The sequence below is a fragment of the Salvelinus alpinus genome, chromosome 3 (genome assembly GCF_045679555.1).
Source record: "Salvelinus alpinus chromosome 3, SLU_Salpinus.1, whole genome shotgun sequence".
Lineage (NCBI taxonomy): Eukaryota > Metazoa > Chordata > Actinopteri > Salmoniformes > Salmonidae > Salvelinus > Salvelinus alpinus.
This window is the reverse complement of record NC_092088.1, coordinates 66,335,473-66,469,146: the sequence shown is the minus strand read 5'-3', so window position 1 is coordinate 66,469,146 and position 133,674 is coordinate 66,335,473. Positions and strand designations below refer to the sequence as shown.

Below are 133,674 nucleotides of genomic sequence, written 5' to 3'. Positions count from 1 at the left end.
TAAAAAAACAAAAGTTAAAGGTTTGCAACAGGAATACAGTAAGAGTACACAAAATGGCTTCAAATCAGCTACTCTGCTCACAGGTGTTGACCAAAAACAGTAACAAACTGTCCTGATGAAAAACAAAACAATTAGCCACTGAACTTACATATTAAGTTAAACAGAATTTAAAAAATACACAATAGATAAATAATCACCTTAAGGGAGGGCACCATCACACTGCTTGAACCCCAAAGCAAATCAACTGGGAACCAAAAGGAGATTATTGCAGTGGCATTACAGAACAATACACATACTGAATATTGGTCGACTCAAATACTGATGGAAATTCACGAGTTTAAGGACCAGACATTGAAATGGAATATTTGAGGGAATGTAAATGAGAATTATGATTCAGGAGGGGAATGAGAATGGACTGGATGAAGCAGAGGGCAGCAGATGAAAGATCCAGGTAGTGGACTGGGCAGGGGCGCAGCCATGGATGGGCCTGGGAGGGCATAGGCCCACCCACTTGGGAGCCAGGCCCAGCTAATCAAAATTAGTTTTTCCCCTTAATTACAGACAGAAATATTCCTCAGTTTCATCAGCTGTCCGGGTGGCTGGTCTCGGATGATCCCACAGGTGAAGACGCCGTATGTGGAGGTCCTGGGCTGGGACAGTAACACGTTGTATGCGGTTGTGAGGCCAGTTGGACGTACTGCCAAGTTCTCTCAAACGATATTGGACATTAAACATTAAATTCTCTGGCAACAGCTATGGTGGACATTCCTTCAGTCAGCATGCCAATTGCATGCATCCTCAACCTAGAGAAATCATTTCTGCGATCTTTTATTTCAATTAATGAAACATCGGCCCAACACTTTACATGTTGCGTTTATATTTTTGTTCAGTATAGTTGAGGTAGTACAGGCATATGGACAAGATACCCACAGAGGGACCCAACCTTAGAACCCAGGAGAGCCAGCAGAAATGACAGTGACAATTTAGTTTTTTTCAAAAATTGAAGAACCAGGTTTAGCTGGGGAGCCAATCCTCTTTTGACTGGTTCAAATCAAATCAAACTTTATTTGCCACATGCGCCGAATACAACAAGTGTAGACTTTACCGTGAAATGCTTACTTACAAGCCCTTAACCAACAGTGCAGTTCATGAAGAAGAAAATATTTACCAAGTAGGCTAAAATAAAAAGTTATATATATAACGAGGCTATAGACAGGGGCACCGGTACCGAGTCAGTGTGCAGGGGTACAGGCTAGTTGAGAAGCTGTTGAGGAGCCTTTTGGTCCTTGACCTGGCCCAAGCTCGTCTGGTAGGCTAGAGTCACTGGGCAGCTCGCATCTGGGTTTCCCTTTGTAGTCCGTAATAGTTTTCAAGCCCTGCCACATCCGACGAGCCTCAGAGGCGGTGTAGTACGATTCAATCTTAATCCTGTATTGACGCTTTGCTTGTTTGATTTTTCGTCTGAGGGCATAGCGGGATTTCTTATATGCGTCCGGATTAGTCTCCCGTTCCTTGAAAGCGGCAGATCTAGCCTTTAGCTCAATGCAGATGTTGCCTGTAATCCATGGCTTCTGGTTAGGATATGTACAGTTGAAGTCAAAAGTTTACATACACTTAGGTTTGAGTCATTAAAACTCGTATTTCAACCACTCCACAAATGTCTTGTTAACAAACTATAATTTTGGCATGTCGGTTAGGACATCTACTTCGTGCATGACACAAGTAATTTTTCCAACAATTGTTTACAGACAGATTATTTCACTTATCATTCACTGTATCACAATTTCAGTGGGTCAGAAGTTTACATACACTAAGTTGACTGTGCCTTTGAACAGCTTTGAAAATTCCAGAAAATGATGTCATGGCTGTAGAAGCTTCTGATAGGCTAATGGACATAATTTGAGTCAATTGGAGGTGTACCTGTGGATGTATTTCAAGGCCTACCTTCAAACTCAGTGCGTCTTTGCTTGACATTATGGGAAAATCAAAAGAAATCAGCCAAGACCTAAGAAAAACAATTGTAGACCTTCACAAGTCTGGTTCATCCTTGGGAGCAATTTCCAAATGCCTGAAGGTACCACGTGCATCTGTACAAACAATAGTACGCAAGTATAAACACCATGGAACCACGCAGCCGTCATACCGCTCAGGAAGGAGACGCGTTCAATCTCCTAGAGATGAATGTACTTTGGTGCGAAAAGTGCAAATCAATCCCAGAACAACAGCAAAGGACCTTGTGAAGATGCTGGAGGAAACAGGTACAAAAGTATCTATAGGGCAAGGTGACCGGAAACATGACCGAATACAAACAGTGTAGCTATTCCCTCCGCAAGGCAATCAAACAAGCTAAGCATCAGTATAGAGACAAAGTAGAGTTGCAATTCAACGGCTCAGACACAAGAGGTATGTGGCAGGGTCTACAGTCAATCACGGATTACAAAAAGAACACCAGCCCCGTCGCGAACCAGGATGTCTTGCTCCCAGACAGACTAAATATCTTCTTTGCTCGCTTTGAGGACAATACAGTGCCACTGACACGGCCCGCTACCAAAACCTGCGGACTCTCCTTCACTGCAGCCGACGTGAGTAAAACATTTAAACGTGTTAACCCTCGCAAGGCTGCAGGCCCAGACGGCATTCCCAGCCGGGTCCTCAGACCATGCGCAGACCAGCTGGCTTGTGTGTTTACGGACATATTCAATCAATCCTTATCCCAGTCTGCTGTTCCCACATGCTTCAAGAGGGCCACCATTGTTCCTGTTCCCAAGAAAGCTAAGGTAACTGAGCTAAAGGACTACTGCCCCGTAAGCACTCACTTCCGTTATCATGAAGTGCTTTGAGAGACTAGTCAAGGACCATATCACCTCCACCCTACCTGACACCCTAGACCCACTCCAATTTGCTTACCGACCCAATAGGTCCACAAACGACGCAATCGCAACCACACTGCACACTGCCCTAACCCATCTGGACAAGAGAAATACCTATGTGAGAATGCTGTTCATCGACTACAGCTCAGCATTTAACACCATAGTACCCTCCAAAATCGTCATCAAGCTCAAGACCCTGGGTCTCGACCCTGCCCTGTGCAACTGGGTACTGGACTTCCTGACGGGTCGCCCCCAGGCGGTGAGGGTAGGTAACAACATCTCCACCCCGCTGATCCTCAACACTGTGGCCCCACAAGGGTGCGTTCTGAGCCCTCTCCTGTACTCCCACGACTGCGTGGCCATGCACGCCTCCAACTCAATCATCAAGTTTGCGGACGACACTACAGTGGTAGGCTTGATTACCAACAACGACGAGACGGCCTACAGGGAGGAGGTGAGGGCCCTCGGAGTGTGGTGTCAAGAAAATAACCTCACACTCAACGTCAACAAAACAAAGGAGATGATTGTGGACTTCAGGAAACAGCAGAGGGAGCACCCTCCTATCCACATCGACGGGACAGTAGTGGAGAGGGTAGTCAGTTTTAAGTTCCTCGGCGTACACATCACGGACAAACTCAATTGGTCCACCCACACAGACAGCGTTGTGAAGAAGGCGCAGCAGCTTGTCACCAAAAGCACTCACAAACTTCTACAGATGCACAATCGAGAACATCCTGTCGGGCTGTATCACCGCCTGGTACGGCAACTGCTCCGCCCACAACCGGAAGGCTCTCCAGAGGGTAGTGAGGTCTGCACAACGCATCACTCGGGGCAAACTACCTGCCCTCCAGGACACCTACACCACCCGATGTCACAGGAAGGCCATAAAGATCATCAAGGACAACTACCACCCGAGCCACTGCCTGTTCACTCCGCTATCATCCAGAAGGCGAGGTCAGTACAGGTGCATCAAAGCAGGGACCGAGAGACTGAAAAACAGCTTCTATCTCAAGGCCATCAGACTGTTAAACAGCCACCACTAACATCGAGTGGCTGCTGCCAACATACTGACTCAACTCCAGCTCACTTTAATAATGGAAATTGATTGAAATTGATCAAAAATGTATCACTAGCCACTTTAAACAATGCCACTTAATATAATGTATATGTATATACTGTACTCTATATCATCTACTGCATCTTGCCATCTTTATGTAATACATGTATCACTAGCCACTTTAAACTATGCACTTTATGTTTACATACCCTACATTACTCATCTCATATGTATATACTGTACTCGATACCATCTACTGCATCTTGCCTATGCCGTTCTGTACCATCACTCATTCATATATCTTTATGTACATATTCTTTATCCCTTTACACTTGTGTGTATAAGGTAGTAGTTGTGGAATTGTTAGGTTAGATTACTCGTTGGTTATTACTGCATTGTCGGAACTAGAAGCACAAGCATTTCGCTACACTCGCATTAACATCTGCTAACCATGTGTATGTGACAAATAAAATATGATTTGATTTGATTTATATCCACAGTAAAACGAGTCCTATATTGACATAACCTGAAAGGCCGCTCAGCAAGGAAGAAGCCACTGCTCTAAAACCGCCATAAAAAAGCCAGACTACGGTTTGCAACTGCACATGGGGACAAAGATCGTACTTTTTGGAGAAATGTCCTCTGGTCTGATGAAACAAAAATAGAACTGTTTGGCCATAATTACCATCGCTATGTTTGAAGGAAAAAGTGGGAGGCATGCAAGCCGAAGAACACCATCCAACCGTGAAGCACAGGGGTGGCAGCATCATGTTGTGGGATGCTTTGCTGCAGGAGGGACTGGTGCACTTCACAAAATAGATGGCATCATGAGGGAGAAAATATGATGTGGATATATTGAAGCAGCATCTCAAGATATCAGTCAGGAAGTTAAAGCTTGGTCGCAAATGGGTCTTCCAAATGGACAATGACCCCAAGCATACTTCCAAAGTTGTGGCAAAATAGCTTAAGGACAACAAAGTCAAGGTATTGGAGTGGCCATCACAAAGCCCTGACCTCATTCCTACAGAATATTTGTGGGCAGAACTGAAAAAGCGTGTGTGAAGAAGAAGGCCTACAAACCTGACTCAGTTACACCAGCTCTGTCAGGAGGAATGGGCCACAATTCACCCAACTTATTGTGGGAAGCTTGCAGAAGGCTACCTGAAACGTTTGACCCAAGTTAAACAATTTAAAGGCTATGCTACAAAATACTAATTGAGTGTATGTAAATTTCTGACCCACTGGGAATGTGATGAAAGAAATAAAAGCTGAAATAAATAATTCTCTCTACTATTATTCTGACATTTCACATTCTTAAAATAAAGTGGTGATCCTAACTGACCAAAGACATGGAATTTTTACCAGGATTAAATGTCAGGAATTGTGAAAAACTGAGTTGAAATATATTTGGCTAAGGTGTATGTAAACTTCCGACTTCAACTGTACGTACAGTCACTGTGGGGACGACGTCGTCGATGCACTTATTGATGAAGCCGATGACTGAGGTGGTATATTCCTCAATGCCATTGGATGAATCCCGGTAGCATCCGCGTCATCTGATCACATACGTATTGAGCGAAGCACTGGCACTTCCTGCTTTAGCTTTTGCTTGTAAGCAGGAATCAGGAGGATAGAATTGTGGTCAGATTTGCCAAATGTAGGGCGGGGGAGAGCTTTGTATGCATCTCTGTGTGTGGAGTAAAGGTGGTCTAGGATTTTTCCCCCCTGGTTGCACATGTGACATGCTGGTCAAATTTTTGTAAAACTGATTTAAGTTTGCCTGCATTAAAGTCCCCGGCCACTAGGAGCATCACTTCTGGGTGAGCATTTTCTTCTTTGCTTATGGCTTTATAGAGTTGGTTGAGAGCGGTCTTAGTGCCAGCTTTGCGGTGGTAAATAGAGACGGCTACAAATAATACAGATGAGAACTCTCTTGGTAGATTGTGTGGTCGACAGCTTATCAAAAGGTACTCTAAATCAGGCAAGGTTGGGTAGGATTCAGTGCGTGTGGGAGATGGTGTCTGTGAAATGAGGCAGGGACTGGAAGACTGCTTTTGTTAATGCAGGTTCTGGGAGATGAGAATGTTGATGTCAAAGTGGATGTAGGAATGATAGGTTTCAGAGGACCAGCATCTGAAGAGTGGTATGGTGTGGTCTGGGATGCAGTGTCAAGATGCCATGGATGCAGTGCCGATGGGGAAGGAGTGTCCGGATAATTTCTCAGCAGGATAGCCGTACAGGGATATTTTAGTCTCAGATGGGAATGGACCATTGGCGAGGCAACCATAGTCGGCGATGAATAGTGGATCAGATGGAGAGGCATGTTAAGTAGGTCAGTGATTTGTTAAAGGCTGAGGGTAGCCAGAACAGGTAGACTGGTGTGATTCTGCTAAACTGATCAGTTTATGTTTCTTTGTCGAGGATGATAATGTCTGACATGCTGAGACAAGGGATGTCAAGTGCATTCGGAAAGTATTCAGACTCCTTCTTTTTCCATATTTTGGTACATTACAGCCTTATTCTAAAATGGATCAAATAAAAATCCTCAACCTACACGCAATACCTCATAATGACAAAGCGAAAACAGGTTTAGAAATTTTAGCAAATTTATTACAAATAAACTGAAAAACCTTATTCACATTAGTTAGACCTTTTGCTATGAGACTTGAAATTGGGCCCAGGTGCATCCTGTTTCCATTGATCATCCTTGAGATGTTTCTACAACTTGATTGGAGGACACCTGTGATAAATTCAATTGATTGGACATGATTTGGAAAGGCACATCTGTCTATACAAAAAGGTCCCAACTTTATATAGACAAGGTCGAAGGACTTGTCCGTAGAGCTCCGAGACAGGATTGTGTCGAGGCACAGATCTGGGGAAGGGAACCAAAAAATGTCTGCAGCATTGAAGGTCTCCAAGAATACAGTGGCCTCCATCATTCTTCAATGGAAGAACTTTGGAACCACCAAGACTCCTCCTAGAGCTAGCCACTTGGACAAACTGACCCATCGGGGGAGAAGGGCCCTGGTCAGGGAGGTAACCAAGAACCCGATGGTCACTCTGACAGTGTGCCAGAGTTCCTCTGTGGAAATGGGAGAATCTTCCAGAAGGACAACCATTTCTGCAGCACTCCACCAATCAGGCCTTTATGGTAGAATGGCCAGACAGAAGACACTCCTTAGTAAAAGGAACATGACACCCCACTTGGAGTTTGCCAAAAGGCACCTGAAGGACTCTGACCATGAGAAACCAGATTCTCTGGTCTGATGAAACCAAGTTTGAATTCTTTGGCCTGAATGCCAAGCATCACGTCTGGAGGAAACTCGGCACCATCCCTATGGTGAAGCGTGGTGGCAGCATCATGCTGTGGGGATGTTTGTCAGCGGCAGGGACTTGGAGACTCAGGATCGAGGGAAAGGTGAACGGAGCAAAGTATAGAGAGATTCGTCATGAAAACTTGCTCCAGAGCGCTCAGGACCTCAGACTAGAGTGAAGGTTCACCTTCCAACAGGACAACAACCCTAAGCACACAGCCAACACAATGCAGGAGGGGTTTTGCGACAAGTCTCTGAATGTCCTTGAGTGGCGCAGCCAGAGCCTGGACTTGAACATCTCTGGAGAGACCTGAAAATAGCTGTGCAGCGACGCTCTCCATCCAACCTGACAGAGCTTGAAATGATTTGCAGAGAAAAATGGGAGGAACACCCCAAATACAAGTGTGACAAGCTTGTAGCGTCATACCCAAAAAGACTCAAGGCTGTAATCGCTGCCAAAGGTCCTTCAAAGTACTGAGTAAAAGGTTTGAATGCTTATGTAAATGTGATATTTCCAGTGGAGTTTTGTGATACATTTGCAAAAATGACAATGTCAAAAACTGTTTTTGCATGGGGTATTGTGTGTAGATTGAGGGGGGGGGGGGGAAACAATTTAATCCATGGCTGTAACGTAACAAAATGTGGAAAAAGTCAAGGGGTCTGAACATGGTCCAAATGATAGAAGATAAAGATTTAAATTCCAAACATAGCCGGAAGCAAAATTACGTCAATCCCAGTGTGGAGCGACTGCACTGGAGACATAACCTGGTCTGAGCATCTGGATGCAGGCAGACAGGATGTCAATGGTGATGGGCCAGGGGGGGTGCAATTCAGCAAGGCTGAAGTATGTCCAGAGGTGAAGACTAACAGAGGCAGTTGGTTCACTAATCTAGGAGAGGGTCTCAGCTGGTATGACCAGGGGCTGAACCCCTGCAAGAGCAGTTGGCTGAGCTAACTGGGATGTGAGAGTTCATTGCTGGTAGGGATGGAAGACGAGATGCTGCAGGGGTGGCAGTCACGGGACCAGCGGGACCGGAGGTGAAGAGAGAAGTAGTCACTGGCAGAGAGAGGGCGTGAGCCGCCGCCGCTTGAGTGTCGAAGGCAAACGTAGTAACCAGGTTGTTGGAGCACGGGGACGCCGGCAGAGTGGACCAGCAAGCATAGGCAGTGCAGGGGATGCAACAGGGACCGCTGGTGTCGAGGAAAACTAGATTCAGGCAGGGTGGACTGGACAACTTCAGTCTGAGGCTAGGTGAAAAGCCAGGTCCAGAGCTGGTTTGGGGGCCTGGGTCAAAGTCTTTGAGGCCTTATCTGAGACTTGGAGGCTGAGTTGGTGGTGTTGGAATGAATATGTGGCAGTGAAGGTACCAGGGGATGTTGTCACAGTAGCCCTCGGGTGCATGGTGTCACCATGCAGTAGGTAACATGGGTGGAGGGGGGATGAGGTCCAGGTGGGACGGGCAGCCATAGTCAACCGACCGGAGAGATTAAGTGATGTCAAATGCATTCATATTCTTAAAAGCTTTAGTCAAGATCTGTGAAATTGTTGAGCAGGGGTATTCAACTCTTACACTACGATGTCCAGAGCCTGCTGGTTTTCTGTTCTACCTGATAATGAATTGCTCACATCTGGTGTCCCAGGTTTAAATCAGTCCCTGATTAGAGTGGAACAACAAATCAGTGAAACCTGCTCCGGGGTTCAGAGTTGAATTTGACGAAGGTGTCCAATTGAACTAGCTTCAGGTCTTAACTGTACATGAAATATGATTAATTTATATGATCTGAGTAGTTTAGTTTAGTGGAAGAAAAGGGTCACAAAGGAGAGGGTAAAATAACGAGAGAACAATCATGGCTGGATGGATGCCATGCAATGACATGAAGATGGCATTTCTAGAGTGAGAACGCCGGTCTGCAGGATGATAGGATGTGGCCAATATATGGCGAATTTGCAACAACCTGATACTATGTGGCCTGCCGTCACAGACTGTGGAACACATCACCTAGACAAGCTTTAATTAATGGCATAATGAAGAGTGTCAAGCAGCTTTTATCCACCTCTCAACGTGAATGGAAAGGAATACGGAATGTAATAAATGAAATACTGTACAGGCGATGGTTGAATAACCGGGATTCGGAAGTGATGGTTGGCGGCACAGCCTTACGGGTCCACCGAGGAGCAGGGCACGCAGCTTGCATGTGGCCAGGAGATGCGCTGGTGCGTTCTGTGACAGCAGGGCCGTGGATAGTCGGGAAATGTGCTCCAGACTGAAAGCTGAGAATGGGCTGCGGTGCTGGCCGGCTTGGCGGAGAGGGAATGTTGTGAAAGCAGGTAGTTTGCTGGTCCGAAATATGAGAGGAACAAGGGATGCAAAGACTCTGAAGACAGCAATTGAAAACAAAATAAAACGCCAATTGATTTCAACAGCAAGGTTAAGAGACAAACAGAGTAGAGGTTACTGAATGAGATCTGACGGGTGCGAGATACAACAACATATTAAAATTAACTTGCTCAGGTGGAATGTTAGTTTGATCAGGTTTAAGTAGGGTGGCAGTGGTGATAAAGGAGAGTGAGGACAGGTGTGGAGGCTGATTAGCAATGAGTTGTAGCTGATGCTTGTTGAGGAGCTGCATTCAAGGCTACTAGTTATTAAAGTGTTGCGAACAGGCGTGGAGGTTGATTGTCACCCATTGAGCTTGTTTGGGATGCTCTGGATCGACGTGTACGACAGTGTGATCCAGTTCCCACCAATATCCAGCAACTTCGCACAGCCATTGAAGAGGAGTGGGACAACATTCATGCTCCAGCAACATGCCAATGGCCAGTCACCACTCAACACACAAACTATTCTGAAGTCAAATCTTGTATGCCCAAATATTTCTCTGCAGCTGCCACCACAACATCTATTTTCTGTGATTACGTTCCATTTCTGTGGTACAGTTGATAACCATTGCAATGAACGCTAAGAAGCCAACCTTACTGAAGCAAATATCACTCTTTGGCCTATCCCTTTCTGCTGGCACAGATCTAATACTCACAGGGATCACCCTTGACCCATCCTCTTCTACTTTCTTCACTGCTTTAGCATACAGTGGTTGCTCCACTAAAAGTTTTGTGATTATGCTGCGGTACTTAAAGGTAATTAGTGGTTTAGTACGGTACCCTGCGTCACCACTTCATTGCTCCAGACCAGCGCAAGAGGGAGTTAGAGCACTGATTATGCTTTTGGGTCCTACTGTGTCTCTAACTGACAATGAATGGGTGACATAAACCTAAATAGAAACTGATAATTGTGCACGACTTCAGTATTACTTACTAAAACTGTTGTTACACTCAGGTTTTTATAATTTTATTTTGTTAGGATTATTTTGCTCTACTGTAGTAGTGTAGCCCACTACCGACCGGTCACGTTGTACAGTGCCTGAGTGGCACAACGGTTAATATCCATGCCGACCTCAACTGGGAGACCCATGAGATGACTGTAGGTTTTTGGTTTCCCTCCCTCTAAAAACATAAATAAATAATTCTACATAACAAACGGGCATCATTTACAAATTAGTAACAATGTCTCAACCCATGTTCAAGAATGGCCTTTTTCTCGCTCAATTTACGTTATTTGAAAACAAAATAATCTTCAAAATATTGTTATTTTTTAAACAAAGTGATTATTATTATTATTATCCATTTACAATTATATAAAAGCCTGGACTTGAACATCTCTGGAGAGACCTGAAAATAGCTGTGCAGCGACGCTCTCCATCCAACCTGACAGAGCTTGAAATGATTTGCAGAGAAAAATGGGAGGAACACCCCAAATACAAGTGTGACAAGCTTGTAGCGTCATACCCAAAAAGACTCAAGGCTGTAATCGCTGCCAAAGGTCCTTCAAAGTACTGAGTAAAAGGTTTGAATGCTTATGTAAATGTGATATTTCCAGTGGAGTTTTGTGATACATTTGCAAAAATGACAATGTCAAAAACTGTTTTTGCATGGGGTATTGTGTGTAGATTGAGGGGGGGGGGGGGAAACAATTTAATCCATGGCTGTAACGTAACAAAATGTGGAAAAAGTCAAGGGGTCTGAACATGGTCCAAATGATAGAAGATAAAGATTTAAATTCCAAACATAGCCGGAAGCAAAATTACGTCAATCCCAGTGTGGAGCGACTGCACTGGAGACATAACCTGGTCTGAGCATCTGGATGCAGGCAGACAGGATGTCAATGGTGATGGGCCAGGGGGGGTGCAATTCAGCAAGGCTGAAGTATGTCCAGAGGTGAAGACTAACAGAGGCAGTTGGTTCACTAATCTAGGAGAGGGTCTCAGCTGGTATGACCAGGGGCTGAACCCCTGCAAGAGCAGTTGGCTGAGCTAACTGGGATGTGAGAGTTCATTGCTGGTAGGGATGGAAGACGAGATGCTGCAGGGGTGGCAGTCACGGGACCAGCGGGACCGGAGGTGAAGAGAGAAGTAGTCACTGGCAGAGAGAGGGCGTGAGCCGCCGCCGCTTGAGTGTCGAAGGCAAACGTAGTAACCAGGTTGTTGGAGCACGGGGACGCCGGCAGAGTGGACCAGCAAGCATAGGCAGTGCAGGGGATGCAACAGGGACCGCTGGTGTCGAGGAAAACTAGATTCAGGCAGGGTGGACTGGACAACTTCAGTCTGAGGCTAGGTGAAAAGCCAGGTCCAGAGCTGGTTTGGGGGCCTGGGTCAAAGTCTTTGAGGCCTTATCTGAGACTTGGAGGCTGAGTTGGTGGTGTTGGAATGAATATGTGGCAGTGAAGGTACCAGGGGATGTTGTCACAGTAGCCCTCGGGTGCATGGTGTCACCATGCAGTAGGTAACATGGGTGGAGGGGGGATGAGGTCCAGGTGGGACGGGCAGCCATAGTCAACCGACCGGAGAGATTAAGTGATGTCAAATGCATTCATATTCTTAAAAGCTTTAGTCAAGATCTGTGAAATTGTTGAGCAGGGGTATTCAACTCTTACACTACGATGTCCAGAGCCTGCTGGTTTTCTGTTCTACCTGATAATGAATTGCTCACATCTGGTGTCCCAGGTTTAAATCAGTCCCTGATTAGAGTGGAACAACAAATCAGTGAAACCTGCTCCGGGGTTCAGAGTTGAATTTGACGAAGGTGTCCAATTGAACTAGCTTCAGGTCTTAACTGTACATGAAATATGATTAATTTATATGATCTGAGTAGTTTAGTTTAGTGGAAGAAAAGGGTCACAAAGGAGAGGGTAAAATAACGAGAGAACAATCATGGCTGGATGGATGCCATGCAATGACATGAAGATGGCATTTCTAGAGTGAGAACGCCGGTCTGCAGGATGATAGGATGTGGCCAATATATGGCGAATTTGCAACAACCTGATACTATGTGGCCTGCCGTCACAGACTGTGGAACACATCACCTAGACAAGCTTTAATTAATGGCATAATGAAGAGTGTCAAGCAGCTTTTATCCACCTCTCAACGTGAATGGAAAGGAATACGGAATGTAATAAATGAAATACTGTACAGGCGATGGTTGAATAACCGGGATTCGGAAGTGATGGTTGGCGGCACAGCCTTACGGGTCCACCGAGGAGCAGGGCACGCAGCTTGCATGTGGCCAGGAGATGCGCTGGTGCGTTCTGTGACAGCAGGGCCGTGGATAGTCGGGAAATGTGCTCCAGACTGAAAGCTGAGAATGGGCTGCGGTGCTGGCCGGCTTGGCGGAGAGGGAATGTTGTGAAAGCAGGTAGTTTGCTGGTCCGAAATATGAGAGGAACAAGGGATGCAAAGACTCTGAAGACAGCAATTGAAAACAAAATAAAACGCCAATTGATTTCAACAGCAAGGTTAAGAGACAAACAGAGTAGAGGTTACTGAATGAGATCTGACGGGTGCGAGATACAACAACATATTAAAATTAACTTGCTCAGGTGGAATGTTAGTTTGATCAGGTTTAAGTAGGGTGGCAGTGGTGATAAAGGAGAGTGAGGACAGGTGTGGAGGCTGATTAGCAATGAGTTGTAGCTGATGCTTGTTGAGGAGCTGCATTCAAGGCTACTAGTTATTAAAGTGTTGCGAACAGGCGTGGAGGTTGATTGTCACCCATTGAGCTTGTTTGGGATGCTCTGGATCGACGTGTACGACAGTGTGATCCAGTTCCCACCAATATCCAGCAACTTCGCACAGCCATTGAAGAGGAGTGGGACAACATTCATGCTCCAGCAACATGCCAATGGCCAGTCACCACTCAACACACAAACTATTCTGAAGTCAAATCTTGTATGCCCAAATATTTCTCTGCAGCTGCCACCACAACATCTATTTTCTGTGATTACGTTCCATTTCTGTGGTACAGTTGATAACCATTGCAATGAACGCTAAGAAGCCAACCTTACTGAAGCAAATATCACTCTTTGGCCTATCCCTTTCTGCTGGCACAGATCTAATACTCACAGGGATCACCCTTGACCCATCCTCTTCTACTTTCTTCACTGCTTTAGCATACAGTGGTTGCTCCACTAAAAGTTTTGTGATTATGCTGCGGTACTTAAAGGTAATTAGTGGTTTAGTACGGTACCCTGCGTCACCACTTCATTGCTCCAGACCAGCGCAAGAGGGAGTTAGAGCACTGATTATGCTTTTGGGTCCTACTGTGTCTCTAACTGACAATGAATGGGTGACATAAACCTAAATAGAAACTGATAATTGTGCACGACTTCAGTATTACTTACTAAAACTGTTGTTACACTCAGGTTTTTATAATTTTATTTTGTTAGGATTATTTTGCTCTACTGTAGTAGTGTAGCCCACTACCGACCGGTCACGTTGTACAGTGCCTGAGTGGCACAACGGTTAATATCCATGCCGACCTCAACTGGGAGACCCATGAGATGACTGTAGGTTTTTGGTTTCCCTCCCTCTAAAAACATAAATAAATAATTCTACATAACAAACGGGCATCATTTACAAATTAGTAACAATGTCTCAACCCATGTTCAAGAATGGCCTTTTTCTCGCTCAATTTACGTTATTTGAAAACAAAATAATCTTCAAAATATTGTTATTTTTTAAACAAAGTGATTATTATTATTATTATCCATTTACAATTATATAAAAGCCCCTCGGATATTCTCACAGATATATTAATAACCCTGTTATTAGCAGGACAATATATATTGGTCATATTGATCATGGCTCCCGAGTGGCGCACAATGGGATTGCCTTGCAGTTCTCCCGCTGTATCCACTGAAAGAGTGCGAGGTTCAAGGCGAGGGCAGGGGGCACGGGATGGGCCGTAGAGCCCACAGAAGACGCACAGAAGACCGACCTAGCCCATGGGGAAGGGAGGAGGAGGAGGAAGAAAGAGAAGGGAGAGGGGGAGTGGACCCCCGGTAGCACAGAGCAACACTTTAAGGGGCATTGCACTAATAATGGCACTGACTAGGGAAACGTTCCCGCTGTTCTTAGTGCCAGTCTGCACATTCAAACTAAAACAATGTAACTAATAATGGCATCTTTATACTTTCGTTAATAAAATAATTATAAAAATACTCTTTCAAAATGCCGATGTTAATTTAGTTATGGATCCATAAAGAATTACTATGGGAATAAATATCACTGAAATACAGAAATATCCTCCAATCCTCTATACGGTACCGGTAGTGGGCTCCCGAGTGGCGCAGCAGTCTAAGAAATAGAACTCGACCCAAGTTGCGTGACACTGCATCTTAGTGCAAGAGATGTCACTACAGTTCCTGGTTCGAATCCAGGCTATATCACATCTGGCCGTGATTGGGAGTCCCATAGGGCAGCTCACAATTGGCCCAGCATCTTCTGAGTTTGGCCGGGGTAGGCCGTCATTGTAAATAAGAATTTGTTCTTAACTGACTTGCCTAGTAAAATAAATATGTAATTATTGGTGGAGAGTCACGTCATATTTTTCGATATACTGTAGACATGAGTCTCACTAGTGTTGAGTAATGTGCTGATAAAAGTGGTGTTGGTCTTATTTATTTAAAGAGCATCTTGAAGTTAGAAGCAATAGGATTTGAAGCAATAGCCTACAACTATTTTAGCACCGTTTCACGCTGCTCTGAGACAAACATGGGGACTGGTCTTGATAAATCAATGAGATTGTTATTTCTACTGAATCTCCGTTTGGGTAGGCAAGTCAGTTAAAGAACAAATTCTTATTTACAAGGGCAGCCTACTCCTTCCTCCCCGTCGGGGAATTGAACCCCGGTCTCCCGCGTGCCCGCACGACATGGGATTCTTTAGCTAAATAGCCAAGTACTGTAGCCTACACCCGACAGTCATGTTGTACAGCGCCATATTTTCTATTCCATCCTAACGGAAACCCAGAGGGTTTTTCGTTTTTCTTGGAATAGAAACACCATAATATTAATCAAATGAATTAAGTAAAATTTCTTAAAATCAGTCCCATATATACTATGTTCTTACAAATAAAGGTTTTAAATTCTCTAGTACAGCAACTATTGAAGGCTATCAAATGCTTCTCAAAGATGCCCTCTGGTGGTCCAACTATCACTAACTAGCATTAATGGTACCAGTCGTTGGCACTTATTAAATAACATGCCATAGAATTCTGCGGCACCACGCAAGCTGTGCTGCAGTACGCTGCAACTTTTAAAGGACGAACCACGACACCTTCTGCACTACTCTTACTCTAGCCACCTCAACCTGCCCTTCTTGCACCGGACACTTCTGATCCCCAGCAACATGGGCACCCCTACAGTTGACACACACAACTTTATCCACTGAAACTACACAATCCTTTATCCCATGCCCTCCTGCACACTTTCCACATCTTGGAATCTCCCTCCTAAAAACTGCTGTGACATGACCATAAACGTTGCACCTAAAACAGCGCAGTGGATTTGGCACAAAATCTCTAACAGAATAACTGATATATCCTAACATGACTTTGTCGGGTAAAGACTCTGACTCAAAACTCAAAAGGACTGACATTGACTGCTCTGTTTCACCACGCTCACCACCGTTCTGCGTCGCAACAAACACCGGGAATCTTCAACTTCAATTGCTCCACCTCCACACTTAACGCTACCACAGAAATCCATCCTTTCAATGGTGCCCTGTTCCTAAGAGCAAAGCAAGAAATAGAACTCGACCCAAGTTGCGTGACGCTCCCTCTGGTCATAAGAAACACAAACAAATATCACAAGTCCACTACAGGTTACCTTCACTGATGCAACTGCACCCATCTCCTTTCCCACCCACCCTGAAACCACAAATGGATCTGTCAAAAGGCAAGGATCCACTTTTCCAAAAATGTCACTCCTACTGGACCAGATTCTTCTTTATTATGTCCATTGATGCCAGGCTCGGGTTCGGAGCTCTTCACCACATCTTCCACTTCACTTAACTCGCCCTCATTCACCTCCATTTCACCTCCAGAACTCGGTCTGGCACACGGCTCGCTCTGTTTGCACTTGACACCAATCCCCTTCTACAACCCATCTCCATTTTATCGCCATTTTCAAATCCAACCTCTGCTCATTCTCTTCAACCTCTTCTTCCTTTTCCCCCCTCAGAAATCCACCTTTCTGTTTCCCTGCCCCCAAATTCCTCCTCTCAACTCTGCTTGCGGCCCAGTGGCATCCCAACGTAACTCCATCTCATAATCGTCCTGCTCACCTCGGAAACGTGTATTTTCCGGGTGCCAACATTTTGTGAGCATGAGCAGGCCGGCCACACACAGAAAAATGACCACAAAACTCAACTCTGTTCTACTCCCGTCACGGCGGAAAACCTTCAGCCCTCCACTTCTTTCGTCTCTCTGACGCTGGACCTCATTCAACGCACACCCACTTCTGGTCTATTTGTCATTGTCTTCTGCTTCCCTGGACATGTTTATAGTTTCCTGCATGTCCTCCTCTAAATAGGGTCCCCAGGGAAATGTTTACCAAAATAGTGGTTTCTACCCTGTCACATCAATTCAAGCAATCCTTTTCTTCTGTTAATTGGATCATCAGAATAACACTAGTAGCTATTTGGCCAGGGTGGTGGCTGGTGGGTAATTGATCTAAAGGCTTTCCATACTTGTGCGATCAATAGGCCCTGTGTGTTGTGACAGTTACCTGTCAACAAGTCAATAAAGACTATGGAGTCGGTCAGCAGCAGGTAATTTATCAGGTAGGCAGGGAGACTCCATCTGAGGACAGAGGTAATACAGTCACCTTGATTAAAATTAGGTACACACAGGCCTTTATTGGTTGAAAAGTATCTGAATTGCACTCAGCTTTCCTATTATGCTTTGTCATCCTTTGACAAAATATAATACGAAATGTGAGAGCAATTCAGAGACTGTTCAACCGTTGCCATGAAAGGGCCCAGACTACTAGTAATAACACACTGCTAATAGTAATATTATTAGTCATCGACATCGACTAATAATCATTCATGATTCATCATTCATCATCGTTTTTGATGCAACAGGTAGTCATTTTAACACATTTTATAAGTCACCACCATGCCCACAGAAACAAAATGCTCAAGTCTTTCTCCAGCAATACCATTGACAGTCATATATGGTATTGTTTTTATAGGCTTCAGGGTGACTCAAACAAAAGTATGCCATTGGTGAGACCCAGTGGGACCAATACATATAAGGAGTGAGATAATCTCTGTTAACTATCTGTTTGAGTATGTCAATGTAACCCACTGTCTCTTATTTTCCACCTACATCTCTGGTTGCAGCTTTACCCAGGGGTATGGGAGACTATATCTTTACCTTTGCTATAAATGAGTTGTCACAGAAAATGTATGGACAGGGCCAATCCAGTAATTTATTAGCACCTAAAAGGCCTCTGGGTGGTATTCTATTGCTGAAACCCATTGGTACACATTTGTCACAACTTCCACCGAAGGTGGTTCCTCTCCTTGTTCGGGCGGTGCACGGCAGTCAGAGTCGCTGGCCTACTAGCCATCACCGATCCATTTTTCTTTTTCCGTTTGTTTTGTCTTTGGTTCATTCACACCTGGTTTTCATTTGCTTTAATTTCTGTGTGTATATTTACCCCTGTTTCCCCGCTTAGGTTTGTGCGGGATTATTTTCATGTTGCTCGTTGAGGCTTTCCTCAGTTTATTCACGTGTGTTTAGTATAGTAAGGAGCGTTGTTTTTGCTCCTTCCGTGAGTAACTGTGAGTTCCCATTGTCTTGTTCGTTTTTGGTTATTGTACCTGTACCGTTTTGGGTCTTGCCTATTAAAGACGCTACATTGACATCGCTGCTCTCCTACGCTTGACTCCTTACCTACCTTCAGTACGAAATCGCAACAACATTGCTAGCAAACATCTATTCTGTTGGCCAGTCAGTGTACTGTACAGTACAGTACAGTTTATTAGGATCCCCATTAGCTACCCCATTAGATACGTCCTGGGTTCCACATAAAACGTACAAATGCAAGACAAAGTATAGAACAGCAATAGACAAGAACAACCTAAGATATTAAATTAAATAAAAAGTTAAATAAGAGTTATATATAGGAAAGACATCAAGAGACAAAAACACTATTTACACACTTCATATATACATATTAATATTCTTATATACAGTACAGTTAAATTAGATCTTTAGAAAGAGGAGTGGCACTGTGATACAATATGTTTTTTTATCTGTTTTATAGCTAAATTAGCTTTTTGTCTGAGTAACCTCTGGTGGCAGAGCATTCCATGATGACATGGCTCTATACATAACTAAGTGATGAATTACATATGTTTTTGGTTTGAGTACCGTGAAACCGATAGTGACGTGTCTGATGGTGTAACGGCGTTCCTCCTCCTCTTCGTATGAAGAGGAGGAGCAGGGATCGAACCAAAATGCAGACTTGTGATTTGACATGATATTTATTAAAGTAAAGACGACAACACGAACTTCACTTAAAACTAAACAAAACAACAAACGGAGTAGACAAACCTGAACGTAAGGACTTACATGTAACGCAGAACGAACGGACAGGAAAATGACTACATAAAACGACGAACGAACGAAACAGTCCCGTATGGTGCAACATAGACACAGACACAGGAGACAATCACCCACCAACAAACAGTGTGAACAGCCAACCTATATATGGTTCTCAATCAGAGGAAAACGTCAAACACCTGTCTCTGATTGAGAACCATATAAGGCTAATTACAAGTGACCTAAACAATGAAACACAAAACATATAATGCCCACCCCAACTCACGCCCTGACCCTCTAAACATATACAAAAATAACATAAAATAGGTCAGGAACGTGACATAACCCCCCCCTCAAGGTGCGTACTCCGGACGCACTACCAAAAGTCTAGGGGAGGGTCTGGGTGGGCATCTGACCACGGTGGTGGCTCAGGCTCTGGGCGTGGTTCCCATCCCCTCTTAGTCACTACCCGCTTACGTAGCCTCCTCAAAATGACCACCCTCCATATAACCCCACCTAAATTAAGGGGCATCACCAGGATGAGGGGCAACACCAGAATGGGGGGCACCACCAGACTGGCTGGTGGATCCTGGCTGGCGGAAGGTTCTGGCGGATCCTGGCTGGCTGGCAGGTCCTGGCTGGCTGGCTCTGGCGGATCCTGGCTGGCTGGCTCTGGCGGATCCTGGCTGGCGGAAGGCTCTGGCGGATCCTGGCTGGCTGACGGCTCTGGACGCTCATGGCTGGCTGACGGCTCTAGACGCTCATGGCTGGCTGACGGCTCTGGACGCTCATGGCTGGCTGACGGCTCTGGACGCTCATGGCTGGCTGACGGCTCTGGATGCTCATGGCTGGCTGACGGCTCTGGACGCTCATGGCTCACTGGCGGTTCTGGACGCTCATGGCTCACTGGCGGTTCTGGACGCTCATGGCTCACTGGCGGACGGCTCTGGCAGATCCTGTCTGGTTGGCGGCTCTGGCAGATCCTGTCTGGTTGGCGGCTCTGGCAGATCCTGTCTGGTTGGCGGCTCTGGCAGATCCTGTCTGACGAATGGCTCTAGCGGCTCCTGACTGACTATCGGCTCTGACGGCTCGGGACAGACGGGCGGCTCTAATGGCTCGGGGCAGACGGATGGCTCAGACGGCGCTGGGGAGACGGATGGCTCAGACGGCGCTGGGGAGACGGATGGCTCAGATGGCGCTGGGGAGACGGATGGCTCAGATGGCGCTGGGGAGACGGATGGCTCTGGCCGGATAAGGCGCACTGTAGACCTGGTGCGTGGTGCCGGAACTGGAGGCACCGGGCTAAGGACACGCACCTTCATGCTAGTGCGGGGAGCAGGGACAGGGCACACTGGACTCTCAAAACGTACTCTTTGCCTGGTGCGTGGTACCGGAACTGGAGGTACCGGGCTGAGGACACGCACATCAGGACTAGTACGGGGAGAAGGAACAGTGTGTACATGGCTCTGGAGACGCACAGGTGGCTTAGTGCGTGGTGCCGGAACTGGAGGCACCGAACTGGATACACGCACTACAGGGAGAGTGCGTGGAGGAGGAACAGGGCTCTGGAAACGCACTGGTGGCTTAGTGCGTGGTGCCGGAACTGGAGGCACCGAACTGGATACACGCACTACAGGGAGAGTGCGTGGAGGAGGAACAGGGCTCTGGAAACGCACTGGAAGCCTGGTGCGTGGTGTAGGCACTGTTGGTACTAGGCTGGGGCGGGGAGGTGGCGCCGGAAATACCGGACCGTGCAGGCGTACTGGCTCTCTTGAGCATTGAGCCTGCCCAACCTTACCTGGTTGAATGCTCCCCGTCGCCCGACCAGTGCGGGGAGGTGGAATAACCCGCACCGGGCTATGTAGGCGAACCGGGGACACCATGCGTAAGGCTGGTGCCATGAATGCCGGCCGAGAAGACGCACTGGAGACCAGACGCGTTGAGCCGGCCTCATGACACCTGGCTCAATGCCCAATCTAGCCCTACCAGTGCGGGGAGGTGGAATAACCCGCACCGGGCTATGCACACGTACAGGAGACACCATGCGCTCTACTGCGTAACACGGTGTCCGCCCGTACTCCCGCTCTCCACGGTTAGCCTGAGAAGTGGGCGCAGGTCTCCTACCTGCCCTTGGCCCACTACCTCTTAGCCCCCCCCAAGAAATTTTTGGGTAGTACTCACGGGCTTTTCAGGCTTCCAGCCACGTCTCCTTGCTGCCTCCTCATACCACCGCTGTTGGGCTCTCGCTGCCTCCATCTCCTCACAAGCGCGGCGATATTCCCCAATGTGCGCCCAGTGTCCTTTTCCCTCCAATACTTCGTCCCAAGTCCACGAGTCCTGGGTGCTCTGTTGAGCTCTCCCCCGCCGCTTGGTGCTAGGTTGGTGGGTGATTCCGTAACGGCGTTCCTCCTCCTCTTCATACGAAGAGGAGGAGCAGGGATCGAACCAAAATGCAGACTTGTGATTTGACATGATATTTATTAAAGTAAAGACGACAACACGAACTTCACTTAAAACTAAACAAAACAACAAACGGAGTAGACAAACCTGAACGTAAGGACTTACATGTAACGCAGAACGAACGGACAGGAAAATGACTACATAAAACGACGAACGAACGAACGAATGAACGAAACAGTCCCGTATGGTGCAACATAGACACAGACACAGGAGACAATCACCCACCAACAAACAGTGTGAACAGCCAACCTATATATGGTTCTCAATCAGAGGAAAACGTCAAACACCTGTCTCTGATTGAGAACCATATAAGGCTAATTACAAGTGACCTAAACAATGAAACACAAAACATATAATGCCCACCCCAACTCACGCCCTGACCCTCTAAACATATACAAAAATAACATAAAATAGGTCAGGAACGTGACAGATGGGGTATGTACTGTATGTCTGTTGAAGTGTATGCGAATAGATTGTACAAGTGGTTAGGCATTTTCAACACACAAATGTTTCTTAAAAATACTAAAAGACAAGCAGTCAATTTCTCCTCAACCCTCAAACATGAAAGTCTATCATGTAGGATGTTCTTAGTTCTGTGTGTGCAGTTAAGGGCAAGGCGTGCTGCTTTGTTTTGAGCCAGCTGCAGCTTTGCTAGGTATTTCTTTGCTGCACCTGACCATATTACCAGACAGTAATCAAGATGGGACAAGATCAAAGCCTGAACAACTAGGACAGTTGATCTGTGTCAACATACATATATATACCTCTTCCCATCTTTGCAAAAACTGTCATTATGACTTGACCATGATAACTGATCAAACAATGCTAGGAGTTCAGCTTCTTCAACTTGTTCAGTGGTCACACCCTTTATGCACAACTGCAGTTTTTTAAAAATGTTTTATTTATTTAACTAGGCAAGTCAGTTAAGAACAAATTCTTATTTGGAACAGTGGGAACAGTAGGAACAGTGGGTTACAGTAGGAACAGTGGGTTAACTGCCTTGTTCAGAGGCAGAACGACAGATTTTTACCTTGTCACCTCGAGGATTCGATCTTGCAACTTTTCAGTTACTAGTCCAATGCTCTAACCACTAGGCTACCTGCCGTTGAGGTTTAGGTGTAAGAGAATGCATTTAATCAAAACAATGCTTTTGGTTTTAGATGAATTAAGACCAGTTTATTGCTATTTACCCATTCTGACACTGACTGTAACTCCTTGCTAAGAGTCTCATGGATCTCACTGGCTGTAGGTCTGCAATCATCAGCATACATACAGTAGTCATTTTAGCTTCTTGTAAGACAAGTGACAAATAATTCATAAAAATGGAGAAGAGTAACGGCCAAAGGCAACTGCCCTGAGGTATACTGCACTATACATGTCTGGTGTTATAGAAGCTTCCATTGAAGGATACTCTCTGAGTTCTATTGGATAAGTAACTCTCCAACCATGTGATGGCAGGTGATGCAAAGCCATAACAAGTTGGATTTAAAAAAATACATTTTTCCATCTTGTTGATAAGTGAAGTGGCATCACAGGCATGAGTAAGTCTTGGAGATGCTAACTTCTGTATGTCAATAACTATGTCTATGTATGGCACTGCTCATACAAGAAAACAGAAGAAGACTGGTGGTTGGTATTTAGCATGAGGTCTCAATTGGTTTAGTCATTTTATTTCTGGGCACGCTCCGTTCTCTCTAAATATGCAAAGGTCACAGAGCGCAGTAATTGGTCTTTAGACACATTTGGTGTGTATATTCAACATTGGCAATACAGTGTTAAACGTAATCTGACATTTATCTTCTTTCAGGCATGATTATCTGTGTCAGACATCAAAACATTCCATATTTGTGGTGCTGATGCATTATATGAAAATGTTTAGACATTTGTAATCTAAATCAGTAGTATAACACTACCCATAGATTCCTTAATAAGATCATTATTCAAACAAATACTCAATAAAAATTCTGCTAATGTTTAACATTATATCAGCTAAGATGGCATCAGACAGATGTCAACTTGCCCTATGTATTTCAACCTGCAAGGATAGGTTTAATCATGGAAAGGTTGGCAGTACCCCTGCAGGCTAGTAGTCCATTATTAAGAATGCCTTAACATTTAATTAAGGCAATGTCCAACTATTTAAAGATCACCATTATGTAAAAATGACCAATTTATCTTCATCCCATCTCCTTTACAGATTACTTTTTTAAATGTCGACCACTTTGGTGGTAAACAGTAAACACAGGCTCTCATTAATTAATTACTGTTTTTATTTTTTAAATTGTTGTACATAAAAGACATATCAATTCCAAGTGATTTTAATTTTGGAAATCTGTTCAAAAGTATTCCCACCCATAATAGATCAGCTCACTGGTCACCATAGCAGCACCCACCCATAGCACGCGCTCCAGCAGGTATATCTCACTGGTCACGCCCAAAGCCAATTCTTCCTTTGGCCACCTCTCCTTCCAGTTCTCTGCTGCCAATGACTGGAACGAACTAAAGCTGGAGACTCTTATCTCCTTCACTAGCTTTAAGCACCAGCTGTCAGAGTAGCTCACAGATCACTGCACCTGTACATAGCCCATCTGTAAATAGCCCATCCAATCTACCTCATCCCCACACTGTATTTATTTATTTATCTTGCTCCTTTGCACCCCAGTATCTCTACTTGCACATTCATCTTCTGCACATTCTACCATTCCAGTGTTTAATTGCTATATTGTAATTGCTTCGCCACCATGGCCTATTTATTGCCTTACCTCCCTTATTTGCACATGCTGTATATAGACTTTTCTACTGTATTATTGATTGTATGTTTGTTTATTCCATGTGTAACTCTGTGTTGTTGTATGTGTCGAACTGCTCTGCTTTATCTTGGCCAGGTTGCAGTTGCAAATTATAATTTGTTCTCAACTAGCCTACCTGGTTAAATAAAGGTGAAATAAAAATGTAAAATAAATAGAGAGATATAGGCTATGTGATCGTATACAAATGTAAGCAAATTTTGAAATTATTATGTTTTAGTCCAATATTATATCTGTTTGGGATTCTTGTGGTCAATTTGAAGTCCAAAGATTGTATGTATTATGTTCTGGCCCCCTGACCATCCGCTCAATAAAAAAATGGGTTGATGATCGCTGGTCTAGACCCCCTGGCAGTCCCTAGGGTTAGGGTTGGGAGAGAACATTAGTTTGTCTTCAGGCTAGGCTAGTGCTATAGACTAATCACACTAACAGAAAAAATATTATGAAACGCTAACTGGTCCTACCACTCAAGGTTGTAAGTAAACAGTGCAAACACTGAAGTGTGTCCTTTTCCTGTTATCAGAGGAAAACATGAAAGCATGCCCATTCAGCTGATTGCATTCGCTCCTCCACATTCTCTTACATAAATCTTTCTGTTCTCCAGACCGGCAGAGAATTAGTATAGCAAAGAGGGTACTGGTGGGATTTTGTAAACTGCTGCTTGTTAATGAAAATGTAAGTAATTATATATACCTGAGTGGTTTATACCTAACATGGTCCAAAATCAATGAGGCACCAGATCACTGTATTAAACATTAATCAAATAAACAATTTCTCAGTATATTAACAAATACTCAATTGTCAGATAACATTTTTCATGCCTTTCATTCACATACATTGATAAAATTTAAAAAGGAAAGCTCATCATGTCCTATAAGTTAGTTCTAATGCCATTTCATGATGGATGAAAGTTTATGGGGTTAATACTGAAGTCCTGTTTTCAAGGTCATTCTAGTCTCGATTGTTGTCTGTTGCTGTTTTATTAAACAGCAAAATGTACACCCATGATTCTAATCTTACCACACTTGTCATGCCTCTTAATATCCCAGTTCAAACAGTATGGTGCAACGACAACTAATTGTGAAGCAAACAGAAGTGCGTCACTCGGTTCTTGGCGTCCCAGGGTGACATTGGAACAGAGAGTGAAGTGACTCAAAACAGCAAGCTAGAGTGAGGGCAGTGAGCGAATCCACATTACTTTACATTTTACGTTAGTCATTTATATTTACATTCATCTTAAGGTAGCTGGGTAAGACAACCACATTTCACAGTCGTAGTCAGTCAAACTTTTCCTCAATAGAGCAGCTACCTTCAAAGTCAGTGCTAGGCAAGTACAGATGTTATTAACCATATGATTCATCCCACATGCTGTTAATTAATGCGATTAATCACATCCTCTAGGCCAGCCGCATCGGACAGAGCAATCTTGGAGAGAACCAGAGTTATTAAACCTGCAGGTAGGAGAGAGACATATCTCCTCAGTCCCCTCATGTCAGAAGATATGAGAGGCCCTTTGAGTGAGCTGCATCAGGAGGACCATTAGGTTGAAATGGGTGTTGACTCATATATTCTGCTGCCTGTTGAGGGATGTTCGTTATGGAAACAGACACACTGGGAGAAGGGGATCCAGTTGACAGGGAGATGTAATCTCCCAGGTAATTATACTGAACAAAAACATAAACGCAACGTTTTCAAAGATTTTACTGGTTTACAGTTCATATAAGGAAATCAGTCAATTGAAATAAATGCATTAGGCCCTAATCTATGGATTTCGCATGACTGGGAATACAGATATGCATCTATTGGTCACAGATACCAAAAGAATGTAGGGGCTTGGATCAGAAAACCAATCAGTATATGGTGTGACCACCATTTGCCTCATGCAGCGTGACACATCTCCTTTGCATAGAGTTGATCAGGCTGTTGACTGTGGCCTGTGGAATGTTGTCCCACTCCTCTTCAATGGCTGTGCGAAGTTGCTGGATATTGGTGGGAACTGGAACACGCTGTCGTACACGCCGATCCAGAGCATCCCAAACATACTCAATGGATGACATGTCTAATGAGTATGCAGACCATGGAAGAACTGGGACATTTTCATCTTCCAGGAATTGTGTACAGATTCTTGTTTCAGGCTGAAACATGAGGTGATGGCGGCGGATTAATAGCACGACAATGGGCCTCTGGATCTCGTCATGGTATCTCTGTACATTGAAATTGCTATCGATAAAATGCAATTATGTTCGTTGTCCATAGCTTATGCCCATACCATAACCCCACCACCACCATGGAGCACTCTGTTCACAACGTTGACATCAGCAAACCGCTCGCCCAGACGACACCATACACGTGGTCTGAAGTTGTGAGGCCGGTTAGACGTACTGATAAATTCTCTAAATGATGTTGGAGGTGGCTTATGGTAGAGAACTTAACATTCAACTGTCTGGCAACAGCTCTGGTGGACATTCCTGCAGTCAGCGTGTGAGTTGTACGTTCCTTCAAAACTTGAGACATCTGTGACATTGTGTTGTGTGACAAAACTGCACATTTTAGTGGCCTTTTATTTTCCCCAACACAAGGTGCACCTATGCAATGATCATGCTGTTTACTCAGCTTCATGATATGGAACCGCCTGTCAGGTGGATAGATTCTTTTGGCAAAGGAGAAATGCTCACTAACAGGGATGTAAACATTTGTGTGCACAACATTTTAGAGAAATATAAGCTTTTTGTGCGTATAGAAAATTTGGGACATCTTTTATTTCAGCTCATGAAACATGGGACCAACACTGTACATGTTGCGTATATATTTTGGTTCAGTGTAGAATGCCACAGAATATAGGACACAGGTTGGTAACTTTTTCAGAAGCATGGACCCACCCCGCCAGACTGGGTGACAAGCAACCAGGTAGAACACTGTAAATGGAGGGCAGACAGATAAAAAAAAATCTATTTGAAAATTTAAATGGCAGATTCAATGTGCACTTTCTCTTAATAACATACGTATCTTCTACAACAATCACATTTGGTAGCATTGTACTATTTTGGGCCTTGGACAAACACAGACAAACTGAAGCAACCGAAGAAATCTGAAAAGGATCTCTTCGCAACCAGTGCTTGATGTCCTTGGATGTAAATTAACTGCTCTATGGAAATCAATTGTTAAGTTGCTTGAGTGTATGAGTGAGTAAACCGATCAGTTTTTCATCTATACATAGGCCAACTAATGCATCCTTTGTTGCTTTACAGTAGCCATATCAACACCGCCACAGATTAGATGAAGATACCTCTTTTAGAATACATACACCATCAGACAAACATGACAAATGTGATGACTCCACCCAAACCCAACTGAGGGAAAAACACTGGCAGCTGCTACACCAGAAGCACCATAGTGTTATCATGAAAAATGGTCCACTTCTGAGATAGGAAATATCACTTATTCATTTATATATTAATTTATATATATAATTTACATCATTTTTCAAGACTTGACAGTAGTATGACACACACTGAATACTAATGTTAATGTGTTAGACATCATTCTAAATGCTTTATGTCCTCTGAACACCCATCAGTGATGGTGGGGATGAGGATCCTTCTGACAGTTATGATGAAGCAGAGTGGAGTAGTGTTGGCTGAAATATATAACCCACTCCACTACTTACTAAGGGGGGGGAGATTGTGTTGGTTGTGTTAGCTTGTGGGGGGAAAAAACAAGAGGAGCCCATTCCCCACTTTAAGAACCACTAAACTCTCCACTGGGCACAGACGTCAGTTCAACGTTTAGTTGACATTTGAGTTGTAAACTAACCTGGATTAAACATGAAATCAACAAAAATTCACCATTTCATTGAATTTAGGTGAAAAAAATTGGGTGAAAAACATACAATTCCCTTACGTTGATGACTTTTTAAAAATCCAATCAGTTTTTCACGTTGAATCAACATCATCAAATATATTTGTTTGTTAAAATGGCATGGAAACAACATTGATTCAACCAGTTTTTGCCCAGTGGGTCTCTATTAGTAATCTGGATGACAGAGACTGTATATGTATGAGTAAGTGTGTCATCCTTGCAGGATACCTACTTGATTGGGGTGTAAACAACAACAAAAAAGAGTGTTTGTTGTGTCACAGCAAAGGTTGGTTCTGTCCTGGGGGCACAGAGCACTATTTCTGAAATGAGCATCCAATTCCCAAGGAGTATCTCTTAAATGTGACAGCACAAAGATAGCTGAAGGGCCCAATTATTCCTCTGGATAGGTTTTAGCTGTAGGCCATTTTCTGTGGCCAAAACTTACCTGATTAGAATAGAACCTCGTCAGATGCCCGTTGTACAGAATCCAAAAGCTGAGGAAGAATTTTTTGTATGTGAGAAATGTTGAATGTTTTGCTCTTAAAATTGCAGTGTTCATGGCAGGGCCAAATAATGAAAGGGTATAACACATTTGTACAAAGATTGCATTTCAGTTAAGGTTAGCATAAGTGTATGAAATCCCTTTTCGTAAATTACGTAACATAAGGTGCCTTCGAAAAGTATTGTGACCTCTTGACTTTTTCCACATTTTCTTACGTTACAGCCTTATTCTAAAATTGATTAAATTGTTTTTTTCCCCTCATCAAGCTACACACAATACCTCATAATGACAAAGCAAGAGGTTTTTAGAAATGTTTGCTAATTTATTACAAATAAAAACATAGGTATTCAGACCACTTACTCAGTACTTTGTTGAAGCACCTTTGGCAGGGATTACAGCATCAACTCCTCTTAGGTATGACGCTACAAGCTTGGCACACCTGTATTTGGGGAGTTTATCCCATTCTTATCTGTAGATCCTCTCAAGCTATGTCAGGTCGGATGGGGAGCGTTGCTGCACAGCTATTTTCAGGTCTCTCCAGAGATGTTTGATCGGGTTCAAGTCTGGGATCTGGCTGGGCCACTCAAGGACATTCAGAGACTTGGAAGGTAAATCTTCGCCCTAGTCTGAGGTCCTGAACGCTCTGGAGCAGGTTTTCATCAGGGATCTCTCTGTACTTTGCTCCAATCCTGACTAGTCTCCCAGTCCCTGCCGCTGAAAAACATCCCCACAGCATGATGCTGTCACCACCATGCTTCAACGTAGGGATGGTGCCAGGTTTCCTCCAGACATTACTCTTGGCATCCAGGCCAAAGAGTTCAATCTTGGTTTCATCAGACCAGAGAATCTGGTTTCTCATTGTCTGAGAGTCTTTAGGTACCTTTTGGCAAACTCCAAAGCGGGCTGTCATGTGCAATTTACTGAGGAGCGGCTTCCGTCTGGCCACTCCACCATAAAGGCCTGATTGGTGGAGTGCTGCAGAGATGGTTGTCCTTCTGGAAGGTTCTCTGTGGATGGAATTTATATGTTTAAATGAATGATTAGAATATTCCACCCTGAAACCATATAATTGTATGAAATTGATTAGAATCATAAAGTTATAATTAATGATGTGTGTAGTTTTAGTCAGAATTAGGGTAAAACAATATAAACTGTACAATATGTCTCTAAAGTGTCTTAAACACAGACTGTATGAGCAATATTCGGTGCCGACCTTGGCTAGGGGCCACTGAGAGATTTGGGAAAGGACAGGGAGTGATTCTCACGAACTCCCCTAATCTTTGTCGGCTGGGTAGCAGGACAGTGTGTGCGTAGGATACCTAATGTTTGTGTGTGTAAGTATGTGCGTAAGGAGTCTGTTTGTGTGTGAAAGTATGTGCGTAAGAAGCCAGTATAAAATGAATGGTTTTGTACAACTAACCAGCACTCTCGTAAATAAACTTTCTGACTATCGTAGCTGGGCCTCTGTCTGTTTTCATTTCAACCAGTATCTTACAGATTCTGGGGTGCAGACTGAGTATTATAAATTCTGGGGTGCAGACTGAGTATTATAATTGAATTGGGTTATGAACCTTGAGAACATAATTCTTGTAACATTCTCCCATCTCCACAGAGGAACTTTGGAGCTCCGTCAGAGTGACCATCGGGTTCTTGGTCACCTCCCTGACCAAGGCCCTCCTCCGCTGATTGCCCAGTGTGGCCGAGTGGCCAGCTCTAGGAAGAGCCTTGGTGGTTCCAAACTTCTTCCATTGAAGAATGATGGAGGCCACAGTGTTCTTGGGGACCTTCAATACTGCAGAAATGTTTTGGTACCCTTCCCCAGATCTGTGCCTCGACACAATCCTGTCTCGGAGCTCTACAGATAATTCCTTCGACCTCATGCCTTGGTTTTTGCTCTGACATGAACTGTCAACTGTGGGACATGATTCCATGTGTTATTTCATAGTTTTGATGTCTTCACTATTATTCTAGAATGTAGAAAAGAGTAAAAATAAAGAAAACCCTTGAATGAGTAGGTGTGTCCAAACATTTGACTGGTACTGTATATAAATAAGGTATTTCTGGTTCATTTTCAATACATTTGCTAAAAACAAATAAAAAATGTTTCATTTCGTCATGATGGGGTATTGTGTGTAGATTGCTGAGGAAAATGTTTTACTTAAAAAGTTTTAGAATAAGTAACATAACAAAATATGGAAAAAGTCAAGGGGTCTGAATACTTTCTGAATGCATTGTAAATATCAAGTGAAATGATCCTGTTGTTAAGGAGTCAAGTGCTGAATAGTGTCTATAAAAGTACTTTGCAGGTATCCTTCATGCATCATGTAGATGTTTTTATTTATACTTAAGGCTATTTTCCCACTGGAGCACTAACGGTACATAGCATTTTACCCCCAATGTTAAATGTAAGTGAAGGGTTAAAGCAAAGTGAAAGGCAAGTGAGAGAGAGTGAGGGCACTGGAAATTCAAAACAAGCAGACGTGCTTTGATTTAGTGAGAGAGAGACACTGCAAGAATGTCAACACCTATAAAAAGGACAATGCTAACATGACGTCAGCTCAGTCCACAGGGTATATATACTATAAGACTCCAGCTTCAGAGATTTTTTCAATTTGTTCCAGTCATTGGCAGCAGAGAACTGAAAGGAAAGGCGGCCAAAGGGAGTGTTTTACTTTGGGGAAGACCAGTGCAATATACCTGCTGGAGCGCGTGCTACGGGTGGGTGCTGCTATGGTGACCAGTGAGCTGAGATAAGGCGGGGCTTTACCTAGCAGACTTATAGGTGTCCTGGAGCCAGTGGGTTTGGCGACGGATATGTAGTGAGGGCTAGCAAACGAGAGCATAGAGGTTACAGTGGTGGGTAGTATATGGGGCGTTGGTGATAAAATGGATAGCACTGTGATAGACTACATCCAGTTTTCTGAGTAGAGTGTTTGTAAATGACATCGCCGAAGTCAAGGATCGGTAAGATAGTCAGTTTTACGAAGGTATGTTTAGCGGCATGAGCGAAGGAGGCTTTGTTGCGAAATAGAAAGCCGATTCTTGATTTAATTTTTGATTGGAGATGCTTAATGTGAGTCTGGAAGGAGAGTTTACAGTCTAACCAGACACCTAGGTATTTGTAGTTGTCCACATATTCTAGGTCAGAACCGTCCAGAGTAGTGATGCTAGTCGGGCGGGAGGGTGCGGAAAGCATTTGGTTGAAGAACATGCACTTAGTTTTACTAGCATTTAAAAGCAGTTGGAGGCCACAGAAGGAGTGTTGTATGGCGTTGAAGCTCGTTTGGAGGTTTGTTAGCAGTGTCCAAAGAAGGGCCAGATGTGTACAGAATGGTGTCGTCTGCGTAGAGGTGGATCAGAGAATCACCAGCAGCAAGAGCGACAGTTCTATTTTTGTTTCATCAGACCAGAGGACGTTTCTCCAAAAAGTATGATCTTTGTCCCCATGTGCAGTTGCAAACCGTAGTCTGGCTTCTTTATGGCGGTTTTAGAGCAGTGGCTTCTTCTTGCTGAGCGGTCTTTCAGGATATGTCGATATAGGACTCGTTTTACTGTGGATATAGATACCCTTTGTACCTGTTTCCTCCAGCATCTTCACAAGGTCCTTTGCTGTTGTTCTGGGATTGATTTGCACTTTTCGCACCAAAGTACGTTCATCTCTAGGAGAAAGAACGAGTCTCCGTACTGAGCGGTATGACGGCTGCGTGGTCCCATGGTGTTTATACTTGCGTAGTATTGTTTGTACAGATGAACGTGGCACCTTCAGGCGTTTGGAAATTGCTCCCAAGGATGAACCAGACTTGTGGAGGTCTACATTTTTTTTTTACTGAGGTCTGATTTATTGAAATTTTCCCATGATGTCAAGAAAAGATTTTGAAGGTAGGCCTTGAAATACATCCACAGGTACACCTCCAATTGACTTAAATTATGTCAATTAGCCTATCAAAAGCTTCTAAAGCCATTACATAATTTTCTGGAATTTTCCAAGCGGTTTAATTTCACAGTCAACTTAGTGTATGTAAACTTCTGACCCACTGGAATTGTGATACAGTGAATTATAAGTGAAATAATCTGTCTGTAAACAATTGTTGTAAAAATTACTTGTATCATGCACAAAGTAGATGTCCTAACCGACTTGCTAAAACTATAATTTGTAACAAGAAATTTGTGGAGTGGTTGAAAAACGAGTTTTAAAGACTCCAACCTAAGTGTATGTAAACTTGCGACATCAACTGTATAGATCTCTGGTGAAAAATGTCAGTATTTTCTCTTCAGGAAAACCGAAGGCATCATGGAAAAAACATGTTGGCTAGTAGACTAATATGGGTTTTGTATTAGAAAAGGTTGAAGAACGTAAAGTATATTCATGATGACTAATGGAACAGAGAGAAAGCTGAAGAACAACAATTACACAAATGGGGTATTTTGGGTGAACTAGGCTCCATGAAAGAGTAAAATATTTACATCGTCACAGCCGGACACCCTCTGCATGCACAGAAAAACCAGCAGGACAGGAAGAGCAACTCCACTACAAAGGCTGCATAACATGACTGCAAACATGATTTATTCATTCACCAGATCACTCACTATATAAAATGTTCAAAAGTATTAGTGAGCTCACACACATTTAAAAAAAAATGAACAGCATAAAAGTACAAATAGTTTCATTTTGAAAAAGAAGAAAGACCAAAAGATTTACAAAGACAGCACCTTAAAAGTTGGTCAATAAATAACCAGTAGATTTTACTTTAATTAATTTGATGTATTTTGAGTTGAAAGGAGTTTAAGATAAGATTTTTTTAAAGTTTGACTTTCTATTCTGTGTGGGTGGATTTAAATATCGTTCTGTCTCAGGAGAACAACCTCCTTTAGTCCATTGCCATGGACACAGGCTGCTGATGGAACTTCTGGTCGGAATAAGTATGTTAGCCGTTAAAGCTAGGCATGCAATCCCATACGATAACATGCTTTTAACAGTGATAACAGTCATTGGCAGGAAGACCATTCACATAATGCTGTTCTGGGAAGAGTATGAGTAATCATGAGAGCGTAAGCACTCGTCCATCTTGACCACAGCTTGAGAGAGGGCCACTAGCATTACTAGCAGATCCCTCACTACTCACATATTGGAGGTAAATATCACTGACTGAGCAAAGTCATACATGTAGATTTCAAACCATTACACAGTACAACATCCTAATAAAATGTGTGCAACTGACCATGTGCATGTTATACATGATTAACAACTTTGGTATTCCTAGCTCCTCAAATTAAGCCACATTGAGTGACTGACTAAAAACTTACTGAATAACATTTGTACTAACAAAACCATTAATGTGTTGAACCCATGACATCGCCAATGATTCTGAAAATCAACAATTGGATTAAGGTAAGATAACCTCCATAAACTTCCCCATAGAAAATATATCCCTTTGAAAACCTAAAAATATACTTTACAGGACTGTCTAGAGCTACAATCTCCATAAATCAAAATTCAAAAGCATTCAATGTTTTTGCTGTGAATTAATAAAAACTAAATTTCACCAATAAGAAAAAAGGCTATTCACAAAAGGCCATACACGTTTCATACCTTTCCATCCTACTAAAACCTTCATAACTTAACCCCTGAAAAAACAACAATCCCTGAATTAAACCAATTAAAAAGCATCTAAACAGCGTTGTAAAATCAGAGCTGATAGCTCCAGTATGTTGGAAGGCTGAGGCAGGCAGTGTATGGATCTATTCTCTCTCTGAGCTCACACAGGCACAGCAGTGTTTTAGCCTTATTAGATAAAAAGGAGGCACGCTCAGTCAATCTCTGGCATGCAAATGCAACATCTGGCCATTCTGCCCTGCTTCTTGGTTGCCCTGAAGCCACCCCTGTCCACGGTGTCCAGCAGTCCATCCTGGTAGTGACCAAACTCAGCAATGGCATCCTCCACCCGCGTGATGTAGAGCCAGCTAATGATCACGCCGAAGAACTGCAAACACAAGGAGATTCAGAGTTACGGATGGGACGTATGGTCTTAAACCATGGGCTTGGTGGCCACTAGTTCAATGTATTGTAAGCAGATCGCATATATTGGGGCACTTTGTATCTGCAGTCCATTACTGACCACTGCCTTTTTTCTTTGGGGGGGGGGGGCTTTCAATAAATAATGTCACGTCATTACATTTTGTCCTTGATATAAAACACTTTTCCAAAACATAAAAAAAAAGTCTGAAGCATGCCTTTTCAACCAACAGTGCAAACCTGAAACAGACAAGAACTGCAATGATTTATGAACAGGCAGCCATAGCTTTTGCTGATTCTAAAGCTCAAGCTATGTGCTCTTACCGTCAACAGCCCTAAAAAAAAAATGATGTAGCAAATCACACTGCAGAGAATTTGATTTGACTTTTGTCAAGCAGCAATGTCCAAAAAGCATGAAATAATCCATACAGTACATCTGCATCATCTTGAGGTAAAAATCTCTGGTTAAGAATACATGAAACAATTACTTTCTAAAAAAGTATTATTGTGGGTATATGGCATGTTAAAAGTATCCTTGTGGGTATATGGCATGTTAAAAGTATCCTTGTGGGTATATGGAATGTTAAAAGTATCTTTGTGGGTATATGGCATGTTAAAAGTATCTTTGTGGGTATATGGCATGTTAAAAGTATCCTTGTGGGTATATGGCATGTTAAAAGTATTCAAGTGCTGTAGACGGCAAGTCAAGTCAGCTATGAAGTGACATCATGAAGTGACATCATAACTCGTTGACTGAGGGGTCTGAAACTCAGACATAACAGTCTACTCCAAAGTCACTGAATTGATGGCTAAATAAATCTAAGACTCAAATCAAATCAAAGAACTACTGACCACTTCTTCTACCTTGTCTCGATGGCCTGTTTCAAATGAAAGTCGGCCTCATTTTGTTAGACAGAGTCAGGAGTTATACAAGATACGTGGGAGGTTTCTTCAAATAACTAGATTACACATTGAATGATTAATCCAAACAACAAATAAGCATTAATACCCTCAAATCAATAACGCATGGGAGAACCTTTATGACCCATGTCCTTTCTACAACTCACTTTTGCCTTCACATAGCTTCAGGTGAGAGATCAATACAGAGGGATCAAGAAATCAATAGAGAGGGAGTAGACAATGGTCTAAATTATATATAAAAAATGCCAGTCAGAAGACAATCCTTTTGTCCTACTTTACAGCCACATACTGTGAAACACAAAAGCACAAAATCTGTCGAAGTCAATACCCTCCAAGTTGTGTTCCCTCCAATGCTCCATATTATTGGAAAAATTGGGCACCACAAACAGTATATCGAGTGTATAAAAAATTAGGAACACCTGCTCTTTCCATGACAGACTGACCAAGTGAATCCAAGTAAAAGCCATGATCCCTTATTGAGGTCACCTGTTAAATCCACTTCAAATCAGAGGAGACAGGTTGAAGAAGGATTTTTAAGCTTTGAGACAAATGGGACTTGGATTGTGTATATGTGCCATTCAGAGGTTGAATGGGCAAGAAAAATATATATTTAAGTACCTTTGAACGGGGTATAGTAGTAGGTGCCAGGCACACCGGTTTGACTGTGTCAAGAACTGCAAAGCTGCTGGGTTTTTCATGCTCAACAGTTTCCCGTGTGTATCAAGAATGGTCCACCAACCAAAGGACATCCAGCCATCTTTTTTATTTTTATTTTAATTTTTAATTTTTTTAACCCTCTTTTTCTCCCCAATTTCGTGGTATCCAATTGTTAGTAATTACTATCTTGTCTCATCGCTACAACTCCCGTACGGGCTCGGGAGAGACGAAGGTCGAAAGCCATGCGTCCTCCGAAACACAACCCAACCAAGCCGCACTGCTTCTTAACACAGCGCGCATCCAACCCGAAAGCCAGCCGCACCAATGTGTCGGAGGAAACACCGTGCACCTGGCGACCTTGGTTAGCGCGCACTGCGCCCAGCCCGCCACTGGAGTCTCTGGTGCACGATGAGACAAGGATATCCCTACCGGCCAAACCCTCCCTAACCCGGACGACGCTAGGCCAATTGTGCGTCGCCCCACAGACCTCCCGGTCGCGGCCGGCTGCGACAGAGCCTGGGCGCGTGCCCAGAGTCTCTGGTGGCACAGCTAGCGCTGCGATGCAGTGCCCTAGACCACTGCGCCACCCGGGAGGCCACATCCAGCCATCTTGACACAACTGTCGGAAGCATTGGAGTCAACATGGGCGAGCATCCCTATGGAACGCTTTCGACACCTTGTAGAGTCCATGCCCGGATGAATTGAGGCTGTTCTGAGGGCAAAGGGGGGTGCAACTCAATATTAGGAAGGTGTTCCTCATGTTTTGTACACAGTGTATATAGAATAAATAAAGAATAAAAGCAAAGAGAAGATAATTAAAAGGAAAGTCCTACTTTCTGAATATATAATTGTCAAACATCTAATTTGGCAAGGTATGTAATCTGTAGTCAAGAGGTGGACAAATTATTGAAAGGTAGGTGATTCGTCTGTGTGTCTGTCAAACTATTATGGGAGAAAAATCTATTGACTTGGTAATTTTGTGTGGTGTGACGTGACTGTCAAAATAGCCTGGAATACAATCTTTTGATTGAAAGGGGTCTTGAAAAGTCTTCAAAATCTTGCTAGATAAACTTATGTTATTTGTATTCGTTGTTTTCAGAGGAACAGATTGCATTTGGACACATAGTTAACATGTGACATCATTGGCCCTTTGCAGTAGACTACAGTCTGTCTACAAAATTTCAAAGACAATTTTCAGTCTTATAAGCATAACTTATTTTCTATAAGATACAAGTGGTAATAATGTTTATAATTGAACATAGCTAATTAACAGGAAATTATATGGAGCATGTAATGAACCAAGGCTCCTGGGACCTTTATGGAACACCTTCACCAACTGCAGGGAAAAAAATATACTTTCCGGATTTATAGTACCTAATTAATCCCAGCTATGGTAGAGGAGCATGGACGTTACAAACAACAAAGTCCTTTAAATTCCTTTACTCATCAAGGTCATACTTCAACAGAGAGGCTTCAACAGTGAACCTACATGGACAACACAATACATTTCCTCAATGTGTTCAGCCCAAGTCCGTTATTGAGAGGGTTCTTGCTTATGTCCTCCAACCTCCCTTACCCCAAAATGGCCTCATGATTAGTTCTCAGCTGTAAAGTAATGCACTAATCTAGACTCACTGCTGTGCAAATACTGCTCTGTCTTGGCCCATCTATAGCAGAACCAGGTAAACAACATAAATCAAAGTGCTGTCTCCATAAGGAATGTGCGAATGGGGTGTTGTGTCACATAAACCAAAATGCCTAATCTTTGCAGTGGAGAAGAATTTATAACTGGGAGGCCCATAAAGCATGCCAAACACACTCATATTCTGAATGGATCTACAGTACCAGTCCAAAGTTTGGACACACCTACTAATTCAAGGGTTTTTATTTATTTATCATAATTCCATATGTGTTATTTCATAGCTTTGATGTCTTCACTATTATTCTACAATGTAGAAAATAGTAAAAATAAAGAAAAACCCTGGAATGAGTAGGTATGTCCAAACGTTTGACTGGCACTGTAAGTACTCATTAAAATCAGTTACTGCGCTTGACATGGGAAGGAAATGCAGTAGTAGGGTTTACTATTGACATTTAAATTCTTAGGCCGGGATTCAATTCAATCAGCGGTAGATACGCACGCTCGACATACAGTATCAGTCAAAAGTTTGGACATACCTACTCATTCAAGGGTTTTTTCTTTATTTTTACTATTTTTCTACATTGTAGAATAATAGTAAAAACATCAAAACTATGAAATAACACACATGGAATCATGTAGTAACCAAAAAAAAGTGTTAAACAAATCAAAATATATTTTAGATTTTAGATTATTCAAAGTAGCCACCCTTTGCCTTGATGACAGCTTTGCACACTCTTGGCATTCTCTCAACCAGCTTCACCTGGAATGCTTTTCCAACAGTCTTGGAGGAGTTCCCACATATGCTGAGCACTCGTTGTCTGCTTTTCCATCACTCAAATTACACATGACCATTTAGTCACAGTAATTAGGCTTCTCCAAGGTCTGATGCTGCTGCTGGTCATTAGTAGCCTACCAAACTTACTAACTGCCTTGTACTCAGCACTCTATTGTCCCTCTAATCACTCTGATATCAATGCAAATGTATTCGAAAATCTAATCAAACACTTCATGAAAGCCCTTGAGCTCATGTTGTGCAACATTTCTATTGGCTATGCAATTGCGGGAGAGAACATATTGATGGCCGAGAGGATCCCATCAGCTTTCTATAGGCTAGGCCTACTATATATATTTCTCAACTTTCCTAATATTAAGCACATTGCTTATATTTACAACAGGAGTATATTCTATCTGGCTGGCATGAAAATAAACCACGAGGAAAAGCGTCCTCCATTTGCTATTTAAATGCATAGATGACATGTATTTTTTCCCGCTGCCCCTGTTGTTTCGATACAGGTGCATGATAATGGTCCATTCTAAATCAAAAACCAATGTCACATATATTATTTAGTATATGTAAAGAAAAGATTAAATCAAGAATAGTCTGACAATATTAGCCTATCACTTGTGAATGATGCCCAGCATTTTTGTGACTTGTTCGAATCATAGTTGCACACCTCATGTAGCCTAGCCCATAGGCCTATATGTTTAAATAAGGTTTGTATCACAACTAAAGTGTGCCAAATAATTTATTAAAATTAAGCACATTGATCTGCTTTACAAGGGGTGTAGAGCCTAACTGGCATATATAATCAGCGCCTGAGTTTCAAGTTTGGGGAAGATAATTTACCATAAGAATGCACCTTTTATAAGAAAAGCATTACATGCATAATTGCATTTGCGGTCACTTTCGATAATGGTGTTTTCCCGCTAATGGAACATTCACACTTATAGCCTAATACCATGTACGCATTGCTGCACTTATAATGTGAAGAAATAGCCTAATAGTTTATCAACATTTTAAGCTAAACGTTCTGATAAGTTGCGTCAGCCACATTGCATAATTTTTTTGTTTGTTTTTGATGCAATGTGGTTGTATTAATTCAGGATCCATCGCATCCCACAACTGTTTGGAATATATATTTCTCACACAGAATAAGTTTACTTTGTACGATGGGGGATAGTAGATTGACATAGGCAAGTGCTTTTGCTGTTCGTTAGGCCGACTCATCTTGTTGGCTGACGAAAAGTAGATGTGGACAGTTCATCCAATATCTTCAACATGCACCTCGGAATTGGATAAGGACACGCGCAGTTGCGTGCCCGATGTGTCGGTCTTAACTTTTAGCCTGTGAGAAAGACCCACTTCGGATTGCGCAGCACACTCAGGTAGAAGGGCACAACGCATTACTCTTAGGTTGCATTATGGCCACAAAGGGGATGCCGCCATGAAATTCGAGGCATTACCAAGCGCTTGTCAAATTGTGAATGAGAGACTATTTGAGTGTGTACAGCCTGCGCAAAAAAAAACTAAACAGAGCTCATGCCTTTCAAGTTACTTTTTTCAAATCAGTCTCATCATGCAGCCTTACAATGCATAAAAAATCAAAACATATAGCCCGTCGTTTGTAAAAGAATTAAAGTTACATTAATAACTTTCAATTAAGCATATAGAAGTACCTATTGCTTTGTTAACCACTCAACACAGAATAGGCGCATGTGCACGCACACACCCTCAAATCATTGAGAAAATATTTATATTTTATTCAGCTTGGTTCAATTGTATTCTTTATACTATAAAATAATTTTAAATAATGCCACGGAAAAATCTAATCTTGTCTGCTAAATGAACTAATGTAGCCCACAGCCATTTGGCATAGCCACACCAGGACCTAACATAAGGACAACTCAGAGTATGCAATTCTTTTCTTCTGAAATAGACTACATTTTCTTCATATCATGCTTCTTTAGACCTGTCTAAAATAAATAAATGGATTTATTGTGAAGGTGTAGGCTATATTACATGGCTTTATTATACTTTTTAAAATGGCTTGTAGACTATGTGTGGAAGCCAGGAGATGCTAAATGTGTTTGTTAACTAATGGTCAATTACCGTGAGACTTATTTGCTTGACAATCACCAACTGACAAAATTTTGTGACCACCACAGTAGTGTTGGGTCATTGTCCTGTTGAAGAACGTATTTAGTCCCACTAAGCGCAAACCAGATGGGATGGCAGAATGCTGTGGTAGCCATGTTGGTTAAGTGTGCCTTGAATTCTAAATAAATCACTGACACCATCAAAGCACCCCCACACCATTTATTTATACACCACCTCCTCCATACTTCACGGTGGGAACCACACATGCGGACATCCATACACCTACTCTGCGTCTCACAAAGACACGGCGGTTGGAACCAAAAATCTCAAATTTGGACTCATAAGACCAAAGGACAGATTTCCACCGGTCTAATGTCCATTGCTCGTGTTTCTTGGCACAAGCATGTCTCTTTTTCTTATTGGTGTCCTTCAGTAGTGGTTTCTTTGCAGCAATTTGACCAACCATGAAGGCCTGATTCGCGCAGTCTCCTCTGAACAGTTGATGTTGAGATATGTCTGTTACTTGAACTCTGAAGCTTTTATTTGGGCTGCAATTTCTGAGGCTGGTGACTAATGAACTTATCTTGTGCAACAGAGGTAACTCTGGGTCTTCCTTTTCTGTGGCGGTCGTCATGAGAGCCAGTTTCATCACAGCGCTTGATAGTTTTTGCGACTGCACTTGAAGAAACTTTCAAAGTTCTTGAAATGTTCCGGATTGACTGACCTTCATGTCTTAAAGTAATGATGGACTGTCCTTTCTCTTTGCTTATTTAATCTGTTCTTGCCATATATGGACTTTGTGTTTTACCAAATAGGGATATTATCTGTATACCACTCCTACCTTGCCACAACACAACTGATTGGCTCAAACACATTAAGAAGGAAAGAAATTCCACAAATTAACAAGGCACATCTGTTAATTGAAATGCATTCCAGGTGACTACCGCATGAAGCTGGTTGAGAGAATGCCAAGAGTGTGCAAAGCTGTCATCAAGGCAAAGGGTGGCGACTTAACAGAATCTCAAATATATATTTTGATTTGTTTAACAATTTCTTTGGTTACTACATGATTCCATATGTGTAATTTCATAGTTTTGTAGAAAATACTAAAAATAAAGAAAAACCCTGGAATGAGTAGGTGTGTCCAAACTTTTGACTGGTACTGTAGGTCCAGGATTCAATCTGATCGCTCTTTGGTCGGCTATGCACCTTTTAAGGGCAATGTTTTCCGCGTTTGTGGAGACCCCATTCATGGGAACATGGGCCTAGACTTTTCATTGTGCTCGTGTACCTGTAGGTTTGTGTTGCATATAAACAACATAAACCCTTCTAAAAGATAAGAGTAGTTAGGCAGCAGATGGGGACTTGGCTCACAGTAATGCAATTTACAATAACATTACTCATACCCGAAAAATTTATTTAGATTTTTCTACTGCAGATTGATAGTGGATTACAGTTCCAGTTGACATATTGTGGTGACGATTAAACATTAATTTGTGCCAAATATCTCCAAAAAGCTCATAAGATCTGAGAAACTACTCACAGAATTTGAAGGTGTAAATTCAAGGTTGCATATTTGTCCTGTTTTCCCACTGTGCTTGATAAGATGGACATGGAATTTGAAACCAATGGAAAGTGTCCAATGTGCCAATCAATAAATAGTTCTGAGAGGCAGAAATTTGTCGTGGAAAATTGCAAGATTATGTTATAATGCTTGTATTGCATTATAATGGTTGTTTTATTCGACAGAATAGAATATTCTGTTAACTATTGTGTGTGTGTGTTCTACTGAGGATGGGCCTCTATGAGATAACACTGACAGAAGAGATTTACGATGTCTTTGGGTGATAAAACCTAAAGAGCATTCCAGAGAACATGAGCTAATGGTTCTGTTCTATGCCGTACCAGGGAGAGACCGTTCCCTTTTGGAGTAAGAGCGCCAGACACTGGTCTTTAAAATGAAAACTGTTGACACAGCAGTAACTGTCTGCTATGTTTTATAGATATCTTTCATTCAAATCTTAACCTTTGTGAACTGTTCCTAAGATCTGTGGTTCGTCATGTAGGTTGAGAGGGGTGTATCTTGACTATAAAAGATTTTTGTACTTTTCTGTTGGTACTCTCAACGGTTCATTAGAAATAGTGAATTGTTGAAAGTCAAATGCTATTGCAAAGCTCTTATTAAAGATGTAGTTTAAGTATAACTCTGACTGGTGTGTGAAGTTTGTAACTCTCCTCATTTGGTAATGCAGAAATATGCCACCACAAACTATAAAGTGATAAGCAAACATTTGTAGGGGCTTCACTGCAAGCTGTGACTGGGAAGCTGCATCACCCTCTCTAGCTAAGATATGAGACCATTATAGAAGCTACATTAAAAAAAAGGGATTTCATGAAGAAAAAAAGGAAAGAGCTCACAATATAACAGCATATTTTCTATCTTTCACTGCATAATTTCTACTCCCCCCCCCCCCCCCCCGAAAAGCTTTTTTTAAACCATTATGTGGAAACCAGTACCTGCCTCCTGCAACAGCCATTAACCAAAGAGCTGTGCCCATAACATTTCTGTGTGAATCATTACTTGTGTATTGTTGGTGGACATCAGATGTCAGTCTGAAATGGCATGGTGGTTAACTCTTACCTGGGGGAATAAGATGCCAAGCAGCAAGCCAGCCATTATCTTATAGTTATCCATGAACCAGATGAAGACAGCATCAGTACAACCTCTGATGTAGATGACGTTCTGCAAGTCCAGCCTCTAAGCAGGAGGGATATACATTTAAAATGGCAGGCCTTTGTGCAAATCTGTATGACTGACGTGTTTGATACGATCTTTCATACATACAGTGGGGAGAACAAGTATTTGATACACTGCCGATTTTGCAGGTTTTCCTACTTACAAAGCATGTAGAGGTCTGTAATTTTTATCATAGGTACACTTCAACTGTGAGAGACGGAATCTAAAATAAAACTCCAGAAAATGACATTGTATGATTTTTAAGTAATTAATTTGCATTTTATTGCATGACATAAGTATTTGATCACCTACCAACCAGTAAGAATTCCGGCTCTCACAGACCTGTTAGTTTTTCTTTAAGAAGCCCTCCTGTTCTCCACTCATTACCTGTATTAACTGCACCTGTTTGAACTCGTTACCTGTATAAAAGACACCTGTCCACACACTCAATCAAACAGACTCCAACCTCTCCACAATGGCCAAGACCAGAGAGCTGTGTAAGGACATCAGGGATAAAATTGTAGACCTGCACAAGGCTGGGATGGGCTACAGGACAATAGGCACGCAGCTTGGTTAGAAGGCAACAACTGTTGGCGCAATTATTAGAAAATGGAAGAAGTTCAAGATGACGGTCAATCACCCTCGGTCTGGGGCTCCATGCAAGATCTCACCTCGTGAGGCATCAATGATCATGAGGAAGGTGAGGGATCAGCCCAGAACTACACGGCTGGACCTGGTCAATGACCTGAAGAGAGCTGGGACAACAGTCTCAGAGAAAACCATTAGTAACACACAACACCGTCATGGATTAAAATCCTGCAGCGCACGCAAGGTCCCCCTGCTCAAGCCAGTGCATGTCCAGGCCCGTCTGAAGTTTGCCAATGACCATCTGGATGATCCAGAGGAGGAATGGGAGAAGGTCATGTGGTCTGATGAGACAAAAATAGAGCTTTTTGGTCTAAACTCCACTCGCCGTGTTTGGAGGAAGAAGAAGGATGAGTACAACCCCAAGAACACCATCCCAACCGTGAAGCATGGAGGTGGAAACATCATTCTTTGGGGATGCTTTTCTGCAAAGGGGACAGGACGACTGCACCGTATTGAGGGGAGGATGGATGGGGTCATGTATCGCGAGATCTTGGCCAACAACCTCCTTCCCTCAGTAAGAGCATTGAAGATGGGTCGTGGCTGGGTCTTCCAGCATGACAACGACCCGAAACACACAGCCAGGGCAACTAAGGAGTGGCTCCGTAAGAAGCATCTCAAGGTCCTGGAGTGGCCTAGCCAGTCTCCAGACATGAACCCAATAGAAAATCTTTGGAGGGAGCTGAAAGTCCGTATTGCCCAGCGACAGCCCCGAAACCTGAAGGATCTGGAGAAGGTCTGTATGGAGGAGTGGGCCAAAATCCCTGCTGCATTGTGTGCAAACCTGGTCAAGAACTACAGGAAACGTATGATCTCTGTAATTGCAAACAAAGGTTTCTGTACCAAATATTAAGTTCTGCTTTTCTGATGTATCGAATACTTATGTCATGCAATAAAATGCAAATTAATTACTTAAAAATCATACAATGTGATTTTCTGGATTTTTGTTTTAGATTCCGTCTCTCACAGTTGAAGTGTACCTATGATAAAAAATTACAGACCTCTACATGCTTTGTAAGTAGGAAAACCTGCAAAATCGGCAGTGTATCAAATACTTGTTCTCCCCACTGTATGTGATAACAAATAAAATATGAATGAGAAAATGAATGCACTGTCCTTCTGTATGACATCAGTAAACATCAATTTCCCATTTAGACTTTCACATTTAGAAATTGAGACCGTGAGAGACACTGAGACAAGATTTTGTTCAGATAGTCTTACCTCTTTGTCAAGGACCTTATATCCACATAGTGTGTTGGTAACTTCACTAGGCTGAAAAGGAAGAACATAATACAAAGTAAAAGTGATAACAGATTTGAGCACATTACTAACAAGTTACACAAGCATATTTGAAGTTAGGATACATCCCTTGAGGATTATTCAAATAATTAATCGTAATGAGGAATCTTCTCTACAATGTCCACCTGCTTTTCTACAATAGAAAATCAAATAGCTTGTTTTGAAAGTACATGTATTTCTGTAGGCATGAAAAGTTGTGAAAAAGTTAATCAAATGTATATACGTGGGAACCCTGTGATTGGTATCTTCTAAACTGGTAGTGGAAATATTAGATCTCATGTCAAAAAGGTTGGACACCCCTGGTCTAGTTGAACTATTTTAGAAGTGGCCCTTGGCTAGTGATTGTGATGAGTGAGAGTGAGAGAGATCAATCAGTCCTAACATTAGGGAATGGATATGTAGGCTAATATCCAGCCTAAGATCATGTTCAAAAGAGCAACCAATAAATATGTTAAAATGTTAAATATTAGCTAAGACTTCAATGAAAATATTACTAAGTAATGTGACCAAATGCTCCAAGTCTTATTGGAACAAGTTGACAAACATTGCTAAAATCCTAGCTTTGCCCCCCAGGATGCGCATTACTTATTAAGGAGCAAACAGTAGACAGTGATAACTGAGGGAAAACACACAACATGAATGACCCACACCAGGGAAATCTACTCGCTTCAGCTTGGGTGGTTCACAGCAGAGATGGAGTACCTTGTGGAAAACTGGTAAAAAGCTCTACAACTTTTAAACCAAACAGACACCTAACTCTCTTTTCATAGACAAAATGATGCTGTAAGAAGTTGTCCATTCTATTTTACCTGAATTAATTCCACTTGAATGATAGAAGGTATACATTATTCAGTGTACTTTGACATAAATATCCCTGAGCACTGAGCAACTGTGCATGTTCAGAAAACAAAATGAGAAGTCTTTCAATCTTTTTGTTCAATAATGACAGTTACCATAGGGGAGAACATGTGATATGGCCGCAAGACCATGGGCATTTTGACATGCATTAAAAAAAACTGGAACCTCAGGAAAGTTGCAGAGTAGAGGCACTTTAAATGTCAATAGACCTAAATGGTTATAAACAAAAAGATCTAAGACAGACATGTTCCAGACTGTTCCAGCTTTTTATTCACTTCAGAGACTGGAATATTACTTGGGAACAAACAATGCATTTTTTTTTGTTTCACCCTTTGATATGAAGCCTTGTGAGGTGTCAATATCTGGAGTTTAGAGATAAGCTAATACATTCAGCCATGGGGATTCCTGAAGGTTATCTGCTTCTATATCTCAAATCCCAGCAACTATATGTTGAAAATCATGAGCTTGAAAATCTCTCATTTTGACTTGCTATTTTTACCAATCAGGTTAAAACGTAATCTTTGAGACGACAGACTAAAGGTTTGCATGCCCATAATAAGATTAATAAATAGACCAAGAGTCTTTTTTACCTTGCCATTTAAAATCAGGATAGCATATTAGGATTCAGAGCCAGATCCTCCTACAGTGGCATGGCAGCACGAGACCCCATCCCCAGCTGCCTGGGAGGATGTTATCTTTGTACTTTTTAAGAACACAAAGTGGTTGCCAGTTCTGCTGAGTGACATCCTGTCTGACCAGCTGTGCTCTCAGAGAGAGGGGATGGTAAAGGCTCACATTCACAGAAAGAACTCACAAAGCATGGGGTCTCTTTCTCCCCTCCCGGAGGGCTGGAGCCCTAGGACCTTGCCTGAATAAAACCTGAGCTGATGATTCCTTGCCGTTCCTGTCCCAAGTCCACCTGTTTGAGCTGATGATCCTGTGCTGCTATTCCGACTGCAGCTGTGGACACCTGATCTGACTTCCCCGGGCACGCTACAGCATCCCGGAAGAGCATCCCGGAGTCGCCTCTTCACTGTTGACGTTGAGACTGGTGTTTTGCGGGTACTATTTAATGAAGCGGCCAGTTGAGGACTTGTGAGGCGTCTGTTTCTCAAACTAGACACTAATGTACTTGTCCTCTTGCTCAGTTGTGCACCGGGGCCTCCCACTCCTCTTTCTATTCTGATTAGAGCCAGTTTGCGCTGTTCTGTGAAGGGAGTAGTACACAGCGTTGTACAAGATCTTCAGTTTCTTGGCAATTTGTCGCATGGAATAGCCTTCATTTCTCAGAACAAGAATAGACTGACAAGTTTCAGAAGAATGTTCTTTGTTTCTGGACATTTTGAGCCTGTAATCGAACCCACAAATGCTGATGCTCCAGATACTCAAGTAGTCTAAAGAAGGCCAGTATTATTGCTTCTTTAAATCAGCACAACAGTTTTCAGCTGTGCTAGCATAATTGCAAAAGGATTTTCTAATGATCAATTATCCTTTTAAAATTATAAACTTGGATTAGCTAACACAACGTGCCATTGAAACACAGGAGTGATGGTTGCTGATAATAGGCCTCTGTACACCTATGTAGATATTCCATTAAAAATCAGACGTTTCCAGTTACCATAGTCATTTACAACATTAACAATGTCTACACTGTATTTCGGATCAATTTGATGTTATTTTAAATGGAGAAAAAAAATAAGCTTTTCTTTCAAAAACAATCATAGTCATAGTGTTAGTGTGGAGCACAGATATGAAGCAGTCATTTTTTTTTAAATCATGTTAAACACCATGCAACTTATTATTTGACTTAAGAACATTTTTACTTCTGAACTTATTTAGGCTTGCCATAAGAGGTTGAATAATTATTGACTCAAGACATTTCAGCTAATAATTTTACATTGATTTGTAAACATTTCTAAAAACATAATTCAATTTTGACATTATGGGGAATTGTGTGTAGGCCAGTGACAAATCTATATGTAATCCATTTCAAATTCAGGCTGTAACATCAAAATTTGGAAAAAGTCAAGGGGTGTTAATACTTTCTGAAGGCACTGTACAAGGACCTTGAGCATTCCCTCCAGTGGCAAACTTTGCAGGGGAGGGGTCTATATTAAAGACAACTATGAGTTAATCACAATCTTTCAGTATGTCATACATTTGAGGATTCCATTGAAAATTTGGTGTGTCTATATAAAAAGTGTAATTGGTGTTACTCAATTTAAATGAAATGACATTACATTGTGAGCAAAATGACTAATCAATGGATTTTTAAAGGGTTAACGACCTTAGATATGAGCATCTGTGGCCTCCATTTTGGAAAATCCTCAATTACCTATGTTATTGGTGTTTCTACTCCTACTGGTGTAACAATGTTATATAATTTGTTATCAAAAACTATTTTTTTTAAAGTAATTCAGTTACCATATTAATTGATTTAGAATGGGAAGAAAAACAATGTTTTGTTCATTTCCCCCATAATGCGATGCCCAAATGCGACCGTAATTCAAGAACAACCCTACTGTTGTATTTAGAGATCAGAACAACACGGAGGGGAACAAATATGGCATAGGAGGCATCTAGAGATCAACAAATCTGAGCTGTACTGATTAATAGTTTTCAACAAGTATGAAAATGTGTTAGGGGACATGAAGTGTTGTCATGGATGTGGTCTCTAATCAAACATTCTCTGCTGAAACACCACAATGCTAAACAGTTCAATTACGAGTTCAAATAACCAGAATTGGTTGTACATTTCCATGTTTCTTGCCAGACAAAAATTTGAATGTGTGATCTTCCCAACCCGAGATTTGTTTAATACAAAGACACTAAGAAAAAGACAAAGTGACATTTGGAGACAATGGTAGCCTCAAGGTTAGAGTCTCGGACCAATAAGAGGAAGGTTGTCGGTTTGAATCACAGGGCTGCCACGTAAAAGCAGACTGGAGTGAACTGCAGCCATAGGGTTGCTGGCATCATTATCCCATATGCTACCTACTGCCATTTTGAAAGAAACTGCTTCAGGGTCCCTGCTCTGCTGAGCTGACCCTGTGCTGCTCCCAGACTGTCATGTGTGTGGGGTGTTGGGTTGGGTACTGTGACACCAAACAATTTGTGTTCAAATTGATTTAAATAAAGATCTATTATATTCTAATTTGCATCATGAGCTCTCAATGGAAGAGCAGCACATACCTTGTTTTCGAGGCAGCAGGTGTAAGGGACTCCACATGCCAGTGGTCCAGGAGCTGTACAGTTATGGTACATGTTCACTTCCCAGTCTTTGTACTCCTGCCCTCCACAACACTTGAACTGTAAAGAACAGACAGCGACAAAGCAGACAGACAAACATAGCTGTATTAATAAATCAAAAACAGTTCTAGAATGGTATTCAGCATTATGAAAAACCTTGGTTCCTCTTTAAAAAACACAACTTTAAAGGCTTACTTAAGCTATCATAAACCCTTTATGCCTACAGAGATACACATTGTTTTAAGCAATTCATCCTATACAAGCATTTTAACAGGTCCTTAAATCAGGCACACAATGTGGCATAACCCCTTTGTCAACCTCTAGCAAGCCATTTGCTTACATGCTTTGTGAAGCATAGACTATGAAGGCCTTATAAAGGGTTTATGAACAAGTTTTTAAAATTGTGGATCGTTTGAGCTTCAAATACATTTTCTAACTCTTCTGGTCTGGTACAGCAATGTTGTTTACATGTTGAGCTTTTGTATTAGCATAAAACACAATTTAGGTATAAAGGAAGTATTTTGCAAGACTATAATTCAAAGGAGCTGAGCTATACACTGTGAATCTGCTTTGTCTTCAAAGCAAAGATCTGAAAAGGCTCTTAAAATGCCTAGAGCCATTGCTAGTAATTACCCCAATTACCTGGATAGGATTCTCTGAAAGTTTTAAGTACACTATTTCAGGAGCTATAGCATTATGGTTGTACAATATAATTTCGTAATTTAGAATCCTGTAAAGTTTCAGTAAAGGGATCAAAATTAACACAATTATTTAAAATACAGGTACAGGTAACTGCCAAAGTAAAGGAAACAGTATTTTGGCAGTTACATGCAATTTCCACCTTCGGTGACTAGGTAAAAAAAATCTAGATTGTAAGTCAATATTTTAGGAAAATCAGGTATCTTTACCCATTAACAAATGTATTCCTGAAGAAAACTCACAAAACATGGATGTGATGATATATACACTGAACAAAAATATAAAAAACGCAACAATTTCAAAGATTTTACTGAGTTACAGTTCATTTATGGAAATCAGTCAATTTAAATAAATTCATTAGGCCCTAATCTATGGATTTCACGACTGGGCAGGGGCACAGCCATGGGTGGGCATAGGCCCACCCACTGGGGAGCCAGGCCCAGCCAATCAGAATATGTTTTTCCCCACAAAAGGGTTTCATTAAATACAGAAATACTCCTCTGTTTCTTCAGCAGTCTGGGTGTCTGGTCTCAGACGATCCCGCAGGTGAAGAAGCCAGATGTTGAGGTCCTGGGCTGGCGTGGTTACACGTGGTCTGCGGTTGTGAGGCCGGTTGGACATACTGACAAATTCTCTAAAACAACGTTGGAGGTGGCTTATGGTAGAGAAATTAACATAAAATTATCTGACAACAGCTCTGCTGGTCATTCCTGTAGTCAGCATGTGAATTGCACACTCCCTCAAAATTTGACACATCGGTGGCATTGTGTTGTGTGACAAAACTGCACATTTTAGAGTGGCCTTTTATTGTACCCAGCACAAGGTGCACCTGTGTAATGATCATGAGGTTTAATCAGCTTCTTGATATACCACACCTTTTCAGGTGGGTGGCTTATCTTGGCAAAGTACAAATGCTCACTAACCGGGATGTAAACACATTTCTGCCCAAAATTTGAGAGAAATAAGCTTTTTGTGCGGATGGAACATTTCTGGGATCTTTTATTTCAGCTCATGAAACATGGGACCAACACTTTACATGTTGGGTTTATATTTTTGTTCAGTATATAACTAATGAGTTGTAGTGGCACTGACATTATTGAGTTACAAGAACATGTGGGAGAGAGATCTTGTGTGTGCTTAGGGAGATTAGCAAGTAACCTTTCCTCCAGCAGCTCATACAAGCACTTTGTACCAATCCATGGTTCACCACAGAGACCAAGTAGTCCAGTTCAGATTTTCATCAGAGTAAGAACTAACCCAAGCCAAAGCAATACTAGGCCTACTCTAGAGATCATTAAACAAATACTGGCCTGTGTTAAATGTCAGTTTTAAAACACACAAAACCTAGAAGCCAAATATACAAGCCAGAAATCAGAGGCTTGAGATGTGTGCATCCATTTGAGTGCTATTAAAATATCCTGCTATAATTATAGTCCTTAATAAATACATATGTAATGACTTGCAATAGCAGAGACCTTTGCTTAAAAAGCGTAAAGACAGGCAATGAACATTCACAAATATATTGCATGTAGCTGGTAAAACGTGCACCTTTCATATTCGCATGAAGTGAACGTTTTTATACGAATACATTTAACGATGGATGTCTCAATCGAGTGGCAGAATGTCACGTATTCCTAAAAAGCTGTGCCTCTGACGCCACTAAAACCATCATGAAAGACATCCTATGGTACACAAATAAAGCACAATACATAACGTACATTTCCCCCTATAGAACCTACTTCCATCTGAGTGACCACTTCGAGAGCCAGTCTTCAACTTGGCTGGCGAAACGCCTCAGAGTTAAAAGCAAACAGAACTACACCTACTTCCTTTTAAAAATACAGTCTAATCTGATGCAGTTCAACATCTGACCATAAGGTAGCACTTAAGAAAAATAGTATCTATGAAAACCCTGTCAAAGTACCTTAGGCTAGGTCTAATACTAGTTAAGAGCTACAGCACACAGTTGTGGTTACACACAAAATCATATTTACATTTACATTTAAGTCATTTAGCAGACGCTCTTATCCAGAGCGACTTACAAGTTGGATTCAATAGTGAGTTTAGAAAAAGTTTTTAAAAAAGGGGACAGCAGCACTCACTTGATGCAGTTGTATTGATCTACTTCCTTCTATCAACAAGCCCAAACTACCACAACTATCTCCCTCAGTGGGGATTTTCAAAGCTCCTGTTCGACCTGCTTTAGGATAATGTCAAAACACATCACACAGTTGGAGAGAATGGAGACGGTATGACACATTGACGTTCTATTATGGGAGACAGACAAAGCTGTCCTCCAACATTTAGAGTCCCAATTTACAAGTAGTTATTTCTTGAAACATTTTCCATTCTACAAACAGCTTTGTGTTGCTTGTGGTGAGTATAAATGCTTGAAATAAAGCACAATACTTGTTTGGCATATACAGTGTTGTGAAAAAGTATGTGCCACCTTGCTGATTTTCTCTATTTTTGCATATTTCTGATACTGAATGTTGTAAGATCTTCAACCAAAACCTAATATTAAATACAGAGAACCTGATTTTACAAATATATATATTTTTTAATTAACAAAAAGTTATGCAACACCCAATTTGTGTGAAAAAGTAATTGCCCCCTTACAGTCAATAACTGGTTGTGCCACCTTTAGCTGCAATGACAGCAACCAAACACTTCCTGTAGTTCTTGATCAGTCGATCTCATTCAAGTTAGACCAAAAAGCACCTGGAAGCAACTTGATGATCATCAAGACTCTTGGAAGAATGTTCTATGGAAAGATGAGTCAAAAGTATTACTTTTTGGATGACATGGGTCCCATTTATGCATGGAGAAAGCCAAACTGCATTCCACAGTAAGAACCTCATACCAACAATCAAGCATAGTTGTGGTAGTGTGATGGTTTGGGAATGATTTGCTGCCTCAGGACCTGGACGCATTGCCTTAATAGAAGGAACCATGAATTCTGCTCTGTATCAGAGAATTCTACAGGAGAATGTCAGGCCATCTGTCTGTGAGTTGAGTCAGCTGGGTCATGCAGCAAGACAATGAGCAAAACGTCTACATAAATGTCTACACAAATAGCTAAAAAGCAACACATTTGAAGTCCAGACCTAATCCCAGTTGATGTTGTGGCAGGACTTGAAACGAGCAGTACACGCTTGAATACTCACAAATGTGGCTGAGTTAATGCAGTTCTGCATGCAAGAGTGGGCCAAAATTCCTCCACAGCGAGCGACGTGAGAGACGGATCAACAACTACAGGAACCATTTGGTTGCAGTCATTGCAGCTAAAGATGGCACAACCAGTTATTGAGTGTAAGGGGGCAATTACTTTCACACACAGGGGCATTGGGTGTTGCCTAACTTTGTTTATGAAGTAAGTATGTAATTGTTGTGTTATTTGTTCACTCAGGTTCCCTTTATCTAATATTAGGTTTTGGTTAAGATCTGATAACATTTAGTTTAAAAAAGAAAATTAGATGGGGGGGCAAATACTTTTTCACAGCACTGTACCCGGGTTACTTTCTATCATCAGTAGTCCTCCTGTGTAACAACTTATGGAAAAGCAGAATTGCTGGAGAAAATGGGTTCTCTGTAACAGATTTTGTCAAGGTTAGGGGTGAGAATGAGAACTCCAATGCTGCATTGACAGCATCCATCTCTCCCCCACCCGGTAGGAACCTTCTAATTACAACGAACCACTTTTCCCTTTGTGACATAACCCCTCCAATTATGTCAAAGTGAATAATCACAAATTACATTTGTTCAATGGCAATGAAAAACACAAAGAATCGCAGACACAAAACCTGGCAAACAGTTTAAAAATAATATCCATTTATTTTTTTCAAACTGAAATCTTACCTTTCTTTGAACAAAGTCCATGATGTTTTTGAAATCCAGATCATCGTAGTAATTCACTATTCCTTTACGAATGTTTTTGTTTAAGAGGTCCAAAGTCTATGGTGGTGGAAAAGAAAAATAGAGGGTGAAATATATTAAGACTGTAGGATTGATAGTGTAGGCAGCTTTAAAACAATCGAGTATAAACATTTTTTTTATACATTTAATAAGGAATTCAATGCACCAACACTTGAACTCTCACTATATTGCTCCTGTCAATAAAAACTACTTTATTTTCCTAAATCCTGGCATAAGCAATTCCTCAAGACACAAATTGCCATGTAACCTCTTTTTGACAGGATCATGTTCAGACTTGAAACATATCTGTTTTTGGACCTTAGGAGGATTAGTTACTGTTACAATTTCAAAATGGTGTTTTTCTTGCTAACATATGATGGAAGATCCCCGAGTCGCTGGTTTGCCTGGGAGGGGTCCCTGGGCAAGAAAAGTTTGAAAATCCCTGCACTAACCAAACAAATTGATTAAAAATGGAAAGCTGAAATGTCTTTAGTCAATAACTATGCAACCCCTTTGGCAAGGGCAGGCCTAAATAAGTTCAGGAGTAAACATTTGCGTAACAAGTCACATGGACTCTGTGTGTGCAATAATAATGTTTAACATTTATTTTTAACAGATTTTGGCCAGAGTGAGCCCTCTCATCGTCACACCACTTTCAACCAGCGGTTTTCAGTTGCGGCTGAACATTTTGGTTGTGTGTTTAACTCTGCCTGTAAACACGCTGGATGATTCAGAATTCATTGAAGAGCTTGAACGATTCATTGACGAGAGATACTTACGAACTCAAAGAAACATGTCGCTGGTTTCGGAGGATTCAAGCATTGTTAAGGACAACCAACCCAATCAACAAAACAAACCAAAACCAGGTTGGCCAATAGGTATCAACGATGGAACCAAACCATCCCCTAGTAAGAGGGCGCGTGTGGCGAGTGGGGAGGTTTACTGATATGGATGTTGACTTGTTAAAATTCATCAATGAAAGGCTTGCCAAACTTGATATCTTGGATATATTACGAGAGGACATCAATGCATTATGTGCTAGTCTAGAATTCAGCCAACGTCAGATTGATGATCTAAGGAAAGAGAACACGGCGCTGAAAGGTACTGTAGACTCTATTCATAGAAAGGTGGAGGTGGTGCAAAGGGAGAACAAACAACTTAAAGAAACCTTGCTTGATGTACAGTGTCGATCAATGCGGAACAATCTAATATTTTCAGGGATACCGGAGAATGACAACTGTGAGGACACAGTCCGAGACTTTATGTCAACTCAACTAAAACTGCCCACTGATGTTGTGCGTAATGCCACTTTCTCCAGAGGCCTTACCTATTCTATGGACTCTGGAGAAAGTGGCATTACGCATAGGCCACGGGCTATTATTGCATGTTTTGACAAATTTAAGCAAAAGGAAATTACGAAGAACATGGGCAGAGAACTCAGAAACACTGATTTTGGAATGAATGATCACTTCCCCACCGAGATCAACGAAAGGAGAAAAAAAACAATATCCCATCAATGAAAGGAGAAAAAAACAATATCCCATCATGAAGGAAAAGCGTTGCCTGAATCAACGAGTCTCCATGTAAACTTTATATCAACGGGCAATTGTATCAGGACTCTAGAGTAACTCCCTGGCTATTTTAATTTAATGTTCAGATTTGAGTTTGTGTGCTGTAGTGTATCATGACAACTTCAATTATAACGAATACATGCTATATTGATCTCCACTTGATGAGGAAAGGGTTGCATATAGCTCAGGTTAATGTATGTAGCCTTCTTAACAAAATAAATGAGGTTTTTAACTTGGTCAACATAAATAATATTCATATCTTGGCCTTGACCGAAACGCATTTAGATGCATCTGTAAATGATGGGCAAATTAACATTCAAGGATATAGTCTACTGAGAAGGGACAGGAATAGTGGGGGTGTAGCACTGTACATTCAGAATCATATACCTTTTAAAAGGATGGATGACCTTAATGTATGTCAAATAGAGGCACTATGGGCTCAAGTACATCTGCCTCACCAGGCACCCATATTGGTGGGATGTGTGTATAGGTGTGTATAGAGCTAGGACTCTAAGGTGTCCTATTTGGATGACTTATGTACTGGGTTTGACCAGGCCACAGATAGCAACAGAGATGTATTTATCTTGGGTGATGTTAATATAAATTGGAAGGATCAAAATAATTAGAATAGAACAATATTGATTAAATATGCCAAGAACTGTGGTTTGAAACAAATGGTTAATGATACTACTAGATCTTCAATTAAATTGGGTCATCGTTCAGACACATGCATTGATCTGATTTTCTGTAATATACAATTGCAATGCTTAAAAGCCAGATCAATGCCAGTGGGCTGGACAGACCATAATATTGTGCCTAGAGGTCGACCGATTATGATTTTTCAACGCCGATACCGATTATTGGAGGACCAAAAAAAGCCGATACCGATTAAAATCGGTCGATTAAATTTTTTATTTGTAATAATGACAATTACAACAATACTGAATGTACACTTCTTTTAACTTAATATAATACATCAATAAAATCAATTTAGCCTCAAATAAATAATGAAACATGTTCAATTTGGTTTAAATAATGCAAAAACAAAGTGTTGGAGAAGAAAGTAAAAGTGCAATATGTACCATGTAAAAAAGCTAACGTTTAAGTTCCTTGCTCAGAACATGAGAACATATGAAAGCTGGTGGTTCCTTTTAACATGAGTCTTCAATATTCCCAGGTAAGAAGTTTTAGGTTGTAGTTGTTATAGGAATTATAGGACTATTTCTCTCTATACGATTTGTATTTCATATACCTTTGACTATTGGATGTTCTTATAGGCACTTTAGTATTGCCAGTGTAACAGTATAGCTTCCGTCCCTCTCCTCGCCCCTACCTGGGCTCGAACCAGGAACACATCGACAACAGCCACCCTTGAAGGAGCGTTACCCATGCAGAGCAAGGGGAACAACTACTCCAAGTCTCAGAGCGAGTGACGTTTGAAACGCTATTAGCGCGCACCCCGCTAACTAGCTAGCCATTTCACATCGGTTACACCAGCCTAATCTCGGGAGTTGATAGGCTTGAAGTCATAAACAGCTCAATGCTTGAAGCACAGCGAAGAGCTGCTGGCAAAACGCACGAAAGTGCTGTTTGAATGAATGCTTACGAGCCTGCTGGTTGCTACCACCGCTCAGTCAGACTGCTCTATCAAATCATAGACTTAATTATAACATAATAACACACAGAAATACGAGCCTTAGGTCATTAATATGGTCGAATCCGGAAACTATCATCTCAAAAACAAGACGTTTATTCTTTCAGTGAAATACGGAACCGTTCCGTATTTTATCTATCGGGTGGCATCCATAAGTCTAAATATTCCTGTTACATTGCACAACCTTCAATGTTATGTCATAATTACGTAAAATTCTGGCAAATTAGGCAGCCCAAACTGTTGCATATACACTGACTCTGCGTGCAATGAACGACACAATTTCACCTGGTTAATATTGCCTGCTAACCTGGATTTCTTTTAGCTAAATATGCAGGTTTAAAAATATATACTTCTGTGTATTGATTTTAAGAAATGCATTGATGTTCATGGTTAGGTACAGTCTTGCAACGATTGTGTTTTTTTTTTGCAAATGCGCTTTTGTTAAATCATCCCCCGTTTGGTGAAGTTGGCTGTCTTTGTTAGGGAGAAATAGTCTTCACAGTTTGCAATGAGTCATGTTAGCAGGCAATATTAACTAAATATGCAGGTTTAAAAATATTTACTTGTGTATTGATTTTAAGAAAGGCATTGATGTTTATGTTTATGGTTTTACTCGCCCTAGCAGAGCTGGTTGTCACACCCTGGCCTTAGTTATCTTTGTTTTCATTATTATTTTAGTTAGGTCAGGGTGTGACATGGTGTAGTATGTGTTTTTGTATTGTCTAGGGTGTGGTATGGTTTAGGGGGTTAAGTAGAGTAGATGGTTTAGTGTTCAGTGTAGGTGTCTAGGAAAGTCTATGGTTGCCTGAATTGGTGCTCAATTAGAGACAGCTGGTTATTGTTGTCTCTGATTGGGAGCCATATTTAAGGCAGCCATAGGCTTTAGCTGGTTGTGGGTAATTGTCTATGTGTAGTGTGTGTCAGCACTATTTATATGTATAGCTTCATGGTCGTCCGTTTGTTATTTTGTTAGTTTGTGTATAGTTGTTCGTTTCTTGGTTTTTCTCTCTTCTTTAATAAAAGAGGATGTATTTTGCACACGCTGCGCCTTGGTCCAATCTCTCTCAAGAAGACGATCGTGACACTGGTTAGGCAGTTTTCATGTTATCCAGAGCGTTGGTGACTAACTGTGCTGCTGGATACAATTTAAATTGCGCTTTTTTGCCGATGTTTACTGACACCGGCCATATTCAATGGGTGTTGAGGGCTTGTAAACTCATTATTCTGCGCTCTGGTACACTCAGACGAGAGTGCTCTGAAATCGGAGTAGATAGCCAGAACGAATTTACGAAAGCACCCGAATATCCATTGAGAACGCACAACAACTATACCATTTAGGTAAGCTAAGAATGACGGGAATAATCAAGTCAATAAACGTTGGGTAGTTAACCTATAGTTAATATACTGGCAAGTTTGATGTATAACTACTAACGTTAGGTAGATAGCATATCATTACAGCAGTATGTAATGATGTTAGCTATGTGGTTCGTAAGGACACCGTAGATAACAAATTGTCAGCCAACATAACGTGTAAGGTAACTTATTTGAAAAGTCATTACTTTATTACATTAAGTAGCAAGCTACCGCGAGGACGCACTCTATCGACTCTGCGGCATGAGCATGCTTTTGGTGCACAGTCGATAGCGCGCTGGACTACGGGCAAGAAGGTTGAGGGTTCGAAACCTGCTCCCTGCTTGTTTCATTTGAAGTCGTGCACAATTATCAGTTTATTATTTGGTTTATATTGCCCATTCATTGTCAGTTAGAGACACAGTAGTGCACTGGGACCCAAAAGCATAATCAGTGCTGTAACTCCCCCTTGGTCGTTAGGGCAAATCTGGTCTGTGATATATATTTAATTTTTTTTCACACCTAGCTCGGCTATTAGACTATTCTTTAGTAAAGGTTGAATAGTCTATTGTTCAGCTATTAGCCCCCCTCCCCAACTTGAAACAAATTGTTGTTATTCCCATCTCGTTCCTCGCCCTCTTCCACGCATCATTCTCCGCCTGAGTGGCTCGCTTGTGGACGTGCAGGCAGGATATTGCAGCACTTTCAGCTGTGCGTCAAGAATTCTGCATAGCAAGTTTGTATGAAGGTCTGGTTATTCACAGGCAAATTGTTATATGCTATGGAGGTACATTTTTGTCGAGAGCAAAACTTTATTTTCAATCCAAAATAAAATTGTTCTGAAAGCAAAAACATTTTTTGCAATCAAATATTTTGTAATGGCGTGCCAAACTTTATGCATTTTATTCCCCACAAATATTTTGAGAACAAAACTCATTTTTTGAGTGTCAGTTTGGCTACAACCAATACCGTTCAGCCTTTCTTTCCGACACAAAGGAAGTCATAGCGGACACCTACGAAGGACTGTGTGATGATGGCATCTCAGGTAAGCAGCACTGGCCGTTCTTCCGTCCAACTTCTACATGGGTAGTAGTTAGCTCCTACGATTCAGTGTAGGTTCATAACATTCTACCATCCATCAGAATGATAAATCATGCAATTATTATTCTCAAGCTAACCAAAAGCATTTAGCTTCAAACGCCTGTTCTTGCAATTTCCAGTTGAATTCATCTAACTTTCTTTCATGGCAACTCTTGAGCAGGCCATGTCCTATTTGTTTTATAGTCAATATATAATCATATTTCATGACAGTTAGCTTTTTTTTACAGAAGGATGAAAGAACACAATATGGTCTGTCGGGGAATGCTATTCTGATATGTCAGATGAAGGGTTAGACCAGAAAGTCAGGGCCATTAAGGCAAGGATGCCTCATGCGGGCTTTAGAATGGTCAGAGGAAGTCTCCAAGCTATGGGCCATTGTGTACAATGGCAAAGAGTTAGGGAGTCTTTGCAGCGTGTATGTAACAGTTTTAACTTTAGTCCGTCCCCTCGCCCCGACCCGGGCGCGAACCAGGGACCCTCTGCACACATCAACAACAGTCACCCACGAAGCATCGTTACCCATCGCTCCACAAAAGCCGTGGCCCTTGCAGAGCAAGGGGAACCACTACTTCAAGTTCTCAAAGCGAGTGACGTAACCGATTGAAATGCTATTAGCGCGCACCACCGCTAACTAGCTAGCCATTTCACATCCGTTACATGTAGATGGTACACGTATCATTGCCAGAATGATCCAGCTTCGTTGCATTGCTCGGCAAAAATACTCTGTTCCGTCTCTCGTCCACATTGATACAAATCATAAATTGATAAGGTACTAAGATGTAGAATGTCTCCATCAAATCTAATAAGTTATTTCAACTTTTTTTATTCTTACTTATTCGTAGACAAAAATTTTGATGATGAATGAAATTGGAGTTGTTCTTCATCAACTGGTAATACATAAATAATGAAGCAGGTTAATAGGTTAAACATTTCACTTTTAATTCCAATGCTTTTTTTCAAGATACAACATTGTCATCTTTGAAAGTATAGATGGATTTTCAAGGAAGGTAAGTATATTATTTTGTATGCATATTGCATATTTCCCATCACCTAATGAACAACCACAATACCAGTCTGGTGTTAAGCTTTCTGTGCTGTATTGACGTATCCTGAAAATGACATCTGCTGCTTTAGATTGAACGGTCATATCGCAGTCATTGTTTTCATATCTACAAAAAATAAGCTATTTTCTTTACTTTCAGAGTGGGAGCTGATCAAGGGATCGAAAATGTAGATATTGCCAGATGTATGTTCACTGTCCGAGGAACAGGCCGTGGAAGCTTTATTGCTGGAAAAAGTGTCCATAACCAGAGGTAATGAAACTGTTCTGTGTTCTGTTTCTCTCTTCCTGCCTTGTTATACATGGAAGCTGTCTCACATGCATTCATTTAAAAACCCTTAAGATGTCAGCTGCTAATTTTCAGGTTTACACCCCAAACACTCAGCCATTTTCACTGGACTATCAAGCCCCTGTTGCTGCCAAGTCATGATTTCCCTGGGGGTTAGCCTTGCAATAACCAAGTGGTGAGACACATAGCCCTCTATATTTAAACGTTTCAGGTACACTCAGATAGGTGTCTGCGTCACATAGAGTCACAACTTGCATTTCTATAACCTCGGACCCACCTCAGTGTTCACTATTCATTGAGTGAGACCACAGAGATCAGGTTCCACCCCCCCACAAAACCTTTTCTTTCTCTCTGTTAGAGTGGACTGCTTATGGAGAGATGTTTGGAGTGCTGTGACATGTCAGTACTATAACTTGCTGCACAGTTTGGAGGAAGAAGGCTACCTTGACCTGTCAAATTCTATCCACCTATTCTATGTGGGATATGTGTTCCTACCTTGTCTGCAGGCAGATCTGCAGCATTTCACAGAGAGTTGGAATAATCACCCTTTAAGTACAGAGGCGAAACTGACACCTCACCAGCTATTGCCTTAGCACTGCACAACTGATTCAAATGATCAAGTCATCATCAAGCTTCAAGTGGCATTTATATATTAATTTCTGATCTGGTAATGTAAAAGTCTAATAATGATATTATCTTCTATTATTTGTCCTCATGTCTCTGTTTTTCAGCATAAAGTACTCTGTAGCCACTTGGTGTGGACACCAGGTGAGACCCCCAGTCTCTTTTTAACTACCTTATTTTCTCAATAACAGTCTCTCTCCTTCACTTCATCCCTCTCCTCCTTCTCCCTAAATCCTCTAGGTTATATCAGCTGTGTTCTTGAACCACTCCCGTATCTGAACTGGCTGACACAGAGGGCACAGCATGATCATAGAGGAGGGGTTACTTGGTCAGGTCAACAGGAAGTATTATTAAAGAGATGCTTTACATTGAAATACAGATAGAGATGTAGTAGTCCCAGAGTTAATGATCCAAGGTCAAAGTTTTGCATTTTACCTCCTGATGATGATGACTGACCGTGTTCGAATAAAAAAAACAAAGCTTAAATCATACTCTCTTTATCCATCGGTCTCTCGTCTGCAGGTATGTTTTGATGTGAGAGAGGAAGCCAGTCCCGTCATTGCCACCTCACCCACTCTTAAGATAACCTTCGGGCCGACTGGGAGCCCAAGGCTGGTTAGGAGAGACCGCTAGATACACTATGTAATTGTGATGAACAGAGAATATTAGGGTAGCACTGTAATTTATTAATCATATGCGATCTTCCCTGCTCCTCGCTTTTACCTCTTTCTTCTACACCTCTCCCCACCTCCTCTTTCTTCCTCTATTTTTTTAAATAAATAATGCACACCATATGTGCATTGAAGTACAGATTGAACTTGTATTTATAATATTACAATTATAGTATTTATAATGCATGTATTATGCATTTATAACACCTGGATAATGAACTTTCAATAAAGCATTTCACATTCTCCACTGGTTAAAATGAAGTATCTCGGGCCTCCCGGGTGGCGCAGTGGTCTAGGGCACTGCATCGCAGTGCTAACTGCGCCACCAGAGTCTCTGGGTTCGCGCCCAGGCTCTGTCGCAGCCGGCCGCGACCGGGAGGTCCGTGGGGCGACGCACAATTGGCATAGCGTCGTCCGGGTTAGGGAGGGTTTGGCCGGTAGGGATATCCTTGTCTCATCGCGCTCCAGCGACTCCTGTGGCGGGCCGGGCGCAGTGCGCGCTAACCAAGGGGGCCAGGTACACGGTGTTTCCTCCGACACATTGGTGCGGCTGGCTTCCGGGTTGGAGGCGCGCTGTGTTAAGAAGCAGTGCGGCTTGGTTGGGTTGTGCTTCGGAGGACGCATGGCTTTCGACCTTCGTCTCTCCCGAGCCCGTACGGGAGTTGTAGCGATGAGACAAGATAGTAATTACTAGCGATTGGATACCACGAAAATTGGGGAGAAAATGGGATAAAATAAAAAAAAAAAAAAAAAAATTTTTAAAAAAAAAATGAAAATTAAGTATCTCATTGAAATACTACACCTATCCTGTGTCCTCAGATTAATGCAGATGAAGGGACTTCGATATACATAGGAAGTGTACTGTTTTTTTTCTGTATATATGAATTACAAATCAGCCTGTACTTAAATCATGTTTCTAGTCTATTGCATAGTTACAATGTGAGGTAAACACTGTTGAAGAGTATAATTGTCATACATACATTTGAATGGAGTTTGATACACCTGGTATTGGATATGACTGAAAAAGAATGTCTCAGAGATTCATACCTGAACCGCACCTTTATTTGCCAAGGAAGAGTACATGATCAGTGAATACATTCAATGTGGGGATCTCATGCGCGGTAATAACTACAGTACATGTATATAGGACTTGCACAATAAATGTATTATATTCTACTCAATCCATAGGCTTCATTAATGCCATTCAGACTTGAAGTCAATACAACAACTATGATAACTGAGGTTCATAGGTTCTGAACTAATATTCATACCAAATGTTTTAGGGTCCATACACAGATTGGCTACATACTGTAGCTATCTACACATCCATAGGCATACATTTATATTTATCCTCCACTACACAATAAGCAAATACATAGTTAGCTAGCTATGTTACTTCAGCTGCATTGCATGGCAAATATAAGCAAGGCAAGCTTACACAATTGTACATTCAATTTGCAGTAAATGCTTTAGCTAACTAGATTCTTTACATCCACTGTTTCACAAGACGACAGCCTGGTTTTCTCAGGAGTCCCTAAAACATTAAACAACACAAATTACAATTTTATACTCATGTCATAACACTAGCTAGCTAGCTAGCTGGCTAATGTTAGCTAGTCAGCCAACTTGCTAAATAGCAATTTTCGTAAATTAACTTTATAACAAAAAAATATGCAATCGTTTGTCTCTACATTAACCAACATATTCCTCTCAAGTGTACATTTTTTGCTTAACTCGTTATGACGTTATAATTACTTACATTTGCTTCCACCGTAATGTTTTGTCAGCCATCTTCACTGAAGAAAGTCACCAGCAACAGATGGCTCCCGTCAAACTCGTCATTGGAACAACTCAATATGATTGAGCACTCATTATGCATTTGGGTCTCAACTCCCCCTTGCGGTGGTCTGGAACAATGAAGCTGTAATGCTGGGTACCTCTAAGTCCCGCAGTGTAAGCTCGCAACTTTTAAAGGAGGACCCACTGTAAGCTTTCAACAAGCTTTTTGACGTGAACATAAGTTTTATGGGTAGCCAAGCCCTACAGAAACAATGTGTTCTAGAAGAGGTTTGAGTCCTTAAAAAAAGGGGTTATATTTTGCAGTCAAATAAATATATAAACAGGGAGATATATATTAAAACAACTTTTGAAGTTAATATAATGCTATAGTTAAGTGAGAAAACCACTCTGAAAAAGGGCAGCACAGCTCCTCCTGATGTGAGCATGAAAGAGATTTTAAATTCACTGTCTGGAGATATGAAGAACCATTTCAAAGTAGAGGTGTAGGCAAAAGAAAAATATTCTGTCATTGATGAAAAAGATGGAATATGTCAGATATACAAAAAGCTTGGGGGAAAATACAGAGAATGCCTAATTCCTTGACAAAGACACAATGGTCTTTAACTGTATTAGCCGAAGTAAGGAAACGGGATTAGAAATTATTTCTGGAGAATCATGACAGGACATTGGAGATAAAGAAAGTTTGAAAGCTCTTGGTGAACAGATCAAAACCTTGGAAGAAGAAATTCAACAATTACAGGCAAGGGTCGTAAAAACAGACCCTTTGTTCCCTCAATCTACCCCCACTCTGAATTGCACAAGGCAGATCAGGTTTCAAGCATCTAGTCAGCACTGCCTAGCTATGAGTCAACAGATACTGACAGCAATGACGAACAATGTCTTAGTACAACCAGAACACAGGCTGTAAAAGGTAGTAAAAACACATCTCTAGTGACAGTAATCACACACAAATCAGCATCTCCAAAACAGTTGGACGAATGGTCAAAAATGTTGAAACATCCACGAGAAGTGGGTATGAAAACATGGGACCATTTGAAGCGTTATAAGAAACTCCACAATCTACATCCTTATGATGGGTTACAGTTATTAGCTTTTGTTTTGAACAACCGTGAACATGGTGTCCTTGAAGAAAAAGGTTTATAGAGCTGTGGGTGGTGAAGAGCAAAATGTGGCTGATGGATGGAGGAGCCATACATGTTCTGGTCACCGGCAATGAGAATGTCGGAAAAGAAAATGTGTTCTTATGAGGAATGGCCAGGAGAAGCAGGGTCCACAAAGACAATGCTGGTGCTAGCAAAGAAGCTATGGCCGCTACTAAAGTAGTGGAGGCTCCTAACAGCATCATACAACGTGGCACAATATGTAATCCAGCTACTCTGATGCTTCCTCCAGATACCACATTACTTGAACGACTGTTGTGAGTTAGTTTTGGATCAGCTCTTTGATGGGTTTATTAAGAGTAATCTGTTGGAAAACCCAGAATTGATCTTATACACAGACAGTTCAAGCATTGTGGAGGGGGGTGTGAGGAACGCAGGCTGGGCAGTTACTACAATGGACAATGTGATAGTGACAGACACGTTACCTGCAGGAACATCAGCACAGGTGGCGGAATTGGTGGCTTTGACAGAAGCGTTTAAACAGGCTGAAGGAAAAACAGCTAACACACACACACACACACACACACACGAGGTATGCTTTTGGCGTTACCCATGATTTTGAAAAATTATGGAAAAACAGAGGATTCATGACATCACTGGGCGCTCCTGTGAAGAATGGGCCAGAGGTGATGGCTCTACTGAATGCTCTCCAGTTACCTGGACAAGTTGCAATTTTGAAAATTAAAGCACATGGGAAAATGTTTACAGATGAGAGTAAAGGTAATGATATGGCTGACAGAGCTGCCAAAGCGGCTGCCAAGAGAACACCTCTGTCTCCTAAACTGATTAGGAGATACACCTTGGATACATTGCAACACATTAGAGATATGCAAGGCAGTGCACCAAAAGATGAAGTGTGGGAAAGGATGGCTGCAGGATGCAAACTCAATCAAGAAGGTGTTTGGAAATACAACCTGAGATGTGTAGCGCCAAATGCACTCTTACCCTACTTGGTGACACAGATCCACTCTTTGAAGGCACATTGGTGTGGACAAGATAGTTTATCATTTTGTGGGCAAATGGTGGAATCATGGCTGAGGCTGTTATGGCGAATTGCAATGTTTGTATGGAAAACAACACCAAGGGACGAGTGAAAGCACAGACACGACAAGCACCTGCACCACCAGGACCCTTCAGACATCTACAGCTTGATTACATCACAATGCCCAAATGTAAAGGACATGAAGATGTGCTGGTCGTTGTTGATCGTTTCTCACGATGGGTTGAAGCCTACCCTACGAAGAAAAGAACTGCACAACACACAGTTAAAATTCTGATTCGAGAAATCATTCCCAGATGGGGATTTCCGGAACAATTCGATTCTGACCAAGGCACTCATTTCACAGGAAAATGTGTCAGGAGGTAGCTCGTCTTCTGAACATAGACTGGCAACTACACTGCCCTTATCATTCTCAATCGAATAGGCAGGTAGAACGCACAAATCGAGTTTGGAAAGAGAATTTCAAAGCATCAAGAAGGGATAGCATGACCAGATGCATTGCCTACGGTATTATGTAGTATACGAGCAACACATAATAAAACCACAGGGTTGAGTCTGTTTGAGGTCGTCACAAGTCGACCCATGTCACTACCAGGCACTTTAGATTTGAGAAAACCAGATGTTCACTTCATGAGTGACACAATGCTTAACTATTGCATACAACTCTCTAATGCAGTAGGGGAAGCAGAAAGACAAGTAAAAGAGGTGTGGGGAATAAGTCCCGAGGGGGGACATGACGTAGTACCAGGTCAGTGGGTGATGGTAAAAAAAGATGTAACAGACATTAGGGCCAAAATGGAAAGGTCCTTAATCAAGTTTTGCTCATAACGGCAGTAAAAGTCCAAGGAGAAAATCACGATGGATACATGTCACTCATTTGCAAGGTTGTCCATTTTGATGACATAGAGGAGCCTGGAGAATGAAGAACTGATTGATTAGCAATTGGGGGCCAATCTCGGGTAAAGAAGCATAGTAAGATGATCAGAACCCGATAAGCTTCTGTGTTGTACACCACAGTCGTCATATTAGGGATATCTAGGTTTCTGTACCAAATATTAGATGGGTTATAAACTACATCCGGTCCCTTTGTTCAGTGGAGAGAATCACTGGAGGAGAGAATCCCTGAGGACAGGGAAGGAACGACCATCTACCCCTCAGCACAACATCTATGATTTATCCTCTTCGAATAAACCTATTTTCCTCCCCCTGATTTGCTTTGAGGTCTGTGTTATTAAAGAATAACAACTGCTAACACTGGAAATACAATTTAAAGTTTGGTACGGATAGTCCTCCTACATCTTTCCCTCTTTGCAAGTTTGTCAATTTTATCTGGCCAAAAATCTTTTCACAAATTTCAAAACATAACGGGAATGGAATGTCAGACACAAGACATTGGAAAATTCCTATATGGAAACCACAAGGGCCAATCTGAAATACCCTGAGAATGGTGAAAAGAGCGGTTAATATCCTTGCCTGATAACACAATTGATTTAGTCTCACTATGTTGACTTATTGTAACGTACACTGTTTCATAAACTTGCTAGCTTTCTACTTGCACAAGCCAAGGTAAATGTATCCATTTAGAGGTGGCATGAGTCCCTTTTGTGTATATAAAGATTGGCTTTCTCTCAATGATTATGAGTTTAATAATGGCTAAGTAATGGGTTTACGGTACCTGATGCCTGAAGACCAGAGCCAGGATTCCACCGAGGAGCTCCAGAATGAGACAGACTGTCAGGGTGTAGAGAAACTGAAAAACAAAATCACATGTACAAGGTTAATACACAGAATCTTTTTATTTATAAAAACAATTTAATGGATCTGTCTGGTTAGCTTTCCTTTGATCATATCTTGTGAACCACAAAACCACCTGTTTGCTGTAGCATCTTAAATGCTGCTGCTCTTTGCCATTTTGATAGCAGCTCAGCTAAGGCAAAAAAAAAATTGATAATGAAAAGGGGACACTTGTGGTGCCCTCATACACGAAAAACAAACGTATTGATCATTGCATGATGAAATTGAAGGGGCATTGTTCTAAGATGTTGCCAATTGTATGCCTAATTGTCTTTGAATATCAGGCGCCATTTAAAACTGCCTGTATTGTAGTTTCTGCACACAGTAGCATTAAAAAACGTATTCTCCAGTGAAATAAAATAGCAGAATTTGTTTAGGCAAAAAAATACCTTGCTTTTAGAAGACAAAAATCTCAAATTCGTTCAGAAGGAATTAAACTCAAGCCAATACATCTACTTAAAAGTAGATGCAAACATCTCAAAATGTGATTAATATTATTCCAGTCATTAATTCATCAGAGCAATGTGTCATATCTAAAATGGATGAGGGCCTGCTAAAGTCTGATTACATATTTCAAATGTTGTCAACGTGGGTGGCTAAACTGTGCCAAATTAATAAAATCAATGATAATTATGTAGCTAGTGGACTTTCATTAGTAATTGTGTCTTAATTACCCTGTTGGACCTTGCAGACAAATCAACCTGAAACCCAACCAACTGATGCTATGCTAAATATTTCAGGTAACATTTATGGTTTAGCACTCATACTTTGCATACTAACATGAGCACTATATTGTCTCATGCCACTAGCACTGAAGGCCTTAGATTATAATCGAGAAATATGTTTCAAGGACTGTACACAGTCCATGTCCTAGAATTTAGGTAAAGCCGGTAAAAACGGTAAAGCCCAAGGTAAATCAAGTGCACATGAAATACATTAAAATATTTGAGATATGTATTTTACCCAGGTCTGGTGAGTGGTGAACCTCAAGCCTATATCACAGTGCTGTATTCAATTGTGTGGGCCTAGTACTCACCACTTTGAGGAGCATCAGGTTGTCCCTGAGGGAGGCCAACACGCCGATGAAGGAGACAATGAACATCACCACCCCCAGGACGATCAGGATGATCGCGGGGGCCAGAAACACCCCCTCCAGGGTTTTGTAGCGCTGCCGCTCCACCTCCGCATAGATACCGATGGCTAGGATGAACCCCCCAATCAGCTACCAGAAATAGAGACAGACATGGAGATGAGAATTAAGTATAGGGGCTAAGAGTGGTTACCTATACTGAGTGGTTACCTACAGTATACTCAGTGGTTACCTATAAAATGCCATGTCAAATCAGAAAACTTAGAACTTGTTCTATGTAAATGGTTTCATGTTAATTTAATGCTCATAGATGAATTCATATTTTCTTTAAATAGTTAATGAAGAACCACACAGAAATCTAATTAATTATGATCACAAACTTTAATCCCACTGGGCAAAGACATCAGTTCAATGTCTAGTTTTGATTTACATAGATTGAGTTGTCAACTAACATGATTTCAAATGTGAAATCAACAACCATTTGAAACATTGGATTTAGGTTTAAAGTTGGGGGGGGGGGGGGGGGGGACAAATTCCCCTAAGCCCTTTATGTTGATGACTTTTTGCAAATCTAAAATCAGTTTTTCACATTCATTCAGCATCACATTTAATTTTGTTGTTGTTGAAATGACATGTAAACAACATTGATTCAACAGGCTTGTACCTTGTGGGATGGCTCCCTGCTGAGGGTAATTCATCATTGAAATGTATATAACATATGTGCTAGATACACTGCTAGATTAAAATCAAATGTTATTGGTCGCGTACACATTTGCAATGTTAATCGCAGCTGCAGCGAAACGCTTATTTTTCTAGCTCCAACAGTGCAGTATACCTAACAATACAAAACACCACAACACTTACAAATCAAAAAAAGAATGACAGTGCATTGGAAAGTATTCAGACCCCTTGACATTTTCCATAGTTTGTTACGTTACAGCCTTATTCTAGAATGGATTAAATAAAAAAATCCTCAATCTACAAACAATACCCATTCCCATAATGACAAAGCAAAAACATTATTATTATTATTGTTTTACATATTTGCAAATGTATTAAAAATAAAACAGAAATACCTTATTTATATAAGTATTCAGACCCTTTGCTATGAGAGACTCAAAATTGAGCTCAGGCGCATCCTGTTTCCATTGATCATCCTTGAGATGTTTCACCTTTGGTAAATGCAATTGATTGGACATGATTTGGAAAGGCACACACATGTCTATATAAGGTCCACAGTTGACAGTGCATGTCAGAGCAAAAACCAAGCCATGAGGTCAAAGGAATTGTCCGTAGAGCTCTGAGACAGGATTGTGTTGAGGCACAGATCTGGGGAAGGGTACCAAAACATTTATTCAGTATTGAAGGTTCCCAAGAACAGGGAGGTGACCAAGAACCCGATGGTCACTGACAGAGCTCCAGAGTTCCGTGGAGATGGGAGAACCTTCCAGAAGGACAACCATCTCTGCAGTACTCCAACAATTAGGCCTTTATGATAGAGTGGCCAGACGGAAGCACTCCTTAGTGAAAAGGCACATGACAGCCTGCTTGGAGTTTGCCAAAAGGCACCTAAAGGACTCTCAGACCATGAGAAAAACAAGATTCTCTGATGAAACCAAGATTTAACTCTTTGGCCTGAATGCCAAGTGTCACGTCTGGAGGAAACCGGACACCATCCCGACGGTGAAGCATGGTGGTGACAGCATCATGCTATGGTGATGTTTTTCAACGGCAGGGACTGGGATTTTTTTTTTTTTTACGGAGCAAGGTAGAGATCCTTGATGAAAACCTGCTCAGGACCTCAGACAGTGGCGAAGGTTAACCTTCTAACAGGACAACAACCCTAAGCACACAGCTAAGACAACGCAGGAGTGGCTTGGGGACAAATCTCTGAATGTCCTTGAGTGGACCAGCCAGAGCCCGGACTTGAACCCGACATCTCTGGAGAGACCTAAAAATAGCTGTGCAGCAACTCTCCCCATCCCACCTGACAGCGATTGAGAGGTTCTGCAGAGAAGAATGGGAGAAACTCTCCAAATACAGGTGTGCCAAGCTTGTAGCGTCATACCCAAGAAGACTCGATGCTGTGATTGTTGAAGCACCTTTGGCAGCAAAGTACTGAGTAAAGGGTCTGAATACTTAAGCAAATTGGTTCTTTTTTTTGTTGCAAAAATTTCTAAACTTGTTTACGCTTTGTCATTACCAAATCAAATGTTATTCGTCAATGCAGTTAAAAAAAATACAGATAAGAAATAAAAGTAACAAGTAGTTAAAGAGCAGCAGTAAAATAACAATAGCGTGACTATATACAGGGGGAGTACTGGTACAGAGTCAATGTGCTGGGGCATCGGTTAGTTGAGGGGTATTATGTGTAAATTGATGAGGAAAACAAATGTAATCAATTTTAGAATACGGCTGTAAAGTAACAAAATGTGGAAAAAGTCAAGGGGTCTGAATACTTTCCGAATCCACTGTAAGAAATATTAGAATGAGCAATGTCAGAGTCCAGAATATTAATATATAGGATACTCTCAAATGGTGCATCTGTAGACATTTATAAGGGTGTTAGAGGTCAAGCAGGGGTCTTCAGAATGAGGTTGAAGAGGTTTTGCTGTGCCTTCTTCACCACACTGTCTATATGGATGGACCATTTCAGGTTGTCAGTGATGTGCACCCTGAGGAACTTGAAGCTTTTCACAAACTCTACTGCGGCCCCATAGATGTGAATGGGTGCATGTTCTCTCTGCTGTCTCCTGAAATCCATGAACAGCTCCATTGTTTTGTTGATGTTGAAGGAGAGGTTATCTTCCTGGCACCACTCAGCCAGGGCCCTCATCTCCACCTTGTAGGCATTGTTGGTCATTGTTGGTAATCATGCCTACAACGGTTGTGTCGTCAGGCAAACTTGATGATTGCCCATTTATTCAGAGTTCTTAGAATACACAGTACAATGCAAAGATTAATTCTAATTTGCTGGATTAAGTAGGGCCGGGATGATACCAGTACCGCAGTACTCGTTAGTATCGTGGCAAGGAAACAAAACACGAAGCAGATTTAACTTCCTTAGGAAAACAGCCCTAATGTTTCAAACAAACATTATGTTGTCATCCAGAGTCACATGTATTTATTTCCCAAGCTATAGCACACAATATTCTACATACAGCAGGTTTTTAAAAGGAGCAAAAGATTTATGGCCTACTTTGTGTTTTAATTTCGCATTCGAAAAAATATTGCGATTCTGGTATTTCCACAGCCCTACTATTAAGTTAATTGGCAGTACATTGCCATTTCAATTAGCTGATTAGTTTGCAAGCATTAGCAATCCATCTTTTACTCTAAGTATCAAAGTAATTACAACATTGAGAAGGGCTCCCTCTTTAAAAGTAAAGACAAGAATTAAAATCACTTATAAACACATGAATGCAAACGCAGAAACTCAAACTGCCCTCTTCAGCTTACTTCACTGTTCACAGTCCTTGGTTGAAAAGTGAATGTGAGGTAACGATAATGGGAGTAGTAACCCCTCCAGCACTAATGAACCAGTATGTAATGCTGATTTATTACAAAAGTACACATTCTCTGGTGTTCATTACATCCTATACCTGTGACAACTAATCAGTGTCTCTAGGTCTATGAATGCCTGTCTCCCCAGGTGTGCCACAGGCAGCTGATTGGACAGCTTTCCCCGCTTCAGGGCCAATTTGATTTTCTCTTCAAACACCAATGCAGAGATTTCTGGCTTTGGGAGTAGTTCAAGGAAACCTATTGTGCACAGCTCTGACAGAGGTTTTTATTGCAAAAAGAATTGGCTCTGAGATCGTGACAGACTGTTCTGATGTCACAGGTGGATTTGTAATTAAAAGAGACACCAAGCAGCTATGAGGCGTCACTGTGTTCTGAACTGTGACTGATACGGTAGGCCTACACAGGAAATTACAAGGCTTTTTGATTGCTTGATACCAGTCCAAATGGAGGGAGCTGTGGTTGCTAGGCAAACTCATCTACAAACAGTCAAGTCCAAAATTATTGGCATCCTTGATAAAGATGAGCCAAAAAAAGACTGTATAAAATAAAAAATAACAATACGGAGCTATATTGCGTGCTACATTTTTTTTATTATGTTCTGTTATACTAATACAATTTCTCAGAGAAAGATATGTTTAACAAGTTATTTAAAAATGTTTCTAAAAGACGGGTTAAAATCATTGTCTCCTCTGTTTTTAATACCTCACCTTCCAAGGATAAAGGCACTGAGCCTTTTTCTAAAATGTTTTATGAGATTGGAGAAGACATTGGGAGGGATCTTGGACCATTTTTCCATACAGAATCTTTTCCACAGAGTTTCAATGGGGTTTAATTCAAGATGACCATTGCAAAATTTAGATTTTATGATTACTTCATATTTTGATGTGTGTTTGGGATTGTTGTCTTGCTGGAAGATCCACTTGTGACCAAGTTTCAGCTTCCTGGCAGAGGCAACCAGGTTTTTGGCTAAAACATCCTGGTACTCGGTCAAGTTTGTGATGCGTTGATCTTGACAAGGTCCCCCAGGACCAGCGGAAGCAAAATAGCCCCATATCAAAAGATACCTTTACAGTGTGTATGGGGTTATTTTCTGCTTAGGCATCCTTATTTTGATACCAAACCCACCACTGGTGTGCGTTGCCAAAGAGCTCTTTTCAGGTCATCTGACCATAGCACCGGTTCTCATCCAAGTGCCAATACCATTTAGCAAACTGCAGGTGTTTAAATTTGTTGGATGAAATTAAAATAGAGCTCTTTGGAAAGATGCTGGGAGTTTAAATTCCATGTGAGGTTGAGTCCCAAGTAATCAAAATACAGCAGCATACTGTCATTTTACGGCAATAACACCATAAACTTAAAATACAGTAACTTGTTGTACATTTACTGTATTTTCACTGCAATCAGGTTTTGGTAGTGCATCTTAAAATTACAGGAAATTCAGCAGTAAAAATAAAGTAACTTATTGTTGTATATTTATCATATTTCCACTGCAACCAGTGGCCGGTACTGTACCGTTAAATTACATGTGGACTCGCATGTGGATCAGATAAGCATGTCAAATCCTTAAATGAAAAACCTGCATCAAAGGCATTCACCTTTTCGCTTATTTAATACAGTATTCTGGGTCACATGTAAAATACCGGTGACTATATTCAAATTAATTTAAAAAATGAACTACTGTACTTGAATATAGTCAGCAGATACTGTCTGTTTTATAAAAACAATACCACGTATTCCATAAACTAACACCTATCTGGTATTGCTGAGGGGATCCAGACATTGCAAGGATCTGGCCAGCACATTGACATGACTCTGTGGATTCTCAACAACCTGAAGTAGTGCACATTCATCAGACTGATTTCATGGTCTAACTCTATTTCACAATTCTTCCCTGTGGCAAAGTACTCGATATCTGCATCAACTTATTGGAAGCAGCAAACAATGAGTGAATATTACTTTTTTTAATATATAAAGCTGGATTGCAGCATGTTTCTATAAAAAAAAAGTCTATACAAATGCAGTACAACCCTACCTGCCACTATTCATGCACACACTCCGGTGCCTTGTGAATAAACCTATACCTTAGAGCCAGCGGACGGTCATACATCTCCCTGACAGAAATCCAACAGATTATTTTCTCACCAATGTGGGAGGTACATGCAGCCTTTTGTTTATGTTCACAATGATGGCTTCTAACATGTGACTGCCTGTTCCCTGGTGGATGTGCTTTTGTCAAGGAGCAGCGAGAATCATAACACCGCTGTTCCTGGCCTTAACAAGCCCACAATACCCTGCTGTACAAGAACATTATGAGCTTCTAGGGAGACACCTCACTTACAGTTGAAGTCAGAAGTTTACATACACCATAGCCAAACACATTTAAACTCAGTTTTTCACAATTCCTGACATTTAATCTTAGTAAAAAATCCCTGTTTTAGGTCAGTTAGGATTACCACTTTATTTTAAGAATGTGAAATGTCAGAATAAGCGTAGAGAGAATTACTGAAGCTTTTATTTCTTTCATCACATTCCCAGTGGGTCAGAAATTTCCCTACACTCAATTAGTATTTGGTAGCAATGCCTTAAAATTGTTTAACTTGGGTCAAACATTTCAGGTAGCCTTCCACAAGCTCCCCACAATAAGTTGGGTGAATTTTGGCCCATTCCTTCTGACAGAGCTGGTGTAACTGAGTCAGGTTTGTAGGCCTCTTTGTTCGCACACGCCTTTTCAGCTCTGCCCACAAATATTCTGTAGGAATGAGGTCAGGGCTTTGTGATGGCCACTCCAATACCTTGACTTTGTGGTCCTTAAGCCATTTTCTACAACTTTGGAAGTATGCTTGGGGGTCATTGTCCATTTGGAAGACCAAGCTTTACTTCCTGACTGATGTCTTGAGATGTTGCTTCAATATATCCACATAATATTTTCTTCCTCACAATGCCATCTATTTTGTGAAGTGCACCACTCCCTCCTGCAGCAAAGCACCCCCACAACATAATGCTGCCACACCCGTGCTTCATGGTTGGGATGGTGTTCTTTGGCTTGGAAGCCTCCCCCAATTTTCTCCAAACATAACGTTGGTCATTATGGCCAAACAGTTCTATTTTTGTATCATCAGACCAGAGGACATTTCTTCAAAAAGTACAATCTTTGTCCCCATGTGCAGTTGCAAACCATAGTCTGGCTTTATTATGGCGGCTTTGGAGCAGTGGCTTCTTCCTTGCTGAGCGGCCTTTCAGGATATGTCGATATAGGACTCGTTTTACTATGGATATAGATACTTTTGTACCCGTTTCCTCCAGCATCTTCACAAGGTCCTTTGTTGTTGTTCTGGGATTGATTTGCAGTTTTCGCACCAAAGTATGTTAATCTCTAGGAGACAGAAGACGTCTCCTTCCTGAGCGGTATGACAAAGAGGCACTGAGTTTGAAGGTAGGCCTTGAAATACATCCACAGGTACACCTCCAATTGACTAAAAATGTCAATTAGCCTATCAGAAGCTTCTAAAGCCATGACATCATTTTCTGGAATTTTCCAAGCTGTTTAAAGGCACAGTCAACTTAGTGTGTGTAAACTTCTGGCCCATTGGAATTGTGATACAGTGAATTAAGTGAAATAATCTGTCTGTAAACAATTGTTGGAAAAATTACCTGTGTCATGCACAAAGTAGAAACTTGCCAAAACTATAGTTTCTCAACAAGACATTTGTGGAGTGGTTGAAAAATGAGTTTTAATGACTCCAACCTAAGTGTATGTAAACTTCCAACTTCAACTGTAAGTCTGAGACCAGTACAGTTATAAGTTTGCATTCCTGTAGTTTTCCAAACACTCAAAAGCACAACAATGGGTGAATCCATCACTGAATACAGTCCCTCTGAGTAATTCCGTTAAACAAAGTACAACCGTTTGATTTGTTGAAAATATAATCTACTGTGTACAATAAATCATAAGATATTTCCAACCAACTTGTTTAACTTTGGCAACATAAACTTGGCAGGTTGTTCCAAGCCAAAATCTCTTTAAAATGTATCAGTGATAGCAAAGCCTGTGATAGTGTTTGCTCGGTCTTCAATCAACTCTTGGAACCGAGATTGGTAACAAAAGATGTTGGCTTGGAACAACCTGCCAAGTTTGAGCAGCAAAGTCTGTGATAGTTGCTTGAAGACAGAGTAAAGACTTCCTGAACCAAGATTGATAAGGGGACCAATATTTCATGACAGTCTAATCAGTAGAACATCAAAAGCGTATTTCTTGATTGAAAGAAAGCAGAGGTTGAAAATAGCAAAACATACACTTGAGACAAAGTGACAATGGTTCTCAGGGAACCAAATGCACTCAGATAATAGGCTAACATGTCAAAAGCTGTTGCAGTCGACAAATACAGGAATACCCGCCTGGCTTGCAGCCTCAGCAAGTTTTATTTCCGTTGAGACACTGAATAAAAACAACAGTAAAAAAAAAAGAGGTTGAAACAGTGGGCCTACCATACCTTTGTTTACACCCTGATAGTGCTACATTTAATTGACAGTAAATAGCGGAGGGAGAAAAATAGGACATTTAAAATAAGTATATTATTCTAATAAAATTTGGGCACTTATAACCCTAAGTCCTGTTCCTCAATATGTTGTTTCAGTCAGCACCTGTGGTAAATCATTGGCTCCCACAATTTCCTGTTGTCTGAAACATTAAGCCCGGTTAAATCTCCATCCTCCACAACAAAGATTTGATGGTCGCCCTAATTATGATGATTGACAGGTAAGCTAACCATCATGTAGGACTACTGTACCCAGGTACAGTTCAAAAAGGTTTTTAACAGTGGCAGAACATGTACTAAACAGAAATTAGCTAGTTCAGAGTCTATCAAAATACTGGTGACGCTACACTTGAAGGGTAGGCTACCTACTACATAACAAGTTTGACCCACACATTCATAAGCAGTACATGCTTATGTTAACAGCGGCAAAACAGGCAAATATCCATTTGTGGTTGTTGACTTCTGTTAACATCTCATTATGAATGTGTTATGTAGGTAATCCTTTACCAAAATGTTTGCCAAACCCCTGTGGTCCTCATGTTTCCCTCTGATCAACAGTATAAAAAGAAAGTCACAAACTAAATATGCTCCCAACAATTTATAAATATGCTCCCAACAAACCAACGTTTCGGCACGCAGTGCCTTCTTCAGGGTTGACCCTGAAGCACCTCTAAACATCTTTAGGTATGCAAAGCTGTAGGTTGGCAAAGGGTGACTACTATGAAGAATCTCAAATAGAAAATAAATTTTGATTTGTTTTACACTTTCTTGGCTACTACATGATATCATACGTGTTATTTCATAGTTTTAATGTCTTCACTGTTATTCTACGATGTAGAAGATAGTAAAAATAAAAGAAAACCCTGTAATGAGGTGGTGTACCAGTGAAAAGTTTTGACTGTGCCTTCGGAAAGTACTCAAACCCCTTGACTTTTTCCACATTTTGTTAGGTTACAGCTTTATTTTAAAATGTATAGATTTTTCCCCCTCATCTCTACACATAATACCCCAAAAATGACAAAGCCAAAACAGGTTTAGAAGGATTTTACGCTAATTTATTATTACAATAAATGGCAGTGATTACAGTCTTGAGTCTTGTATTTTGAGAGTTTCTCCCATTATTCTCTGCAGATCCTCTCAAGCCCTGTCAGGATGGATGGGGAGTGTTGTTGCACAGCTATTTTCAGGTTTTCCAGAGATGTTCGATCGGGTTCAAGTTCAGGCTCTGGCTGGGACACGCAAGGACATTCAGAGACATGTCCCAAAGCAACTCCTGCGTTGTCTTGGATGTGTGCCTAGGGTCGTCGTCCTGTTGGAAGGTGAACCTTCACCCCGGTCTGAGGTCCTGGGCGCTCTGAAGCAGGTTTTCATCAAGGATCTCTCTGTTCATCTTTCCCCTCAATCCGGACTAGTCTCCCAGTCCCTGCCGCTGAAAAACATCTCCACAGCATGATGCTGCCACCACCATGCTTCACCGTAGGGATGGTGCCAGGTTTCCTCCAGATGTGACACTTGGCATTCAGGTCAAAGAGATCAACTTGGTTTCATCACACCAGAGAATCTGGTTTCTCATGGTCTGAGAGTCTTTAGGTGCTTTTTGGCAAACTCCAAGCGGCTGTCAGGTGCCCTTTACTGAGGAGTGGCTTCCGTCTGGTCACTCTACCACAAAGGCCTGATTGGTGGAGTGCTGCAGAGATGGGAGAACCTTCCAGGAGGACAACCATCTCCACAGAACTCTGGAGCTCTGTCAGAGTGACCATCGGGTTCTCGTCACCTCCCTAACAAAACGGCCCTTCTCCCCAGATTGCTCAGTTTGGCCGGGCGGCCAGCTCTAGGAAGAGTCTTGATGGTTCCAAACATCTTAAATTTAAGAATGATGGAGGACACGGTGCTCTTAGGGACCTTTAACGCTGCAGAAAGCCAGCTGTACCAATGTGTCAGAGGAAACACCGCTCAGATGGCGACCGAAGTCAGCTTGCAGGCACCCAGCCCGCTACAAGGAGTCGCTAGAGCGCGATGGGACTAGGAAATCCAGACCGGCCAAACCCTCCCCTAACTCGGACACTGGGCCAATTGTGCGCCACCTCATGGGTCTCCCGGTCACAGCCGGCTGTGATACAGCCCGGGGTCTGTAGTGACGTCTCAAGCACTGCGATGCAGTGCCTTAGACCGCTGTGCAACTCAGGAGGCCCTTCGAAACATGTTTGACTGCAACAATTTCAAACCTTGCTTATGCTTGTATGCAATCACGTTTGTCTCTTACATTATGTGTGGGAATATTGGGAACAGATTTCTTAAATTTAAAATCACTTGGAGTTGATTTCCTGTTGCTTCTACAGTCATGTCCAACAAATAAAAACTTTTTTTTTTTTCTTGCTCAGAAAACTTGAAATCACCCGCTGGCCAAATTCAGCCCGAAGGCCGCCAGTTGGTGAACCCTGTCATAATGTTACTAGCGTAACCCCGGATCTGTGATATTATGAATATCACAGTGGGATTCACAAAATCTCTAAGAACCAAATCACATGTCTGTCAGAGACCGGTCGAGTGGCGAGTGAAATGAGCCCCCCTTCAAAACTAAAGTCACTCGCCCATCCTCTGGTCATTCTCTAGCATGCTGAACTTCCTCACAATGTTGCGAGTAGGGGAATGTGGTGAGGTATCACACTCATAATATCAGAGAACCGGGGTTACGCAAGTAACCTTTAGTTCTTTCAATTATTTGTTTTGATATCCCACAGCGGGAATTGGCTAATTCCTGTATCACATATGCTCTCTGAAGCCAGGTAGTCTCAACGCATCAACCCTCAAATGCCCCAACAGAGTACAGTATGTACCAAAGAATGCGCAGTGACGTCTAGACGGTAGAATGTTAGCACAGTGTTAGACGGAGAAGCTAATCGTTCAACAATGTGAACATAGCTAGCGTTTGCTTCGTGGGTTAGTAGCCTAGCTAGTTAGCACAATGTTAGCCAAAGAAAGTTAGCACTATGTTGGTCTTGGGACGAACAAAAGTGTGGCTCCCGACTGATAAGTCGTGATGCTAGGACGGTCGGTCTAGTCAACGTGGCATGCTAGTAAGTTGACCTAAACAAGAGAGTGAGCTAGTAATTCTACCCTTCCAGGTAGAAAAGATAGTCAGTAGGATAGTTAGCCTTGTGGAAAGCTAGCCAGGATAACTTAACCTTGCAGCTAAGCTAAAAAAAGGCTTAGTAGATAGCCGTGTGACGCTAGCTACCACAGGAGACAAAACGGGAAGAAAACGCTAATTCTTAGCCAAAGCAAAAACGTTCCTTTCGGTCAAGTCACCCAAGGTGGCATAACCTTGTGGCACACCTGTGAACAGTTGAACCGGAAAACAAATTAAGTCGTGCTGAGGAGAGCTGAGAATGACCAGAGTGCAGGCGAGTGGCTCTTTAGTATGAGGGGAGGGGCTCACCTCATTCGCCACTCGACCGGTCTGTCTCTGTCAGACATGTGTGATTGGTTCTTCAAGCATCTTACAGATTCTGTGAATCGCACTGAGATGTCGAAACAAATAATTGAAACAGAACTTCTACGCTATAACTCTCCAGCAAACATGTCCACATTGGCACGATGTGGGGTAAATGCGGGCTAAAACATCGGCTCCACATAGGCTGCCCACATTGGGCCAATGCGCCTTTGCTCAGCGGCGCCACATTGGCCCCAAAGGTATTGGCAGAATGTTGACAGCCCATATCTGGTGAGGGAAGCCCTCACTTTGTCTGAAATAAGCCCATCTTTTCCCAGCAAACATACCCACATTGGCACGATGTGGGCCCAATGCGGGTTAAAACATTGGACTCATGTAGGCTGCCCACATTGGGCCGATGCACCCTTGTTCAGCGGCTCCACATTGGTGGCCCCAAGGGCAGCTCTCACGTCGCCTGAAATAAGCCTACCCCTTTGGATCGGCTGCCCGTTACAATTGTATCAAAGACAAAGTTGTTGCTATCTAGTGATCTGCAGTTCGTGAACGATTTGTTTGTTTTGAACAACTGCTTTTACTGACTTGAGAGTCATGATTCGTTTTTTTCTGAGTGACTCATTAATTTTCGTATTTTGTTTGACCTGCTGGCAGCAATGAATTCTACAGCAGAATTAATATGCGCCCCTCCGGTGACGTGCTCCAACCAACCACTGTCAGTCATACACTGTATATGCGCTCAGGCAAAATGGAGCATGCTGTAAGCAGCATAGAGAAGGGGAAAAAAAACATGTTAAGAACTGATAATTGATCGCATGAAGCAAGAATGAATGCAATTCATTGATTATTGAATGTTATGGACACAGCTTTGCAGAACCAAAACATACACAGCCTCTGCTCAACAAACTCGAATTCCAGAACTAATCATTTGGGGTGCTGCAGTTCGCAAACAATATTGTGCTTTACCCTCATGGCAGTCAATCGATGCATTCCGCCAAGAGTCATTCACAATCTAGTCCGGTTGCGGCCACAACTAGACGTTGTTTAAAATTTAGGCTACCAAGAATTCATCTTATTTGTATCCCCATAAATCAACAAATGGTCATGATTTAAAACACATTTTTACAAGCCTCAGTCCCAGATGACAGCTCCAACAAGCCTGTTATGGTGAACGACAAGTGAATGAGAGGTTTGTAAAATCAAGACTATTTTGAGTTTTCAGTTCATCGTTTGCCTGTAGAGGGTCCTACGTGCTCTGGGCATTACTGACTCAAATTAACAAAATAAGTTGAAAGTTGTGTTATTTTGACTGAACGAGTCAGTGAAAAGAGCTGAACTTCCCATCACTATTGCGATCATACGTACAATAGAAAAACCTTCCTAATACTGAGTTGCACCCCCTTTCACCTTCAGAACAGCCTCAACTCTTCAGGGCATGGACTCTACAAGGTGTCAAAAGCGTTCCACAGGGATGCTACCCATGTCGACTCCAATGCTTCCCACAGTTGCGTCAAGTTGACTGAAAGTCCTTTGGGTAGTGGTCCATTGTTGATACACATGGGAAACTGTTGAGTGTGAAAAACCCAGCCGCGTTGAAGTTCTTGACACACTCAAACCGGTGCGCCTGGCACCTACTACCATACCCCGTTCAAAGGCACTTACATTTTTTGGTCTTGCCCATTCACCCTCTGAATGGCACACATACACAATCCATGTCTCAAGGATTGAAAATCATTCTTTAACCTCTCTCCTCCCCCTTTTTTTTTTTACACTGATTGAAGTGGATTTAACAGGTGACATCATTAAGGGCTCATAGCTTTCACCTGTGCTGCATTCCAAACACTTAACAGACAAACCCTCTCCCCTCAGGTTAAGTGGACACTTCTGATGACGTCTGACGAGTTTACACTTGCAGGGCAAGGGAGGGATTCATTTTTAAATGGACTGACCTTATCTGGAAATTTGTCACTAGATGATTGTGTTTTCAGCCACCGGTAGCTTGTGGGTGCTTTATATCTGCATGTCTACTTATATTAACTATATAATTATTAATATACACCTACTGTATGATAGCTAGTGGACTTTTCTTAGCAGTCATCCCAAATTGAATTATGGGGCATTTCAGGCCCTGAAGTGAACACAATTGTACACTCCAAACTCCATTAAAAACGAGGGCTGAGGGGCTTACATCGCAAACTTCCCTTGCTTGGCTAATAATTTGGACCAACGACATATGGACGCGGGGATTCCCATAAGGGCATAAGGAGAGGCTGAGGGTGTGTATTTTATGAGTTTGAAACGCAGCCCTTGTCTGTCTATGGAAAGAGCAGGTGTTCCTAATGGTTTTGTACACAGTGTATATGTTTTGCCAGAAACGTTGTCACATGCACTTAGTCTGTAAAAATACTTTAGATATCATTGGGTGTACAAAATAAGTTGACATCACAACAGAACAGTTCAACTGGAACGACACTGAGTAACAGTTGCACAAAAATAACTTGTGAACTATAAAGTTCTATCCACGCCCCTGCCCACAATGGGGTCATATTTGCTGGGTCCTCTCATACGTCGTTTAATTATCCAAACACGACATTAGCACTTATACTGCCTTATACTTATCACATGCCCTTCAAAGCCACACGCTGTAAAATGTGAATTCCATCGGACTCACATAGGAGTGAGCCACCAGCAAAAACGTAAACAATGTAGCAAATACGTACCCATGCCTATCAAACCACCACCAGCCCCAAATCCACCATCTATAGGCTACAAGATCTGGCAACTGTCGATTCAATAGCACTCATCAAAAATCCTAATAGGCTACAATATTTACGGATTGCCCTTTTGTCACAAACACCAGCAAGGGATACATGCCGGAATGCGCGAGTCCGTTCATCCGCCGTGTGTTATTTGCATCGAGTCAGACTTGGTTATCTATTTGGCGACACGGGGATATTAAAGCATAGGCTACTCACCCAGAAGATAGTGGCATATACAATGACGGTAAACTTCAGAAAAACGTAGGAGAACCTCTCGCAATATCTAACATCATTGGACATGTTTGATCCTGAACGATGGACTTCCTGTTTCTCGTCCCCCACACTTTGAACTCTGTACCGCGTCGCCTCGTGCTGTCTGGCCAGTTATTTGACTGAATAGATAGACACTGCGAGGAATGAATGGGGCACTTATGCCACTGTGGCTTCTGATTTTGGTAGGCTTGCTTACTTCATAAGTTAAAACAAATTGCGTTTCCTGATCGTTCCTCTATTTCAGTAAGGCAATCAATTCAGTTTTATTTTGGTTTCACTGTTGGAAGAAATTCAATGCATGAATCAAATGCACATATACAGGCATAATGAGTTATAGCCTACGTATTCATTTGGACAGTGAAGCTAAAACTTTACATTTCTCCATACTCCAGCATTTTGGATTTGAGAAATTGTTTTATATGAGGCGACAGTACAGAATGTCACCTTTTTTTAATTTGAGTGTATTTTCATACATGTTTTACCATTTAGAAATGAAAGCATCCACATTAAAGCAAGGTACATTCCAAAAGCAATCGTAGGCTACACCATGAACAAATATGTATATTTTCTGACATTACAGACCAAACATATTTACTGGTAATATTTTATAATTAATTTATATGGACATGTAGGGTACACTGTATACAACACCTGGTTTTGATATAGGCCTATACCAATGTTTTTCTTGCTTCGTTGTTTTCTTGTTTACCCCATATTTTGAGGAATATACAATCATTGATGTGGTTATTTGTAAGATTGTCTATAGGGTACTCTCAATGTGGTAGGGTAGGCTATGTCAAATGTAGCAACATTAGATTCTATTATGAATTTTGAAACCAAAACATGAAACTTCATGCACAAAGGTACTGCCTTTTTTCAATATTATGTCAGCAGAGTTACATTCTAACCTTCTGTTTTGCCTGTCTGCAGATTCATTACAAATCTATTTTGATTAATTTGGCTTGCTGGTATTTGTCTCAGGTGGGGAGAGTACCTGGATGGTACCCAGACAGTGGATTTAATGTTGTTGATTTTAGACAGTAAGTTGAAAGAAGCTTTCATTCAACCTTTTCTTGCCACATACTGTATGATGTTGTTTTCTTGTGGTGGGCCACTTGAAATAGAATGGCACATAATCTGGTATGTTGAGCCTGAATCATTGGGGAGTGGTTGTCGGTGTGTTGGACTCTGAACCTTTCTACATCTCTCTCTCTCTCACCGTGTGTGTTTCGATGATATGCATGCTATTCAATGAGATATTCCATTGACATCTGGTTAACTCTGACTGCACCATCACCCTAAAGCTGCACCACATCCTTTTTGTATTCAATTCGATATCTTAATGAGTAAAAAAAAATACAGCTGTATTGTAGACATTGCTCTACATGCAGATATCATGTTCAGCTTTTGAAAACAACCGGGCCATAGTACTAATCCTCAGACTTTTATATTCCAATATCAATCAATGCTACACTAATGCAATAAATTACTAAGTGTCCAATTTGCAATGGACAAGTTGGTACCTCAAGAAATTGACCAAATGGCATCAATAGTGCAATATTAGCCCATGGGTGTGTTGATATTTGGTAACATGGTGTCATTGTGGTTAAACCTCTTGACCCCTATCAGCTATATGGAGCCATTTGCCTGAAAGAGCCCATTGTAGACTGATGCAATTTCTCCATCCTCTATATAAAACACTTAAGCAATAAGGCCCGAGGGAGTGTGGTATATGACCAATATAAATTATAAACTGGGTCATTCGAGCCCGGAATACTGATTGGCTGACAGCCGTGGTATACTGTATCAGACCATACACCACATGTATGACAAAACATGTATTTTTACTGCTCCAATTACATTGGTAGCCACTTTATGATAGCAATAAGGCACCTCGGGGGGGTTTGTGGTATATTGCCAACTTACCACGGCTAAGGGCAGTTCTTATGCATGACGCAACTCCCTTAGCCGTCGTATATCGTATATTGGACATATACCACACCCCCTCGGGCCTTTTTGATTAACTAACTCACTAACTCATATCCAGGGTTGTCACAGGAAGGACAAGATCGTCAAGGATGTCAGCCACCTGAGCCACGGCCTGTTCACCCACCTAGAAGGCGGAGACAGTACAGGTGCATCAAAGATGGGACCATAAGACTGAGAAACAACTGCCATCTCCAGCCCATCAGACTGTTAAACAATCATCAGTACCCTGCCCTGGTCACTTTAATAATGTTTACATACTGTTTCACCCACTTTATATGTATATACTGTATTCTAGTCATGGCTCATCCTATATAATACAGAATTGTTTAAAAATAAATGGTGTATTTTCTTAATTTATTGCTAGGTATTGCAGCACTGTTGGAGATAGCAACACAAGCATTTCACTGCACCTGTGATAACATATGCAAATCTATGTAGAGACCAATACATTTTGATTTGTACATTTAATCTGTTAGAGTTACTAGTTGCCTATCCAAAATTGTAATCAGTAAGGAAACTTTGGATTACCCAAACTTTACAAATTTGTTTTTTTCTGGTAACGTAGTAGATTAGTTACTGTTTTTTGTAATCATATCACATGTAACTGATAACATGTAATCAGTTACTCCCCAAACCTGCTCCTATTTGTGTGCCTGCTTTGCTTCATTGTGTTCTGCAGGTTTCTGGAAGTCTGCTGCATGCGGCTATATTTGCTATTTGTATTGACACCACTTCTAAAATCAGATGTTATTGTTGAAAGTGCGCACCTGTACTTTCACAGATGTTGTATCACACTGAAATCTCAAACCCTACACTTTAGTTGGCTCTTGCGCACATTCCAAAACCGTAGCTCTCCAACCACTGCTGACAGCTCAGTTTTACGCACGCGCCACTGGCAAGGCTCCAGAGGTTGGATGGAGCCCACTTCAGCCGGGGCTACCGTTACTCAGAAGATGGCTAGAGAGGGTACTCTGATTTAACAACATCTTAATGGTTCTGAAATGGATAGTTTTTGTTCAAGGAGAGGACAATGTGCTCGAGGATGACATCTGAACTAATTATTAATTGTCCAATGCTGTTTCCAAAATTATTTTGTGCAATTTGAGGTAGAGATGGATACAACTTCGAAACCGTTCAACCTCTCAACAACCATATATTTTCAGGATTATGGAAACGAGACGACCATCAATCGTTTTGAACAGCCGGATTGGCAAGTGGCACTGTGGGCAATTGCTTATTCACTGATAGTGATTGTGTCTGTCACAGGAAATGTCACTGTAATTTGGATAATTTTGGCGCACAAAAGAATGAGGACAGTGACTAACTATTTTATAGTAAATCTTGCATTCTCAGACGTTTCGATGGCTACTTTTAACACTGTCTTCAATTTTGTTTATGCTATACACAACGACTGGTACTTCGGGTTGGGATACTGTAGGTTTCAGAACTTCTATCCCATCACAGCCATGTTTTCAAGCATTTACTCTATGGCAGCTATTGCGGTTGACAGGTAAGAACATACAACGAGCCTTCTTCCTATTATGTGATATAGCCTGCATACTCTAGTCTGTAGAGAACACACAATTGTTCAGGGACATCAAAAGTAAAAATGTCCACTCAAACCATGGGGAATTTCTTTAAATTAGGCACGTTCCAAAGACATAATCATATCAACCTCTACAATGGCCGCATCAGTCAGATACATGTGTAATGACGCTACTTGTCATTGAAGTAGACAATAATCCAATAATCATCACATACGCTAATTTGTATTATATTTCTGAGTTATATTAAAATGTATTTTTAAATATAGCTTACTGGGCACTGTACATCCTAATGGTGCAATACATTGTAATTATTATATTATTGAATTTGCTTACAACATATTTACCATGTATCCCTTCAAAAGGTTTTATTAGTCCTGTCTGGGTGTGTGACAGACATGCACTGTGAAGTCTGTCTGTCTTTGTGCGGGTAAAAGAGCGCGCTAGCTTTCCTAAATCCACCTATTCTGTTGATATAAGGGCAATACGTATATTACTCTGTATATCCCTATGGAGCTATAGAATATAGCCCTTAAACAGTAGGCTATCTGTAAAGCTGAAGCGTTACGGGTTCCGCGATAGTAATGTAAAGGTAATTTACGATTGAGCCAACATATGCAGTGTTTACGGTGAATGCACTCTCGGCTAAAACGGGAACATTGCCATTTCAATTTCAATCACGCTGTAAAGCTGAACTTCTGCGATGCGGATTTAATAGAGCCCTAGTTACATTCCCATTTAATCTCTGAACCTTTCTACATCTCTCTCTCTCTCACCGTGTGTGTTTCGATGATATGCATGCTATTCAATGAGATATTCCATTGACAGCTGGATAACTCTGACTGCTGCACCACATCCTTTTTGTATTCAATTCGATATATCTTAATGAGTTAAAAAAATCCACTGTATTGTAGACATTGCTGTTTTCAAAGCTCTGATGAACAACAGTTACTCATATATTACAGAATGATTATCGGCAAAGTGCACTACCATTCACTTATCATGACCGTGAGATTGTGATGAGTGAGCATCACCATGGTTTTCAGAACATTTCAGTCTTCAGCACTCTAAGCAGCCTATGACATGTACTGTTATACATCTGTCTGTATCTGATTTTTGCTTGTTTCTCTTCCACAGATACATGGCCATAATTTACCCTTTGAAACCAAGGCTGTCCTCCACATCCACCAAGATTGTGATTGGTCTCATCTGGGCGGTGGCATTCTCCCTGGCTTTCCCCCAGTGCTACTACTCTGTCACCCAGCATTATCCACCACGGACCATCTGCATGGTCAACTGGCCTGATGACTATGGTGGGAAACACCATCTCACGTGAGACACCCACAATACATTTTCCAGTAATGTGTGTCTGTCTAGACGTAGTTGCTATAATGACAACATAGATCAAAGTGTTTTCTTTTTTTCATGGTTAGAAATGGATGTTATGTCATGTTCGAAGACCAAGCGCACATTATCACATAATTCTGTCTGGAATACTTGAGCCTGAACAATATCCTACTGTCTCACAGATACCAGATAGCTATGATCATACTGATCTACCTGCTCCCCCTGCTGGTGATGTTGATCACCTACAGCCTTATTGGCCAGACACTGTGGGGCAGTGAGATACCGGGGGAGGCCTCAGATCACTACCAGAATCAGATCCACGCCAAACGCAAGGTCAGCTATGTCATATTAATGCAAAGCCTTGACTGAACAGTTTATAAGAACCTGCTTTTTAAAAAATGTGTATCTCTATTTACTTAAAGCATTGTGTCCAGTATTCCACCAGTATGGCCATTGCAAATACATACCAAAAACAAACGCTTCAAAGCAAGTGCTTAGACCCAGGTCTGGTCCACATAGTTGCCATGGCATCAGAGATGCTCGGCTGTCTCAGTGAGTTGTGATGTTTTGTGCTCCATGTAGGTGGTGAAGATGATGATAGTGGTGGTGATGACCTTCGCCCTGTGCTGGCTGCCCTACCACATCTACTTCATCCTGGGCAGCTTCAACAAGGAAATCTACATGCAGACGTACATCCAGCAGGTATACCTGGCCATCTTCTGGCTGGCCATGAGCTCCACCATATACAACCCCATCATCTACTGCTGCCTCAACCAAAGGTAAAGCCAGAGGGACATCACTAAACTCATATTGTGGCAGTTGCATGATATTATTGAGTCAACAACCTACAACCCACCTTTTTAGGTTGAACTTTATTAATGAAGCAATAAAGCAATAGTTCATTTTGGAATGCTTGTCAACGTTAGCTGGCTAACTTGATCTGGCTGATATTCCCTTTGGCATCTCTTTTTCTAGATTCCGCTCGGGGTTCCGTCACGCTTTCAGCTGGTTACCCTTCATAAAGGTGTCGGAGGAGGACAAGATGGAATTGCAGCACACACAGACCTTCAGGATGACACGCAGCTATCGCACTGAGAACACCAAGGGTACTGTGGTCCGCCACAACTCCACCCAACACGATGACCACACCACAGTCAAGCTCATGAAATGCTAAGGACACGAGGACATGCTCAAGCTCATGATGACAGTTGCTAGGAGAAGTCAAGTGAAACAAATCATGTTATGATTGTGTACAGTCACTCAGTCACGCCAAATACCTCACAGATGACTGTTAATCCAGGAGGAGAATGGGTTCCAGGAGAATGGGAAGGAGAACTTCCATGGCATTAGCACCAGGCCTTATATGTTGCTGTGTTTAGGTAGTGATATTATTTGTGTTGTTTTAGCATAAAATTGGTATATGTTGTGTGGTACCTGGCTTTGTAGACCAGATTGTGAAACATGCAAGTGAACCCACTTGTAAATATTTGCTGAAATATAAAGTAACTGATAAGAGACTGATAAATTAACACACTTTATTAATAGTACACAAATTATATTACACAAATGAATAATGGGGTAACATCCACCACAATATAATTTGAGGAATGGACTGTGATATTTAAACTACACAGATTATTTTTCAGCTCACCTCTGAAATATGTAACCACTGTAGTCCTAGTTCTCCAGTAGAATATATTGCAATCTTTTCTACAGCAATAGAACTGTTACCAAAATCCATACACAACAGAACTTGACTTGTAAGAGGCAACCTTTTAATAGTTTTGTGGCAAGGGGATTGAAAGAGTTAAAGTACCATTCAACAGTTGACACACCTACTCATTCAAGGGTTTTCCTTTATTTTTACTATTTTCTACATTGTAGAATAAATGTGAAGACATCAAAACTATGAAATAACACACATGGAATCATGTAGTAACCAAAAAAGTGGTAAAAGATTTATTTTATATTTGAGATTTTTCAAAGTAGTCACCCTTTGCCTTGATGACAGCTTTGAACACTCTTGGCATTCTCTCAACCCTAGAATGAGTAGGTGTGTCCAAACTTTTGAGTGGTACTGTATATGGGATAGCTGTCGTGTCCCATAGAGCCCATGTTGGCAGCTATGGTGTAAAATGTTGAAAATAATCTTCAACAAGTGTTTGCCAGTGCAAGATGGTCCAATTAAAATAGTATTGGAGTACAGTAGCCGTATACATTATTCAATGGTTCTCTGAAATCAGAAAAAAGACTATCAACACATTGTTTAGAACACGAAAACAGTCAAAAACAAAGCATGTGAATTTAAAAAGGATAATGTAATATGTGGTAACTGTTGCCTTTGTTAAATATCACAGTGCGTATTGAATTTTTGTTTTGTGCCCTAGACTACTCTTTTTTTCATGTTGTGACTTGTGATGTGCTCAAAAAATTAAATTGTCAAAGTTATATCTCACTACATTTTTTGCTATCTATGGTGTCACATGATGTAGGTCATGCTTATTGTAATATTGTTGTATTTTGTAAAGTTGATATTGATATAGTGTAGCATAGAAAAGTCACTCCACTGAGGAATTGATACATTTAAAGTATTGTAAAATGTTACGCTGTGCATTATTCTAATATGCTGGTGCTGGCTACTTTGGAAATTAATTACGGCTATGTTGATAACAGTGTAGACAACTCAGGTCAGATGACTTTCCACCTCAAGATAATTGCATAATGCCAGTGTATTTCATAAATTACTTTATGAGGGCAGGTTCCTGTTAAAGTTATTTCTTCATAAAACATTGTGTTCATGTGCAGAATGTTATTTTAACATTACCATAACTGAAATTAAAAGCATATGTAGCTTTGCATGACTGTGCAGACATACAGTATTGTAGGTGAAATTATTTCACAAAATAACATACAATCTTGTTGCTAACATAGCATCTTTGTCCAGGGGCTTAACTGTTTAATTTATACTGTATTATTAATGTACTGTACTATCACTGGAACATTTCATGAACAAAACCTCAGAATGGAAGTGGACCTTTATTGAAAAAGTATTTACAATAGGTCTTTATCTGATGACTAACAGCTTTATATTTGGTTGCACATCAAAATAAATGTCATTGTAACCCAATGCATCCTTTTGACCAGTTTTGTGCATCTCTGATTGTACAAAATAATTGTATTCTAGATTTCTGACACTAAATAAGGTAAGCATTTAATATATAATCTTATAGCTATTTTTTTTCTTACAGTAAGGATTGAACATTCAACTGCAGTATACAAACATATGCTCACACACATCTTGCTCCATTCATTCTGTTATAAATGTCTTCTTTTGTACATTGTGCACTGCTGGAATTCAAGTCATTGTCTTATTCACAAAAGCCAGTTTTATTGATACCGTTGCTTTAGATATCTGATTTTCAGCAGGCTCTGATTGAATCTGGTCCTTAACATGACTCAGCCTAAGAGGTTTCACAAAGACTGCCAAAGCAATGCATTGAGGAAGCATCCTATAGCGTGGCTGCATTTACTTTTGAATGAGCTTGTGAGCAGCCTGCCCTTGAGCGATGAAAAGATACTCAAAGGTCAAGGAACAATGGTTCATTCATAACAACCCTAGAAATTCTATCAAGCAAATACAAAAAAGGTTGACATTTCATATCTTTGAAACACTTAAAGAAGAATGCCAAGTTAAAAATAAAAACCAGATTTCACAAGATAACTTCTTAACCTTGCAATGATTCTCCCTTACAACTCATTATGTCAAAACATCCACCCAATACAAAAATGAAATAAATAACATTTACATTTATATACCTGAGCAAGGTATACAACATTCAAAGCAGAAATATTTCCTATTATACATATACCCAAATGCCTAAAGCAGTGTTATAACATCACAAATAAGATGAACTCAAACAAAGAGCCCAGTTCCTTGCATACGGAATAGCAGATCAACACAAAGACCAAACGGCTGGTAATAGCAGGTGAAGAAGTGAAATTTTTTAAAGCATGTAAATGTTCTGTCATTGGTGCCCTTGATCTGCCCACCACAGGCGAACAATGGTTGGTTTCTGAAGCAGAGTGGTTAAGTGGAAAATACTGTAAGTGTCATTGCTAGAGTGGTATGCTACTATATGGAGAGAAAGAAGAGGAGGAGGAAGAGGAGTGGAGAGGGGGGTAAGCCAAACAGACTCAGCTCTTCTGCTCCTCCTGCTCACGCATGCGACAGCCCACAGCAGTGATGAGGGCTGCACCCTTGCCACTCCCGTCCTCAGAGAGAAGGAAATTGACGTTACACTTAGGGGCCAACTCTTTCACTGTCTGGTGCATGATCCCTGAGAAGCTGTGAAGGGATAGAAAAAGACATGGATAGTCTCACTTACACACTTGACTTTGTTCATGCTATTGTTACACTAAAAATGTAAATCAATGAAGCCATTCAGATGTAGGACTTGATCAAAGAGAATAGAGAACAGAAGGAATATATTTTATAACTGCAATAAACTACACAACCATTCCTGGCCCATACTCAACATTCATCATAATGTCATTGTCAACTTGAAACACACAGTTAATTACTATGATATATGTCATTTCAACCAATTGCAATCACATCATTACTACTCACTGTGGATGTAGCTTGTAGAGTGTTCCGTCCACCCCAACGGTGATGTCCATTTGGTTCAGCCCACGGTTCTCTCGGATTTTGTCGACAATGGCAGCCATTCCGGCTCCACAGAGCTGAGCCGCCCGGTGAGACACTGTACCACACACCTCCTTGACGATGATACTGTCATCACATGTGCTGTCCAGACCCAGCTGCTGCAGGATGGACCTCACCTGCAGTAGAGCCAACCGGTCACTGAGGGTAAGAGGACATTTTGTTGAGACCATTGCACAACAAAAGGAAGTTATGATGACTCAGTCAGTTACCATTTCAATCGCAGATTCAAAATGTCTACCAACCTTTCAATCTGGGAGAGGAACTTAGTTTCGAAAATGCCTCTGGTCTTCAGAGTCTCTGATATCTGCCCTCTGAAGAGAAAGCCACGCTTCGTCAAGTCGATCAGGATGTTTCGCACAATCTCCCCGAGATACATACCGCTACACATCTTCTCATACCTGAGATGAAAAAGAACCACGATCATTTAGGTATATCTAGATCTCTAATAACGAGACTATTCAATATCAAATATCAACAAAAGTTAGCCGAAGTGAAGTAATTTCGATTGGGAGAGAGAGCAGCCCAATCACCTCTGTTTTCCAGGGTTGAGTGAAAAGTCATCCACAGCTTTGTCATATTCTGTCCTGATATCATCCAGGCACCCATTGTCCCCGAAGGCGCCCCACTCCATGTTGACACACATCTTCCCCACATCCCCCTCCACCATCTCAATGTTCCTCATCTCCTCCATGTAACAGGCGTTGCTGCCAGTTCCTGAAACCAGAAACCATACCATATTCAACAATCATACCTTTGACAGGTATCAAACAATAATAACAATAATATTATGTAGTTGTCTAGATCAGTTGTTCTCAAAGTGGGGTCCATGGAGGTACTGCAGGCCAAATCTCAAAATCTCAAAAATAAAATATATATATTTTTTACATTCATATTATTACATGAATATCACATGAACAACAGATTGTTGTTTCACCGTCATTGTAAAGCCCTAGTTATTTTGTTGCTCTGACAAAGTAATTTCTGAAGATGATTTATTTCATGTGATTAGTAATTAATTTACGTCTATCCCTCATTTTAAGGTCAACCCTATCACGTGAACTGAACTCTCGTTTAAATATGGTGAAACTATTCCTTTAAAAAAAAATTGTGAAAGAAACATTGAACATCTAATAGTCAAATCATAGAGAAAAAGCAGGTGAGCTAGTTCTAATCTTTTTGGGCAATTTTCTGGTGTCTTGTGGAAAAAACCTGAGCGGGGCTAGCATAACAAGTCAACCCTGTTACTCCAAAAAATGATGAAGAACTATAGGCTACAAGAGTTCACTGCGGAGGCCCATCGGAGGCTTGACCACTTTGGCCAATCAGAAAATTTAAAAAAAAATCTAATTCAACATTTGCCATGATGTTCATAACATTATACTGACCTCCTCTTGTGAAGTGGAACCCAGAACAATGTGATTGACCACTTGGTGTTGCGGAGAACACCCAAACCAGTGGCCACCGCAAAGCCCAGGGAGCCTGACCATCTCTGGAGTTGCTGTAACCCTGCTTGGGATATTTAGCCTATATTTTGAGTATTGGTTGAGATGGAGAGCCCGTTCTAGTTTGATATGTCAGGGTGTGCAATTGTAAATGTAAATTGGGCCAAGTTGGAGGTAATAATGAATTAGGTGTAGTTTATTAAGATGCATGAATACACCACATCAAAAGCTACACGGATGACCAACCTGCGATCAGGCCGACCTCACAGGTAGGCTCTTCATATGCACATGTCATCATGGTCCCCACTGTGTCATTAACTACTGCCACCACGTCCAAGTCAAACTCCTGGAGAAACGACCAATAGAAACACATGTACAGGATGTCTCTGGGAAGCAATGCTTGCCGAAATGAGAACTTCATTTTTTATAGCAATACCACTTTAAAATATTGTATCACAACCTTCTATATCATGGCAAAAACTAACAAAAAGAGCAGCCTAAAGTTACTTTTGGTTGTCAATAGATGCCCATAAGATATCAGCTTTTATATTTTGTGTAATCCTGTAGAACAGGCACTAATACCAAGTCTTTCCTGCTCTGGACTCGTGGTCAGGAAAGACTTTGGGCCCCGGTTATAGTATCATGCCATCTCTCCACTTACGTCTCTCCTTTTAATCCCCTCTCTGAGAAGTCCGACAACATCCTCCCCTTCACAGTCAGTGGCTTTGAAGCCTTTGGTCCAGGTTACCAGGATGCCCTGAACAAAGACAGAAAGATGTTCTATTAATGACGTACACACACACGCACATGCACACACGCACACACTTACGCACACACACACATATAATGGAATGGATGCCGATAGAATTATGGGTAATGTAGTCATTCAACAGTTCTAAATTGGCCTACAACTGCATACATCATAATTATGCATTGTGACAGTATGGTATATCAGGAATAATAACTCTCCAAAACACACACTTAAAAAAAAATAGAACTACAAAACACAGCAGAATATGAAGTGGTGGTGGCCAGCGGCATGTAACAGGACAACAAGCTTCTTATGAGCCTAAAAGGAAGCGCAGAATTGAAGATGGAGATCCCGGCTCAGTTTTGTGACTGTATTTTAATATAGATATATAGACTATATAATATAGATATAATGAGCAATATGTCTGAGATGAAAAAGTTGATAGATGGCTGATTACTGTAAAAGAAGCAGTCAGCTCACCACATTCAAGCTGGTCTGTCTGCAGGGGAAGGAGAAGGTGAAACCCAGAGGCAGGCGAGTGTTCTTCATACCCATGTAGTCCAGGAAGTCAGATATGCACTGGACAATGTGGTCAAACAGCTGTGGGAAATGGAGGGTATTTTTCAACAAGCACAAGCACATTTGCTTAAGTTACACAGGTCGAAAAGGTTGGCTGTTAGAATATTCTTAACGTATGTCCTGTTGTATCTATAATAGGAGCTATTGCATTTACAGTAACTTCCTTTTCAAATGTGTGAGACAACTGACATTGTTTTGGTACAGAATGAGATATATGTCCATACTCACAGGAAACTCCCAAACTTACTTACCTCCTCTCCAGTCCCCTGCATCACCTCCATAGGAATAGCATAAATTTTGTTATGCATCTCTACTGTCCGCCGCTTGCCACTGCGAATCTTCACCAACAGCACTCTAAAGTTTGTCCCTCCTAAATCCAAAGCCAAGAAATCACCATTTTCTGGAAAACACAACAAAATAACAATTCTGTCTTTAGTAAAAAGAGATAATAATGGTTTGATTTTCCATATATTTTTTTTATGAGACATAATTACACATTATAAAGGGTTCCTAAATGCTTATGAAAAGTCTTACAACGCATTGTACTTGTTGCCACTGTCATAGCCATTTGAAATCAGTGACAAACAGTGTGTCGAGTTGAATCTCTCATTGACATTGGATGTTTTGACTTGCATGAAGGTGTGGGAGTGCTGTGAAGTAATTGTGTTAGACTTAGAAATACTTTGACCTTAATCAGGGCACTGCAAGAAGTGCTAAGCCAAAAAAAATACACAATATCATATGTTTACATGGAAGCCTGGATTATACAGTAGCGTGTTAAAGCATTAACGAGTGATAAGGAGCTTTTAAGTTGTTGATATGGTTATATACAGCAGGGGGAGCAGAAGAGGGGTAAATTCCCATTTATGTCAAATGGAATTACAGCTTTTTCCAACTGCTTACACACGTTTTCAAAATTCTACACACAATTCCCAAAACTGCACACACAAAATGAAAAATGCCTCACATCTCCTTCAAAATGTAACACTCCATTCAAAATGCCATAAACACATGTCAGAATGAAGCATTTGCATCAAATGGCAAATACTGCTTTCATAATAGTAAACTTTTGGATATACCATGTAAACACTGTTGTTCTAAATCTAAAGCTCTTTGGTCTTTCATAGGCTTATATCTACATTTCAATACAATGTTCTACAGTGAAAGTAATCTGCTGAGAGGGGTAACAAGTACACTGTAAACACCAATGCAATGTAGAAACAGAAAATATTTATTAGGCCAAACATTACTGTTGTATACAGTAGCATACAACAAAACCATAAACATATGTAAACCAAAAGTATATTCTTTAGAATACAGTAAAGAACACAATTGTGTGTGTGGGGTCTCGGGGGGGGGGGGGGGGGGGGGGGGGCAGTCCAGGAATTGGAAGGGGGGGGCAGTCACCAGTGCTAAGCTACGCTTCATCTCTTCTCCGGCCTGGGTCTGGCCACAATACTTCATCCACATCACAAGATACGTTTTCTCTTGCCAAACATCGAGGGAAGTATCTCCTAGCATGGCGTATCCAACCTTGGACAGAGGCAACCTCTATGTCCCCACATGCGTCCTCCATTGCCTGGAGAAGCGGCATGCAGGCATAGGGTTGGCGAACATACACTTTCCAGCGCCAGGCTGAGAAGAATTCCTCTATGGGATTTAGAAAAGGTGAATATGGGGGTAGGTACAAAACTACAAATTGTGGATGGGTGGCAAACCAGTTTTGGACCAGAACAGCCCGATGAAAACTAACATTGTCCCATAAAACCACAAATCTAGCAGGCTCCTGATCTGGATCAGGGACAAGCATTGTGTAAATTGCATCCAGAAAAGTGAGCATATGGCCGGTGTTGTACGGACCCAGTGTGGCATTGTGATGGAGGACCCCGTTTTGAGTGATGGCAGCACACATAGTTATATTACCCCCACGCTGTCCAGGGACATTGGTAATTGCCCTCTGTCCTATTACATTTCTTCCGCGGCGCCTGGTTTTGGTGAGGTTGAAGCCAACCTCATCCACATAAATAAATTAATGGCGAATTACATGGGCATCCAGCTCCAATACTCTCTGTAACAGACAAAAGGATATACAGATGAGTAAATATGGTATGTCTGAAGTACTGGAAGTAGTGTTGCATACATACCTCTACAAAGTCATGTCGCATATTCTTTGAGTTGAGTTTCTCTCAAATGGCACCTTGTAAAGTTGTTTCATCGTCACTCGGTGCCGTTGGAGGATGCGTTGTATGGTCGACAGGCTTACAGCATTGATGTTGTTAAATATGGTGTCATTATTCAAGATATGCTCTCTTATCTCTCAAATCCTAATTGCATTGTTGGCCAAAACCATATTTATAATTGCAGTCTCTTGTACATCTGGAAAAAGCGTCCTCGTCCTCCATGATGTCTTTGCCTTTCCACTCTGTACAGAATTCAAACACAGTATGTGTTCAGCATAGGAACTGTAAACAATGTACAAAAAAATGTAGTACAGCATGATAACCTCTTCTTTAAGGAATACCTAGGATAGGATAAAGTAATCCTTCTAACCCCCCCCCCCCTTAAAAGAGTTAGATGCACTATTGTAAAGTGGTTGTTCCACTGGATATCATAAGGTGAATGCACCAATTTGTAAGTCGCTCTGGATAAGAGCGTCTGCTAAATGACTTAAATGTAAATGTAAATGTAAATAACCAACCTCATTCATTCAATGCAGTGCAGTAAATGGATGGCTTAGAGTTACAAATGTTTATGCAATACTATGCAGTCATACGTATTTTACAGTACATTACTGTAATGCTAAAATAGTCATTAGATAGTTGCATACCTGTTCTCATTTCTGAAGGTTCGAATTATGGATGCCACTGTAAATCGACTCAAGTTGAGCTGGACTCTCAGTCCAGCCTCTCTCATGGTCAAACTGTGGTTGATCACATGATCAACAAGTGTTGCCCTAATCTCATCCTTCTTTCTCTTCTTTGCCCTCGTCCTCTTCTTCCTCTTCCTCTCCCTCCTACTCCTCTTGCTCTCTGTCCATTGTTGGCATCCATTGTTCAAAACAGGTAATCTGACCGTTGACCTATTTATAGGCCTATACTACAGTAAAGCAGTGATTGGTTAGTGATCAGTTAAGCTATTAGTGTTTGCACATGTGAGGAGTGTGTGTGTGACCTAGTGAATAAGTGTAGCATTTTGATTGGTTGTGTTTGGAAAAGGAAAGCAAGTCACTTCCTGTTAGATTTTTGTGTTTTAGGTAGAGAATTGTGTGTAGTGTTTTGAAAAAAGTGTTTTATGCAATTGACAACTGAGTAAAAGGCTGAGAAATAGCTTATGGTTTTGGATATTTGGTGTGTAGTTTTGCACTTTGAGTGAGAGGTTTCAAAAATCGTGTGACATGAAAAGATTTTGTGTGTAAGCAGTTGGAAAAAACTGTAATGGAATGAATCTCTAAATGTTTTGTCACAGAGCTAAACCACTCTGGTCAACTGGTAGATTCACAGTCTGGCAAACTAGTTTAAATCCAAGTTGAACTTCTCTCACCTGATCCATCTGGTGTGCTGAGTACATATGTGGGCCACATCTTGACGGTGGCGCTGTTATGGGTCTTTTTCCCAAGGCCGTTCTGGATCTCCGTCCTCATCCTCTTCTTCACCTCCAGCAGCTGGTCACTGGTCAGTCTGAACTCAGCCAGGGTCTCTGTGATCTGACAACGCTGGTCAGCCAGCCGGTAGGCCACGGCGGTCACCATGGCAGCGCCCTTGGAGCTCCCGCTCTCTGAGAGCAGGAAGCGGACATCTGACTCAGGAACTAGGCGGCGGACTGTTTTGTGGAGACGCCGGGCATATCTGAGGAGATGGGGAGGGTGATTCTCAGTCAGACAAAAATCCTGACCTTGGATTCTCACGTGTAACTCAACCTTTTCTCAACACAACTCAGGCTCTTGGCCCTAGTACCTAAAATATAACTTTGACATCTGTATTCTGTCCATTGTGGTATTCCTTAAGCCATTTCACAAAATTGCATAGCTTCAACGCAAGATACACAATTAAGATGCACAATAAGAGCTGGGTACAGTCTACCTTGTACCCAGGGGGCCCTCTACTGGTATAGGCTACTCACTGCGGGTGCATCTTATAGAGAGAGCCGTCGATGCCCACAGTGGTGCGTAGGCGAGGGTTCCCTTTGTTGTCCTTTAGCCTGGAGAGGATGCCGCCCAGAGTGGCAGCGATGAGGTTGGCTGATCTGTGGGAGACTATGGTGCATACGTGCTGCACAGCAATGCAGTCATCTGCGGATGGTTCCACGCCCAGGCGACCTAGGATATCCTTGGCTTTAGTGAGGCCTTCTTTACTCCTGGACAGTGACAGGTTCGGAGAAGAGATGAGCTCAGTGGTGGCAAATAACATTACAAAGGTGTACTGTAATGGTGTGCAGTCTCAAAGCAGTGCTCAGTTTGCAAATGGCTACATGACACAAGTCATCTAGACCCTAAAGAAAATAAAACTGATTGACACCTACTTTTCAATGGAAGAAACGTGTTTGGTTTCAAATTTCTCTTTGGTAAGAAGTTCAGGCGTTATCCGACCCTCAAACAAAAATCCCTCTTTGGCCATCTTGACCAGGATGAGTCGCACAAGTTCGCCCATGTACATCCCACTGACCATCTTCTCAAACCTGGAGAGAAAAAGATACAATATGTTGCTAAACTGAGGGAAAAGGTGACATAAAAGATGGCTACTACTATCTATCAATGCACTTAACTGATTATTGCATGTCTTAAAGAAATTTGGGAAGGTCTGATTTATAGTGTATTAATATGTGGGACATACAGCTGTTTCCCTGGGTTTAGAGAGCCCCTGTCAATTTCTCTGTCGAACTCTGTGCGAATGTCCTCCAGCATTCCATCGTCCCCAAAGCCTCCCCACTCTGTGTTGATACACATTCTGCCCTCGTCTCCCTCCACCAGGTCAATGTGCCTTAGCTCCTCCATGTAACAAGCATTAGTACCTGTGCCTAAGGAGACACCAACAAACAACACGGGAGTAATGCAAAAGTAAAAGTGTACCCAATGAGCTTCAGCTCGGCTTGAACAAAAATAGGGTAAAAGGGTGATCAGCAAAGGCACATTGAAACCAAACACAGCACTATCTGTTTTGACAAAAGGATTGAACATTTTGGAATAAATATAATTAAACACCCACACCGGTAGAAATCCACTTTTTCAAGCTGAAAAACAATGTCCATAACTTACCCATGATGGTGCATAACGATTTAAGTCAGTAAGTCATAGTTTTAGTCAAATTCTGATATATTTTGGCTTGAAGTGACAAATCCGAACTGCCAACTTTGTGCAAATCCGTGTGAATGTTGTGTCATTTCCTATGATATAACATAACAATTATTTTCAGCCTACGTTTAATTTCAGGGTTGGTTTTTATTTGAATATTACCACCCACCAGCATGGCAATGTTTATTCATTTTCTCAATAGGGGGGCGCCATTTCGACTTTGTAAAAATTCGTTCCCAAATTAAACTGCCTCATACTCAATTCTTGCTCGTACAATACACATATTATTATTACCATTGGATAGAAAACACTCTCTAGTTTCTAAAACCGTTTGAATTATATCTGTGAGTAAAACAGAACTCATTTTGCAGCAAACTTCCTGTCAGGAACTGAAAAATCTCAAATCGGGGGCTCTGTTCCAGGGTCAGTTTATAAATTTGCATGTAATCTATGGGTCTACATGCACTGCATACGCCTTCCCCTATATGTCAGTAAGCAGTGAGAATTGGAATGGGGTGTCTGGGTAGTTCTGAGGCCGTATAAAAGCTCTTGGAACCGGGTGTGCAGTCTTTTCAACGTTCGTCATGACGCAAGACAGACCTCAGGATTGCATTCTGAAAAGCTCTCGTTATAGGCTTTAGATATATCCGGCTCTGATTTTATTCGATATAGGTGTTAAAAACATCATAATGTAGTTATTTTAAACTGAGTTATATCAGTTTATATCAGTATATTGCGATTTTCGGTATTTCATTTGTGCTGCGTTATAGTGAGTTGGACACGTCTTCGCCACATGGCTAATGTTTGCTGCTAATTCCAAAGTTGAAGACGACAATCTACAACCGAGCAACGATTCTTCTGGACAAAGGACAACTTGCACAAGATTCTGATGGAAGCTCATCAAAAAGTAAGAACTATTTATGATGTTAATTCGTTGTTCTGTTGAAAAATGTTAAACTACTATTCCGCCATTAATTTCGGTGCGGTCTCGCTTTAACGCACGCTGTATGTCGTAATAACGTTAATTTTAAAAATCTAACACAGCGGTTGCATTAAGAACTAATGTATCTTTCATTTGCTGTCCAACCTGTATTTTTTAGTCAAGTTTATGATTAGTTATTTGATTAGGTGCCTCTCCCAAGATTTCTCCCGGCATTTTGTTTGCAGCTTGGCTACTATTCTCATTGTATAACCACGATTTGTGCCGCTAAATATGCACATTTTCGAACAAACAATATATGTATTGTGTAATATGATGTTATAGGACTGTCATCTGATGAAGTTTTGAGAAGGTTAGTGAAAAGTTTAATATCTTTTGCTGGTTTATTCGCTATCGCTAACGTGCATGAATCAATGCTGCTGTGTGGTTGGCTATTGTAGTAAGCTAATATAATGCTAAATTGTGTTTTCGCTGTAAAACACTTAAAAAATCTGAAATATTGGCTGGATTCACAAGATCTTTGTCTTTCATTTGTTGAACACTGTGTATTTTTCATAAATGTTTTATGATGAGTATTTAGGTAATTCACGTTGCACTCTGTAGTTATTCTAGTTGCTTTGGTGAGAGTTGTGATGGTGGCTGCAATGTAAAACTATGATTTATACCTGAAATATGCAAATTTTTCGAACAAAACATATGCTATACAATAAATATGTTATCAGACTGTCATCTGATGAAGTTGTTTCTTGGTTAGTGACTATTTATATCTTTATTTGGTCGAATTTGTGATAGCTACCTATGCAGTAAAAAAATGGTGGGAAAAAAAAGTTGTGTCTTTTGCTATCGTGGTTAGCTAATAGAAATACATATTGTGTCTTCCCTGTAAAACATTTAAAAAATCAGAAATGATGGCTGGATTCACAAGATGTGTATCTTTCATCTGGTGTCTTGGACTTGTGATTTCATGATATTTAGATGCTAGTATTTACTTGTGGCGCTATGCTAGGCTATGCTAGTCAGCTTTTTTACTGATGAGGGTGCTCCCGGATCCGGGATTGTGACCAAGTAAAAGTTAATCAGAAACAGCTGCAAAGTTATTCCTCTTCGTGACTGACATGAGCCAAACAGTCTTGTGTCCACTTGGTCACCTGAGCCATGGAGAAAAAATGTAAGGGTGCATGTAATTTGTTAGTTACATGAAATTTGTTAGTTACATGTAATTTGCAGCGTGCATGATATTGAGCAAAGTCATTGTAGCCTATAATTTCACTTCCCATGTGAGAGCAAGGGCTGTCTTGGCTTTTCTGTACCGCAGCCAAAGCCTGTCAGCAGCCTACCTACGAAAAGTTGCACCATGTCCATTACAATGAAGAAAAACGCATATCAGCTATTTTTCTATAGTTATGGATATTATCTGAGCTTCATCTTATTTGTCAAACTATTTCTATGGTGTATTCGCGGCCGCAATTTATGGAAGATGTCAAAACTTTGGCAATAACAATAGATGGCAAAGTCAAAGATAGACCAGTGGTTTCCATCTGTGACGAAGTTTTCCCTAAATCAATGCTTATGACAAATCCAGCTCCAGAACAAGCCATCGATCGAGCTGGCTAATCTTTTGAATACAGTGTAGTTAAAAAAAACAGCAACAACAGACAACATTAGCCTGCTAGATATGGTTAGCAAGCTAGCTAGCTAGCTAGATAAGGTTAGCATGCTAGGTGCCCTATTTGTTGATGTTTAACTCCATGTGGAAATTCCTACACCCAATTCATAAATATGTATAAGTAGCCTTTGTCATTCTTCAGAGGTGGAAGCTAAACGTGTTTTCTAAACGTGTTTTCTCTCTAAGACAGGAAATTACATTGAAATAATGGCACCAACTTCTTTTGTGGGGGGGGGGGGGGGGGGTCCTTTAATGGTCTGGTGGGAGGTAAATGGATGTTATACCTATGATGATACCAACTTCACAACGCTGGTCATCAAAGCCACAGGTCATCATGGTTCCAACTGTGTCATTGACCACTGCCATGATGTCTGCGTCATAGTCCTGAAAAGCACAGGGTTACAATTATACAACCATGGTGCAACAGATTTGCTTATGACTGAACTTCCCATTGGGCACAGACATCAGTTCAACATCTAGTTTTGATTTACATTTGGTTGAGTTGTCAACTAACGTGAAATCAACCAACAATTTCACCATGTCATTGGATTTAGGTTAAAAGTTCAAAGTTCAACGTCATCATATTTAATTTTTTGGTTAAAATGATGTGGAAACAATGTTGATTCAAGTAGTTTTTGCCCAGTGGGTTCATTGTCATTGCATTAGGCAAGCGTGCTTAAAAACATCAAACCTACCCCACGTTTTTTGATGGCCTTGTTCAGAAGAGTCACAACGTCCATTCCCTCAACTCCACTGGCTTTAAAGCGTTTTGTCCAAGTGAGCAAATAACTCTACAAAAGACAAACAGGCAGCTAGACTAAAGATCACTGATAGTATGATATGATCTGTCTTCAAAACTGAAGCTAATACAACCGTCCGTGACAGGAGTCCCATAGGACGGCACACAAATGGCCCAGCGTCGTCCGGGTTAGGGAAGGGTTTGGCTGGGGGGGCTTTACTTGGCTCATTGTGCCCTAGCGACTCCTTGTGGAGGGCCAGGTTCTTGCAGGCTGATACCGGTCGCCAGTTGAATGGTGTTTCCTCCGACACATTGGTGCGGCTAGCTTCCGGGTTAAGCTGCGAGCTTGGGCGGGTCATGTTCGGGAGGACGCATGACTCACCCTTTGCCTCTCCCGAGCCCGTTGGGAGTTGCAGCGATGAGACAAGATCGAAATTGGGGAGAAAAAGAGGGGTAAAATAAAAAAACGAAGCTAATAACTGAAGCTCAGGTGTACAGTACTATTGCCTTGTTCATTCTCTCACCTCATTCAGTTTGGTTTGTGCACAGGGGAAGGAGAAGGTGAAGCCGACAGAAAGCTTCTTATCCTTGATATTCTGCTTCTCCATGAAGTCACCCAGGCACTCTGCAACATGGTCAAACAGCTGCAAGGGAAAGGAAAATAATTCAGTTAGGGATGGTTATCTCGAAAGCAATCTGTGCACAAGGAGAGACTGTAATGCACACTTTGGATTTATTTCCCTGGCCACTAGACTTTTAGACATTTATATACGGTAAGAGTTTGAAAGATACCCCGTACCCGAGTGCCACTGCCATGGATGATGTCCTCTGGAGTGTCATAGATCTGGCTCTCCATCTGAACTGTCTGCTTCTTCTCATGGGACACCTTCACTCGCAGGATGCGGAAGGCCGAGCCTCCCAGATCCAGAGCAATGAAGTCCCCCTTCTCTGTAACAAGCATAAAAAATATGCATGTGCTCACAGCAAGCAAGTATGTGAACTGTGAACAGAGGCATCATGTCCACTGAAACAGAAGGGGAACCTACTGATCGAGGTACGTGGGTTACAGTACTACAGGCGGCAGTGAGTATGTTCACATGCACAGTAATAATTCGATATTAAACAGATTATGCAATAGTCATGTAAACATCGCTGCCAAAAGTGCTTCAACAAAGTACTGAGTAAAGGGTCTGAATACTTATGTAAATGTGATACCAGTTTTTTTATTTTTCATAAATTAGCAACACATTTTTTCCCCTGGTTTTGCTTTGTCCTTATGGGATATTGTATGTAGAATGATGAGGGGAAAGAACAATTTAATCAATTTTAGAATAAAGCTGTAACAAAATGTGAAAAAAGTCAAGGGGTCTGAATACCTTCCGAAGGCACTGTATGTCCGAACTCAGAATGAAATGTGCTTCCCAAAAATAACATGGTTGCTGTGGTAAAACGTTTATTTTGATTGCCGATTTGCCATTAGGTATGTGAGAATGCTGTTCATTGACTACAGCTCAGCTTTCAACACCATTGTCCCCTCCAAGCTCGTCACCAAGCTTAGGACTCTGGGTCTGAACATCTTCCTCTGCAATTGGATCCTGGTGGTGAGGTTAGGTATCATCACCTTCACCATGATGACCCTCTACACAGGGTCCCCACAGGGGTGTGTGCTTAGTCCCCTCCTGTACTCCCTGTTCACCCACGACTGTGTGGCCACGCATGACTCCAACACCATCATCAAGTTTGCTGACAACATGACGGTGGTAGGCCTAATCACCGGTGATGATGAGTCAGCCTACAGGGAGGAGGTCAGTGTGGTAGTGTGGTGGCAGTGTGGTGCCTCAACATCAGTAAGACCAAGGAGCTGATCATGGACTACAGGAAACTATGCACATACATTTATACTGACTCTAAACTCTGACTCGCACACTGTCGTGGAAATTCAGTACTGAGAGAGATTTGGTCATTTCTTCACACAATCATCTTTATTTAATATTGATTAATTATTGCAATATTGAGGCTGGTCGACCCCCCACCCTTGAGTGTTGGACCGAGTAACCTAACCATTACACAAATGCAGAGTACTATATATAGCTGACACTAACAACGCTCAGTTATGGTTGGTTCAACCCCCCTCATGCAGATTGGGGCATCATAAGCCACTCTGGGTTCATCCTGTCATTATCTGCATGTGGGTTGTTGTCTTAACCCCACCCTGGCTTAGTTTCCCATATGCAAGGATGGTTTTGAGACGATGAAGCATTGTTCTACTCCTAAGCTATCTCTAGTAAAACACATTCTTGTCTCTGTAATGCAGTCTTTAACCCATTTGTCAGCTCAAGCCATCTCCAGTGACTGTACGCCCTGAATAGCTGCAGGGAACTAGAGTGGAGTCCATGAAAACAAAGACACTAACAGGACAGAAATATCCTCCTATTTGTTAAGTATTAATTGCTAACTATTAATATCAAACAAATCAGGTAAATATGTAATTTTTCTATCACATTCCCCCATTTTGAGAATTCTCTCAACTTAAAAGTAAAATTACAAGGTTTAAAAATAAATGTATTCCATTTAGTGCCTAATGAACATAACCCAGGACAAGCATCATGATCCCATTATGTATAAGGCATCACCTATGGACTCTATGTTCAATTAGCATAAACCTGCTATAGTTCCTGAGTGTTATCATTAAACATTTCAATTTGGTAATGGATATAAATCAAATAGATTAAGATCAGTTTCACTCTCAGGATCAGAGTTTACCCCTCCTTTTACCAAGGCATGCTGAGAATAGTCTCAACATAGTACACAACTTATTTACCCAATACATTAATTGCTCCACTCATATAGTTAACATACTAAAACTTACTCAAATCAATCAGTCAGTTTAAAAAAATAATTTTGTTTCCAAATCATATTTCAAAACCCAATGAATTATCCAACCAAAATGTTGAATGACATTGCTCAGTGATTCACATTGGTTCTATCACTCAAAATGAAAACCCACAATTTAACATACATCAACACTGGCAACACTACATCCATATTAACATACAATATATTCACCTTATAATTAACCCAATTAACTCTCTCGTCGGGGTTATAATTACAGATCAGTATCTCAATGCATTCTTACCCTAAATAACTATACATTTAGCACTGTAGACTTCCCCCATCAACCTGATACCCCAAATAACAATTTCAGATAAGTCTAAATCAATTATGGGCACAGTTGACCAACCCCCTCCCTTCTCTGACACTCAATCTTCTGGCATTTCTTAATTTTCCTTCTTCAGATAGCTTCACAATTCAAAGTGTATGGCCCATGATAATGTCTCACCTGAACCCCACCACAAATCCTATTATGTCTTTTTCATTTGCCAACCACTATACCAGCAATATGAGAGAACTGGATGCTGTACACCGGTTGCTGGCTCGGACTCAGGTCTCTCGATAGAAGTAGTGCAGGACAGGGCCGTAGTGAATGGCATTTCTTCAGCCGGTTAGAGGGGTTTTTGAGGTCCACACCCTGTTTGGTCAAATTATCCCTTTCGTGCGTTTAGATACCATTTCCACCTTAACCTCGAGAGGACAAATCAGAACAACAATTCAATTCAGTTAATTTCTGATCCAGGAAATCCAGACAAGCATTGACTATATGACAAATTATTACTTCTACCAATATTCTTAATGCAAATCTCTAAAACAAATGTTGAAGAAAATAACACATTCTGTTAAAACATCTTTTTCCAAATTAGCTTATCACACTGTCAACCTCATCGCAGTCATAGGATCAGGAAATTATCCCAATCATCCAGCAGACCCAATCTGGTGAGATTTATCAAAACAAAACAGAACAAACAAGGAAACAATACACTCCTTCATACATCACTCAATACATACCTACATATCACTCAAGGTGTGTAAACTTCAATCCAAAAACCAAAGAAAAATGGTAATTCCCCCATTTTGACACATAATTCACCTTATTAACTAATGTGTAAAAACAACAACACTTCCTATTAGTTATAAAACTTCTCCGTAATTATCAGCATTACAAATGACCTTCAAACCATCATCCAATGTCTCTCAGCTTTCCAGCAAGGGTGATCAAATCACACTAGGAAGTCAGGACAGAAGTCAGATGTCATTCAAACCCTTCAAACGAGTGTTTCTTACTAAACTCAGCAAAAAAAGAAACGTCCTCTCACTGTCAACTGCGTTTATTTTCAGCAAACTTAACATAACAAGATTCAACAACTGAGACATAAACTGAACAAGTTCCACAAACATGTGACTAATGGAATAATGTGTCCCTGAACAATTGAGGGGTCAAAATCTAAAATAACAGTCAGAAACCGGTGTGTCCAGCAGCTGCATTAAGTACTGCAGTGCATCTCCTCCTCATGGACTGCACCAGATTTGCCAGTTCTTGCTGTGAGATGTTACCCCACTCTTCCACCAAGGCACCTGCAAGTTCCCGGACATTTCTGGGGGGAATGGCCCTAGCCCTCACCCTCCAATCCAACAGGTCCCAGACGTGCTCAATGGGATTGAGATCCGGGTTCTTCGCTGGCCATGACAGAACACTGACATTCCTGTCTTGCAGGAAATCATGCATAGAACGAGCAGTATGGCTGGTGGCATTGTAATGCTGGATGGTCATGTCAGGATGAGCCTGCGGGAAGGGTACCACATGAGGGAGGAGGATGTCTTCCCTGTAACGCACAGTGTTGAGATTGCCTGCAATAACAACAAGCTCAGTCCGATGATGCTGTGACACACCGCCCCAGACCATGACGGACCATCCACCTCCAAATCAATCCCGCTCCAGAGTACAGGCCACGGTGTAACGCTCATTCCTTTGACAATAAACGCGAATCCGAACATCACCCCTGGTGAGACATAACTGCGACTCGTCAGTGAAGAGCACTTTTTGCCAGTCCTGTCTGGTCCAGCAACGGTGGGTTTGTGTCCATAAGCGACGTTGTTGCCGGTGATGTCTGGTGAGGACCTGCCTTACAACAGGCCTACAAGACCTCAGTCCAGCCTCTCTCAGCCTATTGCGGACAGTCTGAGCACTGATGGAGGGATTGTGAGTTCCTGGTGTAACTCGGGCAGTTGTTGTCCTGTACCTGTCCTGCAGGTGTGATGTTCGGGTGCACCGATCCTGTGCAGGTGTTGTTACAGGTGGTCTGCCACTGCGAGGACAATCAGCTGTCCATCCTGTCTCCCTGTAGCGCTGTCTTAGGCATCTCACAGTACAGATATTGCAATTTATTGCCCTGGCCACATCTGCAGTCCTCATGTCTCCTTGCAGCATGCCTAAGGCACATTCACAAAGATGAGCAGGAACCATGGGCATCTTTCTTTTGGTGTAGAAAGGCCTCTTTAGTGTCCTAAGTTTTCATAACTGTGACCTTAATTGCCTACGGTCTGTAAGCTGTTAGTGTCTTAATGACCGTTCCACAGGTGCATGTTTGTTAATTGTTTATGGTTCATTGAACACGCATGGGAAACAGTGTTTAAACCCTTTACAATTAAGATCTGTGAAGTTATTTGGATTTTTACAATTTATCTTTGAAAGACAGGGTCGTGAAAAAGTGTTTATATTAGACCAATTAATAAAAAACTGTAAAATATTTCATACATTTTGTATCCCAGGTTTACAGTAAGTTTCCTCAGTACATTTTTTATCAAAATAATTCACGTGGTCAATTAAAACTCCGAATTCTTTTTCTAAATATTCAATGTGTGTGTGTGACCCTTTAAAATACCATATTCATAACCAGTAAGTTGTGTGTGCGTACTGGTGTGTGTGTGTCAAAAATCAAACAATCAAACAAAAATGGCCAGGCCTTATTTAATTTGGTAACTCCTCTTTACCACCAAATCCAGATACCGTTATACCTATAAAACTGCTGAATTTCACTAACCCCTCTCCCAAGACCATAGCCTCAGGAAACATTTCAAAGAGAGAGAAAATGACTACCCCCATTCTCCTGGAAGAGAAATGTCAATTTCTTTAGCATTCAGTATAATAATATCATAATCAGCAACCCAAAGGTTTTAACTACAAACAAAACATGATCATGACAATCATTAATTTGAATGTACCCCAACGTTTATGTGTGCTTAATTTAGCGTGTGCTACCCTTAGACATGGCAACATGTATCTCTCCACTGAGTCTAACAATTCACTCCCATATCATATTATATGACTGGTCTCTCTTTTCAATAACCATGTCAAATTATCATGATATTGTTACTATATTGTCACCTTAGATTGTTCCTGTTAACCTTTATTTAACTAGGCAGGTCAGTTAAGAACAAATTCTTATTTATAATGACGGCCTACCGGTCCAAACCTCGTCGACGCTGGGCCAATGTGAGCCGCCCTATGGGACTCTCAATCACGGCCGGATGTGATACAGCCTGGATTCAAACCAGGGACTAAAGTGATCCCTCTTGCACTGAGATGCAGTGCTTTAGGACGCTACGCATCTCGGGAGCACTAATACAGTGTTTCATTACGTGGAATCGACACTGTCTAAAATAAACAAACCCATTTCTGGCAATGTAAACATTGCAACCTGTTGCCTTAATTTAGTAAAAATATAAACCTTTACCAAATGTAGAACCTTCAAAAAGTTGGTCCTCTTTTATCATGTTAATAGTCAATACTTATTTGAATCTACTTTAATTACTGGACACTGTTCCACATAATCAAAACAGATTACAATTTTAGAACACATTAACTTCCTGCTCAAATCCACTGGTGTTACCTAACTATAAAACCAAGCAACAATAATCAGAAACTGTCAAATAAATATCTGTCTATTAATATTAAACAAATCAGGTAAATCTGTAATTTTTCTATCACAACACCCACTCACATACAAGCTGCTACTACTCTGTTTATCTTATTTATTGTTGCCTAGTAACCTTATCCCTATACATACTGCATCTACCTCCATCCCTCCAGTATCCCTGCACATTGTAAATATGGTATTGGAACTTACCCTGTATATAGTATGCTTACTTACTTATTGTGTTCTTCATATTTATTCTTATTTCTCATGTTTTCTTCTAGTATTACATTGTTATTGGTTATTGCATTGTTGGGTTTTGAGTTTGCTAGAAAGGCATTTCACTGTACTTGTGCATGTGACATTAAAACTTGAAAACTAGGGAGCCTGATTTCAGATGTGTCCATGTTAACAGGATTATTAGGGAAATCATTCTTCTTGTAAAGCATGTAAACGTTTTAATCAAACTATTATATTAATCTGACTATCCACAATAATCGCAATATTGTGTGCATGCAACCGTACTCAGTGACTCAAATCTTTGTGTTGTCATGTCTGGGCTGACTACTGTTGGCATTGCCATGTATATCAGATGTAATTTTGTCAAAAGCTCCTGGCTCCTGCCAAAAATCCACTCTTCCCGGGAATTAAAGACAGTTTCACACTGTCTTGAGAACATGTTGAAATTTAAGCAGTAGTAGTTTTATGGGCGTGACAACTTATTTTTTGTAAACCAAAGGAACTGAAACGTTTTTAAAAAAACAAGAGGGAATGCAAACGATGAACCCTAAAGGCCTACTCCATATAATCTCTTACGTCATTCACTAGCTAACACACTCACAGTGGGATTTATTTCACTTTTGATCTGATTTACAGTACCAGTAAAAAGTTTGGACACACCTACTCATTCCAAGGTTTTTCTTTATTTTTTACTATTTTCTACATGTTAAATATATTTTATATTTGAGATTCTTCAAAGTTGCCACCCTTTGCCTTGATGACAGCTTTGCACACTCTGGGAATTCTCTCAACCAGCTTCATGAGGTAGTCACCTTGAATCAAATCAAATCAAATTTATTTATATAGCCCTTCTTACATCAGCTGATATCTCAAAGTGCTGTACAGAAACCCAGCCTAAAACCCCAAACAGCAAGCAATGCAGTTGTAGAAGCAATGCATTTCAATTAACAGGAGTGCCTTGTTAAAAGTTCATTTGTGGAATTTCTTTCCTTAACGCGTTTGAACAAATCCGTGGTAAACAGAAGATAGTCCTATTTGGAAAAAGACCAAGTCCATATTATGGCAAGAACAGCTGAAACAAGTAAAGAGAAATGACAGTCCATCCTTACTTTAAGACATGAAGGTCAGTCAGTCCGGAAAATTTCAAGAACTTTGAAAGTTTCTTTAAATGCAATCGCAAAAACAATCAAGCGCTATGATGAAACTGGCTCTCATGAGGACCGCCACAGGAAAGGAAGACCCAGAGTTACCTCTGCTGCAGAGGATAAGTTCGTTAGAATTAACTGCACCTCAGATTGCAGCCCAAATAAATGCTTCACAGAGTTCAAGTAACAGAACATCTGAACATCAACTGTTCAGAGGAGACTGCATGAATCAGGCCTTCATGGTCGAATTGCTGCAAAGAACCCACTACTAACATACACCAATAAGAAGAAGAGACTTGCTTGGGCCAAGAAACACGAGAAACACGACAAAAGTCATAACTATCTTTCCTTTGCAGTAACTCAAACTGTTGTGATTATGAGCTGAGAAACTTTTATGAGTTGAGTTTACTCCTGGCTCAGAGTTTGTCTGGGCAGTGTCTTAACATCATCCTAAAACCTATTCTGAGCTGAGAGTTTTTAAATTCTTAAAACAGGTTTCAACAGGATTCCGAGGACCTTCTCTGAGATTCTTTGTGGATATGGGCCCAGACCCTGTTATTTCTATTGTGACTAGCCAATGGGTGAAAAAACAGAAACCATGCCACTTGACCAACTGGTTTCTGCCTCACACCTGGATTTGTAACTGTACAAATCTTTAACATGTTATTACATCTTGTCCTTAAAAATGAAAGAACCAGTCATAGATTTCCCACAACTCTTCTTCTTCTGAGTATCTAGTTGGAGTGTTCATGCTCACCTGATCCATCAGGAATGGACCTGACAAAGGTGGGCAGCATCTTGACAGTTGCTGTGGGGTTAGTGTCCCGACCCAGCCCATTCCCCAGTTCCCTCCTGAATCGCTTCATGATGTCCATCAGCGTCTCGTCGGAGAAACGCATGGCGTACAGGTACTTATCGATCTGAAAGACACCAACACATCATCATCTTTGATCATTTACAACCAGTTTCTTCAGATTAATCCAGGGAGTAATTCATTCATAATTCATAGCATTAAGATGATATGATCTACTTTCTCCTTAATTAAGAGGGAACACAATGGGCTCTCAAAAGACACTAACAGTTGCAAAACATCTACTAGTAGTGATTCAGCTGTCCTTTGACATACTGGATCCAGTATCACGATGAAGGCCACACCTTTAAGCCTTAATCTTGGGAGAGTGAGCTGTTCTCTCTAAAGTCTTTCCACATCTGTCCAGGGGAATGAAGGCAGAGTTGCTGAGGACAAGCAATTAATTTTTGTCCTCTCTAATGGACATTCGTTTTTGGTCTATAAGTCCATACATGGCATTGTGTTAGGTCCCGTTGTACCTTTGAGAGGACATTCTGGGCTTTTCAATGATATCACATGTGTGGGGGTATCACCTTGATATTTTTTTATTTCTGATTATTCAAAATGGCTACTATCACAATTACCATCACAATTAGCACATGTTATGGTAAGTGTGTGTAATTGTGTAATTATAATTTTTGTGAGTTTGATATTCAAATTGTTTCTAATAGGTTAATATTTCAGGAATAGTTTGGTGAGTTTTCAAAACAGTGTACTATTTATAAAGAGCTAAATAAGAGCCTGTTAATGGCCCAGTGCAGTCAAAATCATGATTTTCCTGTATTTTATATACATTTCCACACTAATCGATCAGATACTAAAATATCTGAAGAGTTATATTCACAAAAATGTTGCTTTCTAAATCAACATTTTCCGAGGTGACCCGACTTCCTAGTTAATTAAGTTTACACGATTAGTTTAATCACGTAATAATAATTACACATAGAGAATTTATTTGATAAAATAACAGTCTTCACATTTAATGACAGTAAAGACACGACATATTGGTGCCCCGTGTGAATCATCTAAAATAGAATGAGGCATTTATTTTCATTCAGCCTATACAAAATTGGAAAGCAGATTGCATTATACACCCAGATGATATTATACAGCAGGGGAGTTGTAGACAGGAATTATTGGTTGTGTGTGTGTTGCCATAGAAGTCCCGGTGTTTGCGTATCTGATGACGTCAGGGTGACTAATGAGTTTTAAAGTTAGTGATTACATTTCTAAGTGCTAGGACACGATCCAGCTACTTATAGAAATTTGAGAAATAGAGCGTTTGGCCAAACATAGTGCTATTTCTGCCTCCCGCTGTCACGCCCTGACCTTAGAGATCCTTTTTATGTCTCTATTGTTTTGGTCAGCGTGTGATTTGGGTGGGCATTCTATGTTTTGTATTTCTTTGTTTCTGGCCGAGTGTGGTTCCCAATCAGAGGCAGCTGTCTATCGTTGTCTCTGATTGGGGATCATACTTAGGCTGCCCTTTTCCCTCTTTCTGTGTGGGATCTTGTTCTTTGTTTGTGTGCAGGGAGTTTGCACATCGAAGCTGTTCGGTCGTTGTATTCTTTATTGTTTTGTCCTATTTTAGTTTCACTTCGTGATTAAATTATGTGGAACTCTAAGAACGCTGCGCCTTGGTCTCTTCCTTCCTTCCGACGACACCCGTTACATCCGCGTTTCAGAAGCGGGTAGGCTCGCTAGATCAATATTCAATTCTTGAAGGCTCGCTAGGTCATTATTCATTTCTTGAGCGGGTACACAGGGCTAGCCGATTGAAATTGAGTAGATATTAGCTTAAGTAGCGATAACTATCTCTCTGTCTCTCGCATTTCCACGCGAGTAGACCAACGGTGCATTTCTTTGTTTAGCGTGCGTTCCAGTAAAACATCACGAAAATAATGCAGAGAAATGGTTTGAACGTAATACGTTAAAAGTAAAACCATTCCCTTGCTGAAAGGGATCCTATGTTATGCTTGAAAGTGTAGGATTAGCTTGCACAAGATGCTAAGCTAACAAAGGGAAAGCAGCCATTTTGTTTTTCCTGTGTCACGTTGTAATTCCTCCGCCTTGCCCGACGGAACTCCCTCCCTTTGTACTTCCATTTGATTTCAGCTTTCTGCGATCAGTGACCCCTGGGGGTGAAGAATCGCCAGTACGTTTCTGTTAAAAACTTCTTATGGCTGCAATACCGCTACCGGGATCGATATGACAACAGCCAAATTCAAACAACAGAAATCTCATAATTAAAATTCCTCAGACATTCATGTGTCTTATATCATTTTAAAGGTCATCTTGTTGTTAATCCCACCAAAGTGTCCGATTTCAAATATACTTTTCAGCGAAAGCACTACAAACAATTATGTTAGGTCACCACAAAACCACAATAAACACAGCCATTTTTCCAGCGAAAGATAGCTTTCACAAAAAACAGAAATAGAGATAAAATTAATCACTAACCTTTGATGATCTTCTTCAGATGACACTCATAGGACTTCATGTTACACAATACATGCATGTTTTGTTTGATAAAGTTAATATTTATATAAAAAAATCTGAGTTTACATTGGCGCGTTAGATTCACTAGTTGCAAAAACATCAAGTGATTTTGCATAGCCACATCGTTTCAACAGAAATACTCATCATAAATGTAGATGATAATACAAGTTATACACATGGAATTATAGATATACCTCTAATGCAACCGCTGTGTCAGATTTCAAAAAAACTTTACGGAAAAATAAACCATGCAATAATCTGAGACGGAGCTCAGAACAATAGCCAAATTAGCCGCCATGTTGGACTCAACATAAACCAGAAAATACATGATAAATGTTTCCTTACCTTTGATGAACTTCATCAGAATGCAGTCCTAGGAATCCCAGGTCCACAATAAATGCTTGATTTGTTCGATAATGTCCGTTATTTATGTCCAATTAGCTACTTTCGAATTGTTTACCAAACGCCCTAACCAAAGTCTCAAAGCGCGTCCACTATAATGTGACGAAATGTCCAAGAGTTCCGTTACAGTCAGTAGAAACATGTCAAACGATGTACTGAATCAATCTTTAGAATGTTGATAACATACATCTTGAATAACGTTCCAACCGGAGAATTACATCGACTTCAATTGACGGATGGAACGGAGCTCACTCTCACGTGAACGCGCCAGTTCAATGCGTGGGCACCTCATGGAAGTGATTACTCATTCCTGTCTCCTTCGGCCCCCCTTCACATTAGAGTCATCAGACAAAGTTTTATTGACTGTTGACATCTAGTGGAAGCCGTAGGAAGTGAAAACCCATCCATATCTCTCTGTATTTTCAATGAGAGCTTGGTTGAAAATCTGGCACCCCCAGAAAATATCCAAACAGGAAGTGGAACTTCTCAGGTTTTTGCCTGCCATATGAGTTCTGTTATACTCACAGACGTAATTCAAACAGTTTTAGAAACTTCAGAGTGTTTTCTATCCAATACTAATAATAATATGCGTATATTAGCAACTATGACTCTGTGCACCTTTCATCCAAGCTACTCAATACTGCCCCTTCAGCCATAAGAAGTTAAAAACAATTATTTAGGTGACACCCAAACGTGGATCACGTTTAACAAGTGGTTACTTATGATATCCAGCCTGTCTCAACTGATTGGATATCGATGTCTCATTCAATTTAACTAAGAGGTAAAATTGCAGGATTTACCTTTTTCCAATGTACATTTAAAATAATATCCAAATGGATGGGTTTCTACAAATGAGACATTTTAAACTTTTCCACATTAACCTTGATACAGCAACGCTCTCAGGTTAATTAAAGTTTAATACCCAAATAGCCTACACAGGTTTGATTTATCATTAACATTGATTAAACTTTTCTCAATAGGGGGGCGCCATTTCGACTTTGTAAAAATTTGTTCCCAAATTAAACTGCCTCGTACTCAATTCTTGCTCGTACAATATGCATATTATTATTACTATTGGATAGAAAACACTCTCTAGTTTCTAAAACCGTTTGAATTATATCTGTGAGTAAAACAGAACTCATTTTGCAGCAAACTTCCTGTCAGGAAGTGAGAAATCTGAAATCGGGGGCTCTGTTCCAGGGTCAGTTTATTAATTTGCATGTAATCTATGGGTCTACATGCACTGCCTACGCCTTCCCCTAGATGTCAGTAAGCAGTGAGAATTGGAATGGGGTGTCTAGGTAGATCTGAGGCCGAACAAGAGCTCTTGGAACCGGGTGTGCAGTCTTTTCTACGTTCGTCATGACGTTCGTCATGACCTCAGGATTGCGTCCTGAAAAGCTGTTGTTATAGGCGCTAGATATATCCGGCTCTGATTTTATTCGATATACGTGTTAAAAACATCATAATGTAGTTATTTTAAACCGAGTTATATCAGTTTATATCAGTATATTGCGATTTTCGGGATTTTCTTTGTTCTGCGTTATGCTGAGTTGGACACGTCTGCACCACATGGCTAACGTTTGCTGCTAATTCCACAGTTGAAGACGACCTTCTACAACCGAGCAACGATTATTCTGGACAAATGACAACTTGTACAAGATTCTGATGGAAGCTCATCAAATAGTAAGAAATATTTATGATGTTAATTCGTAATTTCTGTCGAAAAAGTTAAACTACTATTCCGCCATTAATTTCGGTGCGGTCTCGCTTTAACGCACGCTGTATGTCGTAGTAATGTTAATTTTAAAAATCTAACACAGCGGTTGCATTAAGAACTAATGTATCTTTCATTTGCTGTCCAACCTGTATTTTTTAGTCAAGTTTATGATTAGTTATTGATTAGATTAGGTGCCTCTCCCAAGATTTCTCCCGACATTTTGTTTGCAGCTTGGCTACTATTCTCATTGTATAACCACAATTTGTGCCGCTAAATATGCATATTTTCGAACAAACAATATATGTATTGTGTAATATGATGTTATAGGACTGTCATCTGATGAAGTTTTGAGAAGGTTAGTGAAAAGTTTAATATCTTTTGCTGGTTTATTCGCTATCGCTATCGCTAACGTTATGTTGAATGAATGGGGCTGTGTGGTAGTCTATTGTAGTAAGCTAATATAATGCTATATTGTGTTTTCGCTGTAAAACACTTAAAAAATCTGAAATATTGGCTGGATTCACAAGATCTTTGTCTTTCATTTGCTGTACACTGTGTATTTTTCATAAATGTTTTATGATGAGTATTTAGGTAATTCACGTTGCTCTCTGTAGTTATTCTAGTTGCTTTGGTGAGAGTTGTGATGGTGGCTGCAATGTAAAACTATGATTTATACCTGAAATATGCACATTTTTCGAACAAAACATATGCTATACAATAAATATGTTATCAGACTGTTATCTGATGAAGTTGTTTCTTGGTTAGTGACTATTTATATCTTTATTTGGTCGAATTTGTGATAGCTACCTATGCAGTAAAAAAATGGTGGGAAAAAAAGTTGTGTCTTTTGCTATCGTGATTGGCTAATAGAAATACATATTGTGTCTTCCCTGTAAAACATTTTAAAAATCAGAAATGATGGCTGGATTCACAAGATGTGTATCTTTCATCTGGTGTCTTGGACTTGTGATTTCATGATATTTAGATGCTAGTATTTACTTGTGGCGCTATGCTAGGCTATGCTAGTCAGCTTTTTTACTGATGAGGGTGCTCCCGGATCCGGGATGAGTACCAAGTAAAAGTTAAATCAGTAAAATTTGCTTTTGCAAAGCTCATTCAGGACTACCCAGTACTGAATGAAGTCCCGCCTTCAGCGGGAATCCCATGTGGCTTCGGCCTTAGGGACATGTGAACCTGGTGATGAATGTACCCTAACATTTAAACTACTGTTTACACGTATGATAATCCAGACAATCTCAATTGATTGGATATCATCGTCTCATTCAATTTAATAAGTTAAATTGTCGAAAATACCTTTTCAGGTTCTTCCAATTAAATGAGACATTTTAAACTTTCCCATATTAACCTAGATTAACCAACTTCTCAGGATAATTAAAATGTAATTCCCAGTTGCCTATACAGGTATGATTCATCATTATCATTGATTAATCAAGTCAATTTCCTTTTGCAAATTCATTCGCATCCAACTCCCACATTATGATGCAGTACTGATGGTTCATTAACGTCTATAAATAGATAAAAATTGTCTTTGCATCTTCCAAAGTATTCCAAAACCCCAAATTCTCTCCTCTCAAATGTTCTAATAATGTGCAAGCTATAGGAGGGAGTGGTTCCCACTCCCCCGCTATTTAGTGAAAACTCACCCATAAAAGGACTGATCTCTAACCTCAGTAGTGATACCAAACCTAACTTTGCCATTAGCCGAAAAACAATAGAAATCGCGACAAACGCTCTCCAAAATCAACCATCGGGCGCAGGCCTTCTGAAGGTTCTCTCCAGTTTAGCCTTGATGTCTTGCCATCCATAATTGGCTTCGGTCCAATACCGCAGTGCACAGCTGAAGCACTGGCAGGACACGGTAGACATAAACAGACAGGTGGAGAGAACCGGAAAACTGATGACAAATGCAGAAAAGGGAAAATTCTGCTAGCTATGGAACTACGTTTGAAAACTGAACAATTAAATGTAATTGCAAAAACTTATGACGACGATAGAGCACAAACTCTTCAATAAAATAGTTTTCTACAGGAACAAAATCGTCTTATACAGGAACAACTCCATTTAGCCAAAACTAAATATGACGATGTCCACACAAAACTAGATAAATCTGACAAGTTATCTACAAACAGGAGCGCTCAACTTGATAACACGCATGCAGTTTTGTTGAACGTTACTCAAAGTAACACTGTTCTACTCCAAATGCTGCAGACCAAAGATGATCAGTTAATGAACACAATGACTAAGTTGGAGGACAAATCAGCAGAACTCATTGAAGTTGCTGACCAAATTAATGATGAGAGAACTCAGGTGATGAAGATGGAAATATTGATTTCTAAGCAAGCGCAGGAAATCTCATCACTGAATCTCTCGCTCCGTACTCAAGACCTCTATCTGCAAAACATGACAGATAGGTTTGAGAACGAAAGGAGCCAGTGCAACACTCACGTGCCTAAAACCAGTACTCTAAGTGCTCAAGTGGAATCCGCAATGCAGCAGAATACCACCCTTAAGTACAATCTGGTGGAATTTCAGAACGATCACTCGCTACAGCGTGACTACCCAACCAAGCAACCGGAGCCCGACACTCAAAGGAGTGAAGACGATAGAAGGTTTCAGACTTTGCCTCCCTCATGTGTCCCTCAGTCTTCTCCTCTTGGCCATTCGGCACTGAGTAATATGGCGCCTCTTGGCCAACGAAGCCAAAGCTTGGCTTCTTCTCTTGGCGTTTCAGCTCCAATTTCCCACAGGATGAAGCCAATCTTCTCCATCCACTTGGCGTGGAATACCTTGACAAACTCGTCAAGAATTTCCCCACCTTTGACCCCGTTCCAGGTCAGCCAAACGATACTGAGACGTTCCTAGCTGACATAGAGGACACATTGGAGGGCTACGCTATGGGTTCTGACCGAGTTTACCTGTTGAAGCAAACATAGAATATACATGTGACGAGGTTCATTTGTGTAACAGCAACACATGCTTAACGACTATACTAAACTTTCCACAGCTTTTAAATGAGAATTCAGTGGTTCTGCGACTCGCAAACACGATAGCTCACAAGAAAACACTGTCAAACTAACTCGGAATGAACACCCACAAGCTTACTATCATAGGCTTCGTTCAGCTTACTTTGGCCTACTCACTGAAACAGGAATGGAAGAGCTGTTACCATTCAAACAAATGTTTCTGTCGAACATGTATCCCACCTTCATTACCTACTTGGGCCCTACAGCCAACGTTGGCTTGCCTATCTTACAACTCAGAGAGCTTGCAAGCACAGCTTTTGAGGCATCAAAAGCTCGCAATGCTAAGAGCCTTGACCACTCGGTTTTGAAGTTTGACCAGGAGCACTCACTCCAGTTAGAGGGTGCATTATCAGGTATTGGAGCACTGAGAGATGATGCACAACAACGGTTTCTACCACGAAACCACAAATCCAATAACCTCTGCGGTCTAAATAACTGTAAAGTAAATCGCCATCGAAAACGGCTACCGATACAATTGACCTGTTCGCTGCTTTCCTGCACCCAACCCACAAAAAGTGTCAGAGCACAAGGGTAACAAAGGGTTAAAGGACAATCAAGACGTAGACCAATGGTCTCTAGAAGTTCCACTACGTGAAGAACTAAAGCGAGAAGAATTTGAGAAAATGGTAAAAGATAAGTCAGAAGGACTAGATGGAGAATTGCTGGACATAAGGTTCGCAGGAATTAACACCCTTAGTAAGGATGTTAAAAATCTAATTTCTCCTGCTCTCACTCGAGACCCAATCCATGGCCGGCCTGATCAAGAAACAAGCCCAGAGGCTTTGCCTATAGAATATGATGCAAAGGTTGCAAAGAAAAAGTTCAAAAGCTTCGTTAAAGCCAAGCCCACACAAAATCCGAAAAGTCAATCTGCCTTCACCTCGGACAGAAATGACACATCACGTCGTTGCGAACGACCACTCCACTTTGTGGGGAATATGTCCACTAAACGCAAATCTAAACGGCCATACCTGGAAACAGTCCTGGAGGACTGCTTACCTTGTCATGCACTAATTGATTCGGGCGTGACGATATTGCTCATCTCTCAAACATTGTTCGATGATTTCAAAAGGGCTTTAAAGCCAACTAAACATGGTTAAAAATGGAACGATGCGACACTACACTTCGAGGTTTCACTCAGACTACCTCGCCTCTCACATTGAGGGTCATACTGAAACTACACTTCCAGGACGTATCGCTCGTTCACCCTGTGTATGTTATCAGCCTCGAATCTGAACCCCTGCTACTCGGAGCAGACTTGCTGGATCGGTTACTCTCACTGATGGATTGGAAAACCAACCTTGTGTGGTCACAGGTCAAAGTGCCTTCTCCACTGACCACACTGTCTTCCCCTAACTTAGCTGCAAAGCAGTCATCCACGAAAGGTATCTGTCAAAAGCACCCCTTGGGAAAAAGGTGTTTCAAAACCTCTTGGTGGAGAATCTGATCCAAGGAGATAATACGATATCTCAATACATTCAATCAACAAACCTGATTGACTTCTTTTCATTTCGAGCCAGCAGTCTCTGTGAATGAGTAACTTCCCTCCTCTTTGAAGTTGAGCAATACTGTAGTTGAGATGAACTTCTCTTGCCCGTCTCAGCAAGAAAAACATCAATGAGCAGAGTGTACTCTGCTTCCGATGGTACATCTTCCGCTTTGTGGGGGACTGTCACCCCTTACAATGACACTGATGGCATCAGTCCAGCAACTGACCCGATGACTCCCACTGGTGAAACACTTTGCGATATCACAGACAGATATCCTCGTCTCAGTTCGCAGGTACTGAAGAGGTTGCCACACACGGACGCTGTGGTGACTGACAGGCCTCGACAGCCACTGAGCATTTTGAAGCATAAACACCAGGAGATTTGGTTTAAAGGTTACAGCCATTCTCATAACAACACTGCCGCTGACAACTCGTACATAGAGTCCAACCTTTTCGTTTGTGCCTCGGATACCAACACCAACCGCTGGTGGGGAGGGTCCCGAACCACAAAGGGGGGGAATAGTAGCCCAGACCCATGGTGAGCCTCATCGAGGCCGGTGGGGGGGTCGAGACTATGTGTAACACCGTACGAGGCCGCCAGAGCAGAAAACAAATCGAGTTGTAAACTCCCCTATGAGAACAGTGAGGAGCAGACAGGCCCCTAGACGGGGATTATCTTAGAACACATCTAATATATTACTGAGGTGTACCACACTGGTCGTAAAAGAAGTCCAGTGGACTTCCACCTCCAAAACAAATGGCAAAAAATAGTCATGCCTTGCCATGTGTAGAACTACAATACAAAACTAGTAAAATGCTCTAATCATGTGTTCCTGTAGGATAATATTTCAGAATAAATTGGTAGGACAACTGGTCCCCTTGAGTACCAGTACCAATGCCAGCACAGTCAGTCCAGCAACAATCAGTAAGAGGATTAGAGAGCTCACAAGTCAAATTGCTATTGATAACAGCGACAGAGTAGTTAGTAGTCACTCAGATTGTAACACATGTAAGTGAATCTCCAGAACACTCTTCTGATGGTCAACACACATGCCACTAATAAATAGAACACACCATTCAGGAGGAAAGTTATTAGAAGTCATGAACCATGATCACACCGTGTACGACTGGTTCAGTGCTTAGAGAGTACTTTTGTCGTGAGGTTAGCTCCTCCGTGGATAACATAGCTATGAAATAGACTCCTTCATACCAATCACCACTACAATGGTGTAAGACACAGTGACGTGTAGTAAAACTACTACAGGTCCCCTTAACACGTCTTGAGGTTGACATCAATTCTTATTGACCTCCAGGCATCGACTCATTCTGAACAAGTTGTAATCTACCAGGATAGTTGGTTTTCTCCTTTGGCATGTGCGCTTATGTAAGCATAAACAAACACATACAACGGAACATTTTAATGAGGATTTATCCTCAGATCACTTAAGGGTCCGAACAAAATACCAGCCTTAGTAAAGTTGAAAATGTACTCTTAGGCCTTTTCGACTCTACAGCTACAGTACTCACCAGTTTCTCCACAGAGGTCCATAGGTCATCCCCTTGCAGCTGTAGACTTATCATGTAGTTATCAACTTAGGATAGTGCCTAAGCAACACACCACAAATTAGGAACGTCCTGGATATGACATTATACAATGCCATGACAGGGTCATTTTGCCAGGACCTTGGACATATATAGAATACAGTCCAATTAGATGATTTTGGTGTGAGAACTTTATTTTGTATATCTTTTGTTTATGCTTTCATTCATTTTCGGTTCAGTTCCTTTGACACTTAGGAAGTCATAGAGCCATAAACAAAGTCCCCATACAACCATCACTTAGTGCCACAACGCCGCTAATTTGGGAAGAAATGTAATTATATATTTTGGGAGTGTGTGTGCGTTGTTAACATCTGCCTAAGTTACTGCCCAGATCTTCCAGTCTGTACAACCAGATGACGGGTCCGGAACGGCGATTCCAATCCGGACGTCCGCTGCCCATCCTTGTGATGGCCTGTTCCATTTGCAGAAATCCTACCTGGGTCGACCACCAGAGGGGGATTGCAATGGCGATTACCAACCGGACATCCACTGCTCATCCTTGTGTTGGACTGCTCTGCTTTCAGAGAACCTACCAAGGTCAACCACCAGAGGGGGACTGCAACGATGATCTACAACCAGGAACTTGCAGGATAATCACAAGATCCAAACCACCAGGGGGGGACTGTCATGACGTGGCCCTTTCTGGGTATAGATCGTGGCACCCCCCCTCTCTCCTAAACCAGGTTTATTACCTCAGGTCATAAATACCGGGTAGAAACTGCCATGCAGTAAGGAGGTAGAGAGCCTAGACAGAACAAAGAAAGACTTGGCCAAACTCCTAAATCCCCAAAATAGGAGAATTAAACAATATTTCTGCTGTGGGAATGGTCCGTGGACATTTAAGGGACAGTCATGATGAGTGTGTTTCATTTGATGATGAAGGACAGGAAACACACATACAGTGGGGAGAACAAGTATTTGATACACTGCCGATTTTGCAGGTTTTCCTACTTACAAAGCATGTAGAGGTCTGTCATTTTAATCATAGGTACACTTCAACTGTGAGAGACGGAATCTAAAACAAAACTCCAGAAAATCACATTGTATGATTTTTAAGTAATTAATTTGCATTTTATTGCATGACATAAGTATTTGGTGCAGAACTAAGTATTTGGTACAGAAACCTTTGTTTGCAATTACAGAGATCATACGTTTCCTGTAGTTCTTGACCAGGTTTGCACACACTGCAGCAGGGATTTTGGCCCACTCCTCCATACAGACCTTCTCCAGATCCTTCAGGTTTCGGGGCTGTCACTGGGCAATATGGACTTTCAGCTCCCTCCAAAGATTTTCTATTGGGTTCAGGTCTGGATACTGGCTAGGCCACTCCAGGACCTTGAGATGCTTCTTACCAAGCTGTCATATCGGCTTAGCCCACTAGGGACTTTTCTATCATTGTTAGAAACCAATATCTACTGTTTTTTCTGTTATGTGTTTCTGTGATTATTTAGTTAGATGATTAATAAATAATAATAAATAATTAAGCCAATTTGTATATCACTGATTCATAATTTATGCTAGAGTTTGTGCAGATAACCAATAATTTTACGACGTTTGGAATGAGACTAACAAGGTAATAATAATACATTAATGAGAATGACTAATCGATCAGATATTAAAATATCTGAAGAGTTATATTCGGAAAATTATAGCTCTGTAAATCAACATTTTCCATGGGGCCCCAACTTCCTAGTTAATTAAGTTTACATTATTAGTTTAATCACGTAATAATAATTACACATAGAGAATTGATTTGATAAAACAAGTCTTCACATTTAATGACAGTAAAGATACAACAATATATATATATGCACAGTGCATTCAGAAAGTATTCAGACCCCTTGACTTTTTCCACATTTTCACACGTCCTTATTCTAAAACGTATTGAATAGTTTTCCCCTCATCAATCTACACACAATACCCCATAATGACGAAGCAAAGAGGTTTTTAGAAATGTTTGCTAAATTATACAAATAAAATATTCAGACCCTTTACTCAGTACTTTGTTGAAGCACCTTTGGCAGCGACTACAGCCTCGAGCCTTCTTAGGTATGACGCTACAAACTTGGCACACTTGTATTTCTCCCATTCTTCTCTGCAGATCCTCTCAAGGTCTGTCAGGTTGGATGGGGAGCATTGCTGCACAGCTATTTTCAGGTCTCTCCAGAGATGTTTTGATCGGGTTCAAGTCCGGGCTCTGGCTGGGCCACCCAAGGACATTCAGAGACTTGTCCCGAAGCCACTCATGCGTTGGCTTGGTTGTGTGCTTAGGGTCATTGTCATGTTGGAAGGTGAACCATCGCCCTAGTCTGAAGTAGTGAGCGCTCTGGAGCAGGTTTTCATCAAGGATCTCGCTGTACTTTTCTCTGTTTATCTTTGCCTCGATCCTGACTAGTCTCCCAGTCCCTGCCGCTGAAAAACATCCCCACCGCATGATGCTGCCGCTACCATGCTTCACCATAAGGATGGTGCCAGGTTTCCTCCAGAGGTCACACTTGGCATTCAGGCCAAATTGTTCAATCTTGGCTTCATCAGACCAGAGAATCTTGTTTCTCATGGTATAAGAGTCTTTAGGTGCCTTTTGGCAAACTCCAAGCGGGCTGTCCTATGCCTTTTACTGAGAAGTAGCTTCCGCCTGGCCACTCTACCATAAAGGCCTGATTGATGGAGTGCTGCTGAGATGGTTGTCCTTCTGGAAGGTTCTCCCATCTCCACAGAGGAACTATAGAGCTCTATCAGAGTGACCATTGAGTTCTTGGTCAATTCCCTGAGGCCGTTCTCCCTCGATTGCTCAGTTTGGCCAGGCGGACAGCTCTATGAAGAGCCTTGTTGGTTCCAAACTTCTTCCATTCAAGAATGATGGAGGTAATTGTGTTCTTGGGGACCTTCAATGCTGCAGACATTTTTTGGTACCCTTCCCCAGATCTGTGCCTCGACACAATCCTGTATCGGCGCTCTACGGACAATTTCTTCGACCTCATGGCTTGGTTTTTGCTCTGACATGCACTGTCAACTGTGGGACCTTTTTGGCAGGTGTGTGCCTTTCCAAATAATGTCCAATCAATTGAATTTACAACAGGTGGACTCCTATCAAGTTGTAGAAACATCTCAAGGTTGATCAATGGAAACAGGATGCATCTGAGCTGAATCGTATTTAATCAATTTTAGAATAAGGCTGTAAAGTAACAACATTTGGAAAAAGTCAAGGGATCTGAATACTTTCCGACGGCACCCTATGAATATATACAGTACCAATCAAAAGTTTGGACACACCTACTCATTCAAGGGTTTTTCTTTATTTTTACTATTTTCTACATTGTAAAACAATAGTGAAGACATCAAAACTAGAAATAACACATATGGAATTATGTAGGAACCAAAAAAGTGTTAGGATGTGCTGATAGGCCACACTCCGTTCTACATCTTCAGGAAATAGGGAACAATATGATGACTGGAAACCATGCTGTCTGTCTACAGTGACCAGTGATAATTAAGTGGACATATCCCCTCTCCTTTATTGAGATGTGTGCTGTGGTAGTAAAAAGACATATTGAAATACCTTGTTAGGCATACTCCAGTGGCTAGAGAAACAGACCCATGTTACATCTGGTTATCAGGTTAAACTGTCAAACAGTGTTTCCTTCACTCAATGCGAAGAAGGTGTGCCAAGTCAACAGGGGGCAATTTTAAGTCAATACAATAGCATTCCCTACAGAGTTAGTTGTATCTACAGTGTAATTATGTGTCCTATGTGTAAATATATTACCAAAGGACGGGTGAAGACAATACTTACAACACAATCAATATTTTGAGAAATGTTTGAGAAATTTTGTCAAAAATATTACCAAATTTCATCAGGCTAGTCTCAAGGCTAATGAAATGGTTAAAACAGGAAATTTGTGTAATGTCTTGGGCATGTGGGCCTAATTGTCTGACATATAAATAATTTTAATTAGTGAGTACAAACACACACAAACTATGTGATGCCCATATAACATTGCTTATTCCTGTTCTAAACAGCTTCTACCCCCAAACCATAAGACTCCTGAACACCCAATCAAATGGCTACCCAGACTATTTACATTGCCCCCCCCTTCCCCCTCTTTTACACCTCTGCTACTCTCTGTTGTTATCATCTATGCATAGTCACTTTAATAAATCTACCTACATGTATATATTATGCACATTGACTCTGTACCAGTACCCGGTATATAGTCTCGCTATTGTTATTTTACTGCTGCTCTTTAATTACTTGTTACTTTTATTTCTTATTCTTATCTGTACTTTTTTAAACTGCATTGTTGGTTAGGGGCTCGTAAGTAAGCATTTCACTGTAAGGTTGTATTCGGCACATGTGACTAATACAATTTGATTTGATTACATTTATCACAAGGATATAGGATTGCCAGCAACAGTATGTTCTTGCTAGCTGTTATTTAGGCACATTTGCCACTAACATACCCTAGCTAGTAGTCCTGCAACAGCCAGGAAAGGAGGTATTGGGCATTTTCAACATGTGCATTCTCAAAGTTTGCATTCCTTTCTCTCTCAACAATGATAGAGCGAAATTATTACAGCAAGGGCCTCCAGGAAGCGGGTTGGTGCAATGTCATTTGAAGGCTGAAACCTAACTCAGGAGGCAGGTAGTGGTAGATGCTCCTGAACTGCCCCCTCACAAGGTTAGAGCTAAACACACCCTACACATTCAGTCACAACAGACATGGAACAACCCAGGGCCCACTGCTCAGGGCAGGCTACATCCTGGTTTCAAGGGCATTGCAGTGTTACAAACAAGATGCCTGACCGGCACTGTAGATGCTGCTGCATGCTATCACAAGACAGGGAAATGTAAGCCTGAGAGTGAATCTACCAGCTTCAAGACAGTCAATAAGCCCAGGGCTTCAGATTATGTCACTTGTTGTCACATGGCCCTGAGCTCTGTGCCTCAAAGCTGTCCTATTTTTGGAAGGTAGGTAACAACGGCTCTGCTCGCTGTAGCCACATTCCTACAGGGCACTCACCTTTTTGACTTTGTCATCCTTCAACTCTGTGAAGTAGTAGGCCAGAAGCTGTGCTGCGATCATCCTGTCCACCGATGTGGTGAAAGAATAAATGGAGAGCTAAAAAAAAGGGAAATCCCTGTAGTCCCCTCTCCCCGGTGAGGAGGTTTAAAAAAGATCCCAGTTTCAATCCAAACAAAGCTAGAGAAATGGGTCATGTATGGAGCTCGCAACACTCTCTCCCTGGTTCCCAGGAAGTCAGACTACATGGAGTAATTTTAGCTTGAATGCAGATACAGGCAGCAGGAGAGCTGGGATGGGGACTGGTTTAAGCCCTGCCTACTGCCTGTGCTCTGATTGGCTAAGCTGCTGAAGCCAGGGCCTCCTGGGCAGAATCCAGTTGACAGGATCACTGGCTGCCTGTTACACACACTCTCCTTCACTAGAACATGGGGTGGTGGAGGAAATGAGGAAGTAGAGGAGGCAGAGAAGGAAGGGATAGAGAACTGGTCTTGATCCTTTTTTTACTGTGCAAAATAGGAAACAAACAGGCACGTTCATCACATTGCTGTGGTGATGGCTCATCTGGGTTAAACTGGAGGCAGAGAGAGGGGTTACACATTCATCACATTGCTGTGGTGATGGCTCATAGGGGTTAAATAGTAGGCAGAGAGAGGGGTTAGATTACAATGAATAATTATTGTCCTTGCTTTTTGGTTGGGCCTGGGTCACTCAAGTGTCCTCTCACCTCTGAAGGGCTTTTTCTAAGGAGGTCACTGCAGCTTGTCAGGGAGCTAATTTTGCTGACTAATACTTACAGTGGGGAGAACAAGTATTTGATACACTGCTGATTTTGCAGGTTTTCCTACTTACAAAGCATGTAGAGGTCTGTAATTTTTATCATAGGTACACTTCAACTATGAGAGACGGAATCTAAAACAAAAATCCAGAAAATCACATTGTATGATTTTTAAGTAATTAATTTGCATTTTATTGCATGACATAAGTATTTGATACATCAGAAAAGCAGAACTTAATATTTGGTACAGAAACCTTTGTTTGCAATTACAGAGATCATACGTTTCCTGTAGTTCTTGACTAGGTTTGCACACACTGCAGCAGGGATTTTGGCCCACTCCTCCCTACAGATCTTCTCCAGATCCTTCAGGTTTCGGGGCTGTCGCTGGGCAATACGGACTTTCAGCTCCCTCCAAAGATTTTCTATTGGGTTCAGGTCTGGAGACTGGCTAGGCCACTCCAGGACCTTGAGATGCTTCTTACGGAGCCACTCCTTAGTTGCCATGGCTGTGTGCTTCGTGTCGTTGTCATGCTGGAAGACCCAGCCACGACCCATCTTCAATGCTCTTACTGAGGGAAGGAGGTTGTTGGCCAAGATCTCGCGATACATGGCCCCATCCATCCTCCCCTCAATACGGTGCAGTCGTCCTGTCCCCTTTGCAGAAAAGCATCCCCAAAGAATGATGTTTCCACCTCCATGCTTCACGGTTGGGATGGTGTTCTTGGGGTTGTACTCATACTTCTTCTTCCTCCAAACACGGCGAGTGGAGTTAGACCAAAAAGCTCTATTTTTGTCTCATCAGACCACATGACCTTCTCCCATTCCTCCTCTGGATCATCCAGATGGTCATTGGCAAACTTCAGACGGGCCTGGACATGCACTGGCTTAAGCAGGGGGACCTTGCGTGCGCTGCAGGATTTTAATCCATGACGGCGTAGTGTGTTACTAATGGTTTTCTTTGAGACTGTGGTCCCAGCTCTCTTCAGGTCATTGACCAGGTCCTGCCGTGTAGTTCTGGGCTGATCCCTCACCTTCCTCATGATCATTGATGCCCCACGAGGTGAAATCTTGCATGGAGCCCCAGACCGAGGGTGATTGACCGTCATCTTGAACTTCTTCCATTTTCTAATAATTGCGCCAACAGTTGTTTCCTTCTCACCAAGCTGCTTGCCTATTGTCCTGTAGCCCATCCCAGCCTTGTGCAGGTCTACAATTTTATCCCTGATGTCCTTACACAGCTCTCTGGTCTTGGCCATTGTGGAGAGGTTGGAATCTGTTTGATTGAGTGTGTGGACAGGTGTCTTTTATACAGGTAACGAGTTCAAACAGGTGCAGTTAATACAGGTAATGAGTGGAGAACAGGAGGGCTTCTTAAAGAAAAACTAACAGGTCTGTGAGAGCCGGAATTCTTACTGGTTGGTAGGTGATCAAATACTTATGTCATGCAATAAAATGCAAATTAATTATTTAAAAATCATACAGTGTGATTTTCTGGATTTTTGTTTTAGATTCCGTCTCTCACAGTTGAAGTGTACCTATGATAAAAATGACAGACCTCTACATGCTTTGTAAGTAGGAAAACCTGCAAAATCGGCAGTGTATCAAATACTTGTTCTCCCCACTGTATGTGGAATTCCTTTCATGTCGACTATGTTGCTGCGGTCTGTTAACTCACTACTGCCTACAATGGTCAGTTTTACAAGCTACTTGACGGAAATTTATCACAGCGTTGTAAAGGTTTAGTGCTGTTAGTGACATTAAAGATGAGGGGATTTGGACAGGCATTCTGTGAGAATCAATGGGGAGCATTAGGAGAACAGGTATTACCCCCAGGGATACAATCCAGAGGATATTTTTGTTTGTCTTCATTCTTGACTATTTGAAACATACTATGACTTTGCCCTCAATTGGAATTTGCCTGAATAGTGCTTAGAGGTCCAGTTGTGTTGCAAAGGCACAGCAACTGACTATATGACCACTACAAATTGATAACATGTTTCTTTACAGTAATGTACTTTTAAACCAAAGTTTAGTTGGAATTTAGCTGCCTGTAAGTTACTGTCAAATTCACCACAACCCCTTTACAGTGTATGATATTCCATCAATACTAATAAAACAGGTTAATAATAAAAAATGTCAAAACTCTGTATTACCCACGTATAGTATACTGTAGAGTCTGAGAGGGAGTGATTCTTATACATTGGATATGCATGCACAGACTGATATAGAATTTTATTATCAATGTCTATAATTTTCAATTATTCTAATCGGTCTGCAATCTAGAGTGTGTAAAGTTCTGGTTAAAATGAAACAGACAGAATTCCCAGCTCACAATAAGTCAAATCAAAGTTTATTCACGAGAGCTCTCCCATTCACATACAAAGATATCCCTTTTATAACATTCTTCTAACCTATGCACACACATGCAGACTAACATTAGGAGAGCTATCTTCTTCTCTAGAATTCTCACCACAGTTTCTCACTAGCCAGCTGACAGTTCCAGTCCCCCCAGATAAAGGAAACCTGGAGGGGTACTCCCTGTCCTATCGTACATTCCCAGATTTATAGCCAGGTCGGTTCAACCATAGTTTAATTGTTTCTAGGTGTTTTCTTAGGCACACACACATTTCTCTCTCTCCCAGTCTAACCTAGTTGGACTTATGTTTAATATTTTTAATTACTCCTTATCCATGCTACATAATCTCTAATCCCTACTAGTTAAGTTTCCGGGTAGAATTATTTAATCATTTATCTTAAACCTTATAAATTATTTTATCAGACACAACCAATAAACACAGACTTTACAAACATTAAGTAATTTCCTGTCAGTGACAGATTCGGTTACAATCACCATGGAGACAACATAGAGTATACTGAGTTCCTCAGTAGATAACAGAGGAAATGTTCCCCCAAAGAGCTGGGATAAGTAGGAATTCACACTGGGCAATATAATATGATTTTGATCATGTGCACTGCATGAAACACATTTTATGAGTTGTTCATTCAAATATTCACTTTATTTTAATGCCACAT

General features: G+C 41.3%; 3 protein-coding genes and 1 long non-coding RNA gene across 4 annotated transcripts; 2 read left to right on the top strand and 2 right to left on the bottom strand.

The window, feature by feature from the left end:
• Positions 1–33,362: 33,362 nt before the first annotated feature.
• On the bottom strand, positions 33,363–84,138 carry tspan15 (tetraspanin 15). Its single transcript, XM_071393797.1, has 8 exons — positions 83,976–84,138; positions 69,439–69,624; positions 68,284–68,358; positions 54,272–54,367; positions 49,658–49,774; positions 45,530–45,580; positions 43,568–43,684; positions 33,363–34,796 (listed from the first exon to the last, which is right to left on the bottom strand). Exons 1-8 carry the CDS (start codon positions 84,057–84,059, stop codon positions 34,623–34,625), a joined length of 900 nt encoding a protein of 299 aa, XP_071249898.1. The 5' UTR covers positions 84,060–84,138; the 3' UTR covers positions 33,363–34,622.
• An 824-nt stretch (positions 84,139–84,962) lies between these two features.
• LOC139571180 (uncharacterized) lies at positions 84,963–86,358 on the top strand. The gene is made up of 2 exons (XR_011674250.1): positions 84,963–85,072; positions 86,080–86,358. It is a non-coding gene; the product is annotated as an uncharacterized lncRNA (long non-coding RNA).
• A 479-nt stretch (positions 86,359–86,837) lies between these two features.
• On the top strand, positions 86,838–90,446 carry tacr2 (tachykinin receptor 2). The gene is made up of 5 exons (XM_071393745.1): positions 86,838–87,531; positions 88,703–88,897; positions 89,095–89,245; positions 89,495–89,691; positions 89,888–90,446. The coding sequence occupies exons 1-5, from the start codon at positions 87,134–87,136 to the stop codon at positions 90,084–90,086; spliced, it is 1,140 nt and encodes a 379-aa protein (XP_071249846.1). The 5' UTR covers positions 86,838–87,133; the 3' UTR covers positions 90,087–90,446.
• hk1 (hexokinase 1) lies at positions 90,431–130,152 on the bottom strand. The gene is made up of 18 exons (XM_071393742.1): positions 129,864–130,152; positions 113,994–114,156; positions 105,842–105,990; positions 105,567–105,686; positions 104,999–105,094; positions 104,588–104,687; positions 101,240–101,423; positions 100,929–101,084; positions 100,530–100,763; positions 99,951–100,255; positions 96,662–96,810; positions 96,312–96,431; positions 95,742–95,837; positions 95,327–95,426; positions 94,169–94,352; positions 93,881–94,036; positions 93,543–93,776; positions 90,431–93,257 (listed from the first exon to the last, which is right to left on the bottom strand). The coding sequence occupies exons 1-18, from the start codon at positions 129,924–129,926 to the stop codon at positions 93,107–93,109; spliced, it is 2,760 nt and encodes a 919-aa protein (XP_071249843.1). The 5' UTR covers positions 129,927–130,152; the 3' UTR covers positions 90,431–93,106.
• Positions 130,153–133,674: the final 3,522 nt, after the last annotated feature.

Excerpts from the sequence above, each read along its gene's own strand:
- tspan15 (XM_071393797.1), bottom strand. The coding sequence starts at position 84,059 with ATGTCCAATGATGTTAGATATTGCGAGAGGTTCTCCTACGTTTTTCTG. Across the intron at positions 54,368-68,283 it reads CTCTGGTCTTCAGGCATCAG|ACTTTGGACCTCTTAAACAA; the intron begins GTACCGTAAACC and ends CCACCACCATAG. Across the intron at positions 49,775-54,271 it reads TGGACTTTGTTCAAAGAAAG|TTCAAGTGTTGTGGAGGGCA; the intron begins GTAAGATTTCAG and ends TGTTCTTTACAG.
- tacr2 (XM_071393745.1), top strand. The coding sequence starts at position 87,134 with ATGGATACAACTTCGAAACCGTTCAACCTCTCAACAACCATATATTTT. Across the intron at positions 87,532-88,702 it reads GCAGCTATTGCGGTTGACAG|ATACATGGCCATAATTTACC; the intron begins GTAAGAACATAC and ends TCTCTTCCACAG. Across the intron at positions 89,692-89,887 it reads TACTGCTGCCTCAACCAAAG|ATTCCGCTCGGGGTTCCGTC; the intron begins GTAAAGCCAGAG and ends CTCTTTTTCTAG.
- hk1 (XM_071393742.1), bottom strand. The coding sequence starts at position 129,926 with ATGATCGCAGCACAGCTTCTGGCCTACTACTTCACAGAGTTGAAGGAT. Across the intron at positions 104,688-104,998 it reads AGGCCATCAAAAAACGTGGG|GACTATGACGCAGACATCAT; the intron begins GTAGGTTTGATG and ends TGTGCTTTTCAG. Across the intron at positions 96,811-99,950 it reads CAGCACACCAGATGGATCAG|AAAATGGTGATTTCTTGGCT; the intron begins GTGAGAGAAGTT and ends TGTGTTTTCCAG.